This window comes from Pholcus phalangioides, unplaced genomic scaffold (assembly GCF_987345545.1).
Source record: "Pholcus phalangioides strain wild (caught in Gottingen) unplaced genomic scaffold, Ppha-v1.0 ptg000013l_1, whole genome shotgun sequence".
In the NCBI taxonomy this organism is placed as follows: domain Eukaryota; kingdom Metazoa; phylum Arthropoda; class Arachnida; order Araneae; family Pholcidae; genus Pholcus; species Pholcus phalangioides.
This window is the reverse complement of record NW_028301606.1, coordinates 26,471,880-26,588,978: the sequence shown is the minus strand read 5'-3', so window position 1 is coordinate 26,588,978 and position 117,099 is coordinate 26,471,880. Positions and strand designations below refer to the sequence as shown.

At 36.6% G+C, this 117,099-nt stretch overlaps 6 protein-coding genes across 8 annotated transcripts; 5 read left to right on the top strand and 1 right to left on the bottom strand.

Moving 5' to 3' along the window:
• The first annotated feature begins 4,748 nt into the window (after window positions 1-4,748).
• Window positions 4,749-26,388, top strand: LOC149078878 (DNA damage-regulated autophagy modulator protein 1-like). The gene is made up of 7 exons (XM_089241064.1): window positions 4,749-4,971; window positions 15,582-15,742; window positions 15,911-15,978; window positions 18,021-18,199; window positions 19,502-19,673; window positions 21,239-21,327; window positions 25,941-26,388. The coding sequence occupies exons 2-7, from the start codon at window positions 15,603-15,605 to the stop codon at window positions 26,142-26,144; spliced, it is 852 nt and encodes a 283-aa protein (XP_089097190.1). The 5' UTR covers window positions 4,749-4,971; window positions 15,582-15,602; the 3' UTR covers window positions 26,145-26,388.
• A 9,230-nt stretch (window positions 26,389-35,618) lies between these two features.
• Window positions 35,619-49,245, top strand: LOC149078877 (DNA damage-regulated autophagy modulator protein 1-like). Its single transcript, XM_089241063.1, has 7 exons — window positions 35,619-35,781; window positions 40,634-40,787; window positions 44,283-44,350; window positions 44,480-44,652; window positions 44,826-44,997; window positions 46,178-46,269; window positions 47,231-49,245. The coding sequence occupies exons 1-7, from the start codon at window positions 35,697-35,699 to the stop codon at window positions 47,423-47,425; spliced, it is 939 nt and encodes a 312-aa protein (XP_089097189.1). The 5' UTR covers window positions 35,619-35,696; the 3' UTR covers window positions 47,426-49,245.
• A 1,699-nt stretch (window positions 49,246-50,944) lies between these two features.
• LOC149078876 (DNA damage-regulated autophagy modulator protein 1-like) lies at window positions 50,945-65,736 on the top strand. 2 transcript variants are annotated; one of them, XM_089241062.1, is made up of 7 exons: window positions 50,945-51,305; window positions 57,918-58,062; window positions 59,833-59,900; window positions 62,154-62,296; window positions 62,527-62,701; window positions 63,891-63,970; window positions 64,132-65,736. In XM_089241062.1, exons 2-7 carry the CDS (start codon window positions 57,929-57,931, stop codon window positions 64,321-64,323), a joined length of 792 nt encoding a protein of 263 aa, XP_089097188.1. In that variant the 5' UTR covers window positions 50,945-51,305; window positions 57,918-57,928; the 3' UTR covers window positions 64,324-65,736. The 2 variants fall into 2 exon arrangements, with proteins under 2 accessions (XP_089097188.1, XP_089097187.1); XM_089241061.1 differs by lacking the exon at window positions 50,945-51,305 and adding an exon at window positions 53,448-53,583.
• A 2,965-nt stretch (window positions 65,737-68,701) lies between these two features.
• On the top strand, window positions 68,702-80,040 carry LOC149078875 (DNA damage-regulated autophagy modulator protein 1-like). Of its 2 annotated transcripts, XM_089241058.1 has the most exons (7): window positions 68,702-68,805; window positions 72,447-72,597; window positions 73,591-73,658; window positions 74,575-74,717; window positions 74,829-75,006; window positions 75,153-75,232; window positions 79,654-80,040. In XM_089241058.1, exons 2-7 carry the CDS (start codon window positions 72,464-72,466, stop codon window positions 79,852-79,854), a joined length of 804 nt encoding a protein of 267 aa, XP_089097184.1. In that variant the 5' UTR covers window positions 68,702-68,805; window positions 72,447-72,463; the 3' UTR covers window positions 79,855-80,040. The 2 variants fall into 2 exon arrangements, with proteins under 2 accessions (XP_089097184.1, XP_089097185.1); XM_089241059.1 differs by lacking the exon at window positions 72,447-72,597 and having other exon boundaries at window positions 68,741-68,805.
• Window positions 80,041-82,106: 2,066 nt separating this feature from the next.
• Window positions 82,107-91,584, bottom strand: LOC149078874 (ADP-ribosylation factor 1). The gene is made up of 5 exons (XM_089241060.1): window positions 91,323-91,584; window positions 89,115-89,288; window positions 87,839-87,949; window positions 84,845-84,969; window positions 82,107-82,689 (listed from the first exon to the last, which is right to left on the bottom strand). The coding sequence occupies exons 2-5, from the start codon at window positions 89,260-89,262 to the stop codon at window positions 82,528-82,530; spliced, it is 546 nt and encodes a 181-aa protein (XP_089097186.1). The 5' UTR covers window positions 89,263-89,288; window positions 91,323-91,584; the 3' UTR covers window positions 82,107-82,527.
• Window positions 91,585-93,212: 1,628 nt separating this feature from the next.
• On the top strand, window positions 93,213-98,749 carry LOC149078873 (S-phase kinase-associated protein 1). Its single transcript, XM_089241057.1, has 2 exons — window positions 93,213-93,343; window positions 97,792-98,749. The coding sequence occupies exon 2, from the start codon at window positions 97,854-97,856 to the stop codon at window positions 98,340-98,342; it is 489 nt and encodes a 162-aa protein (XP_089097183.1). The 5' UTR covers window positions 93,213-93,343; window positions 97,792-97,853; the 3' UTR covers window positions 98,343-98,749.
• Window positions 98,750-117,099: the final 18,350 nt, after the last annotated feature.

Sequence of the window (117,099 nt, the reverse complement as noted above, 5' to 3'; positions counted from 1 at the left end):
GGGGGATTGGCTCACATTCGCGCCTTGAAGTTGGGAACCCACAGAAAACCAACTTCAGCCTACCACCACTGTGGCACCGGTGGGGTTATATAACCCAGGGCTGTCTAAAGAACATCATGGCCATGGTCACATCACGGTCAAAGTGATTTTTATGAGCCCTCCTCCCCCCCCCCCCTCCAACCGGCTACAAATATCCACCTACAGATTTACATAATTACTTTCAAAAATTGCATCGTGAGGCTCCAGGCCCTGCCTAGTTGGGGTCATGCGTTAAGACGGCACAGTTCGAGCCCCTGGTCCTTGCGAGTCGAGTCTGTCGCAATGACTACTCGACTACCCACATCAGCAAGGCTCTTGAGCATACGATCGAGCAGGCTCTTGATCGCGACCCAAACTTGATTCACAGGGAGCTTCCGAGAAGGGTCGTATGAATCTGCTTAAAGCTGGGGGTTATTGAGCTCGGGTTGCGACCCAAACTTAATTCGCAGTGGCTTCCATGATGAATCGTACACAAATCCCCTTACAGTTTTCTGTTATAAATGATCTTATTGATTGGTGTCACTGGTTTCACTAACTGCCAAAAACAAACAGTTGCATGCAGGGGGTGCGGGGTGTGATTCTGGTGCCCCGGGCACCGGAATAGGAGGGGATGCAAATTTCGCCCTTTATAACCTCTCCTTCAACATTACAAGGAGGTGCCAAAATGCATGCTTGTCCCGGCATCATCAAGATCACGCACCTGGTTGCGGCCTTGGTTCCATGGCCGGAAAAAGGTTACGAGCCCCCTGCTTGAATGAGAACGATCGTTCTAATTCAAGCAGTTTCTGTTACTGACTTGTTCTTTGTTACAGGCACTTACATATGGTTTTCACTATGATGTTGACATTAGTGGATATAAAGCACTATTTGTGAAGTTGTTTTACCTCAGCCACACGAATCGTCAGAACAGAATAATTGACGTCATTTTACCACAGGAAAATCATTGTTTTAACTTAAGAGAGTGCTAAAATTTTTCGAATCGTGAGCACCTGGGCCGTCTAAACGCATGGGCCTACCCATGGAAGTGCATATTCAGCGAGTAAAAATATGCCTTACCTTTTCAAAGCTTTGATTGCTTCTATAATGCCACGAATTCTTCTTTTCTTAAGTTGTAATACATGAAAAGCCTTTATATTGACTGACAACGAAGTTTGTGATATGCAGGGTGTCCCATATATTCGTAAATAGGTTAAAAATTCATAAAAAATGAAAGGAATCGGTATATTTGAATGCGGTTAATAGTTTTTTTTTGGTACAGGAAAAAAAAACTAGTTCGAATTTTTGTCGATAGAGCGCTCTACACGAAAGCAAATCACTGAAAATATGCAAATCAGTCTTTTAAAATACCGGGTGCACTATTAACAGTTTATTTCTGTTACTGGCTTGTTCTTGTTACAGGCACTTACATAAGGTTTTCACTGTGATGTTGACATTAGTGGATAAAGCATTATTTGTGAAGTTGTTTTACCTCAGCCACGAATCGTTGGCCGAAGCTTTACAAACGTTTCGAAAGCAGAACAGATTGGAGAATGTTCAAGTCTAATCACTCCCAGGAATTCTGTGATTCTAAGAAATCCCGACTTTATTGGGGGGGGGGGGTGTATGGACTCCATCCTGGTGAGTCCTGGTGACAATTTGTCAACTTTCTTTGCTGTAAATTAATAAGTAAATATATGAGTAAAAGCGGAAAGTTCAACAAATATCCCAACCCAGGCACCTACTTCAGGATTCATGCTAGGTATAATTATGGGCAGTCTTAATCTTTCCGCGGCATAGCAGAATTCACCAAACTGCCTTAAAAAAAATGCCTCATCTTTTTTCTTTTTGTTTAAATAAAGTACGTTTTCTTCCAATTTTCGGCAGGTGCCAAGTTCCATTCAGAAATCAACTTTACAATTTTTTATCTGAGGCACATCAATGCTAAAATAGGAGGCTTTTGAGGATACGAGAAATCTCAACAACGCTTCTGAGTGGGTTAAAGCATGGTTAAAGTGTCTCAAAGATGAAAGTCGGAAGCACCAACAATCTTATGAGTAATATAGAAATTTTGACCAGATCTCATTTTTATGAATCCCCCCCCCCCCACTTCACTTGAGACCTCCGGGCCGTGTCCGGGTAGATCCATGAGTTACGACGGTACCAGGGGTGTCGGAATAGTTCGGAATTTGTGGGTGCTCATTTGATCTTTACGTAGGAAATTTTTTTGTTTCTGAATCAATTCTGCGGGCTCTCAGACCCATGCCATACCAAAGTTTGTGGACGACCGGCCGTGTTTTACCGATGCCGCTGCCTGGAACATAATGGTTTTCCTAGAATATTATTCTCAAATACGAATCTCATCTACTTTGATCACCCATCCTCGGGTCGTGGTAGACTTCACTACGTATTGACTAAATACCTAAAAGCTTAAGGTAAGCGAAACAAAATTGTCATTTTATACTTTAAACCAGGGGCGGCTTAAGCGAGGGTGTAAGGGGTGCGGCGCACCCGGGCGACAGGTTTTTAGGGGCGGCAGCGTAAACCCCAAAATTTAACACAGTAAAAATTCATATGACATCACACATGCTCGACAACGGAAACGTTGAGAAAGTAAACAGGGCTTTTGACCGTAATTCCAGAAACAAGAATGTAAGCTGTCGGGGCGGCTCGAGACATTTCTTCACACACACTCTCCCGCTTATTTCTCCCCGCCCCTACATCCTGCGTCAGGACCTCAAGCCTGGAATCTTTCGCGGGACCCAATCCACATTTCCCATGGAGACCCCATCTACAGTTAATTTATAGAGTGAAAAAAAAGAAAATTTACAAGGATTTATTCCCGATGCCCCCAAGCTGGAGCCCCGTCAGGATTACCCCCTTGGGCATCATGCCCTCCCTCACAACTTATCCAAATAATTCCTAACAAAAAAAAAATTTTTCGCCCTTTCATCTCGGATTTTATGAGCAGACAGAAAACATTTTTTTTGGCCAATGGAACTTTTTCTACCCATTCACCTCGGATTCAGCACCCCTCTTGAGCGGAACCCCGTACCGCTGCAATGGGTTGCATGGCCAAGCGTGGCCCCCTGTACTCAGGGCCGTCTTAAGAGTATTATGGGCCCCCGGGCCGATTGGTTTTTCTGAGGCCCTACCTGGAAAATTCTCGGAAATTTCAGTTAGTTCTCATTTTTGTGAGGCCCCTGCTCTCTTGAGGCCCCCGGGACATGTACGGGTGAGCCCATGCGCTAAGACGACACTACCTGTACTCTCCTCACCCACAATTTGTTCCAGAATAGTCAAATGAAAGCAAAAGAAAAATTCAGCTTCTCACTTGTCCCGGTCCTGCAAAAATGAGTGTTGCTTCTAGCGTTACGTTATCTGACATTATTTAGAATGGTAAAATAATTCCGGGGAAAAAGTTTTCTACATCAAAAGCGGGACGTATGGTCACGCACATTTTGCACGGTAAATAATGGTGGGGGACTTTCTTTTGGAAAAAAAATATCAAGTTTATCTCGAGGTCCCCTTCACTCAAGCCCTGGCAGCCTCCTGCCATGGTCGCCATTAGGGGCGGCATATAAGACTTTGCACCCGGGTGGCAGGTAAGCTCGAGCCGCCCCTGTTTTAAACCATACTTTCCCAAACTTTCTATTCCATTGCCCGCTTCATCAGAACTTTTTTTCTCTCTCATAGGAACCGCATATGAATTCTCATTTTTTCCGAATTGGGGGGGGGGCAGTTTATGGCTTGTCCAAGGCATTAATGGTGCTGTTAAGACGACCTTGCATGCGCCATTTCTGTGTTACAGGTATCTTTCGCTTTACACGATCTCGCTTTACGAGATTTCATCTATAAACACCAAAGGTAGTAAACCACAGCAAGTTAAGTTGTCGAAAGCAGGCCCGTTGCCAGAAATTTCTTTCGGAGTGGGGGGGGGTACAACTTTCATTTCGGAGGAGGGGACCAAAGTGATAGAACAATAACAAAAAGGGAAAAGGATTTGGCCATCTTTTTCCCTTTTTTCTGTAATTTTCTCACATTTCGGAGGGGGGGGGGGTCTTGTCCCTCCAGTCCCCCTCCCCCCGCTACGGCCTTTGTCAAAGGCAACTTTATTTGAATTTTATTGGCTGTAATTGACGATATAATTATGGGTATGGAACCCGATTTCCCGTATTTTCATGAAGAAAATATGGTCAGCCCAGGCATTTACCGTGTTGTGTGTGAATTGATACTTTTTAACCGATACACCTCTCTCGGGCCGCATTTGGCCAGCGTGTCGAAGGTCGGGCACCCCTGGTATTAGGTATTTATCATCGAGGAGAAATAAAGATTTCTCTTTATTTCTCCTCTTCTAAGGTATTTATCCTTTCCACTGCCCCGAGGCCATAAACTTTCCATGGTCTTCTGATGAAGCCAGAGAAGCGTTGACACACCTCTCTCGAGACGAGAAAAAAGAACCGGAAGGGGCAGACAACTTCGTAGCTTTTAAACAATAATGAATATATTACATTATGTACTTTTTTTGTGGACATTTTAAATGTTACTTTTTCAAGTTTCCCCCCTTTTTTGTTTGATTAAAAATGTTGTTGGTAGTGATACCTTGTGAACTTTTTATAAAGATAAAAATATTTTGTTTTTATGGTTTTTCCTTTAGATTAGAACCGGTCTTTGGTCATCTCTGACCTTCACAAGAACAACGATATCGTAAAAATAAAAATAAAAGTTCTCCATTCCTCTTGAAAGTTTTTTGTCGAGCACAATTAACCGAAACGGATACGTATTTTTTTTCCCCGAGTGTATGTTATCTGAGAGAAAGCACACGTATATTGTATAACTTCACTTCGACTCTGTCTTTACAAAGCAAAATGTAGGACTTTTCGGAGCTTATAACGGATTCTTTCTCAATTTTTCGGGTATTTTTCATAAATCTGGCGATTTGATATTTACTAAAGGGTGAGTTCAAAAATTTCTCTTTTATAGACGCTCTTTTATATGCGTAAGTCAAGGTCCAGAGAAAGTGTTTCAACCCCAAAAATGTTTGTAGATCCAGGTCTACATAATTTATAATTCATAGGTATATCCAATTTTTTTTTCAAAATGAAAATTTCATTTAACAGAACTTAGGATGCGTGAAGAAATTTGTGTAAGGCCGGTATTACACTATAAAAGTTTTCTTTTATAAAACTTGAAAAATTCAACCAATAAGATTGTCGCTTGCATTTGCTCGAATGTAACCTATGAGCTTTATTGGTTGAATCTTTTGAGTTTTATAAAAGGGATTTTATCAAACTTTTATAGTGTAATACCGGCCTAAGAAATGCTCATCATCCATTTAACCCTCTATAACCAGTGGTTCTCAAAGTTTTGTCACCCGTAGCTCCCTTGTTCAATTCATGGTTCATCTCTGCGGCTCCCCAGAATAGTTTTGAAGCTATTTTCCCCCATATAAAGAATCTACTTCAAAGCATAAATAGGCTTACTTCAATATCTCCAGCTAACCGCGACGCCCCTAACAAAGGTTGGTGACGCTCCTTGGAGCCGCGACGAATGCTTTGAGAAGCCACTGCTGCATGGTCCCGTATATATTTGAATATATATGGCAAATACATAAACAAAAAAAATCCCATTGTACCAAACTTTTTTTGAGAGCTGCTGGAATTTTACGCGTTCAGAGATTTTATAAAACGTTACAATTACGTGGAGTGATTTTATAAAATTCTATAAAATCACTCCAAGTTGAGGAAAATGTAACGTGGGAAATGAGAGTCGAGGTGAAAACTATTCAACTTTGCTAAGCAAAATTTTATCTGTTTATAGATAGCATTAAATTCGGGAGACAAATTGCATATTTTACCCTTAATTAACCATTTTAGATAATCATTCTAAATTAAATCCTGTGTTGATTTTTTTTTTTTCAATTAGAAATATGCTAACAGCACTATTTACATCCGTTTTTGTGAAAAAAATGTCAATACATTTTTATGGTAGGTGAACCAGAGAGAGAGGGGTTAATTCTGATAACGATAATTACCAGCTGTTACAAGTACAGTATAATATAAATTTAATATTCAATGAGAGAGGGAATACACAATAAATTGTTATCTATACTTACATTTCAATGAATTATAGGCATTTCTCTTAACTGTGAAATTCTGATTTTCGAAAATTTTTCGATTTATAAATTGCATAAGAAAATCTGCAAACAGGGTCTCAATTTAAGGGCTCCTCTCCAACTTATGAGGAAAAAAATGTTTGAAAAAAAAACTAAATATTTTAAAGATCAAAAATTTTTGTACTTTTTTTTAATGTTACCGAATGCCGTCAATCTTCTCACATCATGAAAAATTTTACAAAAGGCAAATATCTCAATGAGATATTCATCTTTATGTATAGAATATGCATAATGGGTATGTCTTGAATTTGTGAGCGTTACATGCGTAATATACAAGGCAGTTTCCCTTGCCGCATTTTACAGGTGCACCGTTGGCTCTAGAGCAGGGTTTCCCAACGTAAAAGTTCTCACGGAACCCTTAATGATTACGAGTCTATTCCGCGGAACCCTTAACAAATTTTGAATATTTTTCAATATACAAGGCGTCGCAAAAGTCCGCATTCACTTTGTAGAATAAGAGTCGAAACTTGTAGTAGATAAAAAGTTTGTGAAAATATATATTTGTGTTACACACATAGTGTGACCATAAGACCCACATTTTAAGGGACAGAATTAATTTTCATAATAATATTTGGCTATTTCATCGTTTTAGTAAAAATGTTAATTTTGTCAAACCTGCTAAAAAAGACTCACTTTGAAATTTTTAAATCGTGTTCGTTATATATATATATATATATATATTTTAACATGAGCTATAGGCTCGATCATCAGTGGAAATGTCCGTTTTTTTGTTTTTTTTTTTGTTGTTTCCTTTGGTAATGTTAGTTGTACACTTGTAGCTTCAGTATAACGAAAAACATGCTCATCTAATTTTTTTTCTACCACCTTCATTTTACACACAACTAGAGGGGCAAAGCCTCCTCGACGCCTTCGGCATCCAACTCCCCCTTCCCGCCACTCCTCCAATGGACCTAACTACTTGTCACATCTTCTTCAGTTATAAAGCAAAATATTCCTCAGGCACTGTGCAAAATAGTCATTCAATTGCCAGTTTCCCACTCTGATTTCGATAAGCAATGCACTGCCATCATAAATACATCATAATACTCGATGTATGTATCGGTGTATCGCAATACTCAAAGCACCATCATCGGCAATAAAGCACAATACTCAATCCACCATTACATGCAGTGCACCACAATGAGAAATACAGCACACATTGCAAAAAAAAAAAAAAAAAAAAAACAGAAATCATGTAAATTTTTTTATGAGTTTGGGGCCCGTTTTGATTCAAGGCCCTTCGCCCGAGTACCGTCGACGCATCCATTAAGACACAAATACCAGTGAATATCGTTTAGGGTGGATGTGTTTCGTTAAAATGGTATTGAATAAAATATTTCCTATAATGATTTTCAAATCATTAAAAATTACTGATAAATAATAAATATCATTTTATAGTTCTAAATGCCTTTTTCCTCCATGCTACATCAACAGGGTTACGTATTTGCGTATTTCTGGGTTCTTATTTCTTATTTATGGATCCCTTTATTGACTAATTGTTTCTTAATTTGAAAAAAATAAATATTCCAACCTAATTTAAAATTTTCATTCCGATAAAGTTCCAATACAACTCACTCTCTCCCGTATATCTCAGTATCTCATTATTTTTTAATTTTTCTTCCAATTTTTAAATTTTACACAATTTTTTTTTGCATTAGATTTTGTTGTAATTTCATTTATTTCCAGTATTTATTTTTAAATTAGTACCAGTTTTTAGATCAAAATTAGTAAACTTTTTGTCGTCGTGAATGGCATAAGAGCTATGCATGTGATTCAGAAAAGATGGGAACACTTTAAGAGGGTGATAGTGCACACCAATATGAACAATTGCCATCAGAGAATGCATGGTCTCACATGAAATGTAAACGCGCTAGCGCGTTTCGAAACGGCCGCTCCGCAAACGTTAAAACGGCATTCCTGTTGAATTCTCCGTGAAGTTATTCCAGCGTACAACCGTTCTAACAGTCGTAACGTACGAGATGGCGTCCGTGAGTTTTATTCACTGTGACGCAGATTTGCATACTGTTTCTTCTTCTTCCCCAGTTTACATTTGCATGCATGGTGTTCTTTTTCTTCCGATAAATTTCAATAGGAATGCTGTTTTAACGTCGGTCGTGCGGAGCGGTCGTTTCGAAACGCGATAAAGCGTTTGCATTTCATGTTAGACCATGCATTCTTTGATGACAATTGTTTGTATTGGTGTGCACTATCACGTCTTAAAGTTTTTCCCCCATCTTTTTTGAATCACCCTGTATAACTGTCTCCTCTATTGATTGCTTAATTCATAGCATCCTTCAAAAATCAGTGAGGAAAAGAGTTAATGTATTCAATTGATTGCTCATTACTTTCCTTTAAATACAATTCTTATCGCGTCAAGAACCGCCAGAAATCATTATTCAAAATGCGTATAACGTCATAGCACAACACAAGGAAAAAACATGTTGGGGATATTCTATTAGAATTACATCAATAGATATATCAAATGGATAATAAATTTACATGCCTTTCGGTAAAAGGAAACATTCAATGTTGATGATTTGTTATCGAGTAGCCTATTGGGTGCTTGTATTTTTTGGTAATGCTTTTCACTCAGGAATGATGAAATTAATAGTCTGAATTACGCAAGCACGCTCGCACACGCGATCACTCGTTCTTAATCTTCAAATTTAAGATTTCGGTAACGAATGAACTAAGATTCGGTACTGGTTAATTGACCAGTATCAATGATAATTATTGACTGGTTAATTAACTCAGAAATTTTACCCGGATAATAAATGTTCCATTATATCCAAAAAGACCCCACCCACATCATCAATTCAAAGTTTCTTTCATGAATTTTTCATCATCTTTTTAAATTGTCTTACATGGCTTACGAAATGTTTACATGGCTGGTCGGGATTTGAACTTCGGCCTCTCGATTGTCTTGTAAAGAAAAAAAAATTTGTTAAAATTTTTATCGATAGAAGACGCTGCAGGGGGAAAGTAAATCACTGAACTCCGTGGAAAACTCTTTCTTCAATCTCTTCTGTGTGTTATGCTTGTAAAGCTTCGCCGGTGATTCGTAGCTGAAGTAAAACAACTTCACTCTAATAGTGATCATAAACTTCACTTATGAGCTGTTAGTCGTACGTACACCTTTATCATTATCCCCGATGCGACCGGATTCTAGCCTGAAGAGGATCTGGGATTAACTTATTCGTGTTTTGAATTAACTTTACTATAAAGCTTTTAGCTACTTAACCGTACAAATTTCTCTGCAGGATTCCTAACAAATTGGTTACAAATACAACGCCACAACAGGCAAATTGCCCAACGAGGTGGCTGACCCAAGAACATCATGGATCCCCGAGTCCCTACCTACTACTGCTACACCACACATGCAACCCCCCCCCCCCCCAACGAATCGGTACATGCGGGAATGTGCGTGTACGTGTAGTGCAACCTGATGTAAAGCTTGTTTCTGTGTAATGCTTGTTATGTGTAGTGCTGTCATCTGCCCCCAGTTTTACTAACTATGAGTGAAGTGTTATGATTGAATGATTTACCGTTGTAGGACTGTTGCTCTCTGTGGCGAGACTTTTTAACGGGGAGATCGGTTCGCATTTGCGCCTTGAAGTTGGGAACCACAGAAAACCAACTTCAGCCGACCACCACTGTGGGGTTCGAACCCGGATCCTCGCATCGCGAGTCCGTCACTATAACCAAAAAAAAAGAATTGTTGATAAACAACTTAATGTATAAAGATAAGCGAAATTCAACACACACACAAACAATCGCTATGTACCCATCTAACCACCTTGAATAGATTCTAATAGGGGGAAAAAAAGAGCTGAAATATCTCATAAATAACTAATTAGTCTCGTGGGTATTAATGTAAAAACAACTAATAGGAAAGTGAAAATTACTTTTGACTGGTTAATTAACTCATAAATCTTATCTGGGTAATTAATGTTTCATTATATTCCAAAAGCAGGGAGAAAACCCTTCATCATCGATTGAAAGTGTTTTTCATGAATTTTTCATCATTTTAAGTTTTCTTATAGTTTCAAAAAAAAAACCCTTTCATATTCTATTTCTATGCCTGTGACCAAAATGTCTTCATGGCTGGTTGGGATTTGAACTTGGGCCTGTCGATTAGTGTGTTTAAAATAAAGGGTGCCCCCCGTGAATTTGTAAATAGATTCATAAAAATTGAAAAGGAATTGGTAAATTTGATGTGGGTTGTGAAAAAGTTATTTTCACGGAGGATTTATTTTGGAACAGGAAAAAAAAAACTACAATTCGTTCGAAATTTTGTCGGTAGAGGGCGCTCGTGAAAGAAAACCACCTCACACAAATACAACGCTACAACAGGCAAATTGCCCAAGGAGGTGGCTGACTTAAGAACATCATGGATCCCCGAGCCATTTTTTGGAGGCCCTACCTACTACTGCTACACCACACATGCACCCCGCCCGCGGAACCCCCAACGAATCGGTACACGCGGGAATGTGCGTGTACGTGTAGTAAAACCTGACGTGAAGTTTTTTTTGTTCCTCTGTAATGCTTGTTATGTGTAGTGCTGCCATCTGCCACCAGTTTTTCTAACTATGAGTGAAGTGTTATGATTGAATGATTTATCGTTGCAGGACAGTTGCTCTCGGTGGCGAGACTTTTTAACGGGGAGATCGGCTCGCATTTGCGCCTTGAAGTTGGGAACCACAGAAAACCAACTTCAGCCGACCACCACTGTGGGGTTCGAACCCGGATCCTCGCATCACGAGTCCGGCACTATAACCACTCGACCACCACAGCGTTACATAGAGGAACATGTTTTGTGTGTGAATATATGCTTGGCATCTAACACATTTATGTTGTCAGAATTACGCTTTTTCGTTACTTCGTTCTTTTATACTACTACTTCACCAAATACCAACTCGGGCCATATCGCTATATTGCACTTTACTGCTATTAATGAGAAGGGTAGGAAATGAAGGCACTGCCTGCGGGTGGTCGCCTCAAGCTCGTTAGGGAAAATATCTTATTCATAACTTCCCTCGGGTTCGAACCTGGGACCGTGACAGTAACCTTCACGCTGTTAGACGAGCATTTTACCACCACGCCGCTCTGGCGAATGCTTCTTTATACTGGCGTTGTAATCGGTCTCCCATATTTTGAAGTGAAAATGCCAGAATTTTCGTGTTATGTGAGTATCGTGTTGAATGTCTGCTCTCTGCGGATAGACATTTTCGAATGAGAGATCGGCTCTCATTTGCGCCATGAAATTGGAAAATCGCAGAAAACAAATTTTCGACCACCATTGTGCGTGGTTCAAATTTCAAGCTTATTTGGGAAGGGATGCGGAGAGAATTTTTTTTTCACGATCCTACTGTTTCCCAGAGCTCTGAAGACCATGGCCCGTACATGAGAGAAGCTGACAAGTGACTCTTTTACCCGAGAGATCTCAGCTCTTTTTTAAATTATAAATGTTCTTGAAAATAAATATGTAAGAAGCCAGCTAAAAATCTTCGCCTGGAATCTTGACAATAATCGATGTCCCATTTAAGGATGTGGGGGAGAGAAATACACCTGGAAAATCATAAAAATTGAAGGAATTATCGCCGAGTAAAGCTTTGCGTTTCGGACATTGAAGAGAGTTTTAAACGGAATGTGTGTGCCGCTGTGGTGGTCGAGTGGTTATAGTGACGGACTCGCGATGCGAGGATCGGGGTTCGAACCCCACAGTGGTGGTCGGCTGAAGTTGGTTTTCTGTGGTTCCCAACTTCAAGGCGCAAATGCGAGCCGATCTCCCCCGTTAAAAAGTCTGGCCACAGAGAGCAACAGTCCTACAACGATAAATCATTCAATCATAACACTTCACTCATAGTTAGAAAAACTGGTGGCAGATGGCAGCACTACACATAACAAGCATTACAAAGGAACAAAAAAAACTTCACGTCAGGTTTTACTACACGTACACGCACATTCCCGCGTGTACCGATTCGTTGGGGGTTCCGCGGGCGGGGTGCATGTGTGGTGTAGCAGTAGTAGGTAGGGCCTCCAAAAAATGGCTCGGGGATCCATGATGTTCTTAAGTCAGCCACCTCCTTGGGCAATTTGCCTGTTGTAGCGTTGTATTTGTGTGAGGTGGTTTTCTTTCACGAGCGCCCTCTACCGACAAAATTTCGAACGAATTGTAGTTTTTTTTTTCCTGTTCCAAAATAAATCCTCCGTGAAAATAACTTTTTCACAACCCACATCAAATTTACCAATTCCTTTTCAATTTTTATGAATCTATTTACAAATTCACGGGGGGCACCCTTTATTTTAAACACACTAATCGACAGGCCCAAGTTCAAATCCCAACCAGCCATGAAGACATTTTGGTCACAGGCATAGAAATAGAATATGAAAGGGTTTTTTTTTTGAAACTATAAGAAAACTTAAAATGATGAAAAATTCATGAAAAACACTTTCAATCGATGATGAAGGGTTTTTTCCCTTCTTTTGGAATATAATGAAACATTAATTACCCAGATAAGATTTATGAGTTAATTAAACAGTCAAAAGTAATTTTAACTTTCCTATTAGTTGTTTTTACATTAATACCCACGAGACTTTAATTAGTTATTTATGAGATATTTCAGCTCTTTTTTTCCCCCTATTAGAATCTATTCAAGGTGGTTAGATGGGTACATAGCGATTGTTTGTGTGTGTGTTGAATTTCGCTTATCTTTATACATTAAGTTGTTTATCAACCCTTCTTTTTTCTTATATTATTATCATTTTTATTTATTTTTTCCTCCCTTTGATGGATAAAGAGCATTGCTCGCAATGAACAGCTCCAAGGTTGTTGCAAGTCTTTGTAGACATCGGTGACTCGGTGAAGGTCAAGTGGGCAAAACACAATTCTTCATTATGTTGAGTCTGAGGAGCAAAAAGTTATTAAACTCCCTACGTCTGACCTCAAATTCGAAAAAAGAAAGGGAGAGGAAATTTGCCTTAAGATAAATATTAAGTTCGTTCACGTGATGTATCGTATGATTGTCGTTTCATGTGAAAATTCAATTCTTCGCAAATATTTTGTTGCTGTGGGCCATAAATTATATAAATTATAAGTAGTGTTAATTGATGCTGGAACTGTTATAGTCAGACATTTATTTCATCTAACCCAGTGTTTCTCAACTTCTGATCCGCAGGCAGACTTCATAATTCAATTCTAACTGAATAAAACATTATTCAGCTGTTGTAATTGACATTAATAATATCCATATGGGCTCAAATAAAAATTCTGGATTCATACTTGGATTCATCATACCTCATCAAAGAAAATACAGGAAACAGTGTTCCTAAATACGTGATATCACTAATTGTAGCCAAAAAATGTATTTATGATGAATTTGATAATTACGGCTAAAATAGGGGAGGGGGGATAAATGGCTGATACAAATCCCAGTAAACACAAATATATTCGAGAAAAAAAAAAAAAAAGACATTCAAATGACAGGATGACCATATTTCATTGAGAAAAATGGAGTACTGGAATCTTTTAAATACGGCAAAATACGGGACGTCAAAAAATTGTCATAAAAAAACTGAGTATTGTAACATGTCAGCAAAATCCTCAATTGTTGTTAAAGTCGCTGAGAAATTGAGGAAAAACGTTGAACCTGACAAATATGAGATAAATGTAGCCATATTATATATAGCCATAATTATATCCATAATGAGTAATTATGAAAATAATATTCATTTACAATTTTAGTAAACATCACAAATTTAAAGCATCAATAAGCATAGATAAAAAAACGGGGCAAATATACAAAAAAAGTTCAAAACTACAAATAAGGGGAGTCCCGTAATACGGGACCCAAGTGGTCCGTCGAATTGTGGTCCTTGGGTCCAGAAAGGTTGAGAAACGCCGATCTAAGCTAATAAACGCTATCCGACATTATTTGCATAGCGGAGATATCTCTGCAACCGTTGACTTTAGAGACATACTTTCAATTATAATGTTCTCAAATGACGTGCGGTTACTCAAAATGGCTTTAACCCTTTATTTGGCAATGTTGCTCTTAAGCAACATGAGTTTCTTATATTTTTTTCAAATAAAGGTATTTTATATTTTGAGCTCGTTTCGGCATTGATTCTTCTAAGCAACTCCCCAATCATTCGATTTTTACTTGTGAGCTACTCATGAAATTTCCACAATCACAGCATAATGACTCCACAAGGTACACGTCTTTCTATTTCTTGACAAACCAAGCAAGAATGAATTTTGACTCTTGAATTTTGGAGGGAAATACCCCTCCGAAAGTGGGGTACCCCTCCAGTGTGTGGGGGGAGACCTATTGCTGTGCATTCTTAAACAATGATAGAAAAATAAGTTAACAAACGTTGCACTTTTATACCATTCACATCTATGTAAATTCTATAAATACAGCGTGTTCCTTGAAGTATAACATCCCATATTTTTTTAAATATTGACAATAATCTCTTGTCATGTAATAGGATGCAGGGTGCCTCGTTTGCTTGATATAACTCCTCAAAATGTTTCTATCGTGGATATTCCAATGTAAATATCTAGAGCACCTTAATTTGCCTTAATTAAATTCACCCCTAAATTTGCCAATTAAAGGGTTAAATTTTCCGAGAGGTCATATGCATAAAAAAATAAACTTTTCATGCAGTTGTGTGCCAAAACTTCCAATTATTAAAATGTAAATACTGGTCTCACAGGGGCGTAGAAAGAAATTTCGTTCGGGGGGGGGGGGGGAAGAACCAAAGTGATAGAACGGTAGATTTGGCCATTTTTCCCCTTTTGTCGGTCATTTTCTCACATTTCGGGAGGACCAGACCCCCCCCCCCAAGTCCCCCCCCCCCTCCCTCCCTCCGCTACGCCCTTGTGCTCTCAGGAATGCTCAAAGAATTATTAATTGTTAAAATAATCGTCGAAAAATGTAATTTCTATTTATTGCGAACAAAAGAAATAAAAGCTCATTCTATCTGCGTACAGATCCTGAAAATGGAAACTTTTAAGCCAATGAAAAGTTTCTTACACAGTGATAAGTTCCGAAAACAATGATTTTGTGTATTTAATATATCGCGCGCGATAAACAACGCATTTTACACTAATTTTTTGAGAATGACTTTGCAGAGCGAGACATACGTTTAAATAATTGGTAGTTTCAGCACACGGGGACTGATGAGGACTGATATAGAAAATTACTTTCTTAATTTTTTTTTACGTGTAAATTACCCCTTAAACAAATTTTGAAATTTTAAGTAACTGCAGGTCATTTGAAAACTATTTGTGCAATTAAAATTATGTTTCTCTGAAGTCAACGATTGTAAAGATATCTGCTGTACAGACATTTCGAGACAGCCTGTATAACTCATTTATTAATTTCAGGTGAGACAACCGACAGTCAAAATGGTTCAAGCGCTTTTCTGTACCAATAAAGCCAGGTTTCTACCATTGACAGCGGCTATGGCCTTACTAGTGTCCATCACGGTACCTTATGTCATGTCCATCGTCAACCAGAGAGTCCGTAGCTTCCTTCCTTATGTTAGGTACGTTGTAATTTTCGGATCGTCAAGAGCGGAAAAACAAACTATTTCCTAACTGGGAATTTACCGAAACTCATAGAGTGCCATGCGCAAAGAATATTCGGAAAAAATTCCAAATTTTAACATATTTTTCGAGAATTATTTTAATTTTTACGAACTTTTTTTTTTCAGTCATGCGGCGGCTTTTCCTCCTCAGGCAGCTATTTTCAGTATATTCATGTCTCTGGGAGCATTTTTTAGTAAGTAAATTGGAATATTTTGGTATTGAAATGACCAAAACCTATGTACATAATAAACGAAAGCATCATCAAGGCTTATTTATTGCTTTTCTTATTAGGGCCGCAACTAGGGGAGGTGCAGGCGGATCTGGTGTCCCAGGCGCTGAACCAGAGGGGGTGCAAATATCACCCATTAACCCCTCCTTCAGCATTACAGGGGGCGCCAAAATATGTTCCAGCCCCGGCTGACCAAGCAACTAGTTGCTTCCCTGTCCATTATGACTCTCACATTCTTTTATCGACTTTATAGAAAGATATTTTTTATGCAAAAATTTCAATGACTCAGATTCTCTTCATATGCGAGCTTCCTGATGAATAACTTATTATTCCTGAATTTTCTTATCGTAAAAATATCTACAGTCCACGCCGCTTTATGTAATCACATCGGACACAAATTTCTGACAACAATAACCGAATGATAATTATATGCGGAAAGAGTCCCGTTTGGCCATACATCCCCATTTGTTCGAATGGGACATATGGTAAACGAGTATTGGTAAAACGGGACACACGTCTTTGTTTTTCTCTCTCACATAATTGGTTTCAAAACATTTTCAATCGTTTCATTTTTTTTTTATCCTATTATAAAACGGGACTTTTTTCACTTGACCAAAAATCCTGCATTTTTGTTAATCAGGAATTGTGAAGCGCTAGAATGAAACTTCTGATGTATATCACGAATTAGATTTTTTTTTACAATACACGTTTAATAGATCCCTTGAGAAAGTCTCTCGGGAAAAAAAATTCGAAGAACTCTAAAGGGGTTTTTTCGTTCACTATAGAAAAACCATAACAAAAGAAGCTCCACACGCGCACATAGATCTCAGCGAATACTACGGACTGATTACGACAGTGATGGGAAAACTACTGCTCGCCAAGGAGTTCCATCCGGCCAGCCAAACGTGTTCCGGTAGAAAAGTATCAATATACCCACAACACAATAAATATTTAGGCTGACGATATAAACTTCATAAGAAAATGCGGCATTTTTGGCCCGCGAGAAGTATCTGGTCTAAATTTCTGGCCCACGATCAACAGAAATACCGCATATCTGGCCCTCGGACTGAAAAGTTTGCGCACCACTGGATTACGACATTGTCAACAAGGGAAGGAGGAGGCAACACTTTGTTGCCTCTTACATAGTCTGGCAGCCTGATAACGATAACTTACAGGGGAAATAAGTTTTTCTAAACCTTAGCTTCAGAATGCTTAAAAAAAACTTTCAATGGAAAAAAATTTATAGCATTATCTGAATTCCTGATAACGGTGAACGAATTTTCCCCCTTGTTATGATATTGGTCAGTTCCTTTCTTTGCAAAAGTGATAACAATACACATCATTATCCGAGACTAATAAGCGGCGTCGATTGTATATAAAGAATTGTCAAAATTCGCACGCAACGCCACCCGCACGTTTCCATTTTAGGGTGCGAACATAGTGCACGGTGGTTTCCGATTCTGCACGTCCGCGTCATTACGGATTGGTTAAAAAACCGGAAATTAAAGTTTTCAACCAATCCGTAACGGCACGGATCTGCAGAATCTGAAACCAGCGTACACTATGTTCACATCCTTACAGTAGTAGTTCTGATGCTCTACTAAAAATGTATGAATGTTAGATCCTCATGATATACCATCATTCGTGTACAGTCAACACGATCCATAGCAGAAGGGCTCCGCACGAAGCTCGTGACGTCACTGAAGAAGTTATTTCCACTATAGCCTCCTGAATAGGGGCCTTATCAAGGTGCCTGAATTTCACCTATAGTCATGGGCTGCTATTCTGCAATAAAAAGGTAAAGATATCCCATGCATCGACCTGCTATATATCTAATTTCTACTTGTGAAACAACTTCAGTGACGTCACGAGTTTCGCGCGGAAGTCTTCTGCTGTAGATGGTGTTAGTAGAATGGCCTTATTAGATTGTTCTTTATCAATGTTGAAATGAGTTTTTTATGCCTATTTTGTATTCACGTATATAGTTTTCTCTGTTTTAATTGCAGGTGTGGTCACGTTTTTGTTGCGGTACGTTGCCGTGGAGCACAGGAGACACGATCTCGATCCTCAGAAAATCAAACTCAGTAACAGGATCGCATTTTGTGTCGGTTTGGTAGCTGCTATCAGTTTAGTGTTTGCTAGTCATTTTCCTCTCGCTTTCGTCACCCATGAAAAGTACGACTGGGTAAGTTGTTGTTGTTGTTTTAAATTAAACGGGGTAAAAGATTACAGTAAAGTAGCACTTCGATTAACCAAGCCTCTATTAACTGTGGCGCATGACCAGAGCCTCCCTTATCTGACACGAGGCCCGGTGATAAAGTAATAGTGGGACCAAGTGGATCTCAACGATTTCGGCGCACCAAAAATGTTCAGGACCACCTTTGCCCCGATTTTATATATTTGGGGGGGGGGGGTCGGTATCTATTTTTTCAGAATATACAGGAATATTGAGAAATATTCATGCTAAAAATTTTGAAGACACTATTAAATGTAAATTAACGTGAAAATGTTAAAACGGAAAATTCAGCACTGAAGGTAATTTTAAACTAATGAGAGAAATGATACCATAAATTTATTAATGAAAATTTTAGACTTGATGAACTAAAATAATTGAAAGAAATAGTTCCAGAAGTGATGAAAATTCAAAATTAATGAAAGAAATAACTTCAGAGATGCAAAAAATAATTAAAAACTTGGTGAAAGCCTCCAATAATTTACAGTGGGTGCGAGTCCCACAAAGAGTATGGCCCGGTGCGACCGTATCTGTCACATACCCTTGAGGGCGGCTCTGTTTCACATTACAACGCGGTGAGTGTCCTGTATACAGGGTGTCCTGTAAGTGATAGCACGGCCTTTATCTCATCAACCATCGGTCGTAGAGGGTTCAAATATTACATGGAGAAATCATCGCCGAGAAATTTTCAGATTACCAAACCACTGGTAACAGCTTCTTTTCAATAAAAGCTGGGTAATGACGAGTCGTTCACGGCTAGTGAAGATTGGATCGAAAAATTCCAGAAGTAAGTGCGCACAATTAGGGAGCTGGAAATCTACTTTAATGCTTCCATCAGACAAAATAAATTTATGTATGTTCAGCAGGTTGTAATTGTTTTGCATTTTGAGGAATCATCTCAATTAACTGAGCTTCTGGTGATTTCAGACCTATTTCTCTCCGTTAATCAAGTTTCTTCTGCCATTGCGTTCATACAAATCAGAAATGAATTAATTCTAATTCACAATATATATAAACTAAAACCTCTCTTAACGGCCACCCCCTCAGATGCGGTCACCCCTTTTTTACGACCAACTAATAATTTTCCCTTGTGTAATAAAAGTATTCATTTCAAACCCCACATGATTAACGGTCACCCCCTTTTTTACGGACGAGTATTTTTATCCCACCGGTGTACGCATTAGAGAGGTTTTACTATATATTTTCTGTCTTTTATCTTTATACGAATGTTTGTACATAAATTTCCACTTTCAGATCGTATTTGTTGTCGTGCCTCATTTCCTCGGATCCGCAGCATTAGTCATAGGATTCTCGGTATACATTCTAATTCAGTCGTTCCTAACGTACACGCAGAGGAGAAAATCGTCCATTAATGTTTCTGCGCATGCGTCTCTAGCCCTGGGCATCTCTGTGCTAATATGGACAAGTATCCTTTGATGCGTTAAAAATTATTTGTTTTATATATAAAGGGTGGTAAGGAAAGTCCCTAGGCGATATTTTACTAGTGAACCGTTGATTCTAGAGGCATACTTCCAATTAGGAAAAAATATCCAAATAACGTGTAATTTGGAATATAATTTTAATTTCAATTAAAATTATTCCAATGTTAGTGTCTGTATTTTAATACTAATTTTACATACTAAATGCAAAAATTAACTTTTTTTATATGGACACCCTGTACTCAAAAGCCAGAAGATAAAATTGTTCCCCTGTCTCTTCTGAGGCCAACAAAAAAAATTCCATGTTTATAAGTGCAATATCCACAGAGAAATTTTAATTCAAAAATTGGGAAAGACCAACAAAAAAAAAAAACTAACGGACAACGCTTCTGTCCCTTATTTATGCTGTTCTTTCTTAATTATCTCCAATGTTTTTATTCAAATATCTCAGTGAAGAATATTCCATTTAAGGTATCCGACTACGTTGAAAACGTCATTTTGGAAGAAAATATGGATTTCCATTTTTTTTTTTTTTTTTTTTTATAAAAGCCCTATTTGTTGTGATTCCAAAACGGGTCTTGTTTTGTTTGTATGATGCTTAGAATCAAAGTTACGTTCACTTTAGTGTTGCGTTTTAACATACAAGTAATACGCGAATAAAGACTTTAAACGTGTTTTGCGAAGAATGCCATTTTTGACATTTTACTTGACGTTGTGATATGATTTGTAAAAATTGGTGCATTGCATCCTTACGAAATTTTAATGTGATATTTTGCTACAAATTGTTGAGGTTATGAACCAAAATCTAAGGTCTATCACATATTTTTTTTGAATTACAGTGTTTTATAGACAAAATGTAGGATGAAATTTCAAAAAATTCACACGTACTTAAACATGTTTTGATGTAACTTATGAACATATCATGCAATCCTTTAAATTTTGGTTCATAACCTGCAACATTACTAGCTAAATGCACTGTGAAAATCACAAAGCATTTCATTAATAAATTTTTTTGCAATCGTGTTTCGAATATCACATGAATTTTGCCTAAAATTTGACATAAAAACGACTTTTTCATAGAAAATATAATAGATAGACTTAAATTTGTCACTGTTTTCACCATTTCGAGACACTTTCTATCAAAAAATGTATTTAAAGTTCACTCCAGAACCATTTTAAAGAAAAGTGACAAGAAAGGTAGCCGGATACCTTAAAAATGTGGATACTTATTTTTATTTATTTTTGTCCTCAGAAGACACAGTAAAACAACTTTCTCATTAGCTTTTTGACCACAGGGTATCCGTGCGAAAAGAAAATTTTTGTATTTTAATATGGATGATATATTTATAGTGTAGACGTTATTTGCATATTTTTTTCTAATTAGAAGTACGCCTCTTGGATCAACGGTTTGAATTGTAGTAAAATGTTTTCTAGAGACTTTCCTTACCACCCTGTATATATAAAGAAAGATATTGACTAATGTGTAAAATTTCCGAGTTTTGTTGCAAACATTTAGTAAACTTAGAAATTTTCTTTAACGTTGTTTTCTCAGCATGTTTACCTTTCTATTCAGCGATGAGAGAGCTTTTGCCACAAACGATTGATGAAGAAACGGGAGAAATCAACCTGGAAACGCAGGAGGTGATTATCTTTGTTCTAAATTTTGCCAGGAAACTAATTTTCTGTAAAATAGTCAAACAAAGCACACCCACAACCCGTGAATGTGGGGGTTTTTTTCCTGACTGCGTATAAATGACTCATCAAGTATTCAGAGCAGACTTAATATTTATTTCATTGTGTTTGATATCATAATCGTAGATTAAACCAGCACATAAACACTTTCATTATCATTTGTAATCCTTCGTATTCAACACGAATGTCATATAATGAGTATTGTCAGGATTGGATTTTCTACATTCAAAGTTTCGTAAACCATTAACAAGCATGAAATGATTTGTTTGTTTGCTAGTAATCACCTTAATCCATAGTAATTACTATAAAAATCAGGTCACAATTTAGGTCATTCATTGTAAAAAGCAGGGCCGGAACTAGAGGGGACGGGGCAATTGCCCCTGGAGACAAAATTTAGGGGGTGGCAGTTTTAGATGGGAACAACGAATACCTTTATAAAATTACCGAAATTTTAAAGTTCGGGGCGGCGGCAAAAATTCTAGTTACGGCCCTAGTTAAATCCTAGTTACGAAAATAGTTTCAGCCCAGCAAAACACGTTCTTGTAAATTAAACGTCATACTCTTTAGTAGAAGAATGGAAATAATTCTGCTGAAGATGTTTGGACATCCTGTCACGAAGCTTGAATAGTTTTGATCATCACATCACATCACATTTTTTGCCAAAAATTAGCACTTAAACTGCGATTTACGTAGAAAAGTCCTCCCTGGTGGATGTTGAAACCTTTTTGCTTCCGCTTTCAATGCCTTTCCTATCCTTTCATTAAGATATTCTCAAAGTTTCCATAGTGTTCTGACGAATAGTTACGACTATAGGCGGCTTAGAACAGGTGAACATTAACTATGCACGCGCTGTAGTTTGAAAAGAAAAATTATAGAGGACGCTTTTCTACAGCTACACGCCTTACCGTGTGTTTTAGGGTCACGTAATATTTTCTAATAAGTTCTGAAATATTAATTTTTATCACTTGATGGCGATGAACTTTATGCTGAAACACTGCTTATAGATGAGCACTCATTATGTTGTGAGTTTCGCACATGCACTGTGATACTCTCCTTTAGTGTTGATAACACTGTAGTGAAATTATTTCACGATGCACTACATCCTTGAGATATCTCCACAACTACTACTACTTGACCTCACAGGCACCTCATACATATTCCTCTGGGGAATTTCTAACGAATTCGTACATGCGGTAACGTGTTATGTGCGCGTGTATGCATATTCTTAACATATTCTTGTTATCAGAGATGTGCATCTTTTGTGTTGTTCTGGCGTTGGCACAAGAAGTTTTTCAACAAGGGATGAATGAGAGAGAGAGAGAGAGAGAGCACCCCATTTAGCACATAAGAAGTGAAGGGAGTCTTTGTAGCAGTTGGGGTACAAGCTAGTTCTGCAGCATGTCAAATTAGTCCTAGTCTTTCCGCAGAGAGAGAGCAGGCAGACCTTCAAGACGATACTTACATAAGATAAAAAATTCAGATATTTGACGTTTTCATTTCAAAATATAAAAGAAAGCACCACCAGTATAACACGAAAGAAGCACAACTCTGACAACATAAATACGTTAAGGCCGTGCATAGAAATACATATGAATTATCTGAACACACAACACGTTGCCGCATGTACCAATTCGTTAGAAATTTTCCAGAGGAATATTCACCGATGTGCAAGTGCAGTTGAGCAGTAGTAGGAGTATGTCAAATTATCTGGCCGAATATGATATGATATGATATGATATGATATGATATGATATGATATGATATGATATGATATGATATGATATGATATGATATGATATGATATGATATGATATGATATGATATGATATGATATGATATGATATGATATGATATGATATGATATGATATGATATGATACATATATAGATAAATGCATACACATATATATTTGAATATGAATACACAGAATGAAGTCACAGAATATATCTAAAAAATTTAGTTAATGTGTATTCAGTTATGTCAGTACGATCACTCATAAGATATGTGATCATATAATGGGTATTCCGGTGTTTTGACTTCCTTTAGGCGACGTCTTTTATAGAAAAATGTGCTTTTTTCCCCCCTTTTTCCTACGATGCTTACTTCAATTTTTATTCTTTATTGAAATCAAGGATGAAGACTATTTACATAGCTTTTAAATTATGTTACGATATAATTTTTGCAGTAACCCTGTATTTCTCGCCCATTGGCAATTCTTTAGCAATTTTAGGTTGCTATTATTTCCCTTTTTGAAAATTTGCTTGTGGATGCCCCATATTTTTCTTGTTGATAAATTAAAATGGTCATCCTAATCAGCCATAATTTATAATTCTCAGGATGAATTTGTGATTCAATAATTATAATTGAAAAGCGTCCTTTAACGGACGATTTTCAATTAATTATTCTAATTCAGAATCGTTATGGTATCGATCCGGCAATTATTTGAAGCCGAAGAATACTCTGAAATAGGCCAACTTTATTTTATGTCCAGTTTGAAGAATAACACAACCGCACATAAGTATAATAATCGCAGAAAGATTCAATGAAACTTGAGGGGTGCCCAATAATTTTGTATTTATTGTGTATATAACCTTTTTTTGCATGCAAATGTGCATTGGAAAGGCGGAAAATCTATATTCAACATTACACAAAGTCCTCTTATATGATCAGGAAGGTTCTACAGAGTGGAAAAAAAACCTGGAATTATGTAATTAATGTACAGGGAAGTTTTTGTATTTATTTATTGAGATTCTATCACCTTGAATCGAACCAATGTGGGTTATTCACGAGTTTTTCCTCGACTAAATTTAAGTCATTTTTGACGCATAATTTTCCTATAGACTTGATTTATTGTACTGGAAGAAATTTCCTGATGTAAATGACCATCATTTTTGGTGAGGGAACGTGGAGAGACAGAAGAGAGGAAATCGCGATGAAACACTGCGAATCCATGAAATTGAGTTGAAAATTTGCTAATAATCTCTCTCACCTTGATCAGTGCTTTTTGATCACGCGAGTATAACCATAGGGGGAAAAATCCGAATTGTCAAATTTGTATCCTTATGGCAGTGAAGTGAATGAGCAACGATACTGAGCTACACAATTTAAATATTGCATAAACACTTTTTGTGAATATCTTCATATTCTCAAAATTCTGCAACAGGGATCTTCGTCATAGAGATTTTGCCCTGACCCAATGAAGATTTAGAGAAAAATAGCTATTTCACATTAAAAGACAATTTAATAAAATAAAAATTCCTATAAAGCCCTTACTGTGGTATTTAGAAGCGTGAGATGCTTTGTATATTCACCAGTAACGCTGCGCATTAAGTAAATTAATAATTTCTTAGCAAATTCAGAGGCCCTAGGCACTTTTTAAGCACACTGATTCTACGTATTTTGGGAAGGAAAAATCGGCATCCAAAAAGGCATTAATATTTTTTCTGGATTCACAATAAAGAGTGTGTGCGTGCGTGCGTGTGTGTATTCAATGCAAAAAATTTCGTGTCAATCGGTGTTAATAGTAATGAACTATAGTGTAAATGAATACAAGAAAAAACACTGAACACTATTTTCTCAACTTGCAGTTTTTTGAGCTCGTCCGTAAGACTAAAAAAAAAAGACTACAGCACCAAAAATTGCGAAATTTTGCAATGTTTATTTGACATGTCTCAGTAAAATGAACCTAGAATTTGGATATCTAACTATTCGTTAGTTTTATGAGATTTTAATGTTTGAAAAAACATAAATTTAAAAATCTGAAAATTCAAATTTTTTTTTAAAATTACTTCTCATCGGTCAAGTACACTTTACTAACACACGTCGAATGAGCATTCCTCCAGAATTTTTTAGTGCAGCTATTTTTCATACGAATGATGCCAAAAACTGCAATCTGAGAAGATCGCGTTCAAATTGTTTTTTCTTGTATTCATGTATACTGTAATTAATAGAAAATAGAAAAATAATTCAGTAAGAAAATATTAACACTTCAGTAATTAAAATCCATATTTAATGGACGAAATATAATTTCAGAATAAATAAATGTCTCAAATTATTTATTTATTCTGAAATTTAACTCGATTCCCGTTCGTCTATCCGTTGAGGTGACCCTGTACATTTCATAATACACAACGGTACAAATACTCAATCATTGTACTTCACTCATAGTTTTAAAAAAAGTTGATGGCTGATGACAGAGAAAGAGAGAGAGCACTACACATAACAAGCGTTTCAAAGTAACAAACTTCACGTTAGGTTCACAACACGTACACGCACGTGTACCAATTCGCTAGAAATTCCGCAGAGTAATGTGAACGACGTGCATGTAGGGTTTAGTAGAAGTAGTAGTTGTTGTACACACATTACATAATGTTCTTGTGATTTTAGATACTGTGTGATAATTCTGAATATCGCGGTATGATTTGATGGTCCGTGGGCTCCATTGCTTTAACTTAGCTCGCAATGTCTGAAACGATGAAGAACCTTGTCTTATATGGTTCTGATATATATCTATATACAAACTTTTATACATGGGTTATTTGTTTTTTCTTTCAAAAAAACAGTACAGCTTCTACTATATAATAAGTTCGCTGTCGGGATGGGGATTCTTCCTGCTAGTTTTCCTGTTCATAGCATCGTTCTACAAGGACATGAAGGACATGAAACTGACGTTGACCGTAAGACCGAAACTGGAACGGGTCAAACTGGACAGCGTCGAATCAGCTGTTGTTGGCGCAATAGTTGGTGAAGGCGTAACGAAGATGTGAGAAAGATAAGTTGACATCTTAGAGATAAAGTGCGAAGATGAAGAAAGACGTAAAAAAAAATCGCAAACTTGTGTAAACATATCCAGCATTTGTAAAAGAAGAATAATTGTGAAAAACATCGGGAGAAAAAAAGAGATAAATGTATATGAGATTGGTGAAGAATAAAAGTTGCCGTGCTTCTTGCTAAATGCCAATCGTATGTAAATGAGTGTTATTGAAACAAATAAATTATAATTATAGATTATTTTTTCGTGGTGTTTTCCTTTAGCATACAACTTTTTTGAATTTTCACGCTTTTAAATTTGAGAATTCTCATGAGAAAAATGTAGATTAACGTGTCCAAAATTCTACTAGAAACTTTCGAATTCTCACTTCTTCCTGAAGTATTAAAGCATCCAACTACACCTTTCTTAGCTTTTTTCTCCAAAATGGTACTGTAGTTAACTTTAACAACATTTTCGGAAAGTTTCTCAAAATGGGGAAAACAATAATAAATTTTTGACTACCTACAGCATTTTCTATGAAAAAGTAATTTTTATGTCAAATTTTAAGCAAAATTCATGTAACATTCAAAACACGATTGTAAACAATTCTGTGAATTAAATGCTTTGTTATTTTCACGGTGCAACATTTAGCTTTAGCTTACATTTTGTGATGATTCAGGTTATGAATCAAAATTTAAAGTATTGTATGGTATGATCATAAGTTGCACCCAAATGTGTTGATGTATATAAGAATTTTTTGAAAATTCAGTAACAACGTATAAAACACTGTGATTAGAAAAATACATGCAATAGACCTTCGATTTCGGTTCACAACCTACAAAATATCAGATAAAAATTTTGTAGTGATACAATCAATAGAATTTTAGCAATCATGTTTCAAATTCAAGTAAAATGTCAAAATTATAGTGATCTTCATTAAACGCGCTTACAGTTTTTATTCACAGAATACTTGATTTAAAAACGTAAAGCTAAAGTAGGCGTAGTTTCGGTTCTAAGCGTCAAATAAACAAAACAAAGAATGTTTCAGAATCACAACAGATGGATCTTTCTTTAAAAAGAAAAATAGGTATTTTTCTCTAAAATGGCGCTCTAAACGCAGTCGGATACCTTAATCTCATCAATTGACCAATTCAGGGCCGCAACTATGGGGGGAGCAGGCGGGTCTCGAGCCCCGGGTGCTGGACCAGAGGAGCCGCAAATTTTATTCTCAAACCTCTCCTTCAACATTACAAGGGGGCACCAAAATGCGCACTTGCCCCGGGTGACGAAGCATCTAGTTGCGGCCTTGGACCAATTCAGTCGAATCGAACACTCTTTCAGTCGGTCTTCGAACAGTCTTCACCATATTTGAACTAGCATAACCAGAAACACGACAATAGCTAATTTATTTCAGAAAAACATTGTGAAGTTTGAGGTTTCGTACCTCCAGTCAAACCAGGGACGGCTATCTGTTTCCAGAGGTTTCGGTTTTTCTCAGAACAGCCAGTTAACGGAGAACAAAATGTTAACCTCAATATTTTTTTGTAAAAAGTTCTAGAAATTACTAAATAATAGTCATTAATAATACCATCAGGGTAGAATCTGTTTAATGCATCTGCCTATCAACGGGCGGAGTTCCATCCGGGGTTATTTCACCAGCCTCATAGGTACGTTGCTAGACGCTCATACGACGTTCCAATGTGAATATTGTTCATCTTGCGATGCATAGGTTAAAAATGTTCTTAGTTCTGCACGTTTGAAAAAGAAAATCGGTTGCACTGCTGACATTTCGGACAGTGTGCTGTGTGTGTTGCTTTTATTTCACCAGAAGTAAGTATTTAGTTTTATGTTTTTTGTTATGGATTTTTACTTTTAAGTTTAAAACTATATTTCTTTTATTCCATATATTTCATTTTAATGAATGTAATCCCAGCTACATTTGAACCAGAAATAGGGAAAAAGCTAACATTACATAGTGAGGGCTTGATAAATGAAGATAACGGTAGAGTGGGGTACTTGCAGCACTGGGACTGGTGATAGCTGAGCCATTGTTCAATTATCCTTGCGGTGAAATAATTAGAATGAATTCGATTATTAGTAACATTAAAGCCAAATAAGTATGTTCTTATGTGCTTTATTCTTCTTTGAAGAAATCGAAAAAAAAAATACAAAAAAGTTAAAATACGGTTCAACTACTGTATCCCCTACTATCTATCCCTCCTCCAGATTTTTCTAAACAGTTTAGGAACACCCTGTATATCAAAAATGAATCTTGTTTTCGGGAAATAGTCTCATAATATCAAGTACGAGAAATCAAATAATATTTGCGTTGTATGTAAACAGTGTTTAATTTCAATACCTTTAAAATTGCATATAGAAATGTCCTCTCCACTTGTCAATAAAAGATTCATTGTGAGACTGGTTATTTGTAGAGATGAAGATTACAAGGAAGAAAATTCATCACTGCCCCCACGGGTACTCGAATCCCAGTCCCTCGCTTGCCGGACGAGTGCTCTACAATCTAAGCTATGGAAGCAGACAGAATGTTTCAACCTTGGAGCGTATATATACTTGGGGGTTCGAGTCCCAGTGGGGGCGGTGGTGAATTTTCTTCCTTGTAATCTTCATCTCCACAAATAACCAGTCTCTCCAATGAATCTTGTATTGACAAGTGGAGAGGATATTTCTATATGCATGTGGCCATCTGGTTGGCGTATGTCATTCACGAGCTATTAGTTGATTGTTGACGCCGTCTATGTACGGTGCCTTTCAACATATATACTATATATACGCTCCAAGGTTGAAACATTCTATCTGCTTTCATAGATTAAATGGTAAAGCACTCGTCCCACAAGCGAGAGACCGGGGTTCGAGTCCCCGTGGGGGCGGTGGTGAATTTTCTTCCTTGTAATCTTCATCTCCACAAATAACCAGTCTCTCCAATGAACCTTTAAAATTGTTTACAGTATTCATTCTCCAGTTAAATTTATAATGTTTACCGGCATTTTTCAAGCACATTGTTTCTAAAAACACAATCGCATAACACTTGCAGTTCTATTAAGCTTTCCAACAGAGGCGTATTACAGAGAGGCTCATCGAGCCCTATCGGCAGTTTCGAATTTGGATGAGTGGTTAAAAAAATTAATAGAATATTGGAGAAGGGCGGCAAAATTTACATTGCCCACAGGCGGTAAAACCATAAATCTGCCTCTGCGTAGAGAGTGTGGGACTGAGTCAGCGAGTGACCTAGAGAGTTTTCAAGCATAAGAGCGACCAAAAGGGTGACCTGGAGATTTCGCAAGCATGTTAAAAACCAAAAGAGTGACGACCTAGAGAGTGAGGGACGAGGTCAGTGAGTGATTAAAAGGGTGACCTAGAGATTAGGGTGACCTATTGTGTGAATATGGGAGTGATCAAAAATGCGATATGGACGAGGCTAGTGAATGACTAAAAAAACTGACCAAGAAAGTGTGCAAGGGCGTGTGATTTCCCAAAAGAGTGACCAAGAGAGTAAGGAACCACGTGAATGAGGGATTAAAAGGGTGACCTAGATTGTATGAGTGTGGGAGTGACCAAAAGGGTGACCTAGAGATTGTATGCGTATGGGAGTGACCAAGATAGAGCTCTAGAGCGATAAAGAGGAAAAGTCTAGTGAATGTCCAAGAAAGTGTGCAAGTGTGCAAATGACCAAAACAGTTACCAAGGGGGGGGGGGGCTAATTTCATAGCCCAAGGCAGAAAATTTTTATAAAACGGCGGTCAAGAAAATTCAACTAGAATAGTAGAGAAGGGCGACAAACTTTAAGTAACTAACCATAAGTCCGCCTCTGCTTACCAGGCACTTTTTACTCGACCGAAAAGCGTCTTGAAAACGCCAGTACATCATTATGGTTAGTTTCAGGCGAACTAAATACGATACTGTACGAGGAAACCAAAGAAAAAAAATGGCATTGTCATCCTGTCAGGAAATAATGAATGATGATGATTTCTCAAGACTTGAAAGAGAAGAACTGACAGAATATATGTGGCCGCGTATGCCCAATGAACACAACACGAACCACACATTCCTCCCTTCTCTCTTCTAAAAGAAAATGGCCTTGCTTAAAAGGAAGTCATTAAATACTGTATTTATCAGCTGTCGTGTTCTCTTCTTTGTTTGGTCTCCACCTGATGAATGTATTTTAATGAAAACTTGCATGCTATATGGATTTTCGATAAATCAACAAAGAAAACTAATTTTCCCTGAAAAATGGAAATTTTCGCGTTACACCGTAAATAAATCACAGAATTAGTTTCAACATTTACTGCAGTGGAACCTCCACAACGGACACTTTTGAAGCCTGTGAAGCAGGGCCTCAATGTATTTTGTTATACAGTCTGTCCCAAACTGCTTGCGCAGTGAAATTCTCTGTAATAACCGTTGGCTTTGAAAATGGGCTTTCAATCTGTAACATCCCTTTTAACGGACACTTCTGAGGTTCGGTCATCCCTCTTTTACGGCCGAATGATAATTTCCACCTATATAATAAAAGTATGCTTTTCAAACCCCTGATTAACGATCACCCCCCTCTTTTACGGACGAATTTTTTGTCCTACAATGGGAGTGTCCGCAAAAAGAAGGTTTTACTGTATTACAAAAATTTTTCAAATGACGTGCGATTACTCAAAATGTCTTAAACTTTCCAAGGGGTCGTGTACATAAAAAAAATAGAAAATCAATCATTCATGTGTAGGCCCTATGTGTTACAACTTCCAATTAGTTAAATGTAAAATATGCGCTGAGAAGTCACTTACAAAAGAATTTCACGTTCTTTTAATGCAATATCAACGGAGATATTTGACTTTGAAATTTTCAGCACCCTTGATGAAGGGTGTGGTTCACAAATTGCAAAACGTAAATTTAATTCAAAGTTGTAAAAAATATGTAATTGCCAAAATAATAATAACAAAAAAATGTGATTGTTATTTATATTGTGAATAAAAAAATTGGAATAGTTGTGTATTGTTCATTTTATCTGTATACTGTCCCTAAAAATGGCAACATTGGAAACAGTGAAACCTTTCAACGAAGTATTAAGTTGCCAAAACATTGTGATGTTATGAATATCCCGATAAACATTGCATTTTAAAATATGCAATTTTATGCAAATGACTTTTCACACAGAGAGGTCTACATTTCAGTAATTAGAAATTTCAGTACACGGGGAATGTACAATAGATCGATTTCTTAATTGTTTTATGTATATGACCCCTCAAACAAATTTCTAGCTTATAAGTAACTGTACGCCCTTAATTAACTTTCTAAATTAATAATCAACTTTTATCATAATCATAAATCAACCCCCTGATCAGCTTTTTCTAATTGAAAGTATGTTTCTAAAATCAACGGTGGCAGAAATATCTGCTGTGCAAACAATCTGGGATAGCTTTTCTATTAATGGACACCCCGTTAGCGTACTAAAATTTCGGTCTCAAGGTGTCCGTAATTAAGATGCTCCTGTATCAATGCATTCAAAACTGTCTCGAAAAATTCAGTATTTTGCACCGAATACTTGTGAACGCATGGAAATATTTTTATATTTACTCTTTCCAACTGGTGGAATGTTCTCGAATTTTCTTGCATTCGAGGTTACGAAATTGACTCGTCAAAAAAAAAAGTAAAAATTATACTGTGTAAATATTTCTCTTATGTACACATTGCTGCTATAAAGTTCCGCGAGTCTGCCCTCAAGGAAAACATAAATTAACTTGATGCTTAGATGTCATGCATGACGGTAAATGTCACAAAATATTCTTGGCCTCCAACCTGTTGATACGGTTTTTAACGACAGTCCTCGAAAAATTCAATTAAAAAAACGAGAGGCCTTGCTGAAATTGAATTTTCTGCCATTTCGTTGTTATTCTTGATGAAAGAGGTTGACATTGGAGAGCGTGTTTACTCTTCTTTTGTCCTGTTTACGTTCATTTCAATTCTGATTTTTGAATTCTCTTCTGATGTCTAAATTTCTAAACTGTAATGAAAAGGAAACAGTTATTTTCCGGATATGATACTGAGGTGAACTCGGAAAGAAAAGTCATCATGTCTCCGCCGGGACTCGAACCCAGGCCCTCTTGCATACCGGGCAAGCATGCTGCCATCTACACCACTGGAGACACATGACCCTGCCTTCCTTCCTTCTTTCACGCACTGTGGCGTGAGGCGCTGAAGTAGAGGCATTAGTAGCCTCTCTTAACTTCAGGAAATGGCCCCCGGGTGGAACGGTTTAGAGTGAGATAGATGGCTTTTTTCTCAGCCCGAGATAGGCTACTAATGCCTCTACTTCAGCGCCTCACGCCACAGTGCGTGAAAGAAGGAAGGAAGACAGGGTCATGTGTCTCCAGTGGTGTATATGGTAGCATGCTTGCCCGGTATGCAAGAGGGCCTGGGTTCGAGTCCCGGCGGAGACATGATGACTTTTCTTTCCGAGTTCACCTCAGTATCATATCCGGAAAATAACTGTTTCCTTGATATCTCGGGCTGAAAAAAAAAGCCATCTATCTCACTGTAATGAAAAGATTAAGGAATTTTTTTTCTGAGAAACGATGTAAAATATAGAGGCCTTTTTCATTTGATGAGTATTAATATATTATACTTGTTTGATTTTGTTTTATTTTACGAATGCATAGAGGGGTGCGGTAGCCCGGTCGGTAAGATACTCGCCTAAAGTACCAAAGGATGTTTAGAGGTGTCGCGAGTCCGATAAACGGGTTCGTCCGTGTCAGAAAGTTTTCCTGACACAAGGGTAAAACAAAAACGGCGACATGACCACAGCAAAAAATTGCTACCGCAGGGAGTCTCCCCATCGAGGGGTTAGCGCACCAACCTCTCGATGAGTATAAAAAACATTTATTGCCGTTCGGAATCGGCAATAAATTGTAGGTCCCGGTCCAATTAGCCCCCGCGCGCAGAAAATGACCGTGGTGCGACAAAAATTATCAATGAACAGAAGATCATCATTATTCAACATTATTACCAATGAATAAGAAGAAATGCATAATAAGAAATTTTAAATTTATTCCGAATAATTTCTAAAATCAATATTCAATACAGTCGAAGCTCGTTATTACGCGACTGTGTTATAATCACAATTCCATTATAACGACCGGTACGATAAGTCCCAAGTTTTACGCAATTCTTGCGCTATTTTCAACCCAATATAACAACCCACTCACATTACAACGTCCGAAATCGGATCCATCCCACTCATTTTTACTGCAAAGAAATTAACAAAAACATTTTTCAAGCTGATACATTTTCATTTGCTAACATGTACTTACATTATAACAAATTCCTCTCCGAATATGGGATTTTCTCAAGAATTCGAATTTCATTTATTTTCAAAACTTTCAGTATAATGACCATACAATATAACCTTTTTGCGTAGAATGGGGGGGGTGTCATTATAACGAGTGTCAACTGTATATTCATAATTATTTATTGAATTTCAGTCAAAAACCCTTTATTAGGTTGGAGTCAAACGCATTGCCATCCCTTCAATGTAGAATAATGGTACAAGTGACATTTCAAATTCATATTTTTCCAAAGGGAAAATTTCCACTTTTTTTCGAAATGCAGTTTTTAACGGTTTATGAATCTTTGCGATAAGCTCTGTCAGATTATGTGACAGGGGTTATTCAAACGGGAATATTTTAGTAGAAATTACAATGTGTAAAGTTAGTTGTTTCTATCAAACGGGAACAGTCCACCTTTTTCATACATTTCGGTACTTTTCATCTCTTGGTAACGAACCTCTCGATAACTGACATCCATGGGAACCGAAAATTTTGTTCGCTAACGAGAACTGTCCGTTAATGAATAGTAAGATACATTGAGTTCCTCCGATATAATTCAAAATTGTGTCCGTCAGGGGAGTTGTCCACTAAGAGGAGTGTCCGTTATGGGAGATTCCACTGTAGAATGAGCGTGTTTCTCATGATAATGACGAGAGGACAGTAAGGGTACCTTCCTGAGCTAGGTAACACCTTCTGGAATGAACAGATGACGTAGAAATTTCCAATTTTTCAGACTTTGACCAGCTCAAATTTTAATCAAAAACTAAGATTTCCACTCATTTGCTTTCAAAATATAATTTACAAAAATTTCATTTCCGAAATTCAAATGTGGATAACTCTCTCAAATGTTGATCAAGAAACATAATATTCAAATATTCTTTTCACCATTCCTACATGCTATCTGTTGTTCTGTTTTCGACTTTTGTAAAGTAAACGTATTCCGAAGGTATACCTTTTTACTTCTACTGCAAATTTAGCGAAATTGGAAATGATCCCTTTAGGAAATAAGCTCCTCATATGTTATCACAGGATTAATGAAATAATGATAACTGATATGAGATCTTGTTTGGACATTTCTGGACATTGATCCTATTCAGTTTTCAATCAGTAATGCTATTTGAACCAGTTTTCTTTAAAAAAAGAGAAAAAGAGAAGGGGGTCTGCGGACTGGCAAAAGAAAATGAATGGGAGAAATTATTTACAGACCGACCACAAAAATAAATCGGGGGAAATAATTTTCAACCCCCGGCTATAAAAAAACCCGTAAATTTCAGAAATTATTTGCGGACCAGCGAAAAATAAATAAAGCGGAGAAATTCCTCGCAGACCTTCTCACGGCTAAGACAAAGATTAAGACCAATAATGAAGGCGGTATACTATATTTTATTAAATCTAATATTTTGCAGTGCTATATAAATTGTTCGAAATGTTTATCGGACCAGTAGGAAATTCCTACGTACCGGCACCGGCCCGCGATCCAGCTGTTGAAGAACACCGATTTAAACAATTCAAACGGAAAAACTGACTTCAAATGAGTTACAGCCTTATTCAACCTTCGAATCATATTTCTATGAAAATTATGATGATGATGAGAAAGAGAAAAAGAGTCTCTTTTTCTATGGAGAAGCGTTTAGCGTCCTTCGACCTTTTCCCAAGAAGTCGTCTGAAATAGATGAATAAAAATATACGTTGGTTTTGTGAACTAGAGGAAAGAGGTAAGGTCCCATACACATATTCGAAGCTTCACATACGAAATTAAACGAGGTTTTTCCCTCAAAGTTGAAATCTTTTTATCGCAGGTGGTATTTGACAGGTACATTCCTATGCGTTGTTTTTTACTCCAGCAGGAGCCGGGCAGTCTTCGGCCTTCGGAAGACGTTACATTCAAAGGAACGGGAGATGGTAAAATGAGAAAAACTCTCACCAACGCGAGGCGTTTGTTGACCCTAAACATTCGGCCTCGCCGGGTCATTAGCAAGAGAAAAAAAATATATATTAAAGAGTGACCTTAAAATAAAATAACATGGAAACCGCCGCTGCCTGCCTTGAAACAAATCTGTCACGATACGTATTATCATTATTATTCTTTTCTTAATCTTCACGCGACTCCTTTTTTTTTTCTCTTCCCACTCGTGAGTAAAGAAACCAGAGTGGTTTTTGGTTAGTAACTAATGTTCATTCTAACCAACAGCTTGGTCCTGTCGTAAATTCCAGCTGGAGAGATAGATTGATCATCAATGATGGAGAAATCAGCGATGAAATCCTCTCGAAGTGCATCTGTTCCTCATATACGATTCGAAATTCCAAGACAGCCTTTCGCCCGTAAGTACAATCATAACCACTACTCTGTCACATATAAAATTGCCGTAAATTCCTGCGTGTAAACCGCTCATGTGAGTTTCACTATTTCGAGAAAGATATCATTGTATAATCCACCAATCTCCAAATAGGAGAGAATGGGAGGATGGACCCAATTTTTTTTTTTTTTTATATCCATTTCTTCTACTCGAATCTATGTGCCCTCTCTTATATATTTTTTAAATTATTTTCACGAATTGTTTTGAAAAAATATCTAGTTGTTTTTTTCAATCTAAGTTATTAAGAAAGAAGCTGTGTTGATAATATAAATCGGTATATAATCCTCACCAAGAAAGTTAGATTTTTTAATCGTTTAAGCGATAATGACGAGATATCTCGCCTCCTTGGAAGCCTCTCGTTTTAGCATTGATTCCTTAATGGAACACTCTTCTCTATATCGCAGTGGTTCTCAAACTTTTCTCACTAACGGCTCTCTTGCCCTTCTCATGGTTCATTTGCGGCTCCCCAGAATAGTTCAGTAGATATTGTGCATTCATAAAACAAACACTTGAAAGCGTAAATAGGCATACACATCAATACAGTCAACCTGAGTTATAACGAAATAGAAGATTCCGCGAAATTTTATCGTTGTAACCAAGGCGTCGTTAAAACAGAGGAGGACGTTTCTAAGACCTTTTTTGACAAAAAACATAATCACAGGCAATCAAAAACTATGCGCCAATTTTTTAATTTCTTAACGATGAAGGTCGCTAATTTGATCTAGAAAATACGAGAAACTAGGTTAATTAATACGGGACATGATCGAATCTCGCCAAACATTGTGCCAAACATCGGCGCCATTGCCAAATATTGCTTACGAAAAATTGTTGACGAGAATCACGAGGCTACAGCAAGATCGGGGGGCAAAAATGAACTTGGCAAATATGAGAATATATACTTATAGTCATATTCGTGTTAAAGCAATATATTATGCAAATTAACTTAATTTCTGATTCCAGTAAAGATTGAGAACTATACTCAATGATGGTAGTGCCAGAATAAAGCAGGCTTCGCTGCAAAAAAAGGGGGCTTTTTTTTGAAATAGTCTGAAAGGGCAAAATACGGAAATGATTCGTATAGTGATTAATGTCGGAGCCTCGAACATGCAACAAATCTTTTTGTCAACGTTAAGTCATGTATAAGTAGAACAACAAACGAACATTCCCTTGATGTGACCAGCTCTAGTCTTGATAATTTCTTGGGAAGACGTCATTGAAACGGAAACAAAAATGACGAAAAATTTGTCATCACATCCGAAATGGTTGCTTTTCATGGACGTTATATAAGCAAGGTTCATCAACATTATTTTTTATGGGAATGTCAGAATCACCAATTGTTGACATTATAGCCGAGGTGTCGTTACAACTGAAGTAATTATAATCGAGTTTGTCTGTATATTCAGCTCGTTGCGACGCTCCGAGGAGCCGCGACGCAAACTTTGAGAACCATTGCTACGCTCCTTAGTTTGCACCTGCTGAAAATCAGAAGGAAAGCCTACTTCATTAGAAAATATACGGCATTTTTTAAGGGGTTCAGTGATTTATGCTGTGCCGCTTTTACGATTAACCTGTAACTCACGGATTAAACGCAGGAAAAAAATACGGTATCATATTTTTTTTATATCACATAAAAAGTTCGTACCGAGTTTCTTTATAGTTTATTTTTCTTAATCATATCAATTATTGTTTATTATACATTGTCCTTCAAGTGCTATAGCACGACCTTTATCTCATCAACCGTCGTAGAGGTATGATTCCACTTTAAAAAATGCTCAACAGGCGCTCAAAAATTACCCTATCATGAGTGAAAATATAGTGTGTAACTAAATAAAAAAAATCTAAATTTTTAGACGCTCCCCCTGTGCTCTAATTTCCAATTAGAACGTTGATGCCGTGTCTCTCCTGATGCCAACAAAAAAAAAATTCCATGTTTCTAAGTGTAATATTCTATATATTCACAAAGAGATATTCAAATTCGAAAGACGGAGAAAATTTGGGAAAGAACAGTGTTAAGTGAGGAAAAACCGTTTTGCCGGAATTTAACGTTGTTCTTTCCCCCAAATTTCTTCCGTTTTTCGAATTCTACATAGTATATATACATATATATAATATCTCTGTGAATATTGCACTTAGAAACATGGAACTTCTTTTGTTGGCATCAGGAGAGACAGGGAAACAACTTTCTAATTACAAGTTAGAGCACAGGGGGACCGTATAAAAATGTAGACTTTTTATTTTCTTTCACACTGTATTTTCAATCTCAAAACTGGTACGGGGTAATTTTTGAACGACTGTTCAGCATTTTTTAAATCGGAATCATACCTCTACGACGGACGGTTGATCAGATAAAGGTCGTTCAAGCACTTACAGGACACCCTGTATATTTACTACCGAATTTTTTAGAGTAAAGATCGAAGTGGAAAAAAAAGTTCCCGAGTTTGAGCGCCGCATCAATGGTGGTGCCAGAATGAAATTTAGTTTTCAGTTAGTTTTTGTTTCTTTGCATTCTCTTAAAATTTTATTAGAAACTGCTAGATAAATAAAAAACATTAACCAACATTAAAACCAATTATGAAGAGTTTAAATGCAAATTGATTAGCCGTGATATTTAAATGTTATACAGTGTTATTGTTCGATGTAAATTTCTTGGAGATTTCTTATTGTTTTAAACAAAAGTCGACTTGGGCACCGTATCTTTGTAGGAACCGCAAGCTTCTACAAATATACAGTGTTTTCAAAAACGTAAATACCACGGCAGATAGGCCGATAAATACGATATACTGTATTTACCTCATATGAACTATGAAACATTTTATCGACTTTTCTTAAATGAAAGAAATGATTCATGTGTAATATGAATTGATAGCAATGATAACATACTGTATCAACTTAAATGTGATGAAGTATTGAAATGAGAAACGCTCCATACGAATTTTAATCAAATACTAAATTTATTCAGTCAAATTTACTCGAACAAATACAAACTCAAATTCGACAAAAACTAGTGTGATCCCAGATGAAATGAAATATACAATCAATTTTGTTCAAATTGAAATGGCAATATAACTAAATAACTCTATATTTTATTTAATATTTTTTTCATAATTTAGAATTTACATCCAAAACCTCATTGGTCATGAACCATTTCGATGATTTTAATTTGTTTGCACAATCTCAAAATTAACTTATTCCTATTCTTCTTCTATTCTGAGAAAAAACGTCAATAGATTAAGATGAAATACAGTACTTTCATGAATGTTCTGAAAATTATGGAAATATACATAAGTAGAAAATATAATTTGAGAAATTAAATAGTAATATAGGTAATACTTCAGTTTTTCGTATGAGTCGATATGGGGAAAGAAGTCGAGAAAACTTTTCAGTCTCTGTACGTGACAGGATTCGGAAACTCTGACCGCAAGGTTAAATTATCATTTACGTTATATTTCAATATTTCGTTAAATATAAATGACTTTGAGTTCTTCGTTTCCCTCGACTGTCAGTTTCTAGAAGTTTTATGCATACGAGCGGGGGGAAAAAAATAAAACTGTCAAGGAAAACAAGAGAAACAGAAACAAAAAAAATAACATATTTTTCTTAAAAATTAAAATTATTTCAAAATATTATAAATAAGTTAATTTTTTTCATTTGATATATTTCACAATAAAAATAAATCGTGGAATTTTTCTGAATAGTTTCATAGAATTGTGATTTCAATTCAGGTTATTGAAAATAATTATTAAACATTTAAAGATAAAGCTTTTTGCATGAGCCTTTTTTTGTAAAGCCGATTCACGTTTTGATATATAGAGTATAAGTTTTTATGAGATATGTAATATACACAACTGTATTCATTCACTATTATTTATGGTCTACCTTTTATTCAAAATTTTTAAAAGGTGTATAGCGACAAAAATTTCAATATAACGCTATGAGAGAAAAATTGTTTCTAATTAATATTGAAAAAATTAGAAGGAAAAACAGAATAAAGTCGAAGAAATGGCTTCTAAGATTTTTTTCACACTATGTACCAATATATTACATGAAGCATAGGGTGTCGCATGAATTCGTAAATACTTAAAAAATTCATAAAAAATTGAAGGAGTTGGTATATTTGAATGCGGTTTGCGAAAAAAGTTATTCTCATAGAGTTTTTTTTTTTTTGCAGAAAAAAAAAGTTGAAATTTTTGTCGATTGAAGGCGCTGCATGAAAGCTAGTAACTGGAAATATGCAAATCAGAATCCTATAAAATGTAGGGTGTACGATTAAAATTTAGGTGTAGATAAAAAGCCCATTTCTGAATTTTCCTGTTACTGGCGCTTACATAAGGTTTTTATTATCATGTTGACATTGGTGGATAAAGCTCTGTTGGGTGAAGTTCTTTTACCTCGGCCATCACCAGCTCAATCTTTACGAGTATTTCGAACGCAGAAGAGATTGAAAAAAGGTTCTGGGTAGGAATTTTGTGACTTACTTCATGCAGTGTCCTCTGTCGACATTAATTTAAACTAAATATTTTTCTCTATAAAAAAAATTTTTCTTTGTTAAAACAACTTTTTTAAAACCGCATTAAATTCTAATTCATAAAAATTTATAAAATGTTTTAGTTTTGTGAACTTTTAAAATGTAAAAAAATTAAAAAATATATTTAATTATATAATAATTACATTAATTAAATTTGCAATTGATGAACTTTTTATTTTATAATATGCTACATGTGGACGGATCTTGTTTTCTCTCACATGAATTATAAAATCATACAATCGATACATTGAAGATTAAAACACTTATACTAATTATTGAATTTCACGAACAGATTTTTCCCGCCATGTTCGTATCATGCAATGTGGCTGGAGGAAAAGTGGAAAATTTGCTGTCATTTGTGGATTACTAATACTCGTAGCGTGTCTAGTGCCTTATACAATTGCTCTCGTTACCGGACACGTAAAACCACTTTTACCATTGATAAGGTGAGTCGAAATTCTTTCGAAATTTAACTCTGCAGCGGTGTAGTGTGTTCATTAATTAATCGAAAGTTCCCTCATTATATTTCATTAGTGAATGCTGATCTAAAATGAAGTTTCGAAACCGTTTAATTACTAGAGAAGTTTTTTATTCAATTTTTCTTGCATTGCATTAAAATTTAGAAAAACTCGAATCCTCGATGAAATAAGATCATTTTTTATACGTTGGAATGCTCTGGAATACCATTCACATACTTTTTTAATGACTCGATTTTTCAAAACATTGTTGCTATTAGATATTATTGAATATCATTAGAAAATTGTGATTGTATCATTCATAAAGCATTAAAAATATACAATTGTATTCACGCATTTTTTACCCTAAACACCACAATTATTAACTTATCCCCCTCTCCGAATTCCAATTAATAAAAGCCATTTCACAAACATTTTCCTGAAACTTTTTAATTTTAGAGAAAAAGGTCCAATTAATGGTCGTAGTGTGTAAAGGGGAATAATAAAAATCCTTTATATACATTTCCATGAAAGTCATGATACAGGGTGTCCAATAAATTCATAAGTGGTTTAACCGTTTGAGCTGCATTGACGAGATATCTCGACTGTTTGAAAGTGTCTTAATTTAATATTGACAATCTTAGATATTTTGTAAAGTTGATTTCTCAATGGAACGTTTTTCCCTATGCCGCTATCTTTGCACCTGCTGAAAATCGGAAGAAAGCCTACTCGATTAAAATAGATATGGCATTTTGAAGACTGTTCAATGATTTTTGCTGTGCCACTTAGAGGGTTAAAAATTTATTTAAAAAGAGTAAAAGAGCGTTGGTATTATTTGAATGCGATTTGAAAAAGGTTATTCTCATAAATAGGGGGGGGGGAATTTTTCCCTTCAGAAAAAAATTTGTTCCACTTTTTGTCAAAAGACGTGAAAGCAAATCAGAGTCCTATAAAATGCTCGGTGTATGATTAACAGCTAATTTCTACTTCGAAATTCGTTCCCGGAACGTTCTGATGTATTGGGACTGTACGGGAATATTTATTGCAATTTCAATGTTCTCCGAAAAAACCAGATGGTAGTAAATAAAAATTCAAACAAAATTTGAATCAATTCTTTCATGAATGTCTTTCCCTTCCCCTCTATTAATAATTTACTTTAATCTGCTTTATTGAAAACTGCATTCCGAAATTTTATTTTCTAATTTCTTGAAATTGTTGAATTTTTTTTTTCCTTGAAGTATATCTATAACTCTTTCTCTTTCTATTCACAGCTCTACAGGTGTATGTAAAATCTGATGCTGTTCTATCTCTCTCTGTGCTGCATTTGTGTCTTGTTTGCTATTGATTATCTGATATCATCTGCGATACTCTCTATACGAAAAAGGAAAAAAAAAATGTCATTCGCCGCTTCTCTAGGTCTTCTTTTGTGTGTCTTTTCCTTTGAATATATCCAACACCTATTCCTTTTGCAAAGATTAGTTGGGATTAGAAGATATTTCCGGGCAAAAGTGCAATTTTTGAACTTTCAGACGTTTCATCTACACCAGCGATGGTCATTTTCAGTGGTTACGGGATCGGAGTCGCTTTGATCTCTTTATCTTCAGTTTGGTTCAGCTTATGAATGTTTTCCTCAGTTTCTTTAGAAATGCAGTAATCAGTGAGTCTTAAACTCATTCACTTTTGGGCTTTGGATAGCCAAGCAGGTGACAGTGACTCTGCTCTCAAAACTATTGAGGATGTCCTCCGCATTTGTGGGTGAAATGGCTGGAAGTTGATATCCCGCTAGACCTGTGTTTCTCAAAGTGTGTGTCGCCAGCCTTCGTCAGGGGAGTTGTGGCGAGCTGGAGATATTGATTTGTGTGCCTATATATGCTTTGAAGTTTTTCTTTCATAAGTGAAAATATCTATTTACGGAAGTAACTAGAGGGAGGAGCAGATGAATCATGAATTCGTAGAGGGAGTAGCGGGTGACAAAAATTTAAGAACCACTGCACTAGACAACTATTGCTTAGCCCTTAACTAACTTCTCATCATGACAGCGAGCGACTTCAATTCTTCTGGAAGAAGAAAGCCTTTATTCTTTCTACAAATAGAATAGCTGACACCCAAACCATGACTATCAAGTCTATGCGTTCCCGGGCCCTTAGAGTAGATATTGATATTCTTTTTATTACATACTTTAAGGCTGGTCATCCAATGGAAACTACTACATGCGACTTGTTTTCGCTCGTAGTAGCGTCCAGGGGACGACCGGCCTAAGATGGAACAGAAATAATCCCACTATACTTTAAAAGGATCTCATGCGAATTTACCCTTCAATTCTGTGCATTGATCTCCAAAAAGTGCTTATACCACTGCCAGATATGAGGCATTTCACCACCAAATTCGCAATTTGCCTGTTGTGGCATTTGTATATTTCCATTTTTCTAAAATTAATGGAATTTTAAATTCTCAAAAATATGAGAAGAAATGTGCTTTTTGAATGTTGAGATATCAGAACTGAACAATATTTCAACATTAGCTGTGCTTGAGGATGCAATAAGTATTCTTTGAGTTAAAAATATGTAATTTGTGATGTAAGTCTATAAGCAATTTTTTAATTCCGTTAGGCTAATACTTAGTTCATCCTCTGCTTCCCATAACATTGAATGTTGAATTTATTTCATAACGAAAGAGAATTTAAACCCAAAATAACAAAACCTACACAGGGCGCATAGCTAACTCCTCTCGTCGCAAATTACTGGCGAAGTATTCTAGAAGCATACTTCCATCTTGAAAAATTATTCAAATAACGTGTATATATAGACTTCAGATACGTCCTTCACATCGCGAGAGGTTGTATAGTCATTAAAATAAAATAAAAATTAACTTTTTATACGGACGCCCTTTTTTCAAAGACCCAATAAGAAAGTGGCCGCACTGTCTCTCCTCAGGCCAACAAAAAAAAAAAGTTTCTAAGTACAATATTCGCTGCTATATTTGAATTCAAAAATCGAGGAAAAGTTGAGCAAAAACGAGGGACAGAAGCGTTGTCCGTTAGTTTACGCTGTCCTTTTCTCGGAGTTTTGGATTCAATTATCTCTGTGAATATTGCACTTACGAACTTGGAATTTTCTTCGTTACCCTCTGAAGAGACAAGGGAAACAACTTTTTAATTGGATTTTTGGAAACCGAGTTTATGTATAAAAAATTATTTTTTCGAACTATACATCTGCTTGCAATTTGAATGACGTATCTGAGGTATACATGTTATTTGGATGCTTTTTTTCTAATTGAAAATATGTCTCTGAGATCAACGTTTCGAAAATAATTCGAGGCGAGAGGAGTTAAATATGCGCCCTACAAAATTCTTGAAACTCTCCCATTTTAGAATAATATAAAAAAGAAAAGAAAAATATCGAATGTTCGAAGTTCTTCATTCGTGATAGAGCTTTGTATTTATCATTATACTGTATATTCATGTCTTTTTTTCTAACCATATTACAGTCAAATAGGTAGTCAGGATCCTGAAAACGGAATATTTAACTTGGCGCTGTTTCTCACTGCCATTTTCGGTAAGATTCTGAAATTTTTCTAATACATTAATTCAATTTATTTTTCGCCCATATAATGAAATAAACCAGAAGTTTCATTTTGTTTTTAAATTTTTAGTAATCTCTATCCACTATCAATAAATATTTCAGGTTTCATGACTGTCTTGGTGCGTTACGTGTACGTAAGCAGTCAGAATGAGAACCAAGACTGGCGAGCCAATATTCTCAACAAGACTGGTATCATGTCCGGGGTCGTGTCTTTCGTCGGAATGATTATACTCGCTTCGTATCCCATAGAATGGCCCTTGGAGTCAAAAGATTGGGTAAGTTGAAGATAGGCCCAGTGTTATTGAAAGTTTAATGTGAGCAAAAATCACTCGGTCGCACCATTTCAAAATTGCCAGAAACATTCTACCTAAAGTACACATTCTGACGATTATAAGTATAAAGTAATTTAATCCTACTGTGCAACTTTTAACAACCGATACGTTTTCAGGAGTCATCGGGCATGTTTCCTCATATGTTGGGAGCATTCCTGCTTTTTTTCTTTGGAGCCTTGTATCTCATGTTCCAGATGTCACTGACGGTATTCTTTTGCGATGAAAGCAAGCGCTTAGCGTTTCTCAGAGGAATCTTATTCGCTACCTCAGCCATCTGCTTCGTTTTGTGTATCCTTTTATACCGCTTAATATACAGACTGTCACAAATTGTTTGCACATAGGTCTCTTGAACCGTTGAATTTAGAAACATGCTTTCAATTACAGAGTTTTCAAATGACATGAAGTTACTCAAAATGTCTTAAATTTAACAAGTGTTCGTATACGTAAAAAGTTATTTAAAAAAAATTAACTTTTAATGTAGTTCCTGTGTGCTAAAACTTAAAATTAGTGAAATGTAAATGCGACTCTGAGAAGTTATTCACATAAAAATGCATATTTTTTAATGCAATATTAACGGGGGTATTTGATTTTGAAGTTTTCAGCATTTGTCGTCGATGATTGAGGGCGTAGTTCACAAATTGCCAAATGTAAATTAAGTTCAAAGTTTTAAAAATTCTGTAGCTGTGAAAATAATTGTTGGAAAATGTGATTGTCATTTATTGTGAATAAAATAAAGAAAATGTTCGAGTTCATTCTATTTGTATACAATCCTTAACAATGGCAAATTTTCAGCCAATGAAAACATGCAAACACAGTTATATAGTTGCTGAAATATAGTGATTTTATATATTTAATATTTCGGTAAATATTGCAATCAGAAGTAAGAAATTTTTTGCAAATGACTTTTCAGAGTGAAATCTACATTTCAGTGATTTTTAAGTTTTAACACACTTTAAGACTTTAAGTAACTGCCCGTCATTTGAAAACTTTCTTTAATTGAAATATATGTCTCTAAAGTCAACGGTTGTGGAGATATCTGCCGTGCAAACAATTTGGGGCATCTTATACAGTTTTATTAAATTCAAATAAATGTTTTCAAAGAATTTGTAAAATTCTTTGCATTCTTTCCTGTCCGTAATTATATATATATATACATATTTTTTTTTTTAAATCATAAGCGTTTTGTTAGTAGAATGACTTTAATAATGACTAATTTTTCCAGACTAAAATTTCTGTAGAAAAAAATTGTATAGGCTATAATACTCGAAATTTTAAATCCTATGAATTTTGAAAATTATCTCTTGCTGATTTTCTAGTGGTTATTTTATTTCATTTTAGGATCTTTGTGATTTTGATAAGCATTTCGATTAACAGCGTTTTTCCTGTAATTGTTAGTATTTGTGATTTTTGGAGTCTGTGATGTGTTAATATCAGTTTATAAGGCATTATCCTTAACTAAAATGAATAGCCTCGTGGAATCGACTCCAAGCTATGGATGCCATGAAACCAAAAGAAAGATTGCCTGGCCTGCTTTATACTATGGATGAGAAGAATGCTGAAGTAAGTGATCTGACTTTTAAGGTTATACATAGCAGTGTTCCTCAACCTTTTAATACTTGTGGAAATAACTGATTTATATCATACTTCATGTTTACATTATGTATATTTATATTCTATTATTATACATTGAGAAACTAAGTTAAGCTGAGAGGATTCGCCCTACCACCTATCAAATAAAAACAAAACCATCTATTACGGTTTGAAACCTGCATGTAGCATGAAAATTAATAATATATGGTATGATGTCGTATATTGTTCATTTTTGTGGTGTATACCGGTTGATATGCTTTTATACTTGCGGCAGAAAAATTCAGCAATTATTTCATTATTAAATATATATATTATGACATACATTAAAAATTGTTTTCTCAGTATAAATATAGCTGAAACTAATGGGCAATGAACGTTTTTCTCTCGCGGTTACATATTATTTATTTCTTCTAGAGGGCGGCAGTGGTCAAAGTATATATAGATGGCAGCACTAATTGATGCACAACACCATATATGCACTTAGGCTGTTAGGTACACACACACTCACACTTCCGGCACAACTCAGTCGGTAATAAATTGCCATGGCGATGGACCATTAATTAATTAATTCAAATTTGAATGTTATATGTGATATTTGAATGAATTGTACTTTGAATGTTAACTGTAAAATGTTCATAACCATATCGTAAGAATAGTGTTTTTGAGACAGAAATTAACGTACTCGTTACGTCAGTGTAAGCGCCACAAGCCTCCAAAATTATGTTTTAAAACACAAGCCCTTGGTAGATAGACCAACATATATATATACGGTTAAACGTCAGAAATTTTTTTTTTTAATTATTTTAAGATAATAATTTACTGGAAATTTATATGTCATGCTCAATATATACGTTTGGAAATTCTCGACAATAATTGTGTATATTTGGGCAATGTCAATTGATGGGAAAATTCTATTTTCTCTTATATACAGCAACAAATTCCACCAAGTCCACTCGTAAGCGCGATCTGTGAATGGCTGATGGTGTTCATGCAAGCCGCGTATTTCTTCACATTTTACAGCGAAGGACAGAAGATTTCCGTCGCGATCACTTTCAGAACATTGGTCAGCGGTAGAAGGATATCATTAGCCAGTCTAGGAAACATCAGCAACATTAGCAAGATATGAAAAATTCCTAGATGAAAAATTAGATTTTGTGGTGAAAAGTAGAAGAAGAAGCCTGTCTGTGATATTCATGCAGAATAGAATTATCAATATCTATGGAGTAATTCAATAATTATGTAACTAATTTATGATACCCCTAAATTATGGGTTCTTAAACTTTTGTATTGCCCGGAACCCCATACCAAGAAAACTCGTTTCGGGGACACACCTCTCCCCTTGTCAATGATATAAAAGCTACGGACCCCTTCACAGGATACAGCATATGCTAATATTAAAAAAATATTTTAATTTTTTTCTTATCAAAGATCATAAACACCCGACATTTCCGAGGACCCTGAAGGGGCCCGGGGAACGCAGGTTAAGAACCACTACCCTGAATAATGAATTGTTTTCCTTATGTTGAAGAGTAGAAGTTGCTGTGTAGTAACATCTTCATTTTGAGCATTGACTTCTTAACGTATGAGTCAACCGAGATTTCCAAATTATTAAATTATATAAAGTATAGATTTTTAGATACACTGTACTTGTGTTAAATATAACATTGAAGGGACCTTGGGGGGGGGGGGACTCAATGAATTCAATTTGGTCTAAAAATTCTCAAGGGCTCCTCAACTTGGTAAGACAGCCCGTATAGAGAGTACCCATATTATTTTTCTTATCAAAAATTAGCACTGAATTCAAGCCTAATGATTGCATACTAATAGCACAGTGCTAATTATTTAGTATGTCGATGGGCCTATGAAATATTTTCTTTTGTTTTTTTCATGCTCCATCGATGGTCATCGTCATCATAATAATCGGAAAGGACAGAAAAAAACAGTTTTTCTATCTAGTCAAAAGTTATTTCAATGTTCTATGTATCAATCTCATGCTGGCGAATTCAATGTAAAACATTATTTCTCTTTTCAAATTTTCCTCTTCTTTTCCTACATTCATTTCAATTTCAAATAGCACTATGTACACATAGAGAGAAATATACAAGGTGTCATAAATTCGTAAATACTTTAAAAATTCATAAAAATTGAAGAAAGTGGTACATTTGAATGCGGTTTGCAAAAAAGTTATTCTCGCGAACGAGGACTTCTTTTGAGTACAGAAAAAAAGCTTAATGCAAATTTTTGTTGATAGAGGACGCTTCATGGAAACAAATCACTGGAAATATGCAAATCAGTCTCATGAAGTGCAGGGCGTACAATTGACCGCTCATTTTTGAATTTTCCTGTTACTGGAGCAACCATTTGGTTTTCATCGTGATGTTACCATCTGTGGATGAAGATGTTTTACCTCAGCCAAGAATCCCCAAAGCTTTGAGAACGTATCGGACGCAGAAAAGATTGGAGAAAAATTCGGGTCCAATCACTCCTGCCGGACTGACGTGAAACACTCTCAACTGACAATAATTTAACTAATTTCTTTTTTGGTACCAATAAAATCCCTTTTCCGTGAGAATAACTTTTTCCGCAAACCACATTCAAATATACCGATTCCTTCAATTTTTAAGAATTTCAAAGCAATTTACGAATTTATGGGACACCCTGTATGCGCATGTAATAGAGGAAATGCGAGTTTTTCTTTTACACAAAGATACAACATGCTATATCGATGCTTCTCTCTCAATGCTCCCTATTTATTTCTCAAGCAGTAGTTGTTGTGTCACGATAATTATGATTAGCTATGATTTGTACATTTGCCATTATTACTTGCTTTGTGACGTATTTTAAGTTTTTTCTTCAATATGTACAATGTTCGTCATACCACTCACATGTTGTGATTGTATGTTTTTGTCTAATGTTATTGTTTAATATTAAAATAATTATTTTATCAAATTTATGTGTCGGTATATCGATTGATTAGAAATGAAAACAATAGCAAACTATAGCTGTGTTTTCTCTTTCTATTGACAATTTTAAATGCGTAATTTCTTATAATCAATAGAAATGCACCTACGAATATAATATACAGTACTACTACTACTAAACCAGACATGCACCTCGTCATATTCCCCTGCGTAACTTCTAACGAATTGGTACATGTTGGAGTGTGTGTGTGTACGCATAGTGAACCTTCCGTGAAGTTTGTTTCTGTGTAATGCTTGTTATTTTTAGTGTGCTGCCATCGGCAATCAAATTTTTTAAACTATGAGTTTTTTCTCAACTCATAGTGAGTGAAGCGTAATGAATGAATAATTTTAACGTTGTAGGCCTGTTACTCTGTGCGGCGAGACTTTTTAACGGGGAAATCGTTAAAAAGTCTCACCGCAGAGAGGGCCTACAACGTTACAATTATTCATTCATTACACTTATATATAATATACTGGTTGTTTTTTTAAAGTAATTTCAAGTGTTGCAGAAAAGCGAGGCAACGGAGCTAATGTCATTTACAAGATGTCTTTGTATCTCATTCCTGAATTTCCTATCAATGGCGCTTACATGAGGTTTTAATTGTAATGTTGACTTTGGTGGATAAGACACTGTTGGTAAAATTGTTTTACCCACAGCCACGAATTATCGGCTAAAGCTTTCATTTTCAGAACATTTCGAACACGGAAAAGGTTGAAGAAAGGTTCAGGTCCAATCACTCTTGCCGGACTGGTTTTCCTGGCCCTCTATCGACAAAAATTTGAACTACAGAACTTTTTTCTGCACCGAAAAAATCCACTTTCGTAAGAACAGCTTTTGTGCGGTCGCATCCAAATATTTAAATTCCTTCAAATTTTATGAATTTTTAAACTACTTACGAATTTATGGGACACCCTTGTATGTATTAAAAAATACCTTTGTTATATATAAACTGCATTTTTTGGCGCCGTTGAAAAGTCATCAAAGAGTCATCACTCTACGACAGAGAGTGTCTCCTCTATTGATAAATGAACCCTCACGAAATCGAGGGGATGTTTTAGGAAAACACATTAACCATATAAAGCTACTGTATAAACTTTTTTAAGAGATCGTGAAAGGTTCGAAGCTCTGATGATCGGTAAAATGAATTAGATTAAGGCGGAGAACACGCGATGCGTCCAACAGATATCCATCATTCCCCAATCTTTCTCTCAATAAAGATTCAAATATCTCTTTAATAAAGCTCCAATAACATCTGAGGCAATATCACTATTGCCATCACAACCGGCTTTTATTGAAATCTTACCTATATTTTTTATGGTATTTTAAGATATAATATTTCTTCTCCAGGTGTCAACATTGTTTTTCCACTGCTAAAGCTAATAAGAGCAACCTTGAAAGAGGAAGAATAAAATAATGAGAGAGTGAATTTCTTTCTCAGAAAGAAATCTGATAAGGTGTGGAACCGGTTCTTCTTAAGATGAAAGTAACTTTGTACGAGATCTGATTCAAAAGTGAGGAAATTCATCAGAAAAAAGAGAGCCGTTTAGTTTGATATGAAATCCTTAGCAGAGATGGACAGTCACGTTCGTCCACATGCATTAAAATGCCATGCATGGACCATAAATTTCTAGAAGAAAAAATTGTTTTTGAGTGTGGAATCCTGTGTGATTAAGATACAATAGAACTTACCAAATTACATATATAGTCTTACCATAAATGCCTTTATAAAAGTGCAACAGTTATTATATCATCCGATTTGCAGGTAGGAGTGGCAGGAATGAGTAAAGAGGCTACACAATACATTATAACTGCACATGTGTCCATAAAAAAATGTTCTTGAAGGGATTTTTCCACCGATGAGTCGGTAATAATTGCGAGATATATGTGTAAATCTCTGCGTTCTCCCAGTGTCATCCTTCCGCTTTTCCGAGGCTAGAGGACGATGTGCGGTTTTGGAGACCCTATCTTCAGAAGAATATAGACTTTGTTGAAGGGTCGCAAAGAAGATCCACTAGAGCACTGTCGGGTATCAAAGGCTTGAGGTATGAAGAAATATTTGATTCGTTAAATATGTTTTCTTTGGAAAACAGTAACTTAAGTGTCGTGGAGATATGATTGAAGAATTCAAGATTCTCAAGGGGATGATGGATCACGAGTCACGCCGTCTTTCAAATGTTTCGACTCGAGGACACCAGTTTCGATTAATTCTACGGGCGTCCCAGTGACGCAGTGGTAAGATGGTCGTTTTCTACTATGATCGTTACCATCAAGGTCCATGGGTTCGAATCCGGGCATAAAACATCAGAAGTAATTTCTTTACCTACCAAGCCTGAATCGACCACCGATAGATGGACCCTTCATTTCCCACTCAACTCCACTGGTTGAAAATTGCCGTGCGGCGATATATGACCGCAGTTGGTGTGCGTAAAGTTGTTTCGATTAGTTAGGGATAATTCTAGGTTGTCGTGTGTCGCGGGAAATTTTCTCGAACTGGGTTATAAATGTGCTTACCTTCTGATGTCGTGAATTCCCCACGGTAGACACTTGTAAGATGGATGGGACTAATATCAACACCTCCTAGACTATAATTACACCTCCTAGAGATAGTTCTATCTCTAGGAGTTGTTGCTAATATCGAGAAGCTATTCATATTTAAAGAATGACAACCATATTTGTATGGGCAGATATTTTAGTTGTTAAGTTACTTTTTCTGGCTTGTTATTTTGCATTTAGACTGCGACAATCATAATTTTATATATATGACCTTTTTTCTATAATACTATTTATTTTTATTTCTCCTTTTACTTTTGTCCAGCCACTTTATTGGGTAATTTACCTGTTGTAGTTTCGAATTTTGTGTTTGTATTTGATAGCACTCAAGAGAACGGGAAAACCAACTTTTACTACATTGGCTTCCAAAAGTTAAGCACGCGAAGGCTTATATGACATAACGACACCACTTTAATCTTTCCTCTCCGGATTGGAGGTTAGTGGAACACTAACACGTGGTACTCGGGCATACAGTCGTTTCATGTTGCACCTTCGGCATACTGCTGCAATAAACGATTTGGAGGCATTCTGTTCGTTATTTACGTATCTTTTCTATGACTTGTGTACGTCAGCGCCACCTATCGGCTGTTGTTTTTTTTAGTTTTTTTTCCCCCCGTCAAAAAATTTCCGTGACCTAGCGACGCTAACCCTGCAAACCGTTTTTTATTTATTTGTTCGGTTATTTTTCCGGTTTTTATGAGTTTTTAGAATTTCTACGGTCTTTTTGCCCACCCTGTATATAGGGGTGTATGGCTTGCAGCTCGTTTCTAAATTTTCTTGTTACTGGCGTCTACATCAGGTTTTCATTATGATGTCAACATTTGTGAATACAGTACTATTATTGAAGTTGTTCTACCGCAGCCTCGAACCGCTGGCTAACGTTTTCGGATAAAGAAGAGATTTAAGAAATAGTTTTCCATGGAATTTCACGATTTGCTTTTGTGCACCGCCTTCTATTTTGAACTGATTTTTTTTCTGTACCAAAAAAATCCCCTTTTTGTGAGAATAATTTATTCGTTAATTGCATTCAAACACACCAATTCTTTCTCTCTATCAATTATCAAAAATGTGTAAACTATTTACGACTTTATGAGACACCCTTCGCAATAAAGTACATGTAAATACATTTGTAATTAATTCACAAATAATAGTTATATCTCATCTCACAGTTCTTACAAAACATCATCGAACAGAGAAGCTTCTATGAGCTAATAAGCTCTGCACACCCCGAGAAAATGCGTTCGACAATGTCTAACATATAGCTCTATATATCTTCATAGCGAGTGTATTACAAGAGACGTCTTATCTTTCAAGTTACATTCTATGATTCTATCAACTTAATTTGCACAAACTAAATTTTACCTAGAGCGAAATAGGACGCATCTTCAAAATGGTATTATTAAATTTTAAGAGTGCATATATTCTGAAGAGCTGCTAGTGCCTGCCAATGGTGTGTCCGCCAGGAAGATAAGCTTCAAATAAATGCTATTCGAAGAGCAACTATTCCAGAGATAATAGAAAAAAAACCATTATTTTTTTTGTTGTTGTTGTTGCGACATTCACTCTTTCATCGAATAGTCTCTGGATACGGAGATAATGAGATAAAATGAGGGGTTACGAGGACGTGTGGTTGTGTAGTTGACGTGTGTTATGGTTTCTTTTGCCAACCGCACAGGACGAGGTCTGAACGCATTTTGATAAGCGGAAATTATCAATTTAGTGGTTTTTAGGAATAAATTTATTCTCATTTATATACAGAGCGAGAGAGAGGTGAGTTTTATATACTGAAATATATTTCCTATACGTGCGGCAGCAAAACTTACTTATAGTATCATTTCAATCTTTCCTGGGATCTGCTTATTTGCTGATGAATAAAAAAGTTCCTTGGGAAATACTAAATCCTACTCAGAAGAAATAAGAATCTCCAGGAACTCTTTAATTAGCAGTTTAAATAGCCTAAGGAATTTTCAATAATCTAACAAGCGTGTGTGAAAAGTATCCTCTGCAACCAAATAAAATGCATTCCAGAACTTGGTGGAAAGTTGTCCCTCTCTGTTAAATAATTCCGTTGTGTGTCCTTCCTCTATGTGGTGTTGTTTTTTTAAATGCGTGTGATCACAACTTATTCCCCCAAGAGATCCTTACGATCTGTCCAGGGAATTTGTTTGCGTTAGTAGACATCCATGCCCAAACCGGGATTCGAACCCAGACCTGCGCAGTCGGAAGCTAGCTCCCTAACCACTCGACTGCCAGGACGCTGTCAGAGCGAGAGAGAAAGGGTTCGATTCCCTGCAGAGGCAGTTGAATTTTCTTTCCTAAATATATCTTTGCATCAGCCAGCTGTTAAAAAACCTTCGTATGGATAGCGGAGAGTGACATCATCCTCGTATACGTTAATATTTTACATTTTAAGTTAATTTTTAAAACAAAGAAAAATAAAGATTAATGAGCAAAACTGCTCGACTGATCCTTATAAGTACTTGAAAGACACACCACAGAGTGGCGTTATCAAGAACCACACCTAAAGATGTTTTTTATTCGGGGATGCCCATTGGCTAAAAGTGATCATACCGTGGGGCTTTTTTTTATGGAATTCGTCTAGGTGTCAAGAGAAGAGATTTGTTCATACTGTAGACAGTACAGTTTGATATAGAAGATGTCAATGGGCTTTCTCTAAGTTGAGACAGCAAACCTGGATCGTCAAGATAGAGAAAAGTAAAAAAAATGCAATTGCTCATGACAATCGCTTGAGTCATCGATTCTTTTAGGCAATCAAACTACAAGGTGCGAGTCATTATGTCATTGGTGATAACTTGTGCCCATGTTGAAATTTTTCACATCCATCTGATTCATTCATTTTTTCTAGTCTGAACCCACATTTGAAAATAACTTTTTAAGTCTCTGTACATCATTTATATAAGTATAGGCTAAAAATTAATTTACGAGGTGCGTTCCGTAAGAACTTTCAGTAAAATCATAAAAAATCAAGAAATATAGGTACAGAAAAAAATTATAATAAATTATTCTTCAAAGTATCTTCCCTCAAATGATGTTCAATGGTCCCATCGTTCAATCCAATTTTCAAAGCAAGTAGAGAAAGCTTTTTCTGGAACCTGTCTCAGTGAACCTTAAGCTGAAATAGCTAATAATTCTCCCACTGAGCTTTTCCTTCGTCCTTACATCGGCAGAAACAGCCAGAAATCGCATGCAAACAGCCGTGAAAGATCCAGACTATAAAGGAATTATGACCTGATTTTAATATTGCGTTTACATATTATATCAACAAACATCCAGAGCTAGTAGAAGTTTCATTTGTTCAGAATTCGCTGAGGCATCTTCCAGAAAGAGCCTTCTCTACTTGCTTTAAAAAGTAGATTCAACGATGGGACCATTGCAAACCATGTAAGGGAAGATTCTTTGAAAAAAGAATAAATTGCTTTTTGTTGTACCTATATTTTTTTAATTTTTGTGATTTTACTTTAATTTCTCATGGAATGCGGTGGAAAAGCATGTCGTGTAAAATAGCACCAAAATTAAATGAAGTTATATTATGATTATTATTAATGTAAAATGAATGATATTTTGCCATCATCTTGTTTTTATTTGAACTACACGCATGTCCCATATTAATGTCCGAAAGCAAAGAAAAGGTGATCAACAGGAAACAATTAGTTTACTGCTATTGTCTTTGACAAAGATGTTGCAGTAAATTTTGACGCTTATAAAGGGAATGGACAAGATATGTAAGCTTCATACAGGCCTGGATTTATGACAGACAAGTGAGACAGAAGTCCACCATAATTTTGGGGCTTCTAAAATTTCAATAATAAACAGGATGTCCATAATCAAAGCGTCTTCTGAGCTGTCTATAGTCTGGTATTACTACTATTGCTACTAAACCAAACATGCACCTCGTCCACATTCCTCTGCGGAATTTCTAACGAATTGGTACGTGTTGGAAATGAGTATGTACCGTTTTTGTTACTGTGTAATGCTTGTTGTGTATAGTGCTGTCATCTGCCATCAATTTTTCAAACTATGAGTGAAGTGCAATGATTGAATAAGTATACCGTTGTAGGCCTGTTGCTCTCTGTGGTGAAACTTTTTTAATAGGAGATCGGCTCGCATTCGTGCCTTGAAGTCTCACAATCTGGTAGTGCAGTCTCCCAAAGTTTCGAGGTGCCCGGGTTTGAACCCCAAGGCACCACAGTGGTGGTCGGCTGAAGTTGGTTGTCTGTGGTTCCCAACTTCAAGGAGTGAATGCAAGCAGATCTCTCCATTAAAAAGTCCCGCCAAAGAGAGCAACAGGCCTATAACGATACAAATCTTCAACAACTAATCTTCACAAACAATACCAAAATAGCAGCACTATAACAAGCATTACACAGAAACGAACTTCACGTAAGGTTCACAACGCGTACCACACACATTCCACCTTATACCAATTCGCTAGAAGTTCCGCAGAGGAATATGGACGAGGTGCATGTGTGGTTTAGTGGTCTCCCAAAATTTAAGAAAGCTATGAAACTTTGGAAACATCTCGATGAAAGGATGGGAAACAAATTTAGAAAGAGCAAAGAACAAAAAATGAGTTCCTACATTCACCACCAGGAGGTGTTGAATGAAAATTATAGAGCACGTACTAATTTTTACAAACATGCGACGAAAATGCTCAAGCAGTTTGGCAGAGTATCTAAACATCTTTCTCTCTTATAACGGAACCATTTCTATTCTTTTTTCTTCATAAAAGAGTATGACATTGTGTACGAGAACGTGCTGCGAACTGAGAAAACTCTTTCACGAACGAGGTGATTCAAGCCTTTTTATTACATGTTAACTGGTGGGGATTTCGCCCCATTAGCCTTTCTATTTGGCCCACCAGTGAAGAGAAAAAATTATCACTGCTTTTTTAATGTAGCTTTTATGAAGGCTTCAGTTTTTCAACCCTCGTAATGTAACGGAAAGTTGAAGATGAAGCTTAAAACAAAAATTTAAAAAAATTTATATCATTTTTGTTACAGATTTTTTTGTGACCTTATTTGAGAAAACTGGAAAGAAGTGAAGGGTTTGACACCACTTACGTGAAGTTACATTCTACGTAGTATACAAAAGTACTCTACGATGAACACATTTACGACGTAGAACAACGGTTACACTGAAATTACTACAGTGATGTAATTTTCAAAACAAAATAAATAAAAATTATTTTAACAGATATTTTAATTTAACAATTTTCACTCTAATTAAGATTAGTTTTAATAAACTTTATCAAAATAATAACTCATGATGTAAATTTTTCCAAAAAATTAAAATATATATATATTGTTAAAATCTGTATTGATTCAGAAATTAGGCTTTTAAATCAATAATAGATGACGCTAGTAGATATATTTTTCTAGCATAGCCCATCAACATATTTTTATTGACTCTTTCGACTCTTAACCCCCAAATTGCACATAATTTTCATATATGATACTGGCAAACCGTTGGTCATAGAGTCATACCTCCAATTAGAAAAAGTATCAAAGTAATGTGTAGTACTCGGATATTCATGTTGTAAGGGGTTGTATAGTTATAAAAATAAAATTAAGTTTTTATACAGTCCCCGCGTGCCCGAAAACCCAATTGGCGTTGTTAAAGTTTTTGCCCTGTCTCTCCTGATTCCAACTAAAAACAAATCCACGTTTCTAAAGCAAATATTCACTGAGATATTCAAATTCGAAGATCGGAGGAAATTTGGAGAAAAATAACAGCACCAAAATGTGGATATAACGTTTTTCCTGCATTATTTTTTAATGCTATTTTCCCCAATTTTCTTAATTTTTCGAATATCTCACTGAATATTGCACTTAGAAACGTGGAATTTTTTTTAACTGGAATCGGGAGAAGCAGGGCAACAACTTTCTGATTGGGTTTTTTGAGCACGCGAGGACTGTATAAAAACTTAATTTTTTTATTTTTATAACTCTCATGCATGTTTCAAATTTTGTACTGTTTTACGAACACTGTTTACAGCACTACATTTACTTCGGACAAATGTGTGCATGAACTCACTCATGAGGTAGATGAGCACTGAGAATTTCTCTATCGTGATTTTGTTCTAGGTTTATAAGCGATGGCAGTGTGGGCTTTGAACAAACTCGGCTGCATTCCCAGATTCGTTGGAGTAGTATACGCTATTGGACTCGGAACTACGTTTATCGTGGCAGTTGTCAGACATGACACAACGCCATACCTTCCATATATAAGGTGAGTCCTGATCAAGCATTTCGTCAACGTCGCTTTATCATTTAAGTCAGTGATGGGCAAACTTTCTCATCAGCGGGTCAAAAAACAAAAAGGAAAAATAAAATTTGGCGGGCTGGACACATTCGGACATTGATTCATAATTGGAATTTTTATGCTTAGAAATGAAGTGGCAGAATGTGTTGTATACTTTGTAAACTGCCACGGGCTTATTGCAAATGAGACACAATGGTTTGTCCTTTACACTGTGAAAAATATAAATACGTATATTTTAATAACTGTTTGCACTTTCTTTTTAAATAACGTGTTCCGAAGAGATCCATAAGAACTGTTTTTTGTGTATGCAGAAGTTATTATAAATCAATTTATATTGAAATTCTCACAGCTGAATGAATAAACGCCAGAACTTTGCCACTGGACTTATCCCGTTGCCGAGATCTCCTTCAGCCCAGCTTCGTGGCAGAGTCCGGCACAATCTATTTTGAGTCAAAAAAGAAAAAGAACAAACATACAAAATTTTTATATCATATTTTCCTTGGACAATTGGGTACTGTAGCGATTAACATATTTTGTGTTGATTACAAGCGAGATGGGGATGGGATTTGAAGAAAAGTTCCGGGGTTTCGTTAAGAAGGATGAATGTACGTATATTAAAATGAAGGTATTTAGAAGCAATTGCGGGGAGCAATGCCATCTCATCTCTTATCTTACACTTTTATATTGTATACATAGGATACAACAAACAAACAAAGCGGGAAACTTATTGTATAATGTAAGATATCCATTCGGAGGGACTCATCTCGCTTAACACCTTGTTGTTGAGCAAATGGGTGTGATAACTTGTGGGCTAGAAGCCAGCATCAGTTTCATTGGGTTGAGTTCACTCGCTCCGGTGGAATTGATGGAACTATGTAAAATAAAAATACTGTGTGTGGGGGAATATATACAATATGAATTTTCACAGCTATATTTTTCATACGCAAGAAAAGAACCCCTTAAATATTTTTTTTTAGACACTGAAATTGCAAATTTCTGTACCATTACATTATTTTGAAATCTGTGATGGGCCGGATATAACCTCTAAGCGGGTCGCATCTGGCCCGTGGGCCGTAGTTTTCCCCATTACTAATTTAAGTCATCTTACGGTTATATTATTCACACTCTGATTCGGACGGAAGTCAAACCCAGGTGTCGAACTGGATGTTTAGGTTTTGATCACTCGGCTTCTAAGTAGAAGAACCATGTTTCACCACAAGAATTTAAGAAAACCATTTATACTCATCGATATGGAGATGAAAATGAACAAGCTTTTAGTATAAAAATACACTCCTCCCCCCCCCCCCATTAAAAAGTTCTCATTTGAAAATGTCTTTCCGCAGATAGCGGGCGGACCTCAACGCAATGCTTACATAACATAAAAATTCGAGTATCTGCCATTTTTACTTCAAAATATTGAAGGCAGATGGCGGCATCTATAAAATACGAAACAAACATAATTCTGACAAAATACGTTAGGGGGACACGCATTTACGCGCAGAGCAACACGTTCCTGCATGTGCCAGTTCGTTATAAATTCAGAGAGGAATGGTTTTTTATGTGCATATACGATCAAGTAGTAGTAGTAGTAGTATATAGTGGAACAACCACTCCGAAATTTCCGTATACATTATTTAATAATTTTCAATGATAATTTAGTAATTAATGTTCAATGTTCGTGCACAACATCAAAATTATTACTATCAAGTTATAAGAGCAAATGTTTTCCTATTCCAGCGATACCGGATCGTTACCTCCAGAGTCTGGATTATTTAGCATAACACTGTATATTATGGCGACATTAGGTGAGAAACACTTTGAATTCATCCAATGTGTATTCATTACTACTGATAGGCCTACTACGAGTATAATACAGGGTGGGCGAAAAGTCCGTAGAAACTTTAAAAATTCATAAAAACCGGAAATATAGCAGAAATAAAAAAACGGTTCGCAGGGTCAGCATCGCAAGGTCACGGGAATTTTTTTTAAAACAGGAAAAAATAACTCAAAAAGAGCCGATAGGTGGCGCTGACACGCACAAGTCTAAGAAAAGATACGCAAATAACGAACAGAATGCCTCCAAATCGTTTATTACAGCATTATGTGTTCCACATGACCACCACCACAGGGGGATAACACATTGCAGGCGAGTCACAAATCCAGCAACGGCAGAAAGTCCACATGCACGGTTTACAACGGTGACTGATTGTGGATTAGGAGCGCAAGTTCCTATAACCGTCTCATTTGCATATTTCCACCGAAGTCTTAAAAAAATTCCCGTGACCTCTAGTGATGCTAACCCAGCAAACCGTTTTTTATTTCGGTTATTTCATTCATTTTCAAAATTTCTACGGACTTTTTGCCCACCCTGTATATGAAAAAATTAATATTGTATGCAGGGTGATTCTAAATTCATGGGGGAAACTTTAAGAGGTGATTATAAGACACCTGAACAAGCATTTTTGACCATAGAATGTGTTGTCGCATCGCTATAGCAAAACCATTAGAGGGTAGTTTTAAAGAGTGCGCAATAGCACTTCACCAAAAGTAAATATCATATTTTTCTCCGACGGATTTGTTGCGATATGTGCTATCAGCCATTTGAGGGTGAATATTAGGATTGGATTGGAGTTTGTTTTTTATTGGTGCAAGGACTATTAAGGCTAATTTGTTGAGCCTAACAAAATCATTAAGCGGTACGATGACTTTCGGTAGAATTTGCGTTACTCAAATTGCATCATGAGAAGACCTACCACCAGTGGCGTATTTGCATAGGGGCGTAGAGCCGGCCCGTATTACCGCCTAGCGGGGTAAATTTCAGAAATAAGTCACCAAGAAAATTAGTAGGATGGGAGAATTCCAACAAAATTGGTATAGCTCGCCACGAACCCGTCTCCGCCCATAGAGCTAAGGAATAGGCCAGTGATTGAATAAACGAGTGACCTATAGTGTTAATAAGTATGGGCGGGAACAAAAGAGTATGCAAGGATGATAAATGATCAAAAGAATAACCCAGAGAGCGAGAGACAAGTTTAGTGAGTGTTCAAAAGAGTGAGCTAATAGGTGTTTACATTGCAAACATGAGGGTGAACAAAAGGTTGTGCAAGCATGTGAATGACCATAAGAGGGACATAGAACGTGCGCAAGCATGTGAATGACCAAAAGAGTGACCTAGAACATGCGCAAGCACGTGACAAAAAAGAGTGGTCTAGAAAGCGTGGAATCAGGCAAGTGAGCAACAGAAAAGAGTGACCACCTAGGGCGTGTGAATTTTGTCTGCGACCAAAAGAGTGACCTACAGAGTTTGTGCGCATGGGACTGACCAAAAGAGTACACAGGTGTGTAACTGATCAAAAGGATACACAAGTGTGTGAGTTGAGTGATCAAAAGAATACACAAGCATATGAGTGACTAAAAGAGTGACTTAGAGACAATCGCATTTACAGGGTAGGGAGACCAAGCGGGTTATAGCATAAGGCAGCGAATTCAAGGAATGAGCGATCAAGAAAATTGGACAAGAACGGGAGAAGGGCGGCAAAATTGGTGAAGCCCACAGGCGATTCGCCTCTGCCTACCACATTACAATACTCTGCACTTATTGCAGCAAATCCGTCAGAAAAATATGAGATATTTGCTTTTATTGAAAAGTTATTGTACACTCTCCAAAAACACCCTCTACCCCCTTTGTTATTGTGTTTCGACCACACATTCTGTGATCAAAAGTGCTTGTTTAGGGGAGTCTCTATCAATTCTTGAAGTTGTAGAGTGCGTTTGAAAAATTATTTCTGAAGAAGCCATCTATCGGAGTTTTTTTTTAGTTTTTAATCGCTAAGTGACGTGCACATTATATGAAGTGAAATTTCACCAAATTTAGTGCCATTTCGGCTGGAAGAAAACCTTTCGGATTCTCCGAGAGATGACAAGTTTAATTTAGACAACGTTCTTCTCTATCATCAATCACCATAATCTGACATTTTTGATATTAAGTTTACAATAGTTTACATGTTATATATAACATTTTCTCATTATAGTGATTCTCGGTATGTTTATTTTTTCAGGTATTATCACGATGTTATTACGATATATGATAATAGAGGAATGCAATCAAGAGATAAGCAAATCACTCACTATCCTCAGCAGGGTGTCTCTATTCTTCGGGATCTTATCCATGTGTGGGATGATAATCGTCGGGGCCTATCCTGTAAGTAAGTATCCTACATTTACGAAACATGACATCGAGGTTCATTAATGAGAAAAATTCAACTATTAATGTTTCCGAAAAAATAACTTCACATAAAATGTAATGTAATTTCTATAATCGCACTTTCAACATCGAATTCAGTGAGAATATATTCGTTCATTTCTCATCGCCCCCCTCCCAAAATCCTTAAGTCGATGTTTGCATGTCTGATGAAATCGTCTTGTTTTCAGACATCAGTACCGACAGCGCACGGATTCGGTGCTCTGCTGCTGTTCCTCAATTGCTGCGTGTACGGCGTCATCGAGACGGTCATAAGCTACAAGATGGTTCCGTGCAACATCAATAAGAGCACTAGCGTGGTTCGAACGGTGATCGCTGTTATTGCTGCACTGGTTTTCGTCACCTGTATCCTTCAAACATTGATTCAAAAAAAAAGAAACGAAAGAGTAATACATGATTGCGGATGAAGAACTTATCTTATCATATAATTATTTGGAACCGATATAAATTCAGATTTGAAGCGTAAATAAATAGCCACCATACTCACATCGAGTGATCTAGGAGTCAGTCTGATAAGTTTAAAACCCCATTTTTCATGAAATAATGTGCACATTTTAAAATGTAATAAGATTAAACATGGATGTGGATATTATGTGGGGATTCATTTAAAACCAAAAAGAAAAATTTGCGTCAATAAAATGGGTAATTATGTCCAATAGATGGCACTTGACAATTTTATATAAAAAAAAGCTTTTTATGTCCCAAAACTCTATACATCATGTTATGACCAAAAAATACGAGATTTCATGTCCAGAAAATAACGTGATTTCATGTCCAGAAAATAACGTGATTTCATATTAGAAAATAACGTAATTTCATATCAGAAAATAACGTAATTTCATGATTGGAAAATAACGTGATTTCATAAACAGGTAACGTTTCGCTTTATGACCAGAAAATAACGTCATTTTATGACCTTATTATGTCCAACATAAAATTTGCGTCACGTCAGAAAATTATGTGTTTTCTGACTGACGTCATTCCTACAACACTGATTAAATTTTTTTTATTTGGAGAATCATGTATTTTTTTCATTCTTTCATCCATTCTATATTCTTGACAACGCCATCTTTGCGAATGGGGCCCACCTAGGTACGACCCGGGAATCTCAAGGATATATATTTAATCTGATATAATCTCTAATGGAAATATAATCTGATGATATATATTTCCGAGACTTTTGTGTAAACTGGTTGGCTGGTGCTTCCAGGACATGGCTTGCCTTGGTTTCTGTGATGCTGTTGCGGAGGCCCTGGTTCTCGATTAAAGATTCAAAAATTTACCAATCAAAAAAAAATCGTTTCTCCTCTCTAATAGTACTAGTCTTTAATCTATTTTCTCTTGCGTGACTGGTTAAAAATCAAAAAACGACGAGAATCGAATCGTTTCATTTGTGAAAATGATAAATAATTTTTGTCACTATTGTTCAATTTTCTTAAGTAATTAACAACTTTTTCGTGGAATAAACTGACATGAAGTTTCATGAGCCATATTCGTGTTTACATGGATTTGATCCTTGACCACGTGGAAACAGCTAGCATAGTCACATCGGTTGGTCTGAGGTCCCTTAAATCTCTGATTGGTTGGTCAGGTGGCAAGTATCCTGGAGAACCCGTAAGTCACTACATATTCTTTTCGACGATTGCCCTTGTCGTGAGACTAAAATTAATTTTTAAATTGCGTTTAGTAACTAGATTTTGCTCAGTTACTTCCTCACTATCAAGCCTTATTAAGCATAGCATAGTTGTGTGTATTATTTTTTTTTTTTCTTTTAGGGTTTCGCTTACGTGGTCACCGGTGCAGCTTGTGAATGGACGATGAGCCTCCTTTTCTTGGCGTTCTTCCTGACGTTCGTGATCGAGTTCCGTGGCGTGAGCATTTTCATCAACGTCCGATACGTCTCGAATAGACAGAACTACGTTGGAAAGATGGACAGCAACGAAACTGAGAGGATATTCCTAAGCTAATAGTCCTGACAAATTCCACCAACAGGGGAAAACCCTATTTATCCCACCCGAATCCAGAAACGAATTTATGGTTTTCCTGCCTGTGGGCTTCACAAATTTTGCCGCCCTTCTCCCATTCTGGTCCTCAATTACAATAATAATTTTCTTGACTACTCCTTCCTCAAAACTCGTCGCCTTGGCCGGCTGAGTCCCCTCCCTTGCTTTTACCGTAACATATATACGTTTCTGTCTCTAAGTCACTCTTTTGATCACTCACATGTTTGCATAATTTCTTTTGATCACTCACCTCATCCCTCGATCTTTAGGTCACTCACCTCATGCCTCGTTACTAAATCACTCCCATACTCTCACACACACACTTTCTATAGGCCACTCTTCTGCGCTAACGTATCTGGTCCCTGGCTCGCTTGGTCACTCCAATGCTTACAAACTCTCTAGGTCACGCTTTTGGCCGATATTATGCTCACAAAACCTCTAGGTCAGACATCTTCAAACCGTTGCTCGATGCTCACTTCCGATTTGGTGCTCGCGAGCACTTGATCAACGTTCCAATTGAACACCTTGTAAAAATTGCATTCAAGGATTGAAATCCTCCGGTGTTTTCGTGCATTCGTATGTGAAACTTGCAGTGAGGGTGCTCTTCTTTTGATGATGGGTACAGGCAGTGCCCGTGACTGGCAAAATGTTGAAGACCTCTGCTCTAGGTCATTTTTTCTGGTCGCTTACTGATTTGGTCTCGTGTTCTCAATATTTTGGTCGACCTCATGCTCACAAAACCTCTATCTCACTGTTTTGGTTACTCACTGACCTTGCTTGATAAGTCGCTGTTTTTGTCATTCACATGCTTGCACGATTTTTTTTGGTTACTCACGGGCTTACAAAATCGTTTGGTCACTCACTGACCTATTCCTTTGTTTCCTCAGTCACGGTTTTTGCCACTCACATGCTTGAAAACTCTCTTGATTGCTTACTGACCTGATCTCTTGCTCTCCAGGTCTCTCTTTTGTGCGCTCACATGCTTGGAAACTCTCTCTCTGGGTCGCTCACAGGCCCAGTTCCTCGCTTGACCTAGGAAGATGCGGATCTATGATTTCACCACCTGTGGGCTATAAAAATTCCACTCTTCTTCAATTCCACTAATTTTCTTAACCAATCATTCCTAATATTTGCTGCCCTTCGCTATAACCCCGCTGAGCCCCGACCCGGAAACATGTCTCCACCTAAATCTCGCGAGTCCTTCGACAGCATATTGCGTGCTGCTGGTTCGCAATAATTGCATATGCATTGTTTTTCCTGTGCGCAATAGATGTTTACAGTTGATAAACACCTAACGAAACGTTCACCGATGGCCTGATGGTAGCCAATAATCAATGTATATTGATGAATAATGATAATAAATTATTTTACATTTTTTATCTAGTTTTATTATATCCAGACACGTTACTAGTGAGGGTTACCAGATCCGAAAAATTGGAATACGGGACACATTTTTTTTTAAGAGCTGTTGGTTTCAAAAATGGATGGTGGCAGCATACGAAAAAACTCTTACGTAGTAGTTTACCAGACGTCTTCATTTTTTGTGTCATTTTAAACGTTCCTCACACACACACACACATACGTTTTGAAATTTCTCCCTTTTTTGTCCTTATTTTCGGGAAAAAAATCAGGGCCGTCATTTCAACTTTTTCCAGGGGGAGCAAAGCACATGTACTAAATGTATGTATATAGATATATATATATACCATTTTTAGTGTATTTTCGAAAGCCAGGGGGGCCGTTGCCCCCTCCCTAAATGACGGGACTGAAAAAAATTTAACTACAGTGAAACAAAAATCTCTTCATAACGTTCCACTTAATATCCGGATAATAACTGTTTCCTTGATATCTTGGGCTGACAAAAAGCCATCTAAGCCATTTCTCTAATATCTCTTATTGTTTTTTAATCCCAAAATCTTTACACGCTATGACCAATCTCCGTCAAAATATAGTAACCCTAATTGTAATCACGGCCCAACTTGCTCCAGGATAATATGAGAAAAACAGTCCAAAAAACTGCTCTGGAAGAACAAAACCGCAACTTACATTTTGAGAATACTATTGTTCGCTCACCGACAGCTACTACTAAACCACACGTGCACTCCGTCCATATTCCTCTTTGGAACGTCTAACGAATTGGTACATCTCGGAATGTGCTTGTACGTGTTGTGAACCTAACGTGAAGCTTTTGTTTCTGTGTAATGCTCGATATAGTGCTGCCATATGACACCTATTTTTCGAACTATAAGTGAAGTGTAATGATTGAAGATTTTACCGTTGTGTAGGCCTGTTGCTGTCTATGGCGAGACTTTTTTAACGGGGAGATCGCCTTGCATTCCTGCCTCGAAGTTGGGAAGCTCACCAACAGCTAATGCCATACACTGAATTGAGGAGGGAGGATGTTGCGTGTATATCCTTTTCTATTCAGAAATAAAGAACACTCAATGCTATATTTCGGTTTGACGTGCGATGTAGCGTTATTAGCTGGTGTCTCCACACAGCGATTCACGCTACTAATGCGTGTTATAAGGAATTGAAAAGTGTCTCTGGTGTATTGAGTTTGCCGCACTTCTTGCCCGGTATGCAAGGGGATCCGGGTTCGATTCCCGGAGGAGGCCAATCACTTTTCTTTCCAAATATAATTTTGGGTATAACATCCAGAAAATTCAATTTCTCAGTATATTTCGGGGCGGACCGAAAAATACCATCTCTTAATAGCAGTTGTGGGGGACAGAGTCGTTACAAATATGAGTCGTTAATAAGGTGGTATAAGCGTGTGTTCTCATTTAGGAATTTCCGCATTGGCTAACCCTAGCAATGGTCTGAGAATTTTGGCTAAAGTCAGTTGCTTATTTCTGCAACAGATGCCGTCACTGATAAACTTTTTATCTATTTGCCCTGTACTAGAAATGTTTTGAACAAAAGACTATATTCTTCAGATATACCGAAACCGATAGCACATCAGAGTCATTTGGAGTCACTTTAAGGCAAATTTTCACTGTAATGGCAAAATTCAACATGATACTTTAATTTAAGATATGTAAGGCGGATGGCAGCGAGAGCAAGAACACGAAACAAGCACAACTCCAACAACATAAATACATTGAATCTATGCATATACACATACATACACTCAACACGTTCCGACATGTAGGTATTGATTCGTTAGAAATTCCACAAAGGAATGTGTACGAGGTGCATGTACAGTTAAGTAGTAGTAATGACAAGTAAAGTTTTAATGAATTGGTACATACAAGAACATATTGTGTGTGTTTGTATTCAGTGCCCCCCCTAACATATATATTTCACCGGAGTTATGCTTATTTCGTGTTACACTGGTGCTGCCATCTACCTTCCATATTTGCAAGCGGAAATTGAAAGTGAACAAATTTTCGTGTTGTGTAAATATCGTACTGGCAGTCTTACTGCTCTCTGCGGAGAGACTTTTAGACCGCGCCTCGAAGTTAGGTAAACCGGAGAAAACCAACTTCAGCCGACCAAGACTGTCCCGTCAACGGAGTTTGAACCTGGCTCCTCCAAGACGAGACGACTGACATGTAATCGACGACAAGAAAATACTAGTCCAAGACACATCTCTACAACTGCCTACAGGAACTCCAATCCTGTCATGCACGTACTATGGGACAAGGACGGCGTCGTACCTAAAGCCACAGTACAGTACAACGACGAAGAAGGGCTCTAATCTGAGTGGCAACTAAACTCTAAAAAAAACCATTCAAGTACCACATCACCGTATCCTTAAATCTCATTGGATTAATGACTCTCTTACTGATCTCAAGACCAGCAACAAGAGGATCACTCACTTACCGTAGTCTATGATTTCCAACTACATTTTAAAGATTTATTTTTCTAGATTTAAGATCAACCAAATGTCCTTTATTTATGGCAGTGGTTCTCAAACCTTTGTCACCCGTGGCAACCTTGTTTCATCTGCGGCTCCCCAGAATATATAGTTCTTTTTAGATATTTTCACTTATATAAAAGAACTACTCTTCAAAGCATAAATAGGCGCACAAATCAATTTCTCCAGCTCGCCGTTACGAGCGTTAAGGCTGACGAGACGCACACTTGGAGAAATACTTATTTATGGTGATGTGTGTACAATATGTGGAATAAATTCGTTAATAATATAATAGAAAGAGAGAGTTCTCACATTTCTCTCTTTATCTGTCTTTATCTGTAAATGCTAAGCCATTGTGCGCGAAAGATCATTTCTAATCGTGAAAGCAATGGCCAAACAACAACAAAAAATCAAATGATAAGCGGTCGTGATATCAGATAAAAGAAAAAACGTCAGATTCTCGTGTCATGTGCGAATGGGGATAAAACAATGAAAATGTGGAAAAATCATGAGAATATGGCGGAAAGCTGACATCGACATCCGAAATGTGACCGTGATGTTCTAGGATATGCATTCAATGTTTGGTGCGTATTTGGTTTATAGTATTTTAAATACTTAGTTTCTATGGTGTTTTCTTTTAATGTTATAAGCATCTTAATTTTCCATGTTATTTATTTGTGTACACACAGCCTCTTCGAATGTAAAGTCATAGTCAGAATTTTTAGTGCCGCGCACAGGCACATTTTAAAACCTGCTAAATCAACCACCTCTGTAAGTTTTCCACCTGTGTAAGTTGAACCGTTTTTCAAGGAAAGGCCACAGAAATACACAGGATCATACCTTTAGACCAGGGATCTTCAACCTTTCAGACAGCGTGGGCCAGATTGAAATTTCCTAAGAACCCGTGGGCCACCAACTCATACTGAGGTATTTATAACTGTAGGAAGAATCCACACACACACACACAGATTTACAGGGGGCTTACTCATGTAATTTAGTGGCAGCTTATAGAAGGGGGTCAATGGAACCCGAGTTGAGACTTACTTATTCTGAAATTATATATTTTTTTATTAATTATCAATTTTGATTAGTTCTGAAGTCCCAGTAGTCCTTCACTTTTCCCACTGATTCATAATTTTCAGCGATTTCAGAAACAATTGGTGATTTTGCCAGCGTCCCGTATTTCAGATGAGTTTCCCGTAATGAAAATAGTCCCCAGTAACGATATGAATGGGTTTCTTTTTTTATATTTTTCATGCAATACATTTTACTTTACTGCGACTTGCTTTTCCCGACTTTTCAGCAATTTTAGCAAATTTGTCATAAATTGGGTTTTATCGTTACAATTTACTTCAAACTTAATATATTACGATTTCCCATTATTTTCTTCGATTAGACGTGGTTACCCTAAGTAGGAAAGTCTAATTTTTATTTAAAACCATAAGAATATTACTGATATCAAATAAAACCATTTTTAATTTAGTTACAGTTAAAATAATCAAGTCTGCTTGCGGACCATCTGTTCCCATCGTCGCAGATGATATAGGTTGAAAAACGCTACTACTACTACTATGGATGAGGCCATTTGAGCAGTGCCGTCTTAACGAATGGGCCCAACCGGGAATGGTCCTGCTGCCTCAAGACTAGAGGGGGCCTCACGAAAATGGGATCTAGTTAAAATTTTCTAGAATTTATCAGGTACGGCCTCAGAAAAACCACTTGGCCCGGGGGCCCATGATGCTCTTAAGACGGCCCTGCATTTGAGCCCCTAAAATAAATTTTGTAAGGGGGCTGAGACCCCTAATAATTTCTGAAACCCAATGCAATGCACCTTTCCTCTCCTGTGTACACGCTTGAGTCCCGTATATACGGGACGACCAGCAACTTTCGGCCCCTCCAATGTTTTCCTCATGTTGGCGCCTCTGTCTCTGCGTATCTGGGAGCAAGAGTTTACACAATTTAATAGATTTTTTTATACTACCTTTCAGTAGTCCGGTGATCCTGGCAGAGCCTTAGAGGCGTATGCAGGAAAGGAGGGAGGCATCTTTGATACATTTGTCCATTAAAAATTATTTCGCCCGAAGAGAGGCGCCGACACGAAGTAAACATCGAAGGAGCTGAGAGTTGCCAGTCGTCCCGTAAATACGGAACTCAAGCCCGTATGTAGGAGGGGAGGGGTGCGTGGGGTTGTATATTCATTTGTTATTGCCTCAGCCCCTAGGTTTCGACACAGCTATTTCTCCTAATATTTCCCATTAAACAATTCATGTGTGGAAATAGATGTCATTAACAAAAAGATTATTTTCGTTAAGAGGAGGATGGAATCCATCTCATTCAGGTAGAATGAATCAATTAGAAATAAATTTTATAAAAAAATTTAAAATATTATTTGTGAAATTTGCGCTCTTTTCGCTCCGTAAAATACGGTTTCAGTTTCGTCAGGAAAATTAATTTCATCCGAGCCTCGGATAACTAATGCCATCTACCAGCTCAATATAGAGTTTATGGTGTTATTTTCTTCGGTTACAATGTTTGCCTCAAGATGGCAGTATATATCTCAACATTTTATTGGATTGAATAGCAATTCAGCAGTAATGAAGGCGGGAAATTCAAAATCTATCAAACTAATTAGTCAAATAGGGGGAATTTGCCTTTGCCTAAACTGAGCAAGACTGCTATCCCAACACCACATTAGGGTAGTGGTTCTCAACCTTGGTAAGCCCGGGGCAGGGTTGATGTTTTTTTTGTGAGTGCAAGACCTGGACATGCACTCGACTTACGGGAAATAAATTAGTAACAATGAAATGGTGAACCATTCAAGGCCCGGTTTGACAGATTCAGGGCCATGGGCGGAGATACGGGGGGACGTGGGGTTGCATTGCCCCCCCCCCCCCCGAGTCAAAGGTGGAGTCGACTGATCTAATGTATATATGAGTTGACATCCTCATCATCGCCTCCCCCCACACTTCCAAGTGTATCTCCGCCTATGTTAAGGGCCCGGTAATAGCGGGCCGGGAGGTTGTGAAACACTGCACTAGAGATATCGTGTTGTCTATTTTCCGACACCTAGTGGCCTAATCTGCGACTATTCTGTCGATAATTTTTCTAATGACAGAATGAAATTTCGGCTTCTGTAAAACTAAGTCGGCTTGCTGTAATTTGAAAAAAATCTTCCCTCCCCCCCCCCACACCCCTCTAAACAGTTAGGCAAAAATATGCACAAAATTTATATCATTTCATGACCGATATGACCCACAAATGAGCTACAAATATTTAGATTTGTATAAATTTGCTCGTCACCACTATATTACTTCTCACATTTTCTGAAAATTTAATTTTTTTTTATTAGCCTGACATTTACCCCTTTACGATCACAGACGAAATATATCGTCCGAAACGCCAGTGGAAAAAATTCGATTCGGTTTTCCATGTTTTCCAGACAATTTCCATTGCAAATGACGTATTTCAATAAGGAATCAGTGTCCACTAATTAATGGCCGTTTTCTATTGCCGCATGGCTGACGGACTAGCTAATTGGATCGCCAAACTATCCAAGTGGCATTGTTCATGGACGTTTTCTTTACTCTTTCCTCATTATCGTGAAGCTTTATTGTATGAACCTATGAACCGAAATTGTTTTTTTTTTCCTCCCCGTTCTTTCTATACTCAATTTAATAATTCCTCCCACCCACATATAACGTATCGTTCTACTATGTACACGTAACAGCGAAAAAGAACACACGTAGGGTGAGGAGAAAGAGAATTCTACAGTCGAATCCCGTTATAACGAATGCCAAGAGACCGGAGAAATCACTTCGCTATAACGAAATTTCGTTATAAAGGAATTCCAGGTTTATGCCTTGTTCCTATGTAAGCTTATCTGGGGGGGATTAGAAAAGTGTTCGTTAAAACGAGATTTTCGCTATATTGGTATTCGTTAAAACGGGATTCGACTGTATAATCTTTCTCTTATCTACTATACTTGTGTCTCTTTCCTCTCTTATATTTATTTTTTTCTTTACCCTTCTTTTTTTAAAAAATGTGCGAACAAGGTTACCAATTGTACCAATTGACGTACCTCCGATACGTCAAATATAGATCATCCACAAATTTGTTACTAAAATTTCATATAGTTCTTTCTTTCATTTTAAAACTCTGGTGATGTGATTACCTGTGGTTTTTTTTTGCTGTTTTAAGTTTGAACTCGTTGTTTGTTTTCCCATAGAAGTTTTCTGATTAGCGATGGCGGTTTGGAGGTTCGACAACATCGGTTGCATCCCAAGATCTGTGGGATTTATATACGCTCTCGGACTCGGGACGGTATTCATCATTGCGGTCACGAGAAAAGATGTCACTCCATTTATGCCTTACATAAGGTATAACACTAAATATACAGAGTATACGGTGTTTAAGGGGAAGAGTGTCCCAAAGGAGTCGATTCCAAAAGTGTAGTTAAACAAAGAAAGTTCATCTGGAATATTGGAACTTCCGTAGATAAAAATTGAGTGAAATCAAAAAATAATAATTTTCATAAGAAGTGTCAGATTAGAAAAAGTTAACGATGAGATGAAATTTGCGTCTCTCTTTAATATGTATCTAAATGAAATAATCCAGTTATTCATTTGTACCAAACTTCGCTGAGATATCCTTGATCAAAATTCTTGATTTTTGCGATTTTTTAATAATTGGATATCGGAAAGAATACAATGATTGTCAGAGTGAGTGAGAAAAAAATTAATAGTTTCCATAATTGATATCGCTGCGGATTTCATTAGAATTTGTAGGGAGGATAAATTTCTGTTTTTGTGGGAAAAAAAGCAAATTTAACTGACTGAAGTCTTTTCACATTTGGGGAAGTGTATAAATTTAATTTTTTTGTTCCTGAATTACTTTACACAGGAGTTCTTAACCAGTGGGGTCTGCAGACCCTTCGAGGGTCCTTGGAGAGATTTCAGGGGGGAGTCGTCCGTGAGCTTGAATAACAAAAAATTAATTATCTCATTGTTTTTACAATAATTGGCCGTCATGGCCATCATTTTATATGCACAGGGGAATCGGTGGATGTCGTGTTATTGGCATAAAAGGACCTTGGCAGTTTAAGAACCCTTATTTTATTTGGATGGGAACTGCCATAGCTATAGTACTTTTTGGCTAACCATCAAACGGATTTTACTTAGTTCTTGAAACAAAAACCGTATTTTTAATTCCTTTAGGACATTCTTTATACATATAAAACCCTTTGTAATGTAAAATCCCCATAGAGTTATCCAAATAACTCACCACTTCGATTCCTGTTTCAATACGATATAATCAAAGAAAAAGATATTTATTTGGGCTTATTATAATTGTAACGTTATGCTATATTTTAGTGAGACTGGAGCAAAACCCCCCGAATCAGGATTATTCAGTATAGCACTATACATGATCGCAACCTTAGGTAGGTACATATAGTTTTGTACTATAAATCACAGTATTGATTTTAATGAAATACGAAATATATAAATGAGATAAATGAGGGACAATTACTAATTTTCACCACTCACAGTTCGACTTGAAGGGCGGGACACCCTTGACTAGGGCTGCTAAGAAGGATTTATTGATTTGCTGCCATTTAGCAGCAAATGCATTTTTCCCCTGCCATCCTACCATTGTTTTTCTTGATCACTCATTTAATAAATTTGCCACCCTGGACCTCTTTAGCCTCCTCCGCCCGTGAATACACTTTTGGACTTGGCTAAAGATGTCTGGCCGGCTCCGTCGCGAACTGGCCAATTTCGGGCTTTGGCAGCAAGGGGCTGTTCAAGTATTACGTCATCATCGATGGGGGGGGGGGGGGGTTCCCGATTTGCTGGCTTTTGATGACAAGGGGGAGGGGGGGGTTTGGATAATGCTTACCAAACCTTACCGTCACTTCTGAGATATAGATGGCAGCACTGAAAAATCATACACAACACTAGATACGCACTCAGACTATTAGGTACACACACTTACACTTCCGGCACAACTCACTAGGTAGGAAATTGCCTATGGCGATAGACCTGAGTTGTGCTCGGTTTCAAAAAAAAAAAAAAAAAAATGCTTACGTCATCAACCACCCTTTATGAAAATATGAATTGGATTCAGAGAGGCAGAGCTGATGAAATTTTACTGACGGGGGGGGGGGGGGGGATCAAAAACGGCTAAAAATTTGCTTACGTAATACTTGAACGACCCTTAACATATATATTGCTTAAATTTTGATGCCCCACTTTTGTGCCCGTACATTATCAGCCCATATCATAGGCATTATTACACATAAATATTGTTTGAAAATTCATGAACATATAAATATAACCATATTTCACTTGTTACAGGCATAACGACAATGCTAATACGCTACATGATCATAGAGGAATGTAATCAAGGTGCAAGCAAAGTTTTGACCTACTTAAGCAGAGCCTCATTGGTTCTAGGACTCCTTTCAATGTGTGGAATGGTAATCGTTGGAGCCTACCCAGTAAGTATGAATAAAACGGTTTCAATTCCATAGAATTTCACGCAACAAATTCCATGTCCAATGTGTATTTTTCTACGTATTGTACAGGAATAATATGATTTCTTTACCTAGATGCTGACCGTTCCATCTGCTCATCAAACTGGGGCATCGACGTTGTTTCTCTGTTGTTGCGCTTATGGTCTAGTCGAGACTATCGTCAGCTTCAAAATGGTTCCTTGTCATATTGGTCGAGCAACATCCATAGCCAGAGCGACTATTACGTCCCTCGGTGCTTTAATCCTGGTGGCCAGTATCCTTCAATCGGTTTCACAAATTTTTTAATTGTTTTGAAAACAGTTTAGAAAGAAAATTTAGAATTTTTTTGACTATTTTTGTATGTTTTTTGGAAAAAAAAGAAATTATATGCAATATTTTCCTCTTAATATTGACAAACAGTGACCACAATAACAACTATTGGTCTTCGAGAAATGAAAGCTGACTCAGGTTGGTCAGGTGGCAAATACCCGGGTGATCCTGTAAGTATATATCTAACATCATGTAACACAATGTTTTCTCAACCTTTCTGAAAACTGGGACCAGTAAAATGTCTGAAACAATTTGACAGACCACTTGTGTCCCGTATTTCGGGACATTTTTGTAATTTTCGTATTTTGTTTAATTATTTGTTCCATTTTTTCAACGATACGATTTCAAAAATTTCGTCAGCACTGCTCCCTACCTCCTAACGCATATTGGTGGGATCAGAAACGTACGCGGGAAGGGGGGCATAGGGGGGCTCATGCACTCCCTCCCCCGACGAAAAAAAAATTATTTTTTAATGACAAAAAATATCTTAAAAAAATTAAAATTTCGAAAGAAAATACCTTTATATGTATAATCATAATCTTATATTAAATTTGTTAATTTTAATGCTATTTGAAGGGTAAGAACTCAAAATTTCTCTTTAAGAAATTCATTGCGACCTACCCTTCACCCGCTGACCAAATGTATATATGGTAATCCTTGACGCGCAGACCAAATATGGCCCTGAAGGTTATCTGATATAGCTCGCCCCCGTTAAACCTAATTTTGGAAAAATAAACTAAGCGGCACATTCACAAATCGCTTAAATAATCCGTGGTACATTTTCAGATCACTGAAGTAGGCATCAACGATAACTTAAGTAACCCGCGACACAGTTCCATAACACTTAAACGATCCGCGGCATATTTAGAGATCCCTTGAGTGACATGTGGCAGTTTTAGAGCACTTAAGCGGCCCCAGTGCGGTTCTACATCACTCAAGTTACCCACGGAACATTCCCAGATTACTCAAGTGATCCGTGGCATAATTACGGATCACTTCAGTAATGCGTGGCACAGTTCCAGAGCACTTTATGGATCTGTGAAACATTTAGAGAGCACTAAAGTGGCTCTGTCGTAGACTTATCAATAGGGAGAATGTTAGTTTAGAGATGCCCAATAACTATCGAAAGTTTTTTTCCGTTTTTGGCGCACCGAATAAGATTGTCATTAAGAATATTTCATATCTTCATAAAGGGAGTTGGTGACGTAAGCATCATACAACCCCCCTCCCCCCCGTCATCAAGTCAAAAAATCGGAACCTTCCCCCCCCCCCATCGATGCTGACGTAATACTTGAATGACCCCCCCCCCCTTAAGGGGTTCTACTTAAGAGCATCATGGGCCCCCGAGCCAATTGGTTTTTATGAGGCCCCTCTACTTTTGAGGCCCCCAGGCCGTGCTCGGGTGGGTCCATGCGTCAAGACAGCACCGCATCAGATCATTTGAATGTCTTTTTCGTGAAATACATTTTTGTTTACTGCAATTTCAGCAGTTTGCATTTTGCAATTAGCAAATTGCATTTAGAGCAATGATGAGTAGTCTTTTTTGCAAAATTTAGTGATATCTCCGTATTCGAATCGCAATTTCCTGTATTCTCCTCTATGTGATTTATAGTGAATCTAAGTATGGAAAGCTCTTTATCCATACTTAGAATAAGACAACAATAACTATTCTTTGTGGGGCATTGTATAATATTTTATCACGTATACATTTATTGTTTCTAGTTTTGTAATTGCCTTTTTAATTGGGTTGCTGTAATTTTGAAATATGTGACATCCATATTTGTTATGGGCAACTTTTTCTCATTAGGCATTTTGTTTCTTGTGGTGGTGCATTTGTATTTGGAAGTATAATTTCATTTGAACCCATATGGATATCACTACTATCACTTACAACAGTGAATAATTTTATCGATTCTGCCTGCAGACCACCAATGCCATCTTCCCACTGACGATGGCATGAGAAATGCTGGTGTAACACATTTGAAAATAGAAGTAATGGCAAATCAATCCTTTTATTATTGTGGTAGAAATATGTGAGGTTATTGGGCCATATTGAACGGGTAAATAAACTTGATGTCTTGCTTACATGAGTGACAAACATCTCCAAGAGTCTGTAAGCAAGTGATATCGTGCTTGATTTTATGTTTCACATTTTTATTTACTCATAGTGGCCAAAAAAGCTATAGTCTGTACACCATGATAATAACGAACTGTGAAAACCAAATTTGTTTGATCAGTCTTTTTGGTTTTTTAGCATTTAAATGGTACTAAAATTGTACAGGGTGTCCTGTAAGTCCTGATTTGGTCTTCATAACATCAACCATCCATCATAGACGTAGGATTCCAATTTAATAAAATACTCAAAACCTGTTCAGAAATCGCCCTGTATCAGTTTTGAGATTGAAAATACAAAATTTCACAAACTAAAACAATGAAAAATAATAAAAGTCTGGGAAAAACAGCGTAAACTAACGCACAATCCATCTTTCCCTCGTTTATGCTGTTTTACTCCCAACTTTTCTCAGATTTTTTAATTCTAATATCTCAGCGAATATTGCAATTAAAAATATGGAATTTTTTTTTTTTTGGGCTCAAGAGAGACAGTGTAACAACTTTCAAATTGAAAGATAGGTGACGGGGGCCGTGTGAAAATTTAATTTTTAATATTTGCCACACTGCATTTTCATTCTCAAAACTGGTACAGGGCAATTTATGAACACATTTTGAGCATTTTTTAAACTGGGATCGTACCTCTACAAACAATAGTTGATGAGATAAACGCTGAATTAGGACTTACAGGACACCCCATATAGAGTATGTCAAAACTGAAGCAATATGGTTGCCCAATAAACAATTTCCTTAATCATGAGTCATAATGCAGAACAGTTTCAAGTGCACTGAAATTGTTACTACACTGCACATGCTCCTCATTACCATTTCTAATGGAACATCTAGCAAATAATAGGGGGATGCTAGAAAATATGTGCATTGGTGTCTCAAGGAAAAATATTTCGGATCATGCAGGTTATACATTCAGTGGCTATTTCCTAAAAACTTGAAATAAAATTGGCAAACTGATATATATTTTTTCAGTGCACACTGCACTGAAGCTAATTAGACAATCCACCAATGACTGATAACAACCTTGGAAGATCATCCAGTGAGGATTTACATCGAGTTACCTCTTACAGAGGTGGACCATGATGGAACACAGCAGTATTCACAAAATTAAAATGATAGAAATGGGGGAGCAGAAAATAAAGGAATTTTAGCATTGTAATAAAAATGAAAAGAAATTTTTTGGAATGATTTGTGATTTAAATTAAAATAGGAAAGAAAACAACCAAGATCAGAAGAAAGATGAGGAAGAAGAGAATCTGAAATTGCTTTATTTTTACCCAGCCCAAAAAAAGTCTTAGGCCTCCCACCTGTTTCATCACTCTGTATGCTAGCCCATACCTGAAACTACTCGAAATGTCTATAGTTTCTACGGATTTCTACTAAAAAAATGGAATTGCAGTGAACTGCAAAAACTAAAGAATTGCATGTTTTTTAAGTATTTGTTTTTGATTGGAGAGACTTCTCTGAATTATATTATCTTACCGAGTACCAAATGATGTCATACAAAGAATGAATCTCCAAAGAATGAATATCAAGCTGAATTTGGAATGAAGTGAAGCAACATTGTTGTTGATAGTCATTGCAAAGGTTTGCTTTGTTGGGCTGTCTGCACATCTGGAAGTTGAATCCTCAGGTAGCCCTTATACTGAAAACATTTTAATCACTGAATTAAAAAAAAGCAAATGAGCAGAAGTTTGATAATTTACCAAGTTTCTTCATAACATTTTCGAGGGATAAGTTTCTACAAAGAAAATGAAAGAGGGATGTTGATGATGACGGAACAGTGATAACCCCTCTCTTGTTTCAAAAAATTAAAGAACTTTCATTGATTTCGTGAGTAGCATTCGTGGCAAACAGGTCCAAACTTAAACAAAACTACTTTAAATATTCATCGTAGCTGGGTAAATACCCAATATGGTCAAGTTGAAGGAAATGAGAAAACTGATTTAAGTTTTTAAAACAGTCATGGAAGAAATTGTGGAGGGTTCCTTACCCCCTCCAGTTGGTAAACATTACCACTACGGAGAGGCTTGGTTCCAAGGTTGGCATGTATGTGCTATCCATCGAGAGAGAATGATGCTAATTGGACAGAACTCACAAAGCTGGTTCCAATTAGCTATGCTTCCTGGTAGTTTTACTAACTCAAACTTAGACCTATCAATTTGGACACAGATACAATTTTAACCATTTGGCTGCCAGGAAGTTAATCATTCCTGTATAGACATGCAGAGCCGTATATATAGATTTTTGCTGCCCCCATGGCTAAAACTTCCGCCGGGGCAGTTGCCCCCCCCCCCCCAGTTCCGGCCCTGTAGACATGTCCCTGAATTACAAGAATTTTTTGTGGTAAAATGATAATTCCCATTAACATTTTTAAACACTTTCCAGTAAAATGAATTATTTGAATGAAAAATAGATTTTTCTTTTTTACAAATTTTTTAAACATATTTTTGATTTTTTCCTTCTATAGGGGTTTACATACGTTGCGATGGGAGCAGCTGGTGAATGGGCTCTGAGCTTACTCTTCCTGGCATTTTTCTTGACTTTCGTTGTCGAATTCAGAGGAATTGTTATACACATCACTATAAATTACAAACATCTTAATGAGAAGCAAGTGAATGAAAATAACATTGCTGAGGAAGATGATATAACTCAACCTATCATTTCTTGATGGAAATTTATTCATGAATTAAAAAAAACCACATATTTATATAGAGGTCCCTCTTTCATAATGTTGATATAGATTTTGAAATCAAAATACAGGTTTTGGTGTCATTTAGTCCTTGAACTGTTCAATTGTCTATGAATGATCAACTTAATATTGCAAGTCTCAATAAAAAAATTGAATTTTCAACCAAAAAAAAGTAATTTCTTAAAAAATTACCTATCACAACCCACCTTAAGACAATCATTCTTCAATAAATATTTTTCTTAACCCTCTAACTCACAAAGACGGTCCCGATAGGGAGTATGGAGCCTCAGGGGTGGGGAAATGGAAAGATAGGTCTAAGTCTTTGTATGAGGATGGAGGAGAAAGAAAGCAGAAAAACTTGAATGAGCACACTTTCAGAAATACTCAAGCTTTAAATAAGGTAAAAAAAGTCTGTACAAAAAGACTAAAAGCAAAGAATTTTTTTGCACCGTTTTTAAAAGTTTTTATACAAAATATTGAGGAAAGTCAAAAATTTTACAATGTTTACATATGAGCATGGTTTAGCAACACATCCCATGTGACTGAAGTAACTCACCACTAGAGAGGAAAGGCTAGGGGGCTATTATTGTATATAGACGCATTATTGAATTCCATGTGAGATTTGAGAGCCACGAAAATTAGCACTACAGCTAAGTTCTAAAACTTAGTTGAAATTTGTCCACAGCACCTTCATTATCAATCATTGTTGTCAGAAGAGGAAAGAGCTTTAGCAATTTCACCCATTGCTTTGACATCAAGTAGTACAACACGAATTATGGGTCATGAAGATGTGAAGTACAGTATGGTCCTTCTAGGGATATTTCCCCAGAAGTTTTTGCAACATCGATGGAAACAAAAGGAATAGTAACTGTTACCATTCTCTTGAATGCTAGAACCTGCAAGTGAGACATTAAGAGGTACTTGCAAATGATATTGGCCATATACAGGTTGTCCATAATTAAAAGACCCTATTTTAAAGTAGCCTACGATGAACAGCCAACGATCCTGTAGTTTAAAATTTTGTTATCATACACCAAAGGTTTTCAACATTCATTTGAGCTTTTCGAATTCTCTTCCAAGTTTGATATTACCATAGAGCAGTTACTGCGGAATTGCTGTTTTGGTGAAACAATTTAATCAAGAAAAGCACAATCTCTTAAACTTATCGTCATTGTCAGCAGCAAACACATTGAGAAACAAGATCTCCATGGATGTTTCTGGGTTTTATAACAGCTGCTGTGCGACATCACATAAATTTACATGTTTACTACAGCTATTAAAAATGAAACGTTCTCTGGTGGCGACATGTGCAACTAATTTTTTTCCCCGAAACAAATTCCCATCACTTCACACGAAGTCCTCTACAAAATTTCACTCTTTTCTTATGACTGGTTTTGCCTGTAAGCTACTTTAAAATAGGATCTTTTAATTATGGACGTCCAGTATATGGACCTCGGTAAGAGAGGAGGCTGCTCCTATCTTGAACTGATCTTGATACTATCTTGATACTGGATACCTTTAAGGGAAAAAAGGAGCAGAGGAGATCTGCCGAGAATATTGCCAGGAACTCAACATGAAATTATTTGCCCATGGCACAATATGGCAACAACCTGAAATATTTGAAGTTTTTCTTGAACAAATATACTTAGCTCACGAGAAGTTTGAATGATTGATTAAATGAAACTGCCACCTATCAGGTGATTTTGGATAAACTCTAGAAGTTTAAGAAAAATCAAACTGAGGCTAAATCCTGTATAAAGTCCAAACTTTGCCCTCTTGAATAATTGTGAATGAAAACTTGCTCAGGTCCATGCCTCACTTCCTGTGCCAATCAAGGACATAGGAAACGCAGTGACGGAGTTCTCTGCCTTGAAGGACAAGAAGCAGTATTGGCATGTGATCAAAAAGTGGCAGAAAGATAACTTTTACAATGATGAGTTCTACTTTTGGGCAACTTTTCTTGCAATTTCATGAATAAAATCACTAACATTGCTAAACTTTTGACCCGTTTAAATAAATGTCATTAAAAAAGAGTTGGAATACTGCTTTTCCCTAATATATACATTGTTCGGATGCATTAACTATAAATTATAGCATTTTTCACACAAAAGCATGGGGTCTGTTTCATGATATTTTTTTTTTGTAATATACACACACATGAACAATTGTTGAATCTCAAAATGGAAGCAAGCAAGAAATTATTAAGGCACTCAAAGAAAAGAGGATAGCGCTTATCAGTAAATACAACTCTTTATTGATAGCACTTGCAATTAAAATACTGAGAGGGAGAGCACATGTTGACACGATCAACTTTTCGTTCTGTACATACTGAATTGAATGCTTCTTGAACTGTGTTTGAAAAGCCAAAAAAAAACTATATCTAAATTTCTATCAAAATGTCAAAATATATATATTATACGCATAAATATACATAACAGAGAGATGTATAAAACTAACATTTACATACAATGTACGAGATGTACAAGGAAAAGAAATTTTTTTTTTTAATCGAAACTGGGAGGAAAAGAAACAATGTGCTTTTCAAAGATCAAAATAATAAAAAACAAAAAGCATGAATTTATTACAAGTGTTCATGACCTCATACTTCTGACCACCATCTCTGCCCTTTTTTTGTCTTCTCGTCCTCACTGTTCACTTCTGATTCTTTAACTGGTTGGAGAGCCAATCCAGACCTTCATATAAACCATCACCACTTGTTGCACAAGTTGCTTGAATATACCAATTACGATTTCTTAGAGAATGGAGGCCTAATTTGTCAGTTATTTCTGCTGCATTCATAGCATTTGGCAAATCCTAAAATCAAGAGGAAGACAGTTATATATATATATACATATGCATTGCATATATACCGTATACACGTAATGTCTATAAGGAACCACCTTTTTGCTAAAAACTGGGCCCAAAAAGTAGGAAGGGGAGGTTTCTTATACATGTAGAGTATCATGGATATTAATAAATTATACTTAATTTCTTGCAATTTTCAATGAGAGTGGCTCATGATAATGAACTAGTTGATGCAGCTGATTGTTTTGTATCATGTGCAGGGTGCAGGTCAGGTCGATAAGATACTTGCCTACAGTACCAAAAGATGTTTAGAGGCGTCATGAGTTTGACACCCAGTTCATCCTTGACAAAAACTTTTCTGACAAAGGGGTACAACAATGCTTATAAAGTTGATGCGCTTCAAGCTAGTCTACAGCCATAACTACTGTATTTTCTTGTGTACCAATAGATTATGCATTTAAAAAAACAGGAATTTTATTGTGAATTATATGCCCCTGAATCTTAACTGCAACTTTTTTCGTGAGAACTTAGAATATATATAAATATTCTTGGAATCAATTTATAAAAAAGTAATTTTTAAGATTTGTAGATGGTGTATACATGCGAGTAACATTGTTATTTCTTAAGATTTCATTAGCGATGAATGAAATTTTCATCTCAAAGTAACACAATTTGCATATGCAGGTTAGTGCACAGGAAATTACAGGCCCCTAAACCAATGAAACTTTAAGAAGGTCTTGATTAAAGGAATAGGAAAGAAATTAGGAGCAAAAAAAATAAAATAAGTTCCACTTTTCACCACAAGGGGGATTCTCTATGCAAAATGCATTTGCTAATTATTTTTGAAATATGTGACTGAACTGTTCAAACATCAGAGAGGGAAAAAACCTACAAAAGTTTTCTGTCACAGGTCAAATTCAGTATTGAGATAAAATAGTGTACACCACTAAAAATCGATCACATCCAGACTCAGGGTTTCTGATAACAATAATCACATATATGAAAGAAACCCAAAAGCTAATAGGATTAGGATGATCATAAATCCTGTTTCAGGTGAAAAAGCAGGGCAGGTTCTTTTTTCTCCCTATAAAACTAGTTGCAAAATGCTCAACAGTGTTGCTGTATTCCACAGAATCGTTATAATTTTTTTCATCATACAACTATGAAATGGGACCCCCCCCCCCCTTTAGCAGATACCTTTTTTTTTCATTCAGGCCATAGTGAGAAGTTAGAATAGAGCTGTTTCATGTGGATTTGCAAATCACTCTCCATTCCATCTTTTAATGTATGGCAAGTTTCATATGTATCTGATTAACTGGAAAAGCCCAGGCTCTGTCGTAAAAAAAAAATGTAAGCACTCCTTACCTCCCCCCCACTGGGCATCTCTGGCAAAACCACAATTTATTGATGTGTCAAAGATTACATACAACGCATCGTAATTAAAAAATCTTATCTGGTCAACTGAAAAAAATTGACTGAGAACTGAGGAGGGGCTTTTTTTTTTAACCTTACATTTGCCTCTTCATGGAAGGGCATTACAAAATAATCTCCCATGCAGATGGATCATAGTGACCATAAAATGAACACATCCTGCATGGCCTTGCAGGTTGGTGTAACGATAACTTATAGGGGGTAAATGAGTCTGGTTCAGCCTTAGCTTTAAAATGCTCACGAGAAAGAAAAATGGAAACATAAACCACAATTCTGTGATAACTATAAATTAAATATTTTTCATGATATAGGTCCATTCCATACTTTGCGGCAAAGATAACAATAATGATAACATTATCCATGATTTTACTGTATATAATAAGTATAGTACAAATATACATTGATTTATTAAAGCATGCAGTAAATTTTTTAGAAATCACAGACGGCATAAATGAACTTTTTAAGTTTGATTAACATAACATCATCTTGAACGAATATATCCACAGGTTATGAGTGGAAATCAAGAAATTGAAATCTAAACAATATAAAAAACAATGATGATAAAAATAATACACAGATAAGGATTTTTTTTTTTTAAATTCCCTTGAAAAGCAAGTCAAATAGAGTGAAAAACGAGAAAATTCAATCGTCTCCGCCCCCATCCAAAAAAAAATTATTAAACAAAATTCTTTCAGATAATGAATTAAAAATTAATTGCACAAAAATCATTCACCTGTTTGTTAGCAAATATTAAGAGCACTGCATCCCTCAATTCATCTTCAGCCAACATGCGCATTAGCTCTTCCCTTGCCTCACCAATTCTCTCTCTGTCATTGCTGTCAACCACAAAAATTAAGCCTGCAAAACCACACAAAACACACTGAGATGAAGAATGTGCAAAAATAATAAATTCAAGTATTAATAAACTGACTCCATGAAAAACGAAAAAAATTTTAAAAAATACAAATTTTTATGAATGATATTCTAGTATTTATTAAATGCATTATAGCCTCGCAGATAATCATGGATGACTAGAAGGCATAACATCCCTAAAATGTTTGCTACTAGCATCACATGTACATGTGATACACTGACTTTCTTATCTGAGCCAGGGTTTAAGCTATGGTCGCATTTTTTTGCAAAATGTGAAAGAAAATCTTAGAATGCAAAAGAAATAGTAGCCACTTTCACAAAAATGCATACAGGAGGTACGAAACAAGAGGGCATCCAACGATAAATCATTAGCATTATAGCAATTTGTTAAAGCTTTTCTTCCCATTTTCGATTTTTTGCTATAGGAATTTTTTATCTAGCTTAAACCCTGATCTGAGCATTGCAAATATGTCATCATCAACTGTTTGCATCTAATTTTGTCTCAAATCAATTGGAACCAAACAAGAAATTTCACAAACTAACATGAATATTTCACTTATGTTTTAATAGTCTACTGTTTAGGATAAATTTCAAGTGGTTTTTTTGCTTAAAGACTCTATTGTCTAAGAGTTTTTTCTGCTCCAACAGAAGAACTCAGAATAGTTTCCTTTTTCCAAACAAAGCCTTGAAAGGTTGAAAACCAAAAACATGGGTGAAAAAAATTCACATAAAATTGTTACAATTCAATTTAATAATAGAATTCTAACTAGATGGATGGCCAAAATGAATCAAAAGAAAAAAAATTAAATGCCAGTAAGATTTCGGAAGAGAGCCAGACTTTTTTTTTGTAAAAAGGTGATCCAAAACAATTTTTCAGGATTTAATGATTTCTTTCCATGTTGTTAGATGACATAGACAAAGTTACAAAAACAATTTGCCAATAACACTCAAATTCAGGAAATACATTCAGAAGTTCAGACGCAAATATCAATTTATTCACCATGGATTCGCTAAGCCCTGCCAAATTACAATTGCTAAATGATGTAACGAAATCATTTTGGAAAGGATAGAACTTACATAATACCATTTTGGTTATCCATAAGTTCTGGACACAACATATCAAAAATAATTTAGGTGTCAACCCAAATTTTTAAGAGCCACACAAGCATAATTTTTTTTCCCTCAAGAAAATAATGATTTTCCAACTTTTCCTCTGACTTACAAGAAGAGTCCTACGGTGTCCTTAAAAAATAACAAATAAAATTTAAGTACATTCATCTCACCCAGAAACAGATAAAAATAAAAAAAATTGTGAGGAATGCAATTATTAAAGCTACAAAAAAAAATTGAAAAATTATAACAGTTGGATACTTATCGCCTCTTGAACTTTTTAACATTATCTATGAAAATCTTTTTTTTTTCTCAACTTTCTTTTCCTCCAGCTTTCTATGCCTTACAAACGAGATATGTACAGCATGCGCCTCTCTTTTGCAGACACCAGCAGGACAAAAAAATTTTCCGTAAAAGAGGGTGACCATTAAATCAAGGGTTTGAAATTACTTGGTCGTAAGAGAGAGATGACCACATCTGAAAGAGATGTCCATAAAGAGGGGGTTTTAGTGTACTTTTTTCTCTCTCTTTGTCTGCGCTGTACTTGATCATGTGGTGCTTGAATGACATCAATTTTAACACTCTAGGGTTGCAGAATTTTTAAATCCATTCTTGGCCTCTATTGGCATTCAAAATATTAATATTTACATTTTCTTAGTGACCTATAATAATTCCGCAAATTTTTTTAAATATTTTTGTGCATCTTCAAATGAGTAAAATCAGTGGTAATTTCTTTTAAAACTTTTTCAAGACATCACCTTAGGACAATTTCCTTTTCAATCATCCCTTCCCATGTTCAAAGACACACTGTGAGAAATCAGAACACTTTTTAGACTAAAATTTAACAAGATACAGAAAATTTTAGGTACAAATTTTTTTAGCCTCCATTGCGGCCTGGGATTTTTCAAGCCCCTTTTTAAATAACTAGCAAGAGTTTTTGATTTGACGGAAGAACTTTTTTTTTAGCTCTAGCTCATCTCAGCAAGATTTTTCAATGGATGATAGAATTTTTTCTAGAAATTGAGAAACATAGCATTTCGATGGCGTTAATCACTGGAATTCGAGAAGCATCATGTAAAAAACTCATGGCTCCTCATCCTATTAAAAAAAACATTTCATCATTTGTGTACTATTAAAGAATGAATTTAGTCTCAGGATCAATTCACTTCCCATTTTATTCCCTTCGATATAAATACACACACTAATATAGAGCAAATAAAAACAAAACACCTAGGTGCCAAAAAATTTTTACACCGAGAAAAAGGTGTAAAACAATGCCTCTTTTGACTTTTTCAAGCATAGCGACCCTCTTTCACATTGGCAGATACATTGCTACAAATTCCAAACATTTTGTGGTGCTCTCAGCCTGCAATTTGATAACACGAAGAAAATTTTAAGCAATACCAATTTTTTAGTCGTCATGGCAACGTGGCGCCTGGGATTTGTTCAGCACTGGACTAATAGAAGTACTACTTAATCATTATAACTAATATACCCCAATAAAATGATGGGAAATTGATCCAGACTACCCCGAACGTAAAAATTATGTAACATGAATAGAAATGTTTGGTGAGGTTTTGAGCTCGTTATGACAAGTACGAAATGGAGATGAATACTTTTCTGCAACAAAGAAATATCTTTAGAAAAAAAAAAAGCTTTAATATCATCAACAAAATCAAACATTTGTAATTAGACAAACTGCATGTTACCTCATCAGCCATAAATAAATGGAAGCATGACTAACCTTGGGTGTTTTGGAAATAGTGACGCCAAAGCGGTCTGATCTTGTCTTGACCACCAACGTCCCAAACAGTGAAACTAATGTTTTTGTACTCGACAGTTTCAACATTAAAGCCTGAAAAGAAATATAGTAAATGATTATAAGGAAACATTTCTAAATTCCAGAATTTTACTGAATAAGTAGAAAATAAATCAATAGGCTTATTTAAGTGAGAAATACAATCCCCTCAATTTTTTTCTTTTTTTATTGCCCACAAAACATTGAAAACAACCTTTTATGTATATCTCATAAATTAAGGGCGCTCAACCTTTTGAAAAGTGCAGGCCACTCCACTGGTATCAAAACGTGTCGCAGAGGAAATTTAAGTGATCTCTACTACTTTACCACACACCAACTCTGGTCATATAGCCATACTACAATTTCTAACCATTGGACTTCGGTGGTAAATGTAGACGCCATCTATCGGTGGTCGCCCCAGGCTGAGTTAGGTAAAGAACATATTTTTGTTCTTCCCCAGATTTGATTGAACCCATGGACCTTGACAGTAACCTTCATGGTGGAAGACGAGCATCTTACCACTCGAGCACTATCCAAATTATCTGGAACAGTGCCATCGCAGGTCACTCAAGTGATCAGGAAATACACCACGGGTGCTCCTGAATTGCTCTGGAACTGTACTGCAAATCACTCAAGTGATTTGTAAATATACAACAAATCACTTGAGATATCTGGGTCACAAGTTACTTACGTGATCTGAAAATGTATCACTGGTCGCCTATGTGGTCTGGAACTGCACTGTGAGTCCCTTGAGTGATCTGAAAATTTACTGGGGATCATTTAAATGACCTGGTAATGTGAAGCTTATCTCAAGGCTGGACAAATTACAGATGCCAGGTCACCATGGCAACTAGAAAATCTGTATTAGCGCCTAAAATTTTATATATGAGAGTGCTAAATCAGTCTAGCAATGACTCAAAATTTTCTTGAAGTCTCAGAAAGTCAAAAAAAAAAAACCATTTAAGTCATTTTTTCCTGTGGTAAAAAAACATGCTTGGCTCCAAGTAAACTTGATTGGCACCTAAATTTTTTTTCTGATTTGTCAAGCCCCGGCTTAGTTGATTTATACTAAATTAAGTTTGAGGTCAGGAGCCATGTCAGATAACTCTGAGCGCCAAATTTGGCCCATGGGTTGAACATGTATGCCACAGATGATACACAGTAAATTATGGCGAATACCAAGAAATAGACACGTGTGTGTTTTCATGAATCAACATCTCACCTATAGTAGGAATTGTAGTAACAATTTCCCCGAGCTTCAACTTGTACAATATTGTGGTTTTACCAGCAGCGTCGAGTCCAACCATAAGAATACGCATCTCCTTCTTGCCGAAAAGTCCTTTGAAAAGGTTCGCAAATATATTCCCCATGTTTCACTTTCTGTTTGAACACAGACCTTGAAAAAAAAAAACTACACGCATTTATGAAAGAATAAAAGTTACATTATATCATCACTTGAAACGCAATAACTATGAACTGCAAACAGGGTTGTAATTTTGGGTGGTTAAAACAAATTTCGACCAGGTCACTGGCTAAAAGTGGTTTAAACTGGTTTTAACCAGCTAAAAAATTATTTTAACTCGATAAAACTATTGAAAATCTTAAAACTAATATACAATCTCGCCCCGATTTAACAAATTCGATTTACCTTATTTTTTTCTGAAATTCTGGTAAAAATATAGATCAAACTTCTATTTAATGAATAAATTTCCTTGATATAACGAGTATTTTTCCAACAATCCAAAAACAATTTTTCTCATTTCTTGTCACCATTTCAAAAATCACAATCCAAAGACGACTTAGAGCTCTTCTTTAGAGACAAAGGAAAAAAAAGGGGAAACAGGATCTGTTTCTGTTTGAATAAAGGAGACAACAAAGCCATTCAGAATGTATGTTGTGAAGGATTTAGCAATTGTTGTAACACCAATATGCACCATAAAACATTGTGCTGTCTGTATGTTCGGATTTTCAGTAAAAAAATAAAGTTACATCACATTAGTGCTCTTTCTTGACAAGTAAAGAATGGGGGAGGGGAAGTTTCTGAAGAGAAAATGTCTTTCAATTAGCAAAAAAAATGCAATTTCGACAGAATTTGAAGAAAATGTTTGACGTGTCAAACAAGCTTTTTTCTAGTAATTTTTTTTCATACATTCCAACTTTATCCTTCACTAACAGTTTGAAAAATAAATGGCATTTGGCAGCAATGCAACAAGCAGTACGCACAAACTTCACATTAGGTTCAAAACACATTCACGAACATTCCAACATGTAGGATACTATTAGGGAATTCCATATGGGAACGTGAACATTTCATAGGGAAACAGCACTTCAGATTGCTAACTCAGACTGTTAGGTTCTTACATTTTCGGCACAACTCACCAGGCAGTAAATTGCCCATGGCGATAGACCCGAGTTGTGCCAGTACCTCCTAGAAACAGAAGGCTTCCGCAGTGCTTGCCATAAACATCATCCAGACTACCTAGCAAGTTTGCCACAATTTGAAACACAGCATCCTATTTTGTTTCTTCTTATTTTGGCGTAGAATCTTCCTGATTGGCTCACAAATACCGCATAGCGATTGGATGTGGGGCATAGAAATCGCCAATTCTAAGCCCAATCATTTCCTTTCCACACAACGATGATACTGGTACAAGCAGGGAATTTTTTCCCCTGAATATTCTGAGGGAAAATGGACCTTACTGACGTCACAAGCAGACTGCAGAGGCCTTCTATCTTTAGGAGGTGCGGGTTGTGCTCAGAGAGGAGGACAACATGAACGAGGATATGTGTGGTTTTTAATTATCCCAATACTTATTTCGTTGATCATCTAGGATTGGTTGGGGATTTTTTTCCCCCTTTTTGGCGAGAAATACGTTCAAGAGTAGTGCTCCGTTTAACTCTCGGCAATTTCTCTTCATGCATTTGGACGTTTTTCTCGCCAAAGGGGAAAAAAACTCCAAAAAAAGGGGATCATACTACAGTTGTTCCGTTGCAGCTGCAGGGTTTCGAACCACGGGTCAATTAGATGCGATTTAAACCTAGCTGGACTGACTCATTTAAAAGGTACACGACTAGTACTTCCGCATTAATAAATACATATATATAAAATTAATACAAGAAATAGAGACCAGTTTTTTCATTTAATAGGCTCAACACCAGCGGCATATTAGCAACAAATGTCAAAGCGAATTTAATGTCAAATTCAAATCTCCCAACAAGTGAACCGGATCGAATTTTGATCACGTCAAAAAAATATATATATATTCCCAGCATATGATGGAAAAGGGATTTTCAAATTCCATTTTAAATGAAGATTTTAATACACGTTACTACGATCACAAATTTTAATTAACCTGTTCACAAATCACATAAAAACTATGATTTCATAATTGAGAAAGGGAATGTTTAAGAAAAATGGAATTTACCATACCGTAAATTACACCTCCCAACTCCTACGATTGCAGCAAATTAAAAAAAGAAAGAAACATTTGGATTGTTGCCAAATCACTCGAGTCATCATGGTGTAATTTTTATTTTAATTATCTCATCCGATATCTATTTATTCTAATTTTTTAATTAAATTTTCAACTTTTTCACTGGAAATACTAAATAAATTATTATTTGATTTTTTTTTCAAATGAGAAGAATTCTTTTTCCATCAATCCCATTTTCATTCTGTGATTTCATCCATTGATGCAACGCACTGTCATTGGACGAACTCGGCGTTGGGATGACGCCGCGACCACTCACAATGGATTTAATATCTTCGATGTAGATAATTTGAGATTCTGATAAAAAACGATGTCTAGGATTGATGCATTTATTTGAAATAAATTCATGTTGCGAAGTAAAAAATTGGAATCACTTGAATTTTTAAATTAAGTTTTCAAAATTATTTATTATTCAAAAATTGGTTGAAATATTATGAACGATCACAAAACAGAATTTAAATTGAACGCCGCATGAGAAGAAAGACCTTTTTGCTAAGCATTAAAAAATGTAGAAAAAAGTTATGCTTATTCTGCTTCCATGTGCTAATGAAACAATGTAAAAGGATGGACTTTTTTTATGAATATTATGGCTGTGAAGGTTTTTAACAACTGGCTGATGCAAAGATGTTTTTTTTTTTGGAAGCGAGAAAAACCAATTGCCTTCATGGGGAATCGAACCTATGCCCGTTCACTTTCCGAGTGAATGCCCTAGACTACAAGGACAATGAGTCTTGCAATCCTTTTTTTGGAGCTCGTGTGCACTGAAAAGGACCGTACATGGACGTGGATTAACCCCCCTCCCCCCGAAGACAGTTGATTTTTTTTTTCCCAAAAAAAAATTAATCTTCGCAACAGTAGTTGTTAAAAACCTTCGTATCCCTGGTCGTCGCCGGGAATCAAGCACATGTTCACTGCAAGCTAGTTAGCCTCGTTATCCGTTTGGGCCATGAAAGAGATGACCATGCTTTCCTTATTTACGCACTGTGGTGTACACCACAGTGCATAAAGATATCAGTCTTTATTTATGTCTGTATTTATGTCTGTACTGCTGCCATCTGGGGCCGGTCATTGACGAGTATTACGAAACTACTACCGACTTCAGTTTGCACACCACAGTACGAAAATAAGTGAAGCTGAGTTTTCCGTGTTGTTTTCCCATAACGCTTGCTCGGTGTGCAAGAGGACTCCGGTTCGATTTTGGACAGAGCCCAGTAGACTTTTCTTTCTTGATTCCCTTCGGCACAATATGCAAAAAATAATCTCTCCTTCATACGGTCGATTATTAAAATGATTAAAAAGTTTTAAAATAAAGTTTTCCAAATAGGATAATTTATTAAATACAAATTGTTCAATTGAATTGAAAAGTTGCTCTATAAGAATTATTTAGATTAATTGTAGAAATCTAATAACTAAATTGAATTAAATTTCATCAATCAGAATAATTTTAATCCCAAAATGTCATTCCAACATCTTAACAAAATCGAGTACTCTGATTGGATAAAGTTGGAAGTTGTTGAAGTCAGGATTTCGCCATTCACAGTCTCTTTGATATGTTGATTTCGATTTTGAAATAAGACACGGCCTCTTATTGGAGAACTTATATGTAGACACAAAACAGCTTCAACAAAAAAAAAACTCCATACCTCAACACGAAAAAAAAAATGTAAATACAGACTTAAATTATCAATTCAAAAAATTTTTAATGAATTTTAATTATTTTTGATATAATAAAATTACGTAAAATATGTCTAAATAATTTCGTAAATTTCAAACTGGAAAATCGCACGGGACTTGTGCAGCAGGAAAGAAGGAAAAAAAAGAGTAGAAATACTTCTTTCTCCGTTGTGCCTGGCAACACGACATTCTTCAGCCTTTTTCTTTGGGCGACATATCTGCCATTATTGTTTTCTAAGCTGCAGAAAGGAATTGCAAAAAGAATTCGAGATCGAATTAATCAGAGGTTCGTTGGATCGTGAATCCGTTCATTTTTATTTGAGTTTTATCGAAAATAATTTGTAATACAAATATTTGAATGATCAATCATGTATTAGAATGATGTGTTTTTGTTTTTTTTTTTTCGATTTTTCAGTATTTAGTTTATCATTATGCGCAAAACAAAAGATAATGACTTGCTGTATTATTTGCATCTTTAATTGATTTCTTGATCATTGTGATGAGTTTATAGAAACAATTGAGATTTTGTATTCAAAAATGGCTATCTCGGGGGGGGGGGGGGGGAAATAACGATGGCGAATTGTTTCACTTTCGTGATACGTGTGTGTTAATTTTAGAAATGGTTATGTAAGAACTGCACATTGAATATCCATATTGTGAAATCTGTGAATATCTCGATTTCTTCCCAATAAGTAGATAGTGTATATATTGCGTTCAATGTCATAGAATATTGTATGCAAATGGTCATGTAAGTTCACTCAGTAGCCTAAGCCTTTTAGTTTATTTTTGTCTATAGTAGCTTTAAAATTCCAATATATAAGGTAATGTAGGCCTGTGCCGTTCCCTGGTATCCTTTTGTTATCTTTAATGTTCGACTTTTGTCCTTCACTTTGTTTTATTAGAATTTATTTGTAGGGTTAGTTTCTTTTTATATAGGCTTAAGTCAGATTTTCATAGGAGCAGATTTTCTTCTTTGCATTGTGTGAACTGAATAGGACCCTTTTGCGTCTGTTGAAGTGTGTAGCTTCATCATGCGTATCAGCTGTTCTGCTGCATGCGTGATTGGGTGTGAAGAAAAAAAAGAAACCAACATGAAGAGAAGATTGGCGAAATGAGCAGCTTGCTGCATGTTTGTCTCCTTTGAAAGCAGTCGGCCAATCACACTGGACATAACGCACTGCTATGAGCCATATTGTGCTCCGTAGGGAAATATTGTTTCTCCTATTGGTGAGTGGCCTGCATGTTGAGCTAGGCGATTCACGTTACACTCAATGCTAAAAACTTACTCCTAGGAAAACCCTGTTATAGAGCTGTGGTATGCTTCACCTGTTGGAAAATTTCGGTTTGCATTCTTTCAGTGGTTTCGAAAACTCATTTTATCTTTGGTAAATGGTGTAACATTTTTGATATAAATAGTTAAGATTTTCGCAGCCATCATTTGATGAAAATTGTTTGTTCAGGTTTGAAGACCGTCATCCGTTTGAGTTGGTTCTTACCGTTTCCCGAACACTAGTGGTTGGCATCATCAGGAGAATTGATAAAACTTTATCAATTCTGATGATGCCAACCACTAGTGTTGAGAACTAACTCAAACAGATGGCATCTTCTAACCCAAACAATTAATTTTCATTTTTGGTATAGCTATAGTACAATTAATTATTTTCCTTTATTGAGAAAAACGTCTGAAAGCATGATGAGAAGTTGCCAAGTTCTGATGATGCCAACCACTAGTGTTGAGGAAATGTTGCCGTTTGCACCATCGTATTAAACAGTCATGTTTATTGCCATTTCCCTTGCTAGAGGGGAAAAATAGCAAAGGGATAATGCCATGGTTAAAACGAAAAAGACAGGAAAAACAATAACAAACAAAACACTTTTAGACTAAATAAGGGGATTGAAAGTGAAGCAACATATCCCCTTCATATGTTCAAAACGTTAAAACTTGCAATGTCCTTTGGGGGGGGGGAATGACACTACAGCAAAAAGAAAACTATTGTTAACTTCAATATAAAGGCTAGAGACACATTCAACTGTCATTCCCCTTTCCCTGGAACAACTTTGTCATAATCCAGAGATTGGTGGTACACATCCGCCGGCCGAATGAAAAGGCATTCAGGCTGTAACATGCTATGCATGGCTGAAAAATAATCTTAAAAATATTGTTTCGTGAAGTAAACAGAAGAAGTGTTATATTTTTACAATAAATTGTTTCTAGTGAAAATGAAGTTTAATAAACCTTTATGGGTGCATCCCGTGGCATAACATAGAATGGAAATGAAAAAAGGCTTTTTTCTCACTCACCTGTTAATTTTTTTCTTCCTTTATAGCACTTTAATAATCCAATTTAGAAATCAAAAATCCTTGTTGCATATATTACACGCATGTCATAATCTATTTGATAAAGCAAAATTCACGGGTACATCGATGGAGTTGAATTTGAATGGACTGGTACTGCTGAATTTAAAAAAAATTGCAAAATTAAAATTTACTTGGAAAATAAATTCTGTGCAGTTTGAACTTGTTAGGGCCTTGGTTCAACAAAACCAGTTAAACCAGTGACTCCCAACACGGGCGTTAACACACCCTTGGGGGCGGTAGAAAGCTACAAGTATAACATAGGATCTTATGGGTTAGATTGTGTTGGGGGGGGGGGAAGCGGTGTGAGAAAAAATTTCTGGAGAAGGTGATGGGATAAAAAAAGGTTGGGAAACTATGAGTTAAACAGTCAACAATGGGGGGAAAAGAGTAAAATTGGTGCTGAAATGTGACTGAGCAGAATATGTAGCAACGCATGATGAAAGCAAAATGAACAATGTTCAACAATACAATAGAGCGTAAAACGTTCAGTCCAATCGCTAACACATACAACTCTCCCGGTATCAACATTATTTCACTAAGCAGGTTTAAAGTCCTAGCAGACAAAGATAGCATAATCCAGTTGGAGCAGGCAAGCACAGGGGAAATAGATGTTTCCAAGGTGTCACATTGGTGACTTTCTGAAAGGTATCTTAATCTACACGCCACCCTTATTTGTAATCCAGAGCTCTTGAACATAAATAATTACCCAGGTAAATGGCGCCTTCCTAATGGGGGGGGGGGAAATATTCCCTATAAAAAAAAACCCCAGACTTTTAAATTAACAATGGTCCTTCCTGTTACTTAAATAAGGTATAAGTCTCTGGGTTTGGTCAATAAAAACAGCCAGGATTAAAACTCCAGATATAATGGCAGGTATGCAAGAAAGTAATAAAAAACAACCTGACATGCAATATAACACTAACATAGACCACGTACTCCCCATTATGGAAGGGTGTTTCAAAAAACAGATGAACAAAAAAAAACCCCTACGGAATTAGTGCCACCTGCATAGAAAGTGTTCCGGAAAGAAAGAGAAATAAGTTTGTCCTTGGTAACTTATCGGATATATTGATTTTTTTTTTTCTTCCCTTCCTTGACAAGTCATGTTTTCTGACTTTTTCCTTGCCAAAGAAAGAAGTAAATTAAAAATAAAGTGTGACAAACTCTACCAAGAGTGAAACAACAACTAAAAAGACTGCCAGCAAAAAAAACTATGGGAAAATGGTGATAAACTATGTTAAAAACATTTGTGCATCATAGCTGCCAAGATTATACTTTATGCTGCCCAAATTTATGCTCTGTCTTGACCACCAACTAAATACTTTGTCAGTTGGGGACTAGCACACATTTTGGGACCACTGTGTAATGTTAAGGTACAGTTGAAGGATGAATTCGGCACCCTCCTCTAGAACAGTGTCCGAGGTACCAGACCTTCCTGCTCCTTAGTTGCAGCCCTGACCATGTGTTCCAGTCAGCCTGTATGTCTCATTTCAGGTCTGATGGCGACATTTGATTTAAGAGTGGTAATTTAACCTACTGGTTGTCGATGATTGGTGATTTGGTGTGCATTGGCAATGGTTTGCACAATGTCATGTTTTTAAAAGAGGAAAAATCCATACAATTTTACTTTGATTAATGAAAATCCCTAGAACGTTTTCAAAAATCCCTTTTTATATTTTTGTACAAAATTTGGATCAATGCAAAAGCTTTTCTAATTCTCAATCCCCAAAGTTGGCAGCTATAATACACCGAGTGAAATATTGAGATTGGAATTGCTCCAGGCAATATAGGCACCAATGCGGGATCAAGATTAAAATGAAGAAACATATTATCAGGGGTTTCTCTAACTTGTGTGTAAGGTCCAGTTTTTGTTAAAATTTCCCTTAATTTTGTGAAAATAAGTAATTTCATGGGAAGCGAAATCTAGTTAATCTATATCAGATGAATTGAATGCTAAATTTTTTATTTTGTGAAGGGTCCGTTTTTCAGATCTGGGATTTTCTAAAGGGTCTGGAAAACTCCTCTGATTATAAAATGATCTATGGTTGAAAATATTCTCTGGGAATTCCAGTAAGGAGTTTGCTGTGTTATATTGAAAAAACCATGACTCCGGAATGAAAACTCTGCGTTATAAATTGATATTGTCTGGGTTATTGAAACCAAGATTCTAGAATAAAAACATGAGGACTCGTATTGATAATACATCTGTGGGGGAGGGAGGGTTCATTTGTTGCTGAATTTCAATTTATTCCTTTGCATTAGGATAATCAAGGTTCTATAGTTGCAAGATTCAATTTCTGATACTTGTTGATTGAATTTTGTTCTAGATATTTATGTTGTGCCTATGTCAATTAACGAATAGTATTCTTGTTTCAGGTGGTTTTCTTATTACGCTACATCTGTTTTGCTGATTGCTCATATTACAGACGAGAAGAAAGATGCCTAACATCAAGCTACAGAGCTCCGATGGGGAGATTTTCGAGGTGGATGTTGAGATTGCCAAAGCCTCGGTCACCATCAAGACCATGCTTGAAGATCTGGGTATGGATGACGATGAGCAAGAGGTGGTTCCTCTTCCAAATGTTAACTCTGCCATCCTGAAGAAGGTGATACAGTGGGCCACATACCACAAGGATGATCCCACACCACCCGAGGATGACGAGAACAAAGAGAAGCGCACCGATGACATCAGCTCCTGGGATGCCGACTTTTTGAAAGTTGACCAAGGCACCTTGTTCGAGTTGATCTTGGCTGCTAATTACCTTGACATCAAGGGACTTCTGGATGTCACGTGCAAGACGGTTGCCAACATGATCAAGGGCAAGACACCGGAAGAGATCCGAAAGACCTTCAACATCAAGAATGACTTCACTCCTAGTGAGGAGGAGCAAGTGCGCAAGGAAAATGAGTGGTGCGAGGAAAAGTAGAGAGGATTTTTTTTCCCTTATCTGTTCACCGTTTGTCATCCCTTGTATGTGTTTTTTTTCCAGCTAATTCGGTTGTTTTGATTGTACAGTATTTTACGAGTTTCACATCAAAGTAAAAAAAAAGAAAACCTGTTAAATTAAGAGAAACTGTTGCTATTGATAAGAAAGAAATACTATGTTAAAAAAGCTGTATCTTTTGTATTTTTTTTCCTTTTTGTTAGAAGGCAATTAGACTATATCCGAAGACATTTTTATTTTTCCCCCTCACCCTTTTTTTTTTGCGGATGCAATCCAATATATTTAACCCACTTGCTGAAATTGTTCTCGAAGAGTAAATAAAAAGCTGTGTGTGAAGTTGTCATTCATTTTTTGGGGAAAATAAATAAAATGTGTTTTTTTCTTCTGTATTTGGTTTTAATGGTTTATTATTTTTTTTTGTCTGGCTTACTGCAGGGCTTGGCAGGTTCCTTGCCTCAGCAATGAAATCTGTATTTTCTATGTATGATTACTTAATCGTAGCCTAAGGGTGATATAGAATTTTCAGAAATATAAAGAAATGCTTGACTTCGGAATAAATTTGCTTGAACCTAATTTTTTCCCTGATTTGTCTAGTCCTTGGTTTGAAATTTGGGAAAGATGCTCGTCTAAGAAGAGAGCCAATATGTTACTCATGTTCATGTCTCATCATTTTCCTGCAGGATTTATACAAAGTTAAAACTTGTGAAGATGTGTGTGTGTGTATGGTGCAACTGTTGATATATGCTTTTCCGAAATGATTTTGGTAGTGGTCTGCAAATCTATAGCTTTTTTTTATGATAGTTTGGTGTGCTTTTGGTATATGTGAAAAAATCATTAATTTGATTTAAATATTAATTATGCTTACCAAGCAATTTTTTCTCTTGTTAGCCATTAAGGATGTATATTTTATCATCTTTGAATTTAAAATTAATGTATAAGTTTTTTTTTTTATTAATAGCCAAAAAAAATTGCAACCAAAAATCAGTGTTTATGTAACATGAAAGCTTGTTGAGTATGATTTAACTTCAGTGATAAATTTACTTGCAATGGAAAGTCCCGTTATTTACGAGGACTAACCTCTTTGATAAAGTAATGTCTCGTGGCAACTTGATGTGGCATATTGTACAGGCTTCCTTGATTCACTTGTATCAGGCAAAAAGTTTGTTTTTGAAACTCTTAAATTTGTGAAGTAATAAAAATGTGTAAATTATATATATTGAGCAACATCATGCTAGTCAGAAATGCATCACAATAGATGAATCAACTGATTGTGCATGAAACAACATAGTCAATACGATTTTCAATCATTTTATACTTGACGTGACATTGATGAATCACAAGTTGTTTCATCTATCGTGATGCATTTCTGACTTGCATGTTGCTGCTCAATAATTTACACATTTTTATTCCTTCACCCCAATTTAATGAGTTCTAGTAACAAACGAGAAACTTTTCGTGCCAACTGTATTTGATGTTGGTACAACATCCATTAATAGTTTCAAAATACAATTACAGCGCAGAATTAAAGGCTTTATACAAGAAATAATTTCTCACTTTTTCATTAGGGGAACCAAGTGCGTCGTTGTAATGCATTGAAAGTTACTTTGTGTATAGTTGTCAGATTTTTAACCCTTTCAATACTAATAGCGTAAGGTATTTGTTAAAACGGGATTCGACTTTATAGCTGGTGTTGGTTTGACTAAGACTGTCCTAGATTAAAATTCAGACGTGTTATTGGTTGCAATAAGTCGGGGGGGGGGGGGGCTCTTAACCTGAAAGTCTCACGCAGGAGCTTTCCGAGATGGGTCGTTGAAATGCACTCACAGCCAGAACTCCCTATGTGGGGGCTGACAGGGCCCGGGACGATTATCATTTTAGTTTTTTCACGCTATAAATTAGCTACAGGATGTGGGGGCCATGGCCAGAACGTGAGCCACGAGTCTCGATCCAAACACCCGATTAGCAGGGACTTAGGGGTCATTCATTACATCAGCATCGAGGGGGGTTAGTTGATGCTTACGTCCAAAAACGAGGAAACCTTTCACTAGTTTGTCGGCACCTGAACTAAAATTCTCCCTATTGATAAGTTCAGGGCGGCTCGAGCTTACTTGCCGCCCGGGTGCGAAGCTTCATGTGCCCCTAATGGTTACCCTGCCAGCATCAAAAGCGAAGTCGACAGATCGCAGCGGAGGCCTTCTGCTATAGATGGTGTTAGTTATGCCCGAGATCGGACGGATAAAATCGATCTGCCTTTGTATCGATAGCGTTCGGTAGCAATACTTTCGGAGGGAGAAAAAAAAGTATTTTATGCCTGGTGGCTTGGCTGACAATATTTGCTCGAGAAAAATATGTGAAATTGGGCTTCGAAATATGATACATTGCCAATTATCGCCAAAAATAATGCTAAAAGCATCGAGCTTGTATTACTGTAAGGAGCATCCAGCCGCCGCGACGGCAGCTACATCTAATGCAAGGAAACCACGTGACTGGGTGAAAACAAAGTTCGTTTCCTCATAGAAATGTACAGTTCGGTCTCTAAATATTGGGTTTTGAAGATTAAAAAAAAAGGATTTGGGAACCATCTAAAGATGAAAAAAGATTAAATCATTTATTTCATTAATGCTGGAGTAATTTCTTTCATTAATTTTGGAATAATTTCTTTCATTAATTTTGGAATTACCACTTTTAATTATTTTGGATTCATCAGTTCTGAAATTACCTGTTTCATTGATTTTGGAATTATCTCTTCTATTAATTCTATATTTTTTTTCCCTTAATTCTGGAATTATCTTTCATTAATGCTGAAATTATCTCTTTCATTAATTTTGGAATAATCACTTTTTATCAATGCTGAAATTATCGCTTACATTAAAATTCTGGAATTATCTCTTTTATTAATTCTGGAATTATCTCTTTCATTAATTCTGGAATTATCTCTTTTATTAATTCTGGAATTATCTCTTTCATTAATTTTGGAATTATCTCATCGATGCTGGAAAATTATTTCTTTCATTTATTGTTTTAAATTCCTGTGGATGCCATAAGGAAATAACGGGGGATTGTGTTTTTTTTTCCACCGAGTCACGTGATCTTCCGACGAAAGATGTTTGAGACTGCCAAGGCGGGGACCGCTGACGTCATGCTCTCTCCAGTAATATATGCGTGTATATAGGGGGTTCTAATATAAGCTCGATGGCTAAAAGCGCCCCAGCTAAAAGTAAGCAAAAGTGCTAACTCGCACTAAAATCAAGGAAAAGTCGCCAATCGAGGGAAATGAAACACCAAACTAAAAATTGCAGTGAATTAAAAAAAAAAAGTATGAAAATATATGAAATAAATATTCTTATTTGCATTCGTAATTATCGTAATGTAATCTGTGAGTTCTTAAGATAATTTTAATCGTTGATTTGAAGAATAAAAGTCAAGTTGGCGTCGTTGAAAATGTGAAAAACCGGAACATTTTCTCAGCCAGAAAAACAGAAAAAACCCGTGATTGTTCCAGTAAATACGGGACGTATGGCCACCTTACTGGTGACGTCACTCTCCTCCTAAATTCAGCAGTTGCAAAGGCTAAAAATTCCCTTCCTGAAGTTTCTGAAAAAGACTCCCGCGCCAGAAGAAGAATACGCGCCATATTTTCCGCAACTGATTCTCGTAGAACCGAAGTGTGTGTTTGTATCCTTTGACTGTTGGTGCGAATCATTCGCGGTAAGTTGAATAATCGATTTAAGAACTAGATTATCAGTAAATGAATAAATTATTTATGAATAAGGTGTAGCATTGTTTTGATTCTTTATTTTTTTTCCGGCAACTCGGTCATTTTCTGAGCGCGAGGGCCAATTAGACCGGGACCTACAATTTATTGCCGATTCCGAACGGCAGGCTTGTTTTGTTGTGCTCATCGAGAGGTTGTTGCGCTAACCACCCTCGGTGTGGGACTTCCTGCGGTAGAAATATTTTTCTATGGTCATGTCGCAGTTTCTGTTGTACCCCTGTGTCAGGAAAGTAGGCCGGCAAGAACGCACCGGGCATCGAAATCGCGGCAACCTCTAAACATTCTTTGGTAGTACCTCAGGCGACGGAGGGGTCTTTAACCCTTCTCGAGTCGCGAGCAGTTTCGTATTCAAGGGGGGGGGGGAAAGAAGGGAGTTAGCGGGCTAGCCCAGGGCGGCAAATTTTGGAGGAACGAGTGGTCAAGAAAATTGGACAAATGAGGAGGGAATGACTACAAAACTCGTAAATTCGCCTCTGCCTGAAGATAGAAGAACAAGGTCAGTGAGTGACCAAACGAGTGACATGTTTTTCGAGCGACCAAAAGATTTGAGAGCAAAGGACCAAGTATGTGAGTGGAAAAAAAAAAAGAAACCTAGAAAGTGTTTGTGTAATAATAATGTGTGTGAGTGACCAAGAAAAAAAAAAAAAGAGTGACTTGGCGCGTGTGCAAGCACGTCAGTGGCCTAGAGCAAAGCGCTCTCTTCAAGCACGTGAATAATGGGAGTGACTTTAAGGAGTTTATGAGCATGGGAGTGACCCTAATAATGGCCCCAAATAGCGTATGAGCATGGGAGTGACCTATAGAGTATGGAAGCATTGGCAACGCTCATGGAGGGGAAGGGGTGTTATCAAGGGTGGAGATTTTGGTGGGGTTTTTTTGTAGTAAAAACTAACCCCCCCCCCCTCTTCCCCGAGGAAATACTGTATGCGCTTATGCATCGGAGTTACCAAAAGAGTGATCGACGCAGCGGATGGCCAAGGAAGTGTGGAAGTAAGTAAAGAGTGATTAAATGAGTGAATTTGAGACAGGGGCGTATTTTTTGATGAAGCTGAGTAGGCCACGAATTTAAAAATCGAGTGTTCAGGGAAAATTAGACTAGAATGTGTGGGAGAAGAGGGCGGCAAAAATTGCGTATCCCGCAGGCTGCAAATCCGCCCATGGTCACGAGCACCGCCTACACCCATCATCAAGTGAAGAGCACTCCTTACTGCAGGCTTTGATATGCTGGAAATCTCCGGAACCGTAATCATACTTAAATGCAGTTTTTTTTTACAGGGTGTTTAATCGAAACCGTCTACCCCCAAGTGATCCCCCAAAAAATCACACACGAGCCAATTTTGAGCACTTTAGGTGCTCGCGAGCAACAGATTGAAGATGACTTCTTTAAGGCGGGTAACTTTATTGACCTGGGATGCGGCAACCTCGGTTTAGTATCAGAGACCTTTCCCCCCCCCCCAGTCGCGAGCACTGCCTGTACCCCCCCCCCCATCATGAAAAGAAGAGCACCCCCTTACGGCAAGTTTAACATACGAATGCGTGAAATGACGATATCAATCCTTGAATGCAATTTCTCCAAGGGCTTTAGTTGCAACGTTGATCATGAGCACGATATCGGACATGAGCATACTTCAGGGGGAGCACCGTGGGTGGGGAAGATGCCTGGTTTAGTTAGTCCTGTGGTTTTATAATTGGAACTGTATAGTTTTTTTTTTCTTTTACCTGGGTCTAAGCGCGATGGTGAGGCTTCTGATATCTCTGCCTGAAGGGAATTTGGTTTAGGCTCTAAAATTTATGAAGGTGCCCCCGCCACCCACGCTCCGAAAACTCGGGGATTTCCTAAAGCACGCACGTGCGCAACACATGCCAAATGTGGCCCTCGCAGTAATCTGAGGTGGATCGGCGACCTCAAACTTGAACTAAGCTGCACTTTTCCAGGTCAATTAAGCCAACGTCTGCTCTAGACGGTATTGATTAAGCGGCCAGTGGCAAACTTAAGCCCCCCCCCCCCCACTTTATCTTTACGCGTACTATAATAACTGGTCATTCCAGCGTTCAATCGCGAACTCAAAATCGTACGTCTAACTCTAAACGCTCAAAAAAAAATTTTCAGCGATATTATATTAATTGCAATTTTTTTTTCAGAGTCTTTTTGATGATTTTTCTTCCTTTTTCCAACGAATTTGTTTTTTTTGTTTTTTTTTTAAGGTATGCGACTACCTTTCTTGTCACTTTTCTTTTAAAATGGTTCTGGAGTGAAATTTAAATACATTTTTTGATAGAAAGTGTCTCGAAATGGTGAAAACAGTGACGAATTTTGGTCTTATATTTTCTATGAAAAAGCCGTTTTTATGTCAAATTTTAGGCAAAATTCATGTGATATTCGAAACACGATTGCAAAAAGTTTTATTAATGAAATGCTTTGTGATTTTCACAGTGCATTTAGCTAGTAATGTTGCAGGTTATGAACCAAAATTTAAAGGATTGCATGATATTTTCATAAGTTACATCAAAACATGTTTAAGTACGTGTGAATTTTTTGAAATTTCATCCTACATTTTGTCTATAAAACATTGTAATTCAAAAAATATATGTGATAGACCTTAGATTTTGGTTCATAACTTCAAAAATATATAGCGAAATATCACATTAAAATTTCGTGAGGATGCAATGCATAAATTTTTACAAATCATGTCACAAACTCAAGTAAAATGTCAAAAATGGCATTCTTCGCAAAACACGTTTAAAGTCTTTATTCGCGTATTACTTGTATGTAAAAACGCAACACTGAAGTGAACGTTACTTTGATTTTAAGCATCATACAAACAAAACAATGCATGTTTTGGAATCACAACAAATAGGGCTTTTATAAAAAATTAAAAAAATGAAAATCCATATTTTCTTCCAAAATGACGTTTTCAACGTAGTCGGATACCTTAAATGGAATGATAAAATAGTTTCAAGAGCAGTAATTACATTTATTAGGTTATTGCAATAATTTTCGAACTTTGATTTGGTTCCTTTATTATATCAGATTTATAGATATATTAAATTACTATTATTTTGATAGCATCACAAGCTTTCATTTACCAGCAGGGGGGTGGGAAAAATTTAAAATAATTTAACTAGGGGCTCTACACCTATAAGTTCTATTTTTTCCTTCTTAAATAATTGCTTTTTTTTTTTTTTAAATAGGAAATGAATATTTTAAGAAAGGTCAGTTTCAAAATTTGAAATTAACACTTGGTTGAGGCATAATAAGTAAACCTTGAATCTCAACAAAACAATACATAAATTTTCAATTATATAATAGAAATATTGAAACACTTATAATTCGATGCCATGAGTTGGGATGTTCTGATGACCAATGTTTTTGTCCGATTGTGTCGGAAACTGAAGAGTATTAATATTTAGGAGTCACTATAAACAAAAATTTGAAATGGAGCTCTCATGCAACTACACTTACTAACAAAATAAAATACATGAATGTTCGTTTATATTGCTTAAAAAATATTATATCTCCTCAATTTATTCGTACACTTTATTTTGCTTGGTTCTACTCACTTATTCAGTATGCTATATGTGTTTGGGGAGGTGATTATGAGTCCAATTTAAATGTTTTAATAAGTGCTCTGAAAAAAAACTATAAATATTATTTCCTCTCGTAACCCTACACCATCTGCCTATAATTATAAATCAGACTATAGATTTGATATTAAAAAATTGTATATATACCGAAGTCTAATGTTTATTTATGAAAATCCTACTTGGTTTGAAATCAAGCAATGCCCAACAAACACACACGTCTCCGTCGAGGTTTTTAATATAATATTATACAACCTAAAAAAACATTAACCCGAAAGCAATTCATATATTTGGCTCCATTATATTTTAATAACCTGCCAAATGAAATAAAATATGAAAATGAATTAAGAGCTTTCAAAAAATTAATTATCAATTATATTAATATTTTACTACAATAGGAAGGTACTTCTCGGCCCCCAGTATACAGTGTTGTGTCACCTAGGCCTTTGAAATATTTGTCTATCTGTATACTTGTATTTTGTTTAGTACTTGTTAGTATATGAAAGTGTTTGCCACCACAGAAAAATTTATGTTTGTATGCTCTGGACGGATCAAGCGATTCCTTGAGTAGAATACTGTATTTATATATTTATATATATTGTGTTTTTTTTCCCTCTTAATAAACTATAATAATAATAATAAAAAAAGTATGTACATAAATCCATAATTAATGCAAAATAATGCGAGAATTGTTGAAAGAGATTATTCCATAATTAATAAAAATCCAGAAGTTAAAAAAGAGAAATAATTTCAGAATAGAGATGAAAGCCTTTCAATAATTTGGGGCCTCCCTTTTGGAGGCCACTCACCAGTTAAGACGCCTACCACTGGCTACAGAAATTTTGGAAAGAAAAAACATTTTATTAAAATTAGAAATTTATTCAATAAGCATATTTTTAAAATATGGAAATAGATCTGGGAAACACAAAGTTGATGTTTTTAAGTCGCTGCTAAAAAGTTTAAGAACATCTGATTTAAATTTGATAGTACAAATTTGACTTCAACATACTAGAAAAAAAAAATTAAAAGGGATTTAGGGTTGTGGGAAAAAACTTCCATTATCTGAAGGTTAACAATGGTGCTGTTTGAAAAGAAGCACTAGATTAGCACTTAATTAGATCCAGCAAACTCTGCATTCACAGCAGGTGTTCAGTGGACAATGTGCTGCACTTTTCCATGATAAGATCACAAAAGATGCCCAAGGTCAAGCAGTGCCATCTTAACGCATGGGCCCACCCGGGCACGGCCCGAGGGCCTCAGCAGAACAGGGGCCTCAGAAAAATAAGAAGCAGTTGAATTTTTCGAATGTTTGTTGTTTAGGGCCGCGAAAAAATCACTTGGTCCGGGGTCCACGATGCTCTTAAGACGGCCCAGAGATCAAGTGATGTTCAAAATACTAAGTAGAAGGGATGTTTCGTGTTATAAGATTACCGCCGGTTTCATTTAAAACCAAAAACCACCCAATATCATGAATGATATCCAACTAAAAACGTATTGCTATTCACACTTTTAATTTTATTGCTGTCATAGCGTAACACACAACGGAATGTTTTACACGCTTAAGAATACGTGTATTTACAGTTGTAAATATAAAAATTATGCTTCAATTTATTTGTTATTTTTTGCATTGTTATGAACTGCTTATGCTCGGCAACATTAATTTGGTAGACTGAAATGATTTGGGGATATGAATACTACCGAGAGAAATTTATTAAGAATTTCTTAAAAATACCTGAAATAAAGGCCTACAAATAACACCATAATTTCGAAAAAGTGCAGTGAAACCCCGATATAACGATACTCAGCGAACCAAGAAAAAAAAATCGTCGTAGAGGGAATATCGTTATATAGAGAGGCAGCAGTTTAACATTAGAATATGGACATTTCCAAACAAGAGATATCGTTGTAGAAGTATTTATCGTTATATCGAGAATCGTTGTAGCGATGTTTCAATGTAAATAATTTTGTAATGCTTATTATCTATTTTTCTGGCTAGTTTTTAGTTATAAAAGAACATCGGCTACACACCGTGTCAATAATTGATGGAAGGAAAAAAAAATCTGATTTTTTCTTGTTTCGGTAATATTATAATATTAAGTATATAACCGATTAAGAGTTCAGAAAATGTAGTTAAGAGCTAATTACAGCAATTAAGTCGAACGAACAAATGAAAGCCGTAGCGAAACAATAAAAATTTGAAATTAGCGATCACAGACATTTTGTTTCTCAATTTCTTATCCATTGCATAAAAAATTACCATAAATTTGTAACAGTAATTTCGATTAATAATTATTGAAGTTATTTTTAAAAATTAATAATCCACGTAGTAAATAATAAGCTTTTGAAATCTATATTTTTTTCGCTCAAACATCAGCTGAATTCAATCTGCCAACAGGGAAGAAACTTCGGCGAGGAACGTGGAAGTGTCGTGCTTCCCCGAATTGTCTTAAGCTACCCGCGGAACATTCATATATCACTTGAGTGACCGCGCGGCACAGTTCTAGATCACTTAACTCGCTCAGTTCATTCAGGTTGCTCGGGGCACATTTCCGCATCACTTAAGTGACCCGCAGCACCTTTACAGATAACTTAAGTGACCCGCGGTATCTTTTCAAGCCAATGGTGGAACCACTTTTCTAAAGATGCGGGGGATATCCCGGAGTCTACTACTATTACTGCTAGTAAACCACACATTCACCTCGTCGATATTCCTCCAATAACGCAAGCGATCGAATGTGCGCGTGTCGGAATGTGCGTGTATGTGGTGTGAACCAAACGTGAAGTTAGTTTGTGCGGACTGCCTCCTGTTATGAACAGTCAGCCAATTTATTTCTTCCGAATTCAGAAGCAAATAAATTGGCTAACTGTTTTTTTTCTTGCGTGAGTTTTTTAAATGTTTTAGGCAGGCCTGATTGCTCTCTGCGGAGAAGATTTCTGTGCTGGGGGCTTCATGATAGTGAAATGTGTTATCAAGATTTAGGGTAAATGTACAGTAGGCAGGTACAGGAGTCCTAGAATGTTTCTTTCCCCGAGGCGTATTTGCGGGGGGGGGGGGCTAGTGGGCGGCAAATAATGAGCCGTCAAGAAAGCAGAATATGGGAAGCGTTGATGAAATTTGTGTTGTCCATAAGTGCATAATTACATCTCTGCCTTTATAGGAAATGCATAGATCACATGCGACTTAGACCTAAAAATCAAGAGACCAAGCGAGTGAGCGACCAAAAGATTTTGGAAGCACGTGCGTTGGCCATAGCGATGTGCAAGCACGTTAGTGATCCCCCGATAGAGAGGGTCGGTGTGTGACCAAAAACTGGTATCTAGAATCTGACCCTTGACATTTCACCTGCCCTGACCGTATGAGTCGACAAATCAGCAATCAAGTGCGTAATAAGTGAGTGACCGCATAAGTGGCCAAGTGAGTGATCGTGTGAGTGAGTGGATGAATGACCAAACGAGTGAACGTGTGAGTGAGTGGACGAGTAACCAAGCGAGTGAACGTGTGAGTGAGTAGATGAATGACCAAGCGAGTGACTGTGTGAGTGAGTGGATGAATGACCAGGCGAGTGAACGTGTGAGTGACCAAGTGGGTCACTTAATTTAACATTTATATACTCAACCATTCAGCCACTAATTTTAACATTTATGCGGTAATTTACTCAACCATTCAGTCACTGTCACTCATACGATCACAATCGTACACTTACTGGGTCACTCATACATACACTCACTCATACGATCACTCACCCAATCAGTTTGTCACTCTCACAGAGAGTCACTCATACGAAACGTCAGGGACGAAATTTCTCGTGGGGGGGGGGGGCGAAATGTACTGGGACGTAAATTCCCTTTGCCCATTTTACCAGCGAACCGTTGATCCTGGAGGTTTACTTCCGATTAGAAGTTTCCAAATAACGTGTGGACCTCAGATACACGTGTGGAAACACAGATTTACATGCTGGTAAAACGGTTTTTCCGCATTTAGAGCTGTTTTTTTCCCAAAATTTCTTCCATTTTTCGAATTCGAATATCTCTGGAAACGTTGAACTTAGAATCGTGGAATTTTTTTTCCGTTGCCCTCAGGAGACAGGGCAACACCTTTCTGATTGAGATTTTGAGGACAGGGCGTCTGCGTAAAAAGTTATTTTTTTCATATTTTAATAACTGTACAACCCCTTGAGAAAGGAATGACATGTTTGAGTACTACACGTTACTTGGAAACTTTTTCTAATTGGAAGTAAACCTCTAGGATCAACGGTTCGCCAGTAAAATGTCATACGCACTGTTAGCTATGCATTCAGTATATATAAGTATATATATATTTCTGTGTGTACGTTCGCCCGACTCTGGAGTTCTGTTCGCAAGTATGGAGCCCTTACAAAATCAAGGACATACAGCTCCTCGAAAAGCCACAGAGGTCGTTTACTAAACGAATACCTGGCATGAGCGGTCTATCTTATTGCCAGAGACTTCAATTTCTGGGTTTACACTCACTGGAATGGCGTAGAATCGTTGCAGATCTGAAGATGTGCTACAAACTAGTCCACCAAATTGTTTATCTACCAACGAGAGAGCCTTTCTTTGAGATCATAGACAGGCGAGTTAACCTACGTAGGCATCGCTTCCAAATAAGAATACCAATGGCTAGAAGGGATTGCTTTTTCCACGGATATAGATGCCGTGTGGCAAGAATATGGAACAGTCTTCCATCAGAACTTGTATGTGCCTCCTACGCAAGATTTGCTTCCACTATTGGGGATTTCGACCTGGCTCCGTATGCGAAGTGCTTCCCGTACTGACTATTATTATTTTTTTTTTCTTCCAGTATAAGTGCATTTCATGCCTTCTGGGGTTATTGTTATTGTAAATAAATATATAACTAACTTTTAAAGTTCTTTCTTTTCTCTCTCGAAAGATGACAGCCCGGCTTGCCATTTTGCAAAGTGTGATGACTCAGAAGTTCGGTTAGACACGACAAGAACAAGTTGAAAGGAACCATCACAAAGATCAGGAAGCTAATTCTTAGCAAGATGTTCATGGGTCATGTCTTTACAGATCATGAGTTGAGGGAGATGCCCGCGCTGATAGAGTTGCAAATCGCGCTTGGGCGCAGATTGTCGAAAGACCAATTCCCGAAAGGGTAAGGTCCCCAAAGTTGTTGGAATATTGTTTTATTAACCTTTCATGTATAGAGCCCGGATTATATGCATATTTTTGCCTTTTTCAGCATTAATGTATAATTTCAGCATAAAACCAAAGTATTTTCAGAATAAATGCATATTTTTGAAGGCTTGTTTAAGCTCGATCGCACTTTTTTTTTTAAATATAATTTTTCAAATAAATTTCAAACATTTTCCTAACATTGTTATTTTTCCCCGCAGGTGCGATTTAGTGAATTTATACAGATGTTTGTATATACAGTATAATATTGTATTTTCCAAATATCAACCGTTTTACAAAACGTGAAAAAAAACAACTAATAAGACATTCAATAATAACGGTTACATTCGCTGATACGCTTATTGGTTGCATTTTTCAAGTTTTATAAAAGTACTTTTATCAAACTTTTATTGTGTAATCCCGGCCTGAGGCTGTTATACAAATACAACGCCACAACAGGCAAAATGCCCAACGAGGTGGCTGAGAAAAAGATGCCCATAACAAATATGGATGTCATATACTTAAAAAATACAGCAACCAAATTTAAAACTAAAATTATAAACAATATATACACGTGATAAAATACTATACAATGCCCATAATGTATTTATGGTTGTCATATTCCTAGAAACGTGCCAAAAGTGTTATATTTTTCAGAAATATTGTCTAAATTGTTTTGTCTCTGGTATTTCGTTACTGAGCGGCTACAGCAAAGAAGCAATTAAAAATGTGCAAATAAAAAATATGTAGAGTTGTTTGCATATGCAGTATATATACAGTCAAACCTCGTTAATGAGTCAATCTTGGGAGAGCAAAAATATGACTTGATATGCGGAGTGACTCATTAAACGGAGTAAGCCATAGCTGTGCCATTTCCTGCTTGAAGGGACTTCCAAATAGGGACTTCCAAAAAGTGATCCGGTAAGCGGAGTGACGTGTTAACCGGGTGACGCACTAACGAGGTTTGACTGTATATACATATATGGGTATATATTTTTGTAAATGAATATGCACCAAGAAATAGAAAATATGTATTTGTAAAAACATATATTTTTTTTTAATGCATCTTTCCTCAGTTTTGATACGTATCCCGGAATTTTTAAAACTTTTTCAAATATGTTTTTTATGCGCATTTTGGGTTTTTCATTGTATATTTTGGCATTTTTAATTACATATTTTTCCCATTTTAATTGCATATTTTGGCAGTTTTAAGTGCATATTTTGGCAGTTTTAAGTGCATATTTGCATATTTTTAGAGCATATTTCGGCAGTTTTAAGTGCATATTTGCATATTTTTAGAGCATATTTCGGCAGTTTTAAGTGCATATTTGCATATTTTTAGAGCATATTTCGCCACTTTTTAGTGCATATAATCTGGGCTCTATATTCATGTATTTTTCTCTTTAATTTAAGCCTTCTCCTCCCTCTCCCGCACGGAATTCCCCCCCCCCCCCCGCTATTTTGTAATCAATCAAAACTGCCATGCTATAACTATTACAATTTATAATATTGACACTTTGAGGGGGGGGGGCACTTTTTATTTCCTATAGTATTTAATGGAATTAATTGGTCAATGGTGAGAAATAAATTTTTTTGCAACCCTGAAAAAAAGGGGAAGGGGGATACAGTTTAGTGGAGTAACCACCGCCTCTTTATAACAATATTCGATGAATTTATCAATATGTTAGTTTTACATGCTCATCATAGAGGTAAGAGATTCCGGTTTAAAAAATGCTCAAAATTTGTACAGAAGTCATAAGATAAAAATGTAAATTTTTGTATAGACAATCCATCCTAAAAAATACAATTGGAAAGTTGTTACCTGTTTCTTCTGAGAACAAAAATCAAAAAAAAATGAGCCAGGGCAACAACTTTCTAATTGGGTTTTTTCAGGACGGGGTGTCTATACAAAAATTTACATTCCTTTTATTTAGTGACTTGGAAGTATTTTCACTCTCAAAACTGTGACTATTTTTTTTTTTTAAACTGAAACCATATCTCTGCGACGAACGGTTGGTGATGAAAAGGCCGCATTAGAACTTCCCGGACACCCTGCATATTATATGTTTTGTCTAATCTTAATTTAAAAAGAAAAGTTCAAATATTTTTTGTGTTTTTTCAATACTTTTATCGGCATTATTTTGTCGTGTTTGGGGTGGCAAGTTTTTGAAAAGTTTTTTTTTTTTTGTTTTGACTACAGGAATAAAACGGGTAACGAAACGAGGAACCGAAAAATTGATGCCGTCAACAAGAAGTTCCGCTTTCAAACCGACATCCATTTGCTGGGCAACCTTATGAGGAATTTGAAGTTGATGATTCAGAACACTATTTTCACTGCAAGACGTTTCACAGTAGCTGATCTTGACCAGTTGTATGCTGTCGCGGATTTGGAGATCGAGTTAAGGAATCGTCTTGGCCAAACAGATTAATCCTCTACCGGGTCTGACTTTACCTTCGAATCGTGCTGAAGAGAGCGCTTATTATTCCATTGAAACTCATTGAAAAGACTGAAAACGCAAAATCTCTTCTCTTGTAAAACATGTTGCCAACCCCCCCCCCCCTTCTGAATAGCAATATATGACACCGCAACAGTGAGGTGATTAATTCATTATTTTTTTTGTACTAGTTCGTTAGTAAACTTTTAACGTTTAGTGACTTTTCCTTTTTTTTTTAGATGGAAAAATATATCTTCATAAAAATAGAGGCTTGTAACGGCTTTCAAAAACGCTTTAAACCGGAATTAATGAGTATTACTGCAACGAAAATTAGTCATACTAGCCATAAATCTTTATAAGTGGAAACCTTATAAGCAGGATTCGCTTTAATTGGTATACATATCATTTTGATGACAACAAAGATACATAACGATCTTCTATGCGCTGTAAATTATTTTTCATATTCTCATGTGACAATAAGTCGTCGTTATTATTCGCTGGAAAATATGTTATAGTGCATAATGTGGTATTCCCAATTTCCTCCTACTTCCTAATAACAGATACTGTTCTTTTCTAGAGAAATTTAGTTTACAACGTTTCGGTAGGAGAAGGCTGTTCTATATGAAAGCTGAAAGTGTGTAATTATGTCATAAATATAAAAAAAATAAGAATTAAAACTTTTTTTTTTCTGTAATCTGGTTTTAATGTGTTGTTTTATTTTGAAAGTATTTTCCCAAATTGACCACCCCCACCCCGCTGAGGGAAGACTTCTCTTTTTTTAACAGCCACCTTTCAAAGATCGAATAATATTTGGACTGTAGTAAATCATACTATAACGTACTACACAGGGTGTCATAAAGTGACCTTTATCTCATCAACTGTTCTTCGTAGAGGTAAGGTTATGTAGAGAAACCACCATATGCCAGATCTTAGATATTTGAATTCGATAATTGGAGCAAAGTTACGAAAATCAGCATAAATAAGGGAAAGAAGCGTTGTCCGTTAGTTTACGCAGTTCTTTCCCAACCTTTCTCCGATTTCTAAATTCAAATATCTCCGCTTGAAAAAGTATTTTTTTTTTTTGGTGTCAGAAGAGATAGGGCAGCAACTTTCTAATTGGAGGTCGGGAGGGGTATAAAAACGTGTTTTTTTTTTTTTTCATTTTATGACACGCTATATTTTCACTTCCAAAACTGTCCCAAGGTAAATTCTAAACACATTTTGAGAATTTTTTTGTTGATGAAACAAGGGCCACATTAGGACTTACAGGACACCCTGTATGTTATCTCATGTTTTACCTCACCTTAAGTTTCAGTTTTTGGGCACCTGATATTTGATCAAGTAATCGTTGCCTAAGAAAGACTGAATCTGTCACCCCAGTTTCCCCTGATTTGTCCAGCCCTTGGCTTGAAAAAGATGGGTTCTCTAGGAAGAGAGTATATATGATATTTATTCAGTAAAACTTCGATTAACCGTCAGTTTCTCTGTTATCCGTCATCGTCTAAAACAAAAAGACGGCCCCAGGTTTTAAGGTACAAAAAGATCGGATCACTATTATGGTCTGTGCAAATGCCACTGGTAATCATAGATTACCCCTGCTTGTAATTGGTAAATCAAAAAACCACGAACTTTCAAAAATGATATGAATGCATTGCTTGTGTGAACTATTATGCCCAAAAAAAAGTGCTTGGATGGATCAAACAATTTTCCTAGAATAGTTCCACAATGTTTTCGTGCTCGAAATGGCAGATGCCGCAGGAAGCACTGGTTGCGCTGGTGGCATTTTTTGCAAGCGAGGATTAGCGTGACTCCCTAATTTAATGAAGTCCCGGAGAAATTTTCAAGATCTTCAACAGTGATCAAGAGTAAATTAGACTGGCTGGATTGAACTGTCCGAGCGCAATGGGATGCTCCGCCCATCTGTCGTACAATCCTCGATCGATCAAACTTCTGATTGCGCCTTTTACGATATGATTTTATACAACTTTCTATAATTGTTTATCGGTGCCCGTTGTACTTTGACTTGATTTGATTTTTCAATTTACATAATTTTAATTACCTTGCACTATATATAATCTTTGACGTATCAATAAATTTTGGTTTTGCCGGAGATGTCCTCCCCTGGGGCTGAAGTGCGTACACAGAGCCTGGGTGTCTAGCGGTTTCTCCAGTGCTGCCATTGTCGCTGGAGGTTCAACCCCAGCCATCACATAAAATGAATCCCCCACAACATTTTCGTTACCTGGAATGTATGTGGTGAACTGGGCTAAATATTCAAGCTGCCTTTGTTGACTGGGAGAGCCTTTCTCGCAGCGTCTCTGGTAGAACGAGAAGCAGAGTGACTTCACTTATGATCACTGAAAATTTCTGCTTTCCAAAAAATATTGGAAATAGCTTACCGCGGAATAAGCAGCAAGCAATTCGCGATCATAAGTGCTGCATTTTAACTCTGCAGATGTAAGCTTGCGAGAAAAATATGCATTGAAGTACCGGACATACCCCGCTTCCCATCTCAAGAAGATATCGAAGCATTCCCGAAAGATGGGTGCATCCGGAATTTTATCAAATGAGTATATGTATATATATCTATATAAATTTGTATAACACAGAATAACAAGTCCAATTACAGGAGTATTAAATCAACGGAATAATTATGACGAATCGGGGTCTAAAAAATCGAAATTGATATTATAGCGTTCTTGGCACGTCTGGACTCGACAACCAAAGTTCCGTTGGTCCGTCCGCGTTCGTTGGATGTCACAAATTATAGTCGTGTAGGTCGTACAACGACAAATCGATGTCATGTTTGCGTCACTGGTCCAAGTCAGCCAATGTTTGGACATCCAGGTGTTTTAGCTCATTCTAGGAGCACATTCCTGTTCCATAAGTATCCTGCATCTTAATTCTTCTGGGCAATTAGGACAATTTCATCATTCCCGAAGCTATATTGGCTGGCTGGATTATGGGTGGCATTGATTCACCGCGTTTACATGTCGAGTGTCGCCATTCAACATATCAGTTTCGTGAATTTCCAGAACCCCTACGTGGCCGCAAGTTGTAGACTCTCCCTGGTATCAGCTTTACTGGTCTGGAAGGCTGAAATTCATCCTGCTTCTTCCGTAGTCCACCCTTCTTGTCGTGCAGCAAATATAGGTTACGGTCTAAAAATTGAATCAAATTTTGAATGCGCTAGAAGTTCATCGAACTTTTAAGTATTCTTCTTTTGAATGCCGTCATCTGACTTTGTGACATCTGACCAAAATGAAACGCTGATGTGTGTGGACATTGGCAGACGTAATGCCATAGCGAACCCGTAGCACCACACTTACAAGCATTGTGAGATGATCGTCCAAAGCGCTGCAAGTATGTCGGAAATGGACCATGCTCAGTTAAAAGGATCGTTTTTGTTCGCGGCCATACACACTTGTGCAAAGCCACTCGACGTTGTATTTTGCAGTCGTCTTTCGTTGAGTTCTTGTTCCATTCAACTCGCTGAAGATGAAGCATTCTGTCTTTCAAGATATTGCGGGCATGACTCCTCGGCCAAGGTAGAACAACCAAGTTTTTTAATGTTGTCGCCTCCTTGGCAAGTCGATCCACTTTTTTCGTTTCCAGCAATACCTACGTGCGCTTTCACCCAGACTAATCTGGGTCGTGCCGTGAGCACGTAGGATAAGACGAATACTCCATACGTCAGGGTAAGGTGAACGCATAGGCGGAAATAGACTTGGAAGTCTGGGGGGGGGGGGTTCACGGTCATTATTGCTGGGGGGGGGCATCTATTCTGCTA

Coding starts and splice junctions, on each gene's coding strand:
- LOC149078878 (XM_089241064.1), top strand. CDS start 15,603: ATGGTTCAAGCGCTTTTCTGTACCAATAAAGCCAGGTTTCTACCATTG. Junction 15,743..15,910: donor AGCTTCCTTCCTTATGTTAG/GTACGTTGTAAT, acceptor TTTTTTTTTCAG/TCATGCGGCGGCTTTTCCTC. Junction 21,328..25,940: donor TCAACCTGGAAACGCAGGAG/GTGATTATCTTT, acceptor TCAAAAAAACAG/TACAGCTTCTACTATATAAT.
- LOC149078877 (XM_089241063.1), top strand. CDS start 35,697: ATGATGGAGAAATCAGCGATGAAATCCTCTCGAAGTGCATCTGTTCCT. Junction 40,788..44,282: donor CCACTTTTACCATTGATAAG/GTGAGTCGAAAT, acceptor ACCATATTACAG/TCAAATAGGTAGTCAGGATC. Junction 44,653..44,825: donor CCTTGGAGTCAAAAGATTGG/GTAAGTTGAAGA, acceptor ATACGTTTTCAG/GAGTCATCGGGCATGTTTCC.
- LOC149078876 (XM_089241062.1), top strand. CDS start 57,929: ATGGCAGTGTGGGCTTTGAACAAACTCGGCTGCATTCCCAGATTCGTT. Junction 58,063..59,832: donor CCATACCTTCCATATATAAG/GTGAGTCCTGAT, acceptor TTCCTATTCCAG/CGATACCGGATCGTTACCTC. Junction 63,971..64,131: donor GCAAGTATCCTGGAGAACCC/GTAAGTCACTAC, acceptor TTTTTCTTTTAG/GGTTTCGCTTACGTGGTCAC.
- LOC149078875 (XM_089241058.1), top strand. CDS start 72,464: ATGGCGGTTTGGAGGTTCGACAACATCGGTTGCATCCCAAGATCTGTG. Junction 72,598..73,590: donor CCATTTATGCCTTACATAAG/GTATAACACTAA, acceptor GCTATATTTTAG/TGAGACTGGAGCAAAACCCC. Junction 73,659..74,574: donor ATACATGATCGCAACCTTAG/GTAGGTACATAT, acceptor CACTTGTTACAG/GCATAACGACAATGCTAATA.
- LOC149078874 (XM_089241060.1), bottom strand. CDS start 89,262: ATGGGGAATATATTTGCGAACCTTTTCAAAGGACTTTTCGGCAAGAAG. Junction 84,970..87,838: donor CTATTTCCAAAACACCCAAG/GTTAGTCATGCT, acceptor GTGGTTTTGCAG/GCTTAATTTTTGTGGTTGAC. Junction 82,690..84,844: donor TAATATTTGCTAACAAACAG/GTGAATGATTTT, acceptor TCTTGATTTTAG/GATTTGCCAAATGCTATGAA.
- LOC149078873 (XM_089241057.1), top strand. CDS start 97,854: ATGCCTAACATCAAGCTACAGAGCTCCGATGGGGAGATTTTCGAGGTG.